The 106,864-nt window shown below is 42.0% G+C and overlaps 1 protein-coding gene across 1 annotated transcript; it reads left to right on the top strand.

Annotated features, from left to right (window-relative positions):
• The first annotated feature begins 36,889 nt into the window (after positions 1-36,889).
• On the top strand, positions 36,890-105,514 carry SACS (sacsin molecular chaperone). The gene is made up of 9 exons (XM_066582247.1): positions 36,890-37,300; positions 51,020-51,170; positions 62,764-62,851; positions 64,648-64,733; positions 67,462-67,573; positions 71,175-71,321; positions 82,174-83,656; positions 83,874-83,965; positions 92,692-105,514. Exons 1-9 carry the CDS (start codon positions 37,251-37,253, stop codon positions 104,244-104,246), a joined length of 13,764 nt encoding a protein of 4,587 aa, XP_066438344.1. The 5' UTR covers positions 36,890-37,250; the 3' UTR covers positions 104,247-105,514.
• Positions 105,515-106,864: the final 1,350 nt, after the last annotated feature.

The raw sequence follows: 106,864 nt of genomic DNA, 5'->3' as shown, positions 1-106,864 counted from the left end.
TCTATCTTCCCGGGGCCTGTGTGTGGCTGGGCCGATGATACTTCAGATCTGTTGGGAGAGGATGGGACATATCTCGTAAGTTTACCCCGCCATCTTCCCCAGCCAAGGGACTGACCCTGCCCACTACAGCTGCAGCCTGAGATTGGCCACAGTGGTCATGTGTCTATACAACACATTATCATAGAGGCCAGGATGCATAGACCTTCAGGGAGCAGGCAGGACTTTGTAGAGAGCCGGAAGAAGAAGGAGAAGGTGTGAAATAATAATAATAAAATGAAGAAATACTTAATTTTTTTTATTTTACAAATGTCCCTAATTGTGGATTTTGCTGCAAAACTATCAATAATCCACAGCAAAGTCAGCAGCAATTGTGAATTGTTGTGGATTTTTGACTCCCCTTTACAACTCAATGAAGAAAATCCAGAACAAGTCCGCGACCAATTTGCAGCATAAATTGACATACAGAAGATTTAAAATCTACATTGCAGGTCAATTCAAACTGCAGATTTTGAACTGAAACTTCTGAGCACCAGTATATATATATTCACTCACACGGAAAAAAAATTCACTGATGAGCTTATATTCTGCTTGTGCAGATATGTTACTAGATTCAAGCACATAGCAGAAATATAGCACCAGAACCAAGCTTATAACATACTATAGTAGAATTGAGCTATCTTGTGCTGGGGTGCCTTTGGCCTCATGTCCACGGGGAAAATCAGATCCGCTGCAGATTCTCCATGGAGAATCTGCAGCGGGTCCCTCCTGCCCCGCGGACATGAGGGCTGAAAATAAGAATAAATAAGAATAAACTCACCTCCCACCCGCTCCGTTTTTTCTCTTCGCCGTGGCGTCATCTTCTCTGCGTCGCGGCCGGATCTTCTTTCTTCGGCTCGGCGGATGCGCAGGATGACGTCGGTGACGTGCCCGCGCATGCGCCGTCCCGAAGAAAAAAGATCCGGCCGCGACTGAGAGAAGATGGCGCCGCGGTGAAGAGAAGAACCGGAGCGTGTGAGTAAAAGCTGATTTTTGTCTCCCGCGGATCCGGACGGCTTCCATAGGCTTCAATAGAAGCCCGCGGGAGCCGTCCCCGCGGGAGACCCGCATGAAAATGGAGCATGGTCCAGATTTTTTCATGCTCCATTTTTAAAAAAATCCCTTTTATTGACCATCCGCGGGTATTTATCTACCCCGCGGGTGGTCAATGCATCCCTATGGGATGCGGATCCGCGGGTGGGAGAAGAGTTAAAATCCGCTGCGGATTTTAATTCTTATTTTGCCCGTGGACATGAGCCCTTTGGGCTAATGGTGGGCCCCTCCCCCTTCTGTTTAACTATTAACCCCTTACTTTTTCCGATTTTTCGGTTTCTCATCCTCACATTCAAAAAATCATAACTCTCTTATTTTTCCACACAGCAGTCTGAGGTTTTATTTTTTGAGTGGCAAGTTGTATTTTTAAATGCTGCTATTTATGTTTAATCGACTTTTATTAGATTTTCAAAACTATGAACAAGTGCAAAACGATGAAAAAAAAATAAGGAGGCACATATTCTGTATCCATTTGCTATTTTAGCGTCCTTCTGTTTAGTGCCCCACTCTGTTGAACTACCATTCATTGATCCTTTGGTGCTCTTCTTTTCAGTGCCCCCTTTGCCATTTATTGCCTCTTTAGAAGCCTTCTGTATTCCGTTGTTGTGGCTTTCATGAGGTAATAGTGCGTCTTGGTGCCCCCATTAGGCAATTTTGCTCTCTTTGTACCTCTATTTGGTAATACTGCCCCCCCTTAAGTAATAATGGCTCCATTGTGCCCCATAATGTAATAGTGCACCTCACAATATAATATGACTCTAAGGTAATAATGCCCTTTTTGTGCCCTCATAAGGTACTATTGCCCTCATAAGGTAACAGTGCTCTATATCATTATGTAATAGTGTCCCTTTTTCCCCCACAATACAGTATTGCCCCCTTTGTGCCCCCATAATGCAGTTGTACCCTGTTTTGTGCTTGAAGACCCCTCTCAGTGCAGAGTTTATACTTGTGTAATACGCTCGCCTCCTCTATGCGGCAGAGTCTGGTGAAACTACACAAATCCTTCTCCTCTCAACGCTGTCTCCTCCCCTTTGATTCCGAGAGGTAGCGGGATCGTTGCCCACATCCTCCACAGAGGTGTGATTGTCTTTTCTGTGATGAGCTATGGCCTTTTTACACGGGCTGACAGTCTTTCAAACGACTGCACAAGCGCTGGTGTCACCGCTAAGGTCGTCAACACTCTTGCAGAGCGTTTACACAGAGAGACTTGCCGCCGGCTCGTGCGCTTCTCATCTGCTTCTCACTCAGCGCTTCACCTCCTATGGAAAGCCCTGAGCAGGGAGCATTTACACGGATCGAGAAGCCAGTGATCCAGCGATGTATTTTAAGCTGAAGGGAAAGTCAGCTTAACAAACCGCAAACAAGTGAGCAATTTTTGTGCATTTACACTGATTGATTATCGCTCAATTTCGTTAATTTGAATGAATTTTGAGTGATAGTCATTACGTGTAAATGAGCCTTTAGTGATCCTGCATTGAGCAGAGGGTTGGACCAGATGACCCTGGAGGACCCTTCCAACTCTATAATTCTATGATGTTCTGAGGCACCGAAAAGGGAGCAAACAAAACCAGGATGACTTGGCTAACTTCACAAGAATTTGCTGCATGCCCGTAATGAAATCTACAAGCACCCCCCACAGGCTGGTAGACTGTGCCCTGTGTGACCACATGGGGGGGCCATAACTAAGGCTGATTATGCCCCCAACCTAGCATGTGCCATTTATAATACTGGTGTCTTCTTCTCATGTCTAAAATAGGTCTTTGGGTCCTCTATAACTGCTGCTTCTGGTGCCCTGGCTACAAACAAATATCTTAAAACTGCAAGGAATATACTAAATCTATATATATAAAATTGAATGTATGCGTGCGTGTCTGCGTGTCTGTCTGTTTGTCCTTTATGCGCTACTACACCATTCATCCGATCAAATTTTACGTACGGAATGTAATTTTCTCACATAGAAACTTGAAATTTGGCACGGGCATTGATTATGTCATAAATAGGAAAAGTTAATGGGTCCCAAGTCAATTATTCAATTCTATGCGCAAAAGAATTAGCGTCCAAATTTTACGTACGGAATCTAATTCTCTCACTTCCTGATATATATAAATGAATGTCTGTCTGTCTGTCCTTTATGCATTACTACACCATTCATCCAATTGCCATGAGACTTTGGGAAGTTGTTGAGTACACTCCTGGGAAGATTACTGGCATAGTACAAGTATCCTACGATAGGTGGCGCGCGTGCGAGCATCGTCGACAGTTATGCCCCCCAGACAAAGATCGTTTGATTTCCATCTCAAGCACGAAAGCAAAAGGCATTACGAGCAACGGGATGCGTGTTCAACCAGAAAATGATGCATCCGCCGAACGTTTCGCAAGACAATTGCTGGATATTGAGAATGCTGAGGTAAAATGAAAGCTGTGCTGTGATTGGTGGCTACTTCTTATACTGCTGAGGTAACATGAAAGCTGTGCTGTGATTGGTTGCTATTTCTTATACTGCTGAGGTAAAATGAATGCTGCGCTGTGATTGGTGGCTACTTCTTATACTACTGAGGTTGCATGAAAGCTGTGCTGCGATTCGTTGTTATATATTATACCACTGAGGTAACATGAAAGCTGCGCTGTGATTGGTTGCTATATATAATACCGCAGAGGTAACATGAAAGCTGCGCTGTGATTGGTTGCTATATATAATACCGCAGAGATAACATGAAAGCTGCGCTGTGATTGGTTGCTATTTTTTAAATTGCTGAGGCAGAATCAAATTTGCGCTGTGATTGGTTGTTATTTCTCTTACTGCTGAGGTAACATGAAAGCTGCGCTGTGATTGGTTGTTATATTTTATACTGCTGAGGTCACTTGAAAGCTGCGCTGTGATTGGTTGTTATATATTATACCACTGAGGTAACATGAAAGCTGCGCTGTGATTGGTTGTTATCTAGATATATAAAAACAAATGAATGTATGTCTGTCTTCGCAGCAATGCGCGACGGGTAAGCTAGTGTATTATAAAATTAATCTATATATATAAAATTGAATGTATGCGTGTCTGTCTGCGTGTCTGTCTGTCTGTTTGTCCTTTATGTGCTACTACACCATTCATCCGATCGCCATGAAACTTTGGGAAGTTGTTGAGTACACTCCTGGGAAGATTATAGGCATAGTACATTTATGCTACGATAAATGGCGCGCGTGCGAGCGTCGTCGACAGTTACGACCCCCCCCACATAGATCGTTCGATTTCCATCATTGCCACTAATTCTCTCACTTCCCGATGTTGTAGAAACATGAAATTTGGCATGAGCATTGATTATGTCATATGTACGAAAAGGTAATGGGTCCCAACTCGATTATTCAATTCTAAGCGCCAAAGAATTAGCGTCCAAATTTTACATACGGAATCTAATTCTCTCGCTTCCCAATGTAATAGAAACTTGAAATTTTTGCACAAGCATCGATTATGTCATAAGTAGGAAAAGTTAATGGGTCCCAACTCGATTATTCAATTCTAAGCGCCAAAGAATTAGCGTCCAAAGTTTACGTACGGAATCTAATTCTCTCGCTTCCCAATGTAATAGAAACTTGAAATTTTTGCACAAGCATCGATTATGTCATAAGTAGGAAAAGTTAATGGGTCCCAACTCGATTATTCAATTCTAAGCGCCAAAGAATTAGCGTCCAAATTTTACGTACGGAATCTAATTTTCTCGCTTCCCAATGTCATAGAAACTTGAAATTTGGCACAAGCATTGATTATGTCATAAATAGGAAAAGCTAATGGGTCCCAACTCGATTATTCAATTCTATACGCCAAAGAATTAGCGTCCAAATTTTACATACGGAATGTAATTTTCTCACATAGAAACTTGAAATTTGGCACGGGCATTGATTATGCCATAAATAGGAAAAGTTAATGGGTCCCAAGTCGATTATTCAATTCTATGTGCAAAAGAATTAGCGTCCAAATTTTACGTACGGAATCTAATTCTCTCACTTCCTGATATATATAAATGAATGTCTGTCTGTCTGTCCTTTATGCATTACTACACCATTCATCCAATTGCCATGAGACTTTGGGAAGTTGCTGAGTACACTCCTGGGAAGATTACTGGCATAGTACAACTATCCTATGATAGGTGGCGCGCGTGCGAGCATCGTCGACAGTTATGCCCCCCAGACAAAGATCGTTTGATTTCCATCTCAAGCACGAAAGCAAAAGGCATTACGAGCAACGGGATGAGTGTTCAACCAGAAAATGATGCATCCGCCGAACGTTTCGCAAGACAATTGCTGGATATTGAGAATGCTGAGGTAAAATAAAAGCTGTGCTGTGATTGGTGGCTACTTCTTATACTGCTGAGGTAACATGAAAGCTGTGCTGTGATTGGTTGCTATTTCTTATACTGCTGAGGTAAAATGAATGCTGCGCTGTGATTGGTGGCTACTTCTTATACTACTGAGGTTGCATGAAAGCTGTGCTGCGATTCGTTGTTATATATTATACCACTGAGGTAACATGAAAGCTGCGCTGTGATTGGTTGCTATATATAATACCGCAGAGGTAACATGAAAGCTGCGCTGTGATTGGTTGCTATATATAATACCGCAGAGATAACATGAAAGCTGCGCTGTGATTGGTTGCTATTTTTTAAATTGCTGAGGCAGAATCAAATTTGCGCTGTGATTGGTTGTTATTTCTCTTACTGCTGAGGTAACATGAAAGCTGCGCTGTGATTGGTTGTTATATTTTATACTGCTAAGGTCACTTGAAAGCTGCGCTGTGATTGGTTGTTATATATTATACCACTGAGGTAACATGAAAGCTGCGCTGTGATTGGTTGTTATCTAGATATATAAAAACAAATGAATGTATGTCTGTCTTCGCAGCAATGCGCGACGGGTAAGCTAGTGTATTATAAAATTAATCTATATATATAAAATTGAATGTATGCGTGTCTGTCTGCGTGTCTGTCTGTCTGTTTGTCCTTTATGTGCTACTACACCATTCATCCGATCGCCATGAAACTTTGGGAAGTTGTTGAGTACACTCCTGGGAAGATTATAGGCATAGTACATTTATGCTACGATAAATGGCGCGCGTGCGAGCGTCGTCGACAGTTACGACCCCCCCCACATAGATCGTTCGATTTCCATCATTGCCACTAATTCTCTCACTTCCCGATGTTGTAGAAACATGAAATTTGGCATGAGCATTGATTATGTCATATGTACGAAAAGGTAATGGGTCCCAACTCGATTATTCAATTCTAAGCGCCAAAGAATTAGCGTCCAAATTTTACATACGGAATCTAATTCTCTCGCTTCCCAATGTAATAGAAACTTGAAATTTTTGCACAAGCATCGATTATGTCATAAGTAGGAAAAGTTAATGGGTCCCAACTCGATTATTCAATTCTAAGCGCCAAAGAATTAGCGTCCAAATTTTACGTACGGAATCCAATTCTCTCGCTTCCCAATGTAATAGAAACTTGAAATTTTTGCACAAGCATCGATTATGTCATAAGTAGGAAAAGTTAATGGGTCCCAACTCGATTATTCAATTCTAAGCGCCAAAGAATTAGCGTCCAAATTTTACGTACGGAATCTAATTTTCTCGCTTCCCAATGTCATAGAAACTTGAAATTTGGCACAAGCATTGATTATGTCATAAATAGGAAAAGCTAATGGGTCCCAACTCGATTATTCAATTCTATACGCCAAAGAATTAGCGTCCAAATTTTACATACGGAATGTAATTTTCTCACATAGAAACTTGAAATTTGCACGGGCATTGATTATGCCATAAATAGGAAAAGCTAATGGGTCCCAACTCGATTATTCAATTCTAAGCGCAAAACAATTACCGTCCAAATTTTACGTACGGAATCTAATTCTCTCACTTCCTGATATATATAAATGTATGTCTGTCTGTCTGTCTGTCTGTCCTTTATGCATTACTACACCATTCATCCAATTGCCATGAGACTTTGGGAAGTTGCTGAGTACACTCCTGGGAAGATTATAGGCATAGTACATCTATCCTACGATAGGTGGCGCGCGTGCGAGCATCGTCGACAGTTATGCCCCCCAGACAAAGATCGTTTGATTTCCATCTCAAGCACGAAAGCAAAAGGCATTACGAGCAACGGGATGAGTGTTCAACCAGAAAATGATGCATCCGCCGAACGTTTCGCAAGACAATTGCTGGATATTGAGAATGCTGAGGTAAAATGAAAGCTGTGCTGTGATTGGTTGCTATTTCTTATACTGCTGAGGTAACATGAAAGCTGTGCTGTGATTGGTGGTTACTTCTTATACTACTGAGGTTGCATGAAAGCTGTGCTGCGATTCGTTGTTATATATAATACCGCAGAGGTAACATGAAAGCTGTGCTGTGATTGGTTGCTATTTTTTATATTGCTGAGGCAGAATAAAAGTTGCGCTGTGATTGGTTGTTATTTCTCTTACTGCTGAGGTAACATGAAAGCTGCGCTGTGATTGGTTGTTATATTTTATACTGCTAAGGTAACATGAAAGCTGCGCTGTGATTGGTTGTTATATATTATACCACTGAGGTAACATGAAAGCTGCGCTGTGATTGGTTGTTATCTAGATATATAAAAATGAATGAATGTATGTCTGTCTGTCTTTGCAGCAACGCGCGACGGGTCAGCTAGTTATACAATAAATAAGCTTGATTTGCTTTCACTGCCAACCTTGGAATTTAGGAAATAATCACATTGTACTGCCATCTGGTGCTGAAAAGTAGCACTGCTATTCAAAATGAGCTGAACAATTTGAAAAATGGTTATTGGCTATTTTATCACTGCTTTAGGGCTCAAGCCCACGAGCGATGTGGAATACGCCCGCGGATTTCCGCTGCGGGAGTACCGCGATTCAAAACAAAAAAAAAATGTCAGCAAGTGATTGCATTTTTCCATTCCTGGACATCAATGGAGCCCCCCCACTATGGAAATCCACAGTAAAATAGAACATGCCATGTTTTTTTTCCCGCTGCGAAAATCCTCGGTAGAAATCTGCATGTGTTCGTTGGCAGGCAGAAAGCTATTAGCTTCAGTAGAACCTTGTCACTGCGGAATTAACGTGCGGATTTCCATCACGAGAAACGCGATGGAAATCCGTCCATGGGCATTCACCCTAAGGCCTCATGTCCACGGGCACGCACGGTTTCCCGGTGCTGAATCCCGCAAAGGATTCCACCCGTGCCCGCAGACATGAGGCCGAAAAATGCATTACTCACCAGTCTGGACGTGGCGTGGGTCTGCTTCGTCGCGACTGGGTCTTCTTTTCTACTGCACAGCGGATGCGCTCGGATGCCGTCGGCGTGCTGCGTGCATGTGCCATGCCTTCTTTTATTTTTTTTAACTCCTGCTTTCCCGCGGATCCACGACAGAGCCACAGTATCATCCGTGGCTGTGTCGCGAATCGCACGGCTTCCATTGGCTTCTTTGGAAAACCACAGAAAATGGGGTATGCTGCAGGTGTTTTTTCCGCACGTGCGATCCGCATGCTAGAGAAAAACGACATCCACAGATATTTAATTACCTGCGGGTGCCCAATGATTCCCATTGGGTGTGGATTGCACGCGCGGGAGACCGGCGCAAATTGTTTTACTCCATGTTTGCTGTGGACATGAGACCTTAAGGAGCCGTTTAAGACATATGCCTAACTACAGCATGTGGAGCTAATAGTGGGGTCCTTCTGAGTGGAACCTCTATTTATTTAGCTAAGGCCTGAGGCAGCTGGTAGAAGCTGTATGGCTGTCCTTTTGTGTGCCATGTTATGGAGGTACAGTTTTACATTTTTCTTCTGTCAGTCATACAAATCCAACACAAAAAAAATTCCTCTGTAAGACATTAAAGGTACAGGAAATGCTCATATTCTTATTTGCATGACATACAACTTGCATCATAAGGACTAAATGTTGGATCTGCAAAATATTGAATTTGCAAATCAAATAAAAACAAATCTGCAAGTGTTAAATGAAGTGCAGATGCCCAATGCTTCCCTATGGGTGGCTTGATTTGTGGATCTCATGTGTGGATTCCGCAAATCAAATCCTCCCATGAACACTGGGCCTTACAATGAGCTGAGGTGCTACTGGGAGCGCTAACAAGAGAGGTGCAATAGTCTGCAGAAGGAGCTGCTGGAGAGAGGCCAATGACCTCTGTACTGAAGGATCAAAGACTGACGAGAACTATACAGAGAGCATCTGTGCTACAGCTCTAACCTGGTGGAAGCATCAGAACTGCTCCAGGGAAACCATGATACAGTCGTCCTCAGCAATTCTCACCTAACAAGCTGTAAGTGAGGCTGGTCTCAAAACAAATATCAGGTGTGCACACTGCTAGAGGCACAGTTAGTACCCAACAGGCTTGTTGTATAGGAAAATGCTATGCTACAGGGACTTAGACTGTTTAAAAAATTGCTATTGCTCGCCAGAATCACTAAAAGAGACATTGCAAGGAATCAGACAGGAATCAGAAAATGTAATAAACTGTATTAGAGTGTGAACTCCTAAAGAAGGACTATGTGCTATATAACCTGTTCTGTGTTTCGATACAACAGCACTAGAGATGAGCGAACGTACTTGTTTCGAGTAATTACTCGATCGAGTACCGCGATTTTCGAGTACTTCAGTACTCGGGTGAAAAGATTCGGGGGGGCGTCGGGGGGAGGCGTGGCAGCTCGGGGGGTAGCAGCAGGGAACAGGGGGGATCCCTCTCTCTCTCCCTCTCCCCCCCACTCCCCGCTGCAACCCCCCACTCACCCACGGCGCTTCCCGAATCTTTTCGCCTGAGTACAGAAGTACTCGAAAACCGCGGTACTCGGGCGAAAAAGGGGTGTGGACGAGTAGGTTCGCTCATCTCTAAACCGGACTGATCTTCTGCTGTTATTTCACATTTTGCATAAAGTATGATTATTCTAGGGTGTGTTGGCTGTAGTTAGGTAGTTCATGCTAGTACAGCCTATGAGGATCTCTCACTGAATGTCCTGGTGGCCATATTCTTAATCCCTTAGTGACCAAGCCTATTTGCGCCTTAAAGGGGTTCTGACACAAATAAGATTTTTATGCTTTAGCAGCCATTGTTACCTGGTCTGACTTATAGACACAGGGAACCCACGATTTATGGCATGCTAAAGCATAAAAATCTTATACTTACCTTTTTTCCTGTTGTTGTTGTGCAGTGGGGGTCATCTCCCAGCAGGCTCTCTTCTTCCTCCGATGAGCCTGGGCGGACCGCCCCCCTACGGGATTGCGTGCATGCGCAGAAGACAGGCGCCCTCTGACAGGAGTCAGGACGGGCCCCCTCTCCACAGCGCACAGGCAGCACTTAGGAGTTCAGCCAGGACGGACGGGCCGCCCACAGCAAGCACTGCTTGTGATGTGGCGCCCATCCGTTCACCTCGGAAGTGGCTGATGGACGGAGCAGAGCAGGAAGCGGTTATTTTGACCGCTCCAACTCTGCTTCTAGAAGCCACAGAAGAAGATGCCCAATGGAGGGGACATGCCTGATGATCGGTCCTGGCCAGGCAAGGTAAGTACAATTTTTTTTTTTTTCATCTCAGAACCCCTTTAATGACCAGGCCAAAATTTAGAAATCTGACATGTGTCACTTTAACATATCATAACTCCGTAAAGGTTTTGCATATCCAGGTGATTCTAACATTGTTTTTTTGCCACATGTTGTACTTCATTTAGGTGGTGAAAATAGGCTGATAGAATTTGTGTATATTTATTAAAAGTCCCAATATTGGGAAAATTTTGAAAAAGAAATATATTTCCATCTGTTAACTTTATTCTGAATGCACATTTGAAAAACTTGTGTTTTTTTAACCATTTAGGAGACGTACAAATTTAACATTACTTTTCAGCATTTTGAGGAACACTTTGTTTTCTTACACCAAGTCAAGATTGCAAAGGCTCATAGGAGTCAGAATGATAGATACCCCCACAAATGACCCCATTTTAAAAACTAAACCCCTTAATGTATTCACTGAGGGGGGTCAGGAGTATTTTGACCCCGCAGTTTATTTTCAGGAATTAATTCAATTTAGAGGAGAAAAAGTAAAATTTCATATTTTTGCAAATATGTCATTTTAAAGACATATTTTTTTCCTATAGTTTACATGAAAATGAGGATTGACACCCCAAAATGGATACCCCTGTTTGTCCCATGTTTAGAAACGCATTGTTGTCCTAATATTATGTCTCTATGCACAACGGGGCCCAAAATGAAAGGAGTAGTTAGTGTCTTTCAGAACAGAAATTTTGCTTGAAAGCGTTTTATGCTCCATAGCACACTTGTAGAGTTCTTGAGCGCCCAAAACCATAGAGAACCCCCACAAATGACCCCATTTTGAAAACTAGACCCCTTAACATGTTCATCTAGGGGTGTACTGTGTATTTTAACCCTACAATTTTTGAATAAATCTAAGCAAAGCAATAGGAAAAAATTACGATTCATTTTTTGGGCCATTGTGTCAATTTAAAAACAGTTTTTTTTGTACAGCACATGTATAAATGAAGACTTTCACCCTAAAATGGATACCCCTGTTTGTCCCGTGCTCAGAAACATACCCATTGTGGCCCTAATCTACTTAAAGGACACATGGCTAGGCCTATAATGGAAGGAGCACCCGTTGGATTTCAGGGTACAACTGAATAAATTCCAGGCCCAATTGCCCACTTATAGAGCCATTGAGCGGCCAAAACGATAAAGAACTCCCACAAATGACCCCATTTTGAAAACTAAACCCCTTAACGAATTCATCTAGGGGTGTACTGCGTAATTTAACCCCACAGTATTTGAATAAATCTAAGCAAAGCAGAAGGAAATAATTAAAGGGGTTGTTCCGCGCCGAAACGGGTTTTTTTTTTTTCAACAGCCCCCCCGTTCGGCGCGAGACAACCCCGATGCAGGGGTTAAACAAGAACACCGGACAGCGCTTACCTGAATCCCCGCGCTCCGGTGACTTCTTACTTACCTGCTGAAGATGGCCGCCGGGATCTTCTCCCTCGGTGGACCGCAGGGCTTCTGTGCGGTCCATTGCCGATTCCAGCCTCCTGATTGGCTGGAATCGGCATGTGCGGGGCGGAGCTACACAGAGCTACACGGAGCCCCATTGAGAAAAGAAGACCCGGACTGCGCAAGCGCGTCTAATTTGGCGATTAGACGCTGAAAATTAGACAGCTCCATGGAAACGAGGACGCTAGCAACGGAGCAGGTAAGTGAAAAACTTCTTATAACTTGTGTATGGCTCATAATTAATGCACAATGTACATTACAAAGTGCATTAATATGGCCATACAGAAGTGTATAGACCCACTTTGTTTCGCGGGACAACCCCTTTAAGATTTTCTTTTTTTGGCAATTGTTTCAATTTAAAAACAGGTTTTTTTTGTACAGTGTACATAGGAATGAAGACATTCACCCCAAAATGGGTTCCCCCGTTTGTTCCGTGTTCAGAAACATTCCCGGTGAGGCCCTGATCTACTTACAGGACCCATGGCTCGGCCTATAATGGAGGGAACACCAGTTGGATTGCAGGGCACAACTGAATAAATTCCAGGCCCCATTGCTCACTTGTACGGAATAAAAATTGACTCCCTAAAAATAATCACCCCCCCCTCTCTGCGCCCTTTTTGGCGTTCCCCAAATCTTAGTAATTACGGGGGCCTGGTTGGGATGGCTACATGGGGCAATAAAACCGGGTAGCCCCTCTCCTCTCATGCTTTTTGGGGGGTATTTTTTTTTTACCTCAGCGGCAGGTATGGGGTGTAAAAAGTGGCGCTATGTGAGGCTTCGTAAGCTTGCAGAGGTGCAGCGGTCTCACACAGAAGGCGATCAACAAGCTGCTCCTGGAACTGCATGAAGGTGAGCGTTCCTGAGGCTTCTTGTAAAATACGTATCACAGGTAGCGATCTGACTAATGCTGAGCTCACACGGCCGTATGTGGAATCCGCTTGTGGAGGCCTGCAGCAGATCCCAGCTGTGAGCCCGGCTGTGACCCTGCGTACGGCCACGTAATGTACTGTGCATAACTACGTACTCACACAGGCGGTCATGCGCAGTACACCTTTTTTTTGGTTGTATTTCCCGTCCCGTCGCTTAGCAATGACGTGGGTACCCGCATCCCGTACACAACGTAGTTACGTATGGGCTGCAGGTATATCCGCGACCATGGAGCACAATGGGCTCTATGTTGCAGATATCTGCGGTAAAATAGAACCTGCTGTGTTCTCTTTTCTGCGAGTGGATTACGTAATTCTGACAAGCTAATGTGAGTGGAATTGTGTAATCCAATGCATTTGATTGATCCACATATTACCGCGGATCAGACGCATGCAGAATCTGTAATTCCTATCCGGTTATGTGAGACCGGCCTAAGGTAGATCGCTACCTTTTTACCATGTGACCAGGGACCACTCAATGAGGTCACTGCTCCAGGCTCTCAGCGACCGTTGGAGATTTTAAGTTTCCTGGGGTCCCCGGCTCCTGCGCATGTGTCCCTCGTTTTGCCAGTGGTCGCATGTGCAGAATCCGGGAAGGTTCACGGAAGAGGACCATGTCGGGGTTTGAATACGGAGGCCTCCGGTAAAAAGTTTCATCCTCTCTCACCGATCGCATCCTGGGCCCGGGCACCACTCACTGTGACATCTCCTGGTTCCCGACTACCTTCAGGAGCTGGGAGCCAGGAGATTTTAAACTTGCTGGGGCTCCCGGCCTTCTGCACATGCGCGTTACGTCATCCGTCTGGCGCGCATGCGCAGAAGGCCGGCATCTGGTCCCAGAGGACCAGATCAGCGGGGGACAGTGCGGAGGACGGTGGTGAGTAATCTCAGCTGCCCCCATGGATCCGATCAATGAGGGCAGTTGAGTCTTTAACTTTTTAAAAACTTTTTTGAACTTTAATGCGATCGGCGCTATCCATTAGATAGTGCCGATTGCATTACTGGGTGGGACTACCTGCAGCCCAGGATGACAGCCCCATGCTGTCAGCTACCTGTGGGCACCGACAGCATGAAGCTGTCACGTCCATAGCCCACGTGGCTTTAATCCCTGCAGAAAGCATGTTTCTACTTCCTCAGGGATTAAAGCCCACTTTGCTAGGATGTAAAAACACTACGGGCTGGTCACTAAGGGGTTAAGCTGTCCTTACCCTCTGTCCTGTAGTCTCCTTGCTTTTGTCCTTTAGGTTCATTATCCTGGAGTTGTCGATTTCTGAAACATTTAGATCCCGCACCAATGGAACTCAGTTTCTCCAACATTCCCAGAATGGAGTGCTCCATTCACTGTCAATGGGTTATCCAAGCTCTATCAAATGCTTGGAGACTAAGCTACAGCCTTACAATACCAAATTCAATAATAAAACATTATAAAACCAGCATTAAAACATTTATACATCAATGTTTCACATATAACTCAGTGTGTAGGTCCAGCAGCCTCTATGGATGCCCCCTGAAAATGCAGTTACTAAATGGGGAAATCTGTAAAATAAAAAAAAAAAAAAAAAACATATCTCATTCTCTTTCTCCCGCTGCTCTGGTCCTTTTTCACTTCCAGCTAACGTGATCACATGCTAGACAGCACATGACCTCTACATCGAATCTCTGGCCTCAAACACAGAAGGGGCATAACTGATGGGATATAAGGGACAGTATTGTGCGATGGCTGTGATTGGTTCATAGAGCGCTGACTCTGATTGGCTAAGCTACGGTGCTCGAGAACTAATCACAGCAAGAGCATACTGGAGGCGGAGATTTTGAACTCCTGAACAGGAAGTGCTGAGGAAAAACTACAAGCAAGTGTGTTGGGGACCTACAGAGAAGATGTGCGACGGAGCGGACAGCGGCTGTTAGGTGATGATTTTTTTTTTTATGCAGCCAGGGCTTATTTTAGGCCTTTTATAGTAGGGGTTTCTACTGTAAAAGTTGCATCACACGTTTTCGTGCGATACAACAGAAAGGAAAGCTTCATAGGGAAACATGGGCTACAAAACATCACAAATTGCAAGAATATTCAGCAACCCAACAATTTTTTATTTGCAGCGCAGCAGCATACAAAACATCGCTAATGTGAAGATACCCATTGCAAAGCATGGGCTTCACATACATGAGATTCGTAGTGCTGTCGCATCACTAGAAAATAGTGCGATTTTGTCATATGTACCTATTCCTCCCCAGGCAGTCTTCTTCTTAGCAGATCTTTGCCTCACCGATTTTCTCCTGCCTTCTCCAGTCCCCCGGGTCACCTCACTTCCAGCCGGCCAGATCCTCTTCTTCTTTTTATGTAGCGTCTATTCTCGGCATTTTGCTTTCTGCAGATCCATGTACGCTACGCCACTAGTGACATAGCGTTCACTGCCTACCAGGGAATGCTGAAACCTATGCTGGGCTATTGCCCAAACAGCGCATGTGCCCTGTCTCGCCGCGAGTGTTCATATACTATTGCCGCAAGACAGTATGCATGCGCAGTTGCGGCAATGGCCCAGCATAGGGTTTGGCATTCCCTGCTAGGCAGTGAACGCTACGTCACTTGTGACGTAGTGTACACTAACCTGCAGGAAGGAGAATACCAAGAATGTATGTAATGTCACAGGAAGAAGAAGATCCGTTTGGCTTGAGGTGAGGTGACCCGGGGGACTGGAGGAGCCAGAAGATTAATGAGAAGTAGATGTGGTAAGAAGACTGCCTGGGAAGGAATAGGTAAGTATTGAGGTTTTTTTTTTTTTTTTTATGACAGAACCCCTTTAACCCCTTGAGTGGCGGGTTTCCTACCACCCTGTCGTACCCACCAGGGCAGGTTTTTTAAATGATCTAATCATTGAATTTCAACTAATTTTGCAGTTGCGTTCCGAGAGCCATAACTTTTTCATTTTTCCATTGACCAGGCCATATGAGGGCTTGTTTTTTGCAAGACAAGTTGTACTTTTTGATGGCATCATTTTTGGGTATATATAATGTATTGCATAACTTTTGTAAAAACATTTGTAGGGAGATTGGGGGGAAAAAAAGAAATTCTGCCATTTGTTTTTTGGATTTCATTTTTACGGCGTTCAACATGCAGAATAAATAATGTGATATCATTATTCTGAGTCAGCACGATTCTGGTAATACCAAGTTTATACAGTTTTTGTATGTTTCGGGGAGGAAAAAAAGAAATGAGGGAAAAAAGAAAAAAAGGGGCCATGTCATTAAGAGGTTAAATAATGTACCAACTTCCTTCTCTGGGTCATTAAGACGCACGGATACCACATGTGTGATTTTATTTTAAATTTTTTACAAAGTAAAGGGAGACAAGTGTTTTTATTTAAATTTTTTTAATAATTTTTTTACTTTTGTTTTTTTTTAAACTTTTTAAAATTTTTTTGTCCCTTTAGGGGACTTCCATAGGGGCCCAGCAGGACCCCCTGATCACTTTCCGGGGGTCCGACGGTGACAGCCCTTTACATGCTGCAGTAACAGCCCTTTACATGCTGCAGTCACATAGACTGCAGCATGTAAAGGGTTAACACAGCAGAGATCGGAGGTTTTCTCTGATCTCTGCTGTAAGAGCTCGTACCTAGCTGTCCTCTGACAGCCAAGCACCAGCTCTCCCTGCCACAGAGATCATCGGCTTGCTTCTGACAAGCCGATGGTCTCTATGGCAACCTGTAAACTAAACAGGAGAATTAGAAGCAGAAGATTGCCGGCAGATCGGCAATATCTTCTGCTGGTTTTTCAAAGCCCTTGCTTTGTTCTCTGTGGGACTGTGCAGGCAGAGCACAATGCCACAGCTTGTGGCATTGTGCTCTGCAGCTCCCATAGTGATACATAGCCCGGAAATCTTCCGGGCTATATCACTATCGGCAGTGGAGCTCGTCCCGGAAAATTTCCAGGCGTGCCACTCAAGGGGTTAAGGGTGTATTCACATGGATGAGTTTCAAGCATGAGTTATGTCCAATAGCATGGACAGAACTCACGTGTGTTAATAACCATCCCATCTCTTTATTCGTAATGCTGCAAGATTGAAAAATCGCCACATGTCCTATTTTTAGGCAATTCCTCATTAGGAATCGCCCATTAATTCCCATGGAATCTTTAACATATCACGTGGTCAGCTGAATCCAGATGTCTGTTGCACCATGCTGATTGGAGGGTCAGAATTTGGCACAGAGCAGTATGAAGAACCCCATTCGATGCAAGGTATGCTACATGGTCATAGTCTAACTTTCCCGTTGTTGTACTGCTGGGTCAGTTGGTACACTGTGGCACATCATTCTGAGATACCAGTTGTGCTACTTGATGCTCACGTCTATGATCAGCCACACGTGGCCTGCCACTGTGTGATCTTCGTCAGATGTCTGTCCATGGCTCAACCAGTCTTGGTACACTCTTCATACGGTGGTTTGGGAACAGACAATAAGTGCGACTGTTTCAGAAATACTTGCACCACATGTTCAAGTACCAACAATCTGTCTCCGGTTAAAGTCACTCAAGTCACCATGTTCATCCATGACTGCCAACTATTGCCTTCTGCTGCACAGAGGAAATGTCAGCACATTATGTGAGAGCAGATCGGGACACGGTTATCACGTGGTACCATGTTATCGATCGCAAGCTGTTACGTGCCAGCTATTCCTAATGCAGTGATTGTTCAGTAAAGAAGTATTCATGATAAATGTATAGAAGTCATTTGCCTTCTTCCTTACATTCAATCCATTGCCAGATCCCACTTTCACCTAAAAAAATATTTCTCGCTTCCATCGCTACTTTGCCTCAAGATTGACAGTGCCAAAAGACTTATCCAGCCCTAATCATTTATCACCTTGTCTACTATAACTCACTATGACTGTCATTCCCCTTAGCAGACTAACTCTGCTTCAGTACCATGCAATTTAGCGCAGTATTGTATTATACAGTTACAGTTCTTATAGTTCTGTCTTGTGTCCAGCATATAACCAGAACAATTTTTTGTATCCACTGAAAGTAAACAATGGAGGTTCATATTGGATGATAGCAAGCGGAAATATGGAAAAATATGAAGAATTGGTACAGAATATTGGAGAATTGTGTAACTTTTCATTATACAAAAAATGCCCTATACAGTGTTTGCCCAAAAAGGCGCTAGGTCTTATTTTCAGGGAAGGTCTTATTTTACTTACCTAGCAGCCGCGGTCTGGGTCCCTGTCGCTGCTCTCTGAAGTTCTGTAGCTCAGCTGCGCATCCTGCACTCCTTAGCCGTCGACAGAACATTACTTCCTGGTAGCGGGGTTCATTAATCCTACCTCCAGGAAGTGATGGCTCTGATTGGTTCAATGAGCACTGCTCTCAGGCAATCACAGCCATCGCATTGGCTCAGCGAGCGCTGCTAGGTAATGTATTCATTTTTTATGTAGTCTAGATAGGCTTATTTTTTAAGTAGGGCTTATATTTCAAGCCTCCCCAAAAATAACCAAAAGTCAGGGTAGGGCTTATGTTCGGGGTAGGTCTTATTTTTTTTTAAGCACGGTATTATACTTAATTTCCTACCCGTGTTTATTCTGAATCCATACCTGATGATATAGCATATACTTTCGAGCTGTACAGTTAGGTTCAAGAGCGCTGCTAATAATACTGTGCGTCCTGGTAGGAATATATTACATGTAAAGTATGTGTAGCCTTCAGAGTATGTACAAGCATGAAGTCATCCGCAGCCTTAACATAACCGACTTCATTGTAACCTGGAGGATACTAAATTTGGGTCGGCTGAAATGTGAGTTCTGGGTTCTCCCTAAGGGGGTTATCCAAGAGTGAAATTTATCACCTATCCACAGGATACAGTAAATGATATGTGATCAGTGAGGCTCCCAGAGAGGATCATGAGAAGAGGTGTTACATTCCCTGGAGACAGGGCCATTTTTTGTTTTATTCCTTCTTACTCTAAAAAAATCATAACTTTTTATTTTTCCATCAATATAGCCATTGGACGGTCTCACATGTATATTTGGGTAAATATCTCACTGTTAGGTCTTATAACATCTCTATAGGTTAGTGCCTGCTATATTACTGATGACGCTTTCACACGACCAAGAAAATTGCGTGAGTTTTGAGTTTTATGAACCCCATTCTCGTATATGAGCGACAAAAATCATGGGATATTCTAACTTTTCATGTTCCTCAGAACGCCCCGCCCATTGTTTTTAATGGGACTGGGAAACATATTGCACTGAGTGCGATGCAAGGTTTCCCATTGAAAACAATGGGAAACACTTGTCAATCCTCCAAGATGGCTGAAAGCCGCCCTGGAGGATCGCAACTGTACTACAGTGATGGGGAGTGTTTTTGACACAAAAAGGCCTCGCGTCCACGGGTACTTTGCGCATTCACGAGCGCATTATCGGGCCGAATTTCACAGCCCGATATCATGCTCGGCCGTGTAGGAAGCCTCGCATGTATATTGTGAGCTCCTGGTTCTCAGCTGTCACTGGTGCCACATTCAGGTTGGAAAATGTATGTAAAATACCTAAAAATAATCAAATTTCTATGATTAATGATAATATTTTCATACACTGAACATATTTTCTTATTTTAGTGTAGATCCAGGGAACAGAGGTATAAGAGGTGAAGAGGCGGCAGTCACCCCGATACCCCAGTTGGTTTTAAGGGGTGGTAAACTAGACAAACCCAAGGTTTCACATCTGCTAGTGTCCCCCTGAACCAATAAATTTTTACCATTGACTGGTTCACTGCCTTCCTCCCCAGCAATTAACATTTTGCCTGCCTTAGATCACCATAGGAGTTCTGTGGGCTTTGGTGCTCATGGTCACATTTATTATAAAACTGGCCCTGCTGGTGTCATGCTGGATCCTAGTAGCCCCTATGCTGCATAAAAGAACTCCAACAGCATATGTGGTTTATTGGAAACCTTGGTGTAGATTTGGCATCAGAATTGTCCTTCATGTGCCGTTGCCACTAAAAAATTCAGAGCATAGAATAACTCATACTAGGGCACGCTTTGTGACACCCCTCATGCCACAATATGCTTTTGTATAGGTATCCACATAGGTGCATATTTACTACTATAAGGCCGCATGCACACAGCCGGATATGCATTGTGGAGTCCGGAGCGAGCGTCTGCCTCTGGATTCTGCAGCAAATACCTGCCATAGTATGCTATGGAAAAGCATTTTTTCCTGCCAACAAGCAGAAATCACTTGCGATTTTCCGCTTGTGCTCTACTTTCAGGCGGATTCCGCAGTCCTTCCGCAAGCATCATTGTGGAGAGGTCACGGATCCACATTACCACCTAGTGATGGTGCAGCATAATCTGTACTGTACATTTGCGCCGGCGCGACGGTTGACACATCCACAGTACAGGATAGGAAGAATCCGGAAGGGTATGCGAGGTCATCGGCCAGGCACAGAGTCGGACTCCGCTGCAGGATCCCGCTGTTAAACTAACACCAGCATGCCCTACAACTCCCAACTTGTCAGAAAAAGTTGGAAGTTGTAGGCTTTCACAACTGGCGAGCCGTAGGTTGGAGACCACTGCTGTAAAATATAAGCGGTGTTTCCTCTGTTGGGTGAAATGTATATTCCCCCAGCATTCACTGTCAGCAAGCACAACATTTACTGCAATTTAGTGGCTGCCTTCTTATGGGCTTAGACTAGAGCTACACGGTTGCTTTTGGATGTGACATGGATCGGCTGATCAAAGATTACATTAAGGTCAATGTGGTTGTGGTTGAGTCAGAGGTTGTAAAATAAGGGGCACTATAGAAAGGGGTGCTATAACTCAGTGGGTTAACAGAGCAGGTACTCCAAGTATGTTGAGCCACGGAGGGGACTCTATACGTGGGGCGACAGAGGCGTCATTACTATGTGAGGTACCAGAAGGGGCACTAGTAATAGATTTCATTGGGGGTAGCAGCAGGATAGAGAATTTATGTACAGACAAGTCTTTGGCTGGGCATGTAAGTCTGGATCCATATAGAGAAAAAAATGACATCACTAATTAGAGGAGACATCGGCTGATCACTGGAGGTAACTGCACTGTATTCACTATCACTAGTATGTAACGACGTTTCTAAGAATATAATATAAGTGGGGCCACAGAGGGACAACACAATTTTGAAAGGTGAGTGCACAAGCTTTTACTGCACACATTAAGTACCAAGTTACAACGCTCCTGCCCATGCCTTGTTTTTATCATCTCTACATAGTGTGACCCGCACCCCACAGAATTTCAATTAGTTCCAGTTTTACAGTTCTTGACTCTTTTACATCTTGTTCTAAGAAAGGAAAACCAAATTTTCCATTTATAATGTTATAGTCAAGTAAAACACTTTTGCTGCAGAACTTCTTTTAATTGAAAGGAACCTGTCACATCCCCACAGCACTATAAACTAAGTCCTGGTGTCGTTAGGGGACTTGACAGGGAGCCGGGAGAAGCAATTTTTCTTAGCACCTGCTCCCAAGGTCCAGCATTGTCCCCTTTTGAAATTGGTGAGGCACATGAAAATCCAACATTTTTTTTAAAGTCCCGTGTGCATTCTCTCTCATACAAGTCTGTGGGAGAATGTGCGCATGGGTTTAATTTTCGTGCACCGCGCGGACTTCACTGGGTAACATGCTTATTCCTGCACAGGTCACAGCCTGGATGGAACTGGAATTGCAACTCACTACTAGACAATGCTAGCCACAAAATCTACCTGATGGTCCAGGATTTGCAAAGTTCACCGACAGAAGTGCAAGTGCTTGAAATTGTGTTGAAGGTCTTCTATGTTGTGTAAAAGGGAGGAAAATAAAATTGAATTGCTTAAACCTTTAATAATGAGGACATTTATATACATATTGAGTAAAGGTTGAATTAACAGCTTAAAATGTGTGTTCCTAAAGAGTCTGATACTGTCAGCAATCACTGGACAGCATCGGACCCCATCAGAGTGTGTAAGAACACACCGGAGTGCAGGGGCGTAACTAAAGGCTCAGGGGCCCTGATGCAAAACGTGAGCTGGAGCCCCCCCTCTATCTGTATCTGTACCCGTACCCATACCTAAACCATGCTGCACAGAGACAATACTTGAAGCTTCTGGGCCCCAATGCAAAACCTGTAACAGGGCCCCCAACTATAATGCTTTATTCATAGTACTGGGCTCCCTATATGGAGAAGAAAGGCCTTATGGGCCCCCTAAGGCTCCTGGGCCCGGGTGCAACCGCATCCCCTGCACCCTCTATAGTTACGCCCCTGCCGGAGTGACATGGGGAATGGTATAACAGCTGGTTGTTAATTTATTCATTTATTTCCTGGAGGAATAACAGAGGAGCAACAGGGTTCTCAGGAAAGATGCTCCAGTATTGCTATGACGCAGGGCATACAAGTACTTACTAAAACAAACATTTCAAGGAGAGCCGACAGATGCTCTCTAAGGGTCTATTCAGATGGCCTGATGTTTTGGCCATGTGCTGCCCATGTATTCCACAGACGGCACATGATCCCTTAATAGCCTATGAGGCTATACACACAGTTATTCTTTCACACGGACCCCGTGTTCTATCCTTGTCCTTTTTCACAGACGAAAATAGCATATGCAATGTGCAGAGGCCATTCATATTGGACAGCAGAAAATGTGCCTAGGGGCGGCTTCAGACAAGCGTATGCAGAAGTACACTTGCATCAGCGCAACATATTTGCGTTGCTTGTTTGTGCACGTGCCTGGATACTTTACTGTAAGTATTTGCGAAGACGCGAAATGTCCCGGTGTGTTCTGTTCCCGGGGTTTGTACTGTCATTTGTACATTCCATTATGTAGACTTCTATGGGACCTTCAGTGTGCAGGTATGCAGGAAAATAGAGCACATTCTATTGTTTTGCGCATGCAAGAAATGTGCGCGCAAAAAAAGGAAATGAAAACTAATGCATTGAAATGAATGGGTTTTATTCTCTGCGTATCGCACACGCAATTTTTGTGTGCGCAAAAACACGTGCAAATACGTCCACCTGAAGGAGGCCTAACTCTTGTCTTTTTTTCAGACATTATGGGGGAATTTATGAATTGACTTACAATAGAATTTTGACATCAAAAAGTCATAAATTTTGCATGTGGAGTTTTGTACAAGAAAAATTTGCAACTTTTGCTGTTTTAAACTTCTGCCTCTACTTTTCCAGAGAGGAGAGAAAAGGGGATGTGGTTTGTATGGTATTAGGTTTTTAGACGGATTTGAGAATTGTCATTTTTCTTTTGTTGCAATTTCACTCCAACGAGTAGAAAAAAAGTACTACTAGAGATGAGCGAGCATACTCAATAAGGCAAACTACTCGAGCGAGTAGTGCCTTAGCTGAGTATCCTCCCGCTCGTCTCTAAAGATTCGGCTGCCGGCGCGGGTGACAGTTGAGTTGCAGCAGTGAGCAGGGGGGAGTGGGGGGGGGGGGGGGGAGGAGAGGGAGAGAGAGATCTCCCCTCCGTTCCTCCCTGCTCTCCCCCGCCGCTCCCCGCCCCCTGCCGGCACCCGAATCTTTAGAGACGAGCGGGCAGATATTCGCATAAGGCACTACTCGCTCAAGTAGTTTCCCTTATCGAGTATGCTCGCTCATCTCTAATTACTACACATCTCTAGATATGTCTAAAGATGCCACTAATTTATCGTGTGAGTGCAACACAGTGATAAATGTAACACCTATAATGGCAACGCAACCTCCAGGTAAACTTACTTAAAAAAAAGTCATAATAATTTACCTCATATGTATGAAATCTTATTATTTCTATATATAGGGTATGTAGTGATTTATATAGGCTGTGTATACAGCATCATAGTATTTTATGTGTTACTAGCTTACCCGTCGCGTGTTGCTGCGAAGACAGACATACATACATACATTCGTTTTTATATCTCTAGATAACAACCACTCACAGCGCAGCTTTCAAGTTACCTCAGCGTTATAATATATAACAACCAATCGCAGCACAGCTTTCATGTTACCTCAGCAGTATAAGAAATAGCAACCAATCACAGCACAGCTTTCATTTTACCTCAGGATTCTCAATATCCAGCAATTGTCTTGCAAAGCATTCGGCGGATGCATCATTTTGTAGTTGAACACGCATCCCGTTGCTCGTAATGCCTTTTGCTTTCGTGCTTGAGATGGAAATCAAACGATCTTTGTCTGGGGGGCATAACTGTCGACGATGCTCGCACGCGCCACCTATCGTAGGATAGATGTACTATGCCAGTAATCTTCGGAGGAGTGTACTCAACAACTTCCCAAAGTTTCATGGCGATTATATGAATGGTATAGTAATGCATAAAGAACAGACAGACAGACAGTCATTCATTTATATATATATATATATGTATATGTATATATATATACTAGCTTACCCATCGCGCATTGCTGCGAAGACAGATATACATACATACATTCGTTTTTATATATCTAGTGTAGTAATGCATAAAGAACAGACAGACAGACATACATTCATTTTTATATATATAGATGACATCAGGAAGTGAGAGAATTAGATTCCGTACGTAAAATTTGGACGCTAATGCCTTTAGCTTTTCCTATTTATGACATAATCAATGCTTGTGCCAAATTTCAAGTTTCTATTACATTGGGAAGTAAGAGAATTAGATTCCGTACGTAAAATTTGGACGCTAATTCTTTGGCGCTTAGAATTGAATAATCGAGTTGGGACCCATTAGCTTTTCCTATTTTTTACATAATCAATGCTCATGCCAAATTTCAAGTTTCTATGACATTGGGAAGTGAGAAAATTAGATTCCGTACATAAAATTTGGACGCTAACTCTTTTGCGCTTAGAATTGAATAATCGAGTTGGGACCAATTAACTTTTCCTATTTATGGCATTATCAATGCTCGTGGCAAATTTCAAGTTTCTATTACATTGGGAAGTGAGAGAATTAGATTCTGTACGTTAAATTTGGACGCTAATTCTTTTGCGCTTAGAATTGAATAATCGAGTTGGGACCTATTAACTTTTCCTATTTATGACATTATCAATGCTTGCGCCAAATTTCAAGTTTCTATTACATTGGGAAGTAAGAGAATTAGATTCCGTACGTAAATTTTGGACGCTAATTCTTTTGCGCTTTAATTGAATAATCGAGTTGGGACCCATTAGCTGTTCTTATTTATGACATAATCAATGCTCGTGCCAAATTTTAGGTTTCTATGACATTGGGAAGTAAGAGAATTAGATTCCGTACGTAAAATTTGGACGCTAACTCTTTTGCGCTTAGAATTGAATAATCGAGTTGGGACCCATTAGCTTTTCTTATTTATGACATAATCAATGCTCGTGCCAAATTTCAAGTTTCTATGACATTGGGAAGTGAGAGAATTAGATTCTGTACGTAAAATTTGGATGCTAAATCTTTTGCACTTAGAATTGAATAATCGAGTTGGGACCCATTAACTTTTCCTATTTATTACATAATCAATGCTCGTGTCAAATTACATCGAGAAGTGAGAGAATTAGATTCCGTTCGTAAAATTTGGACGCTAATTCTTTGGCGCATAAGATTGAATAATCGAGTTGGGACCCATTAGCTTTTCCTATTTTTTACATAATCAATGCTCGTGCCAAATTTCATGTTTCTACGACATCGGGAAGTGAGAGAATTAGTGGCAATGATGGAAATCGAACGATCTACGTGGGGGGGGGGGCGTAACTGTCGACGACGCTCGCACGCGCGCCATTTATCATAGATGTACTATGCCTATAATCTTCCCAGGAGTGTGCTCAACAACTTCCCAAAGTTTCATGGCGATCGGATGAATGGTGTAGTAGCACATAAAGGACAAACAGACAGACAGACACGCAGACAGACACGCATACATTCAATTTTATATATATAGATGTATGCAGTATTGCAATATATTTATTCTCTACTTAGTATAGAAATACTTTTAAAAATATTGCGTATACAGTATTATAGTACAGTACTATAGTTATCTATAGTTTTTATATATTGCATTATTACAATATCAGGGCAAAAGGATCATTTTTTTCCAGAAAACAGGACACTTAAAGGGAGGCTCTAGTGCCTTGTTGTACCGCCTTTAGGTTGGATATATGGAGGCATACAGGTTCCTTATGGTGCCCTGCGGCATATTGGTTCGTATTTGCTGTACCTGAGCCTCTAGATTATGCAAACTCATAGACTGTTGAAGTTGGCGTCCCAGATGGTCCCATACATGTTCTATTGGCGATAAATCTGGCGGCCGGGCAGGCTACGAAAGTGTGACAATGTTGTGGAAGCTCCTGTGACACCCTTGTTGTGTGCGGCCAAGCATTATCCTACTGGAAAATGCCTCTTGGAAGCTGCCATGAGAGGAACACATGTGGCTGCAGGATGTCCTGAACTATCATTGTCCCTTGTATCACTACTAGGGGTGACCGACAGTCATATGCAATGGTGCCCAGATCATCACACCAGTAGGGGGAAGTGTGCCGCTCTACAGCAAAGGCAGGATTGAGATGCTCACCCCTAGGTCTCCAGACACGAACACGGCCGTTGCCATTGCCCAAACTAAATCTGGATTAATTGAAGACAACCTGGTTTCGCTCCGTAGCAGTCCAGTTTTGTTATTCATGGAGGAGACAGTGGGTGAATGTCAGAGGCATTACACGTAATGGGCATCATAGGACCAAATGTCCTTCAGCCAAGTGCCTGGAAATGGTTCCGACAAACACAGGGACCTGTAACAATGGTACCACCTGTCCCTGGATGGTCGACAATGAAACAGTTGGAGCTTCTCATGGTTGACAGATGATACTGTCTACTGGTGGTCTGTCCAGGGCGTCCTGAGTCCAGTCACCTTGTGTGCATGCCCTCACGCACCCACTGTTCTCAACACCTCCTAACAGTCTGTTCAAAATGGCCCAGCTGGCGGCAACTTGTCGACATGACCATCCGGCATCTCGCATTACAATATTATGCTCCTTCTTAATCTCTGTTAACTGGGTGAATCTCTTTGATTGCATTGTAGAGACGTCTAGTGGTCAACAAGCTCTATACAAGAGGAAAAAAAGGTCAACTACACACAAGTAGCTCTGAGAGACTTTTTATAGGCCAAGGGGGAAACCACTTTTAGGGCCTCAGGTGACAAGACTTGCCTGAGATGTAACTGCATGACAAGTTTTACAGCAAGACAACAAATCCTTCAAGGTACTTGTTTTATTTTCTTTTTTACAAAGAGTGTAGTGTACATTAGTTACATAAATGGATAATGATTTTAAATATGTGTCTATACAGCACTATTGTGCATAGTGTAAGGTGACCAGACCTCCCAATTTAGGTGAGACAGTCCCATGTTCCGCCAGGACCCCGATGGGACAGCCATTTGTCCCACGTTCGGGACGTGTGGTCACCATTATAGTGATTACAAGCCGTGGTGCTGCGGCTCCCTGGGTGGTAATCCCTCTGCATATGGTGCCGCGGTGGATGCACACACTGATGGCAGTGTATGCATCCGAGATCCTCATCCCCTGACCTCTCCTCCTTAGTTCCGCAAGAGGAGAGGAGAAGGGAGGAAGTGATGCTGCGGGTGCACACACTTCCTCCCGCAGCAGCGCTGGAAAGAGGAGGAGCATCGGCGATCAGAAGACAAGGAGAAGAAGGTACATATATTGGTTTCATAGGGGCTATACTATTACTGGGGCTACTGCTGGGGACACTATTACTACTGGGCTATCATGGGGGACATTGTTACTACCGGGGCCACTGTGGGGGACACTATTACTACTGAGGCCACTCTGGGAGATACTATTACTACTGGGGCCACTGTGGGGAACACTATTACTACTGAGCCCACTATGGGGGACACTATTACTATTGAGGCACACATAGGGGACACTATTACTACTGGGGCCACTGTGGGGTCACTCTTACTACTGAGGCAGATATAAGGGACACTATTACTACTGAGGCTACTCTGCATGTAACAGCATACCTCAAGCTGACTTAGGGTATGTTTACATATGGTGGAAATGCTGCAGAATGTCCGCAGCGCATATTTCCATGGCAAACTCCGTTGCATTTCTGCATCCAAAAATAGTCAAAATCTGTATCATTTTTGCGAATGCTGACTGAAAATCAGCCGTGTATCCACAGCTGATTTCATACTATGCAGCGTTTCCCTTCAACACCTCCATTGACTTCCCGCTGTCAGTGCTCCCTGGCTTCCGGTTCCCAGCGGCCTAGTCAGGTGTGGCGGTGCTATTCAGGTGATGTTTGTCCGGTGAGGCCACTACAGGCTGTTGGGAACCAGAAGCTAGGGAGCGCTGACAACAGGAGGCCTACGGAGAAAGTGAAAGGGAGTGCGCATAATATGAAATCAGCTGCAAGTACCCGATTGATTTAAAGCCAAAATTCGCACTGATGGCACAGATTTTGACTGTTTTTGGATGCAGAAATGCTGCAGAATTTGCTCCCTGTCTTTTTTGAACCAGCCCTGTACTTTTTATAACGCCAGATGTAAAATCATACATTGTGATAAGCCCCGCCCCTGACCACACCCCTCTGTCCCTCTTTGACCCTGGAAAAATCCGTTCACCTTAATAGTATATAGTTACTTATAGTATTTTACATATATTATGCATATATTACAGTATTTTATGTATCTTATGTGTACAGTAAAACACTGTAGAATATGTTTGTATTTTAAAATATTAGTTGTAATTACCATGAGAAATTACTTTATTGCTTCATTATCTCCCAAATTTACTAATTCAGTTGAAAGTTTAAAAAAGTATTTCTAACACTGTCCTTATTTCCCATTACAGTGCAAATACTGATCCCCGCACACCTTTCAATCTCTGCTGCTGATACAGTATAAAGCAAACTATACATCCAACTAACTAAACTAACAGGGCATGTACACTGCCCTCAAACATGGAGTCACCATATCTGCATCACCCATCTGAGCATGCTCAGTGCCCTTAATCATGGCCTCCATAGATCACCCTGCTGGATACAGCGCATGTGCAGTGCCCATACCAGCCCCAGCTAACGGTAGCAGGGAGCTGCTGTGATGTGTGCTGCACTGGGAAGTCCCATCTGTACTTCTCAGACATGATCTTCAGTGGTCACAGAAGACTAGAGAGACTCAGAGCTGGGAGGACTGGAGAGAAATGCAAACTGTGTCTTTAAGGGAAGCATGAAGGGGGAGCTATAGCTTCTGCTGCATTGGACTTGCTTGGATCTGTTCCTGGTGCAGCACTAGCATTGCAGCACTATGTGGGGAAGCTGCTGACTTTACAGGAGAGGACAGCACAGAGATCCCCGGTCATTGTGCACTAAGCCAGTAAATCTGCAGTTTCAAGGGTCCTCTTACTCCTTGTGTCATGTGAGTATCATCTCCCTCCCTGCTACTTGTGCATTTCCTTCTCATCATCTTCTGATAGTAGTACATTGAATCGTGTTTGCTGTTTGGCTCTTGTTACATTGTATCTATTTGTTGTTTTGCTTTGCTTTTGTTTTGTTGTATCTGTTTGCTCTTGTTACATTGTATCTGTTTATTGTAGGGGTTGATCTGGAGAATTCCAGGCATCTTTCACTTGCTTTTCATTCTTCTGTTGCTGAGTGCTGCTCTTTGAATGAATCCTTAGCAGCAACCAGAGTTTTGCAGTCCCTGCAAATTTCATTAGGGTGTGTGCCAGGGTAATGTGATCGTTTTATGTATGTAACTACATAATAAGTATTGTAAACTGTGTCTCAAATTATACATCTGCTGTTTGTTTTCTTGGATAAAACTTTCTGTGTACGTGGCCTTGCTTGGGCACCTGGTACACCCCATGTATGTACCTAAATCTCAGTTTCAGTGGACTCAATGGACCAATCTCAAATGGTATAATAATCCAGGATCCAAGGACTGACTGTACTGTCCCAGCGGAATGTGTGATGGACCAAGATACTGAACCTGATGTCTATAATACCTCAAGAATGCATAATGGACCAGGATATAGAACTTGTACTGTATACTATCTATGTAGGGTATGGTGGAACAGGATCCAGGGCTTGCAGTTTATATAATCAGAACATGATGGACCAACTTTCTGGACTTGTAATCTATACTGACCAAACAAAGGTCTCAGATACAGAACTTTCAGTCTATATTGACCCAGTTGAGCATGATGGACCAGGATGTAGAACTTGTGGTCTATATTATGCCAACAGAAAGTGATAGACCAGAAGACCAGGCTTGCAGTACATGTTGTATCAATAGGTCATGATGTATCAGGGTTTGCAAAACTCAGCAAAAATGATGGACCAGAATCCTGAGCATTCAGGCTACATTCTCCCATTAGGATATGATCAACAAGAAACAAGGACTTGCAATCTATATTATCACATGGGAATATGGTGTACTAGGAGACAGGACTTGCAGTGTAAACTGACCCAACAGTACATAATGAGCCAAGGGCAAATGTTTTCAATCTGTAATGTCCCAATAGAACACATTGGTCCAGGATCCAGGACTCGCGGTCTACATTGTCTGAACAGATCATGATAGGCCAGGATCCAAGATTTGCAGCCTTACTGCCCCAACAGTAAGTGATGGCCTGGAATCAAGACCTCGCTATCTGGTAGAGTGCAACATATCAGGATCCAGTACTTTGGGTTTAAACCATACAGACAAAGCGGAATGGACCCGAATTTAGAGATTATAATGCAACGGGATCCAGGGTTTGTAATTTGTACTTTCCCATAATAGATCAAGAGTTTGCAGTCCCTACAGAATTAATTGAACCCTGATCCAGTGTTCATTGTCTATACTTGTAGACTATAGTGTCCTAAAATGATTCAATGTATCTAGGCCAGATCCAAGGCTTGCATTGTATCCTGTCTTGACAGAGCTAGAAGACTTTAACCCAGGCTTTGCAGTTTATACTGTCCTGATAGAACTACAATATGGAGCATTAGGGATTGTGATCTAGTGCCTATACTGTCCTGAGAGAACATGATGCCCAGGTAGCAGGACTAGCCTGTGCTAACCAGACAAATTGCAGTGCAGAACTGCAGTCCATCTCTGACTCATAGCCATGCATCACTTCCCAATGCAGAGCACACATTACAACTCTTGGTCTTTCCCATGATGAGTATCTGATTAGTCAGATCAAATTCTTATTCATAGCTCAGTAGTGTGTAAAGACATTAATGCTGCTTATCTAGTCAGATCCTTTATATCCTAATCACTGTCTGTTGCAGGGCTCGTCACATGCTTGTTTGAATGGTTATTTAAAAATATGTGTTTTTTAAATGTCAGACCCAGTTGCAAAGGGTTTTGCTGCCGTTGGTTTATAAATATGGACTTCTCATTTACTTTGGCTTGGGTGATGTAAATTCTTGTGATGCCATTGTTCATAGGAGTGATTGATGTCTAATATTAGCATGAATGGGGGAGACTGTTAAGTGCTTTATTCCCAAGAGATTAGCCCTGGTTAATGTAGACATATGTCTCATTGTCTCAGGATGTAGATAAATTTTCTGACAGTTTGCAACTGCGACAATGAGGGTGTATACTATGAGCACTGTCAATGCACAGAGGTTATAACCTTTGTCTGCAGAGAAATAGATCAGTCTTTAGTAGTGGCTCTTAGTCTCATTATGGTTGGTGTTGGTGGGAAGTCCATTGAGTTCACCAGACCGACATAGGGGGTGCATTGCACAATACTGGTTGAGTACCCCTGGACTGTAAGTATAAACTAATATACTTTTATATTTATAATACCAACATATTATGTATGTACAAGTGACAATCTGATTTTTATTACATTGTCTTTGAGGTATATGCTTACATGCAAGTATAGACTGACCATTAGGTATTAGATCTGTGCAAAAGGGTCCTTGGCTAGTGGGAGATGAAAGCGCAATCCCTGGGCCCTTCTGTTATGCATAGCAAAAGTTAGCACTGTTGTTTTACTAAAAGTTCAAGATCAAAAGTTCTCCACCCAAGTGTTATAAAACAGTGCTCACTAGGATGTATTCTATCGCAGGTCCTCTCAAGAAGAAAAGGTGCCCCCAACCTATTCTCTTAAGTCCTCTCTCACACAGGATGCCTTTTACTGCGATTAGTGCTGCGTCTTGAGCGATACAACGCCACCATTGATTTCAATGGGGCTTTGCAGACCAGTGTTCGATAGCACGTGCCTTATTTTTGTGCGTTTTAGTGCTTTTTAACACACCTCATCACCCATCACAACGATGGAGTCAGTTAAAAAATGCTGTCAAGCGCTGTAACACGTGTTAAAAAACGCCATAGTTTCGCATGGAATTTTCGAACGCATGTGTGAGAGCAGCCTAACAGTTTGAGCCAGAAGGTACTGCAAGGTCCAGAGACCAATGGCTTTTTCTTTGGCAAAGCTTTGGTAGAATACATCTGCTAGATCTCTAAAGTCTACTTTTTTAGGCTGGGAGTTAACAAACCTGATGGCCACCCCTTCTCTATTAGTTCTTCAGGAGGGACACCCATAAAGTCACTATACCAATGAAAATCCTATGACAAAATGTGTAAAGTGAACATGAAAAAAGTAAAGCACCATAATTATGGGAGCCCATATTGCTATCAAGCCTCCTGTCATCTACGTATATTACTAGATAAGGCAGACATGGCTTGAGATGATTGATGAAATCTTGGAGAAGCCTAAATATAGTTTTCCTACCAGAGTAAGTAGTATTTATTTACATATGTTAATACTTAGTGGGGCCTCTTTTGGCCCTAATGACATTTGATACTCTCCATGGCATACTTTTTACTAAGGTTGATACACTTGAGCTGGTATTTCCGTCCATTCGTCTTGCAAATGTCTTATGAGTTTTCTCCAAGAAGATCTATTACCCATCTACAATGATACAAGGAGTTACGTCATTGGACAGTTGAGCAAAGGAATAACACTCTATACTGATGAACCATGACATTCCGTCTTCAAATCAGATGGATGTACCTTGGTGTGGAGGATCATAGGGAATGCCTTCTGCCTGAGTGTGTTGTGCCAACAGTTAAGTATAGCGGATGTTCTGTTATGGTCTGAGGAGCATTGGTGTCAGTACTTTGGTTGTAGTGACAAGAACCATGAACATGAGGGTGTAACTTGACATACTAGATGAGAGTATATTGCCTACAATGCGACAATACTCTGGGAATGGTCAGCAATACTTCCAGTAAGACAGTGTGCCTTGTCACAAGTCCAATGCTGTTTTACATTGGTTTGAGGATATGGATGTTCCATGATTGGACTGGCTGTACAGAATCCCAACTTGAACCCTACTACATGTCTTTTGGATTACCTGGAAGGTCGGTTCAAGAAATATGAAGTGTCCATCTTCTTTGAGAGTATTCACCAGGCGTTTGCAGAATGAATGGAGGGAGATACCAGCTGAAGTGTATCAGATATTAGTAGAATGTATGCCACAGAAAGTATCTGATGGCATTAGGGCCAAAGGAGCCCCACTAAGTATTAACATATCTAAATAAATACTACTTTTGATTCTTTCTCAGGTGTCCAGTTACCTTTTGTAGAATAGAGAGATGAACTGATGGCGATGCTGTATTATAGGTAGTTGTGTTCATTTTCAGTAGAAGAGAAATACTCAGAACTGAACATTCAGCTATCTGTATGTGCTCCAAATATTGTATATCAGTTACTTTGTGTATGATGCGTGCTGAGCGCTCACATTCCTTGCCTATTACTGCATGACTAATGTTTAATCCATAGTCCAGATGAATTTGGTAGAATAAAGCAGATTGTTAGTTTTTAAACATGGAGAAGAAATCCAAGGCAACAGCAACTCCAGCTTTATACGGAGTTGATGGCTTGTTCCACTACTACCAGGAAATAAGGGCAGGGAGTTCTTTCACCATATGCAAATTTATACAGAATTATTTATAATACCCAAGTTGAAAATCAGCAATTAATTTCTTAAAGGGCTTGTCCGAGTTCATAAAAAAAAATAAAAATAGTGCGTTTCCATGTATAAAAAGAATCCTAGACTCTTCTCTCGTGGCTCCCTGTTGTATCCAGAATTGAAGCTCCAGTCTCCCCTCTTATGTTGTGTTGCCAGGCTGCCTGTAGTCAGTCTGTGTAAGGGAAATCAAAGACTGCTATGGCCAATCACAGACCTCAGCATTCGAATTTTGAGGTCCCTGATTGGCTGCAGCAGCCTGTTACATCCAGTACGCAGGCTGACTACAGACAGACAGCCTATCGACACGACATCTGAGGGAAGACCAGAGCTGCAATTCTGGATACAACATGGAGCCAGGAGAGGAGAGAATAGGATCTTGTATAGTTTTTATACATGTCGAGCACAAATATCTTAAAGAATTAACTAATTTGACCTTGATTGTGATAGCATGGCACAGAAAGTTATCTTAGCTTAAGCTATTAAAAAGCTATTGTTCTCTTTACACAACAAAAGCTGTTGTAAAGTAATTAAAAGTATAAATAAACCACCCTAACAGCACAGCAAACCATAATATCACATCACTTTAAGGGTCAAACTTAAGGCCCATTTACACGGAGCGATGATCGCTCAAAAATCTTTTAAAAGCGATCGTTTGAGCGATAATCTCTGCATCTAAACACGCAGCAATTTAGCACTTTATGACAACTCACAGTGTACTACTATCATGGCAGTGGGTGTAGATCCACTGTTCCAACATTATTTTGGCTTAGGGATAATCCTGGGGGTACTGGTGTATCTTGATGCCAACGGAAGCTAGAGGTTTGACAGGACTTGGATGCAGGAACGCCCCTCTCACATCCCTAGCTCCTGATAGGTTGACGTGTCAAAGGTCCTAGCAGCACATAAACATGACAATCATCCCTAAACCTAAGCGTCGATGGCAGGCAAAAAAGAATGGACATAGCGAGAGCAGGAGCAGAGAAGGAACAGCCCATGGAGTGTGAGATGAGCAGCGGCGGGCTGGGAGCCGCGACAGGAGGGAGCCGGAACAGGCATGGACACAGCGTGAGCAGCAGCAGCAGCGGTGGCAGAGAAGGGCCACAGAGACTTACAGCACCAGCGGGGAGCTTTAGCCAGGCCTGCAGGGGACCGATTACAGCAGCCAACCAGGTAGAGGGGCGTCACCCGGCTGTCACTCTTGTCTCCAGCAGTACTTCCTGGTGGCGTCAAGATACACCAGTACCAATCCTGGGTGCAGCATCTGGGGATCCCTGCTGTTCATCCTTTAACCCCATCTATCGGAACCTGGTCTTTGGTACAGGGAAACCAAGACTGTTACCCTAAAAGTAGTCTCAGTGATGTGGCAGCTGCTACAAACTGGTTAGAGTAGCTATATGGCAGTACTGTAGGAACAGGCAGAGAGTGTTTGTAGAAAAGAGCCAAAATCAGGGCAGTCTGAAATCTTGTGTAACAGTAAATCAAGCCAAGAGTTAAGAGAAAGCATGGTCAATAAACAAGGCAGGGTTGGGAATGAAGAAGACGGGCAAACTGAGTAGTAGAGGTACAAGTCAAACCAGGAAACAGTCAAGACAACAGAACAACTCAGCACACCAAAACAGACTAACTGCTTAGGCTCCCTATAAGTGGGGAAGAGAGCTTTATGTAGACAAAAGACTTGTCTGAATTAGTTGGAACAGCTGGCTGCATTCTGGCCCTTTAAAAAGGCAGGCCAAGGACATTTGCACTTTTCGAGCAGCAGAGCCAGATGTCTATGTGTCAAAAGGATATGGCATCTACTCCATCTGTCGCCAGGTAGAGGATTGGAGCTGGGACCACCAGAGGGAGGAGTTAAAAGGAGCTGGTGGCTGTGGTCCTGGTGCAGAATAACTACAATGCTGTAAATTAAGTTTAAGAAAGGGGGCAGCAGCATGCCAAGCCCACTGGACCGAGACCACCGAGCAGGCAGCAGAAGCAGAATGTGGAGTGAACAGAGCTCAGAGTATAAGGCGAGAGGAAAGGCGGCACGCCATCTTTACTATTGAAATTTATATCTATTTGCTAGATATTCACATTAAGCTTCACTGACTTGCATAGGAATGAAATGCAAATTGAGATAAAAATGATGTAGCATACAGTTATTCCAAGCAAAATTTTAAAGAGGTATTCCCATGTCTACTGGATATTCCATAAGTACCATATAGATGTGGGTCTAACCTATGAGATGCTCACCAGTCGTGTGAATGGAGTCCTATGACCTCTTCAATTTATGCCAGCCACTATCCCATAAGAGGCCAAGCGTCGATGCTGTGTTTGCTTGGCTCTCTTTATTGAAGTCTGTGGAACTTACGGAGAGCCAAGTCACGGTTCTCTAAGGTGACTTGATACTTTTAAGCCACATATGTTGAATATGTGAATACTACTTTAATATTGGATTGTTGATCCAGGAAGTTATTCCGATTTCCTTCCAGACTCCAAATCTGGCATTTTTTTCCTAAAATGAGGAAAAGTGGCTCCTACCTCATGTTTTTTTTTTTGCCTTCCTCTGGATCAACATTGCAGGAGAAAAGGTTGAACTGGATGTCATGATCTTACTACTAACAGAGATTCTCATCATATGGCACTTTGCAAGTAGCCAGAGGAGATTGAGTGTCTGCTAGTGAATTCCTTCCCTTGTGCATAGTACTATCCTTGTGACCTATGTTGCCATCTGCACAGTACCTGCTATTTTTTGCTAAGTCTAATATCAAACACATTGCAGCATTGAGTGTTTTATGTTCTTTATATTTCTACATAAAGCACATCATAAATGGTTGTTTTGAATTTTGCTCAATTAACCTTTCCTCCTTCTTCACTTTCTCAGATATAGTGCTGCTCTTCAGATCCTGATAGGCTGCTAATGAAAGTCAAGGAGAGGAAATTCCCACTGTGAATTGGCTACAAGTACTGAAGGAGAAACTAGTTAACACCCAGAGCCGTATCCTGTGTTGTGAGTAAGGGAAAGTGTCAATGTTTGGAGAAGGAAACAAGAAGTCTCTGGTGAGCTGATTGCTAATGGTCTGAAAACTGGTGAATTTGGTGAAGGTGCCATTTGGAAGCAAGGCCTTGCAGACAACAGATGGTATCAGTGGAGTAACAGGGTAATTCAAGGCAAAATGTCTGCTGTCAGGTAGCGCTCGGACTTGGTCAGGTCCAATATATTTACAGAGTGCAAAAGAATTACAGAAGAGTCAATGGTTTCTACATGTGTTCTAAGAATCACAAGATAAATATGACGGACGCCATGGATGCAAAGTAAGTCATTTCTCTTTAATATTTTTTATATAATGTAAATTTATTTCTGCCTGCAAACGAATGTATAGATCAAAAGCAACATGCAAAAACTCCAGATAACTGAAGTTGGTTCATTCAATGAAATTAAAGGTTTTTCTGGGTATTTCTTATACTCTGCATGGGTCATCAGCAGTTTATTGGTGGGTGCTTGTAATCAGCTGATATTGGGCAATTGTCATTACGGACAGAACCTGAAGCCGAAAACAGGCCTGCCAAACAGTTGATTGACGTTGATCCTGAGGATGTCCTGAACATATCACTGAGCTGTCATTGTCCCTCGTACCACTACTAGGGGGTGATCAACTATCTTACGCAATTAACCCCCAGACCATCACACCAGCAGTGGGGGCAGTGTGCCGCTCCACATCAAAAGCAGGATTGAGGCGCTCACCCCTAGGTCTTCAGACATGAACATGACCGTCGTTAGTGTCCAATCTAAACCTAGATTTGTCGCTGAAGACAACACCGTTCCACTCTGTAGTAGTCCAGTTTCATCGTTCATGACACCACTGCAAATGGAGGGAACAGTGTATGGGGTGTCAAAGGCAGTACACGTAATGCATCTGGAAATGGTTCCAACAGGTACAGGGGACTGTATTGATGGTACCACCTGTCTCTGGATAGGGGACAACCAAACAGCTGTTTGTGCTTGTCGATTGATCAGATGATCCTCTCTACTTGTAGTCTGCTGAGGGCTTCCTGCACTCCGTCTCCTTGTGTGCGCACCTTCACAGATCCACTGGTCCCTACACCCCTTAACAGTAATTCAGAATGACCAGGGTGGTGGGCAATTGATCGATACACCCATCCAGCGTCTTGCATTCCAATAATGCACACCCTCTCAAACGCAGTTAACTGGGCAAAATCTCTTCTCTGCATTGTAGAGGCGTCTAGTGGTCAACAAGCTCTACACAAGTGGAAATAGAGGTCATTACACACAAGGAGCCTCTGAGAGCCTTTTTATAGGGGAACCAGTTTTAGAGCCTCAGGTAACAAGACCATTCATCTAATCACACCACGACTCTAACCATTTGTATATCTACTTGAGATGTAACTTCATGTCGAGTTTTACAGCAAAACGACAACTTCTTCTAGGCTGGATTGTTTTTTAACAAATCTCTTTCCGTAGGGAACAGCAAGGTTATGGGTAAGGTAACTACTGTGTGTTCTCTGATATATGTTGCTGCCATCCATAGAGTATCTTTAATTATTGCTAAGTCTGCTGCCGTTTCAGTTGCCTGTCATTAGGTTTTGGAGCCCCATCTTTTTTTTCTGGGGCCCTATGAATACTAGTTACGTCCCGCTCTGCATGTAGCTTCGTTTTTCTATGTGCTAAAAAGACACATGTAGTGGGTGCCCTGCTTATCAGGCAATGGATATGGCACTGCTCGTTTTGATTCCATTTATGAAGATTTGAACAGAGCCTGTGAAGCCCCTTGTGTAGTATCCTGGAGAAAAAAAGAAACCATTTAAGGTAGACTAATTAAAAGTAATGCTCTTCACAATGCAGAATTTACAAAAGGCAAGATATTGCCCTGTATCTTTACCACCCCCTTCCCCCCAAGTCAGGAGAGGGTTAAAGTGTTAAAAAAGTGAAGAAATCGATATAGTGTATCAAGAGCTGCACTTAATTATACCCCCTTCCCCCCAAATATCAGTTACACTGTGTTGTATTAGACTGCTACATTGTCTGTTTTCCTATTCTGTACCGTTTACATGACCTGAATCTAAATCTGGGTGCTGAGTCATTACTTCTCATCCGCAGTCCTCTACAATGTGGTAACTGCAGCTTTTACATCTTCCTTTTATTTTTTATGCCATCTGCAGAGGAAGACTCGCCCTGCTTCCTTCTGCCTTATATACAGTATATACAGTAAATCCTAATCGTATGTACTCTAGTCATTTAGATTGCTAATAATTGGCAAATGGTAGAAGTACAAATTTAGCAATAGTTAAAGCTAGAAAAGTTCAGAATGTGAATGATAGGGGGGAGGGGTGTTGTAAGGGGCTTACAAAATAGGGGGCATGAGCCCCAAGGCATACACATATAGCAAGGTTTAACTTGACTATGGTAACATTTTATGACAAGTTATCTTAAGCGATCTAGTGGCGCTAACACACCTTATAGTAGTGTGTTGTAACCCATCTCTGCTGGTCAACTATTGAAGTGCCCCCCCAGCTCAGTGGGCATCTATCAGGGTTTGCCAGGTGCTGACACTGGGCCTGCCTGAATTGTTATCTTAACACAACAAAAGCCATTGAAAGGGTAAATAAATGTCAGCACAGAAAAGTTGTCTTAACAAGTTCATCATCAAGTTCAGCTTTCCTACGGCTGTACTCACCTTTTCCCCCCCGAAAATGTCCACACATTTATAGTTATCCTATGATGATTTCTTCCAGTACAGCAGTTACAGTAAAAGGGGCAGATGAGGAAGCAACAGGCACAGAATTGTGGGTATCAACAGGATGGCAAGTTTGTATAAGTTGGGAAAAAGTAGGGAGGGAGAGTGCTGCAAAAGTGAGGAGCCAGAGATGTTTGGGCCGCAATCTCTACTGACAAGTTGTAGGGACACAGTGCCCTCAAATACTGAACTTCCGAAATAATTTTATCATAATCAAAAAAGTACTTCATAGACAAAACCCCTGAAGACATAGATAGTGCTAGATAGTGCACCCAGAAATAATGCCAAACCGATAGTGTCCCATATCGTGCCACAGACATTGGCTATACCCCACTCTGTAGTAGTAAACCACACAGTCATAGTGCTATCTTTTGTACCCCACACAGTCATAGTGCCCACACACTGTAATTGTGTTACAATTAATTTTATACAGACTACTCTCATTATGCCCTCTCTCACAACTAACTGCTGACTCTCTACCTTCTATTGTCCATAATAGAAAGCTGAATGCTCATGGTTCAGCTCTCTGCTTCCTCAATGCAGTGATTATAGCGATGAGTTCAGGGAGAACAATGTCGGGCTCACACGGTCGTTAGCGTAATCTGCTTGTGGAGGTCCGAAACGGATTCCAGCTGTGAGCCCGTGCATGACTCTATGTATGGCCGCAAAATTGTACTGTGCATGACCACATACGCAGACGGTTATGCGCAGGACCCCTTTTTTTGGCTTATATTTCCCGTGCCACGCTTAGCGATGACACGGATACCCGCAGCTCATACATAATGTAATTGCATATGGGCTGCGGGTATATCTGCAACCATAGAGAACAATAGGCTCTATGTCATGGATATCATGCTGTGTTCTATTTTCCTCAAGCAAATTACGCAATTCCGACACACTAATGTAAGTGGAACTGTGTAGTTTAATGCATTTGATTGAACCACGGATCAAACACTCCTTGAATCCGTAATTCAAATCCGGTTGTGTGAGACCTGTCTAAAGAGTAATGTGCAGCTACTATACTGCGGAAATGTTGTCTTTATGATTAGGCCGAGACCTTCATCAGTGTTCTGCCTGATCACTAAGGGTGGGGAGTGGGCAGCCCTAAACACCTACTCAGGGCACTGGCAATTTTATAGCAAAATCCATATTTTACATTTATATCTTGACATAGATTCGCATCAGATCTTGACTTTAATCATTGCAAACTTGAAATACATGGAGGAAATCCACAAAATGCCGGTAGGTTGACATGCTGAAGATGTCAGTTTCCTCGTGGATTTTTTTCCGAAGCATTTAGATGAGATTTAAATGTACATGGGCTACAAAATCACAAGATTTTCCGATATCACTGTCGCCCGTGTGAAAGAAGCCTGATACAATAGATTTTCTGTTGGCCAATCTGGAAAGAAAATATGCAGCGTATCTGCCCTGTGTGAACGTATCCTAATGGCGGGGGAATGTCAGACTTGAGGTGTCACAGTTTTGCATCCAAGTTTGTAACTGACCTTAAGACGATCTGGGATAGATCTTTTAGACAAGCCTCCCAGGGAGATTCACTTAGCGTAATATTTGTGACTGAGTGCGCTGCCGTGCAAAAAGTAATTCCACGATCAGCAGATATCAGGGCACCTCAGGCAGACATAGAGAAGATTGTTATATGAAAGTGTGGACTGATCTGACACCACCGTTGATCTCGGCATTAGTGAAGATCCAGTCTGCTAGATCCTCAATGATATGTTGTAACATGTTATATTACATAGGTTATTAATTGGTAAAAAGTCTGTTAAGGAGTTATATGCTGTACTATCATTCTCAGTCCTCCTTCCCTAATCAATAATAATTATTTGAGTTCTGTACTGTCAAGGTATAAGGGTTATGGCCTGAATATCAAGTCTAGAATTGTGGCAAGGAAATGATGCATCCCATTGAAAAACTCCTTCATTTTTCTTAAAGGGATTGTCCATGATTACTAAACAATAATCAGCTTTATCCCCCAGAAATAGCGCCCCATCTGTCCATGAGCTGCATCTGATGAGGCAACTGATGACAGCGCTAGGCAGAGGCAGGGGAGCAGGGTGCAATCAAACCATAATTTAATTGAAACTGCACAAAGAACGAAGGTTTAATCGCTGCTCCATGTGCCATGAGGGTGGGACTTCTCCCTGACGCACCTGTTCTGTCCATTGTGCTGCTCCACAGCTCTGGTTGACAGCAGTAACAGAATCCCACATGCGGAATCCCACAACGGAATCCGGCACTGGCAGCAGCAGCGTCCACGCGTACCTGTTTTCTTTTCACTTCCTCTGTAGTGTGGATGGTCCGCACGGCTCGCCGTCAAACATTCGCAGTACAGATTTTTTTTCCCCAAAATCCTGCTTTACCCGCGTCATCGCCTAGTGATGATGTGGAATCCGTGCTTCCACATGGATCAAACCACTCCCATTGAAGCAGTCCGCACGGAATCTGCACAAAAATGGAGCATGCTGCAATTTTTCATCCGCGAGCGGAAACCGCAATTGCTTTCCGCTCTTGAGCATGAAAAACCACTTTTCCATAACATGCTATGGGCGGTATTGGTGCAAAATCCTGAGATGGACATTCTTTGTTGGACACTACAGCTGTTAATCAGAACTCTACAGCAGCTTAAAGGGGGGGCATGGAGAGTACTTTTGAAAGGTGTTTTGCCATCTCCGCTGTTGCAGAAGTGACACACTAGCAATTAAACCTTTTGTTTTCTTTTGTATTAAGATAGCACATTCTAGGTACAGGTATGATTACACCCTGCCTCTTTGCCCCTACCCAGCACCTTCAACAATTTTGCAACAGCAAAACTACTGACAAACCCCCTTTCAGTGAATGGAGCTGAACTGCAATACCAGAGAGAACTCATGGACAGATGTGGTGCTATTTCTGGGAAAAAAAACTTTTCTTTTTTCTATTCTTGGACAACCCATTCAAAAATATCAAGATCTGCAGGGTCCAAAGAGATAAAAGCAATACTTCCAGTCTTAAGATGTTCTATCTTTAACCCTTTGCAATCCAATTTTAGATTCAGGGTTTCCTAGGGGGCTTTCTCTTTCTGCCATTATACAATGGCGCCATCTGCTGGCTAGAGCCAGTACTGTGGTATGTGGCATGCTGGAGAGGCCACCGACAACAGAGCATCCAATAATATACAGTAAGAATGCCCTGCCGGACGTCTTTCGACATTGGAGCTGTACAGCCTTCAATCAGAATGTCTTTAGACGTCAGACAGTGGATTGGAAAGGGTTAATATCTGCAGGGAGATTGTATGGGGTAAACTAGTATTGACCCATGACCAGCTTATCATTGCAGTAGACTCTGGATACCTGAGGTTTCTTCTGACCTCATATTTTCCAAAGAGAGTTGAGCAGCTTATTTCATATCTACCGTGGCATGGCTCACAGCAGAAGAAACGCTCTTATTACTAGATGGAGTTACGCTTCTTCCTTCATGAAGCTGGCAAATTAATTTTGCGAAGTCCAAGCCAACTACTCAATTACCTTTTCTGTTTGGTTTCCCTGGCTCCAATCTGTTTTTAGAGCTTAAAGTATAATCGTGCTTTCTAAAAGCTTTGGTTTAAAAGGGTAATATGTTGTTGAATACCGATCGTCCCCTTTAACTTGGGATTTTTTTTTAATTGACTGCTTGACATTAAGAACTAGTCTTTGAAAATAACAATAAAATGTGCAAAAATTAATAAGGGTACTGACATAAATGCTACTTTTTTCAAAGAAAATGCAAATCCTATTCACTCCATGTTCCTTTGTTTTTCCTGCTTTCCTTTTTACACTTCGTTAATGTAAGTGTCGTACTCTCTAGACGCATGGTCCATTTTCTAAGTACAGATAAATCCTTGTCAGTGTGGCAATCTATTGATTCTCAACTAAGGTTCGAGAAAATGACTCTTCATGAATGTTAACAGATTTTGACATGGAGCAAATATTTTTTTTAGTAATTAACAGGAGAAACTACTGTCCGTAATCAGTAAATAGAAGTAGAAAATACTAAATATAAAATGTATAGAAACTTTGTTTAATAAATACCCCATATACATGTAATATAGTATTGAAACAATGTCAGTAGAGATGAGCGAGCATACTCGCTAAGGCAAACTACTCGAGCCACTAGTGCCTTATGCAAGTACCTGCCCGCTCGTCTCTAAAGATTTGGGTGCCGGCAGGGGGCGGGAAGCGGCAGGGGAGAGCGGGGAGGAACAGGGGGGAGATCTCTCTCCCCACCGCTCCTCCCTACTCACTCCCGCAACTCATCGCTCTCTCCCGCCGGCACCCGAATCTTCAGAGACGAGCGGGCAGGTACTCGCATAAGGCACTAGTGGCTCGAGTAGTTTGCCTTAGCGAGAATGCTCGCTCATCTCTAAATGTCAGTGAAAGCATAACGTTGTTTAGATACAAATCTTTCTAAGCAAATGGTTAATTTAAATAATTAAAAAGTCAAATTGCCTTATTAACGTAAAGAAATGGATATCACCAGTATATGTAAAGGTGCTTTCACATTTGCGCTGGAGATTCTGTTTTTCTGCTCCGTTTGGGGAGTAGGAAAGGGGAATCCCCGCGGCCATCAGAACCAAAAAGCGTTGGGAAGACCCTTATTGACTATAATGTGGCTTGCCCACTTAAGCTATGTGGGCACAGAAAGCCATGCTAAATGGGGGTAAACTAATCACGTTGTAATCTTGGAAACTGGCATTTTACAACAATCTACCTACATTTACTGTCACTATGTAATCTCAGACTTATTTTTACCTTGGCACTTGAGAGAAAATTGATTGTGAATTTGGGCACACTCTCAGAAAAAGGCCCGTTACCTCATCAGTTGGCGCAGTTTGATGCCAGATACTTGACATCTTAACATGCTTTTCTTAATGCATACTGCCCTTAATTGCCATTACAACCTTTCAAGGTTAAAGAAAATAACCAATTCCACTTACTAAACTATTGTTACTCCAGCTGCTTGACCCCAGAGATCCTGCAGTGCCCTTGCATGTGGAGGCTTATTCCAAAGCCAGATGGGGAGGACTTGCCCTTGTGAATTATTAGCAGGGCCTCAAAGGATGGAGGGCGGATATTACAATGACACAGTATAACAGAATGCTTACTTGTAGATTTTTTGTGAAAATGGAATAATTTACCTTGTGAGTATAATCGCTGATAATAGCAATATCTGCCAACTTCCGGTAATAATACATAAGTACCGCACATTTTCACAGATATTTGTTTGCAGGCTGTTGCTTGCTTTTTAAGGGAATATGTCATCAGAAAATGACCTACATGTATTGTATAAATCACATTTTTATGCTAAATATGTTTTAAACATTTTCTTCAAAGGGCCATTCTGGTGATTTTTTTGTAATTCATTCATTATGTAGCTATCCCCCAGTATATGCAAGCAAGCTAGTGTTACGAATCTCCCCAGCTTCTTTTTCCTGAAATGGTCATGGGATCTCCATTCTGACTAGCTTAGCTTTACTTTGAGTTATGTGTTTGTTTTTTCTGTCAGTTTCTCAGTCTGTATAATGCTGTTACACAGGACTTGCCGGCAAGGGACACAGTCATTCCTATTACAGTTACTGATGATCACACGGGTCCTGTCACACAGTTAGGCTAGAGGAGATCATAGCTCATCGTCCTGAATGGATACTTATGGTTTGTAGTCTATTTAAAACACTTAGGCCCTCTGTACCTGACAAAGCTGAATTCCGCATGCGGAATCCTGCAGCAGAATCTGGCTATGCCAGCAGTGGCAGGGCTGTGGATTGGATGGCTTCCATTGACTGCAAATGAAGCCGTCAGAGTGGAATTCGCACAAAAATGGAGCCGGCTGAGATTTTTCCTCCGCTTGCGGAAACCGCGATTGGTTTCTGCAAGTGTGCAGGAGAATGGATGTCGCATAGCATGCTATGGGCGCTTTTTGCTGCAGATCTACAATGTGGACTCCCGCCGCAGATTCCACAGCAAATATCCATTCGTGGGCAGGAGGCCTATAGGAAATAATGATAATTAAACTGCCCACTTCTGCCCCGGACCTTAGAAGGAAATGGTATAGCTGTGATGATGCATCATGGAATATATGTGAAAGTGAAGGCAAAAAGTTTGAGCATCAAGATGGTGGCTGATAAGGGGGCTGCACTGCAGGGTAGTGTCTGAAATACACAGAGGAGACCTCAAGAGTGGGACAGGCAATCAGGCGATGGGGACATGGATGGAGAAATGTGTTTTTGCCAAAGTGGCCTTTTAATATTTAATCTCAGAATCTATATTTACCAAAACAAATCCTATAATCTGACCAGTAACAGTAGTGACCTGGAGGGTACTACAAGGTTGGTCAACAGTCAGAAAGTCCTGAATACCTGGCTATGAGCTCCTGTAGAGACATAGTGGATATCGTTTTTGGGAGAGAGACCATTTCTTTCCCCTAATTCATGGGCTGAAGGCTATTCCGCTCGGCAACAGCTTGCTTCAGATTGGCTCTTGCTAATAATTTCATGATTGGTTAAAGGGGAGGAGTTGAAGCAAGCCCGGGAAAGTGAACAGGGTGAAGCAGGAAATGAGTCAGAGAGAGAAAGGAAAAAGTGCGAGAAAACAACAGGAAATAAGATAGTAGGAGGGAAGTGGTTATATGGAGGTGTTGGAGAGAGAAGGTAGTCTACAGAGGTGCAGAAAACCCACATGCTAACAGAGGTTAAGAGAAAGAGGAAAGTGCCAGGAATGAGCAACGGTGAGCAGAAAAGGACAGAGCAAAGTCTTCACAAAGGTGTGAACTGTTAAATGCAATTCTGTTACAAACACTGAGTAAACGGTGTACCTTTGGTTTACCACCAAAGCTAAATAGACTCATCAAATTGTTCCGTCTGCAACCACACAATTCCCCCCCCAAATGTACTGGCATCACGTGACACTTCACATATATATCTCATCATTGTTATTTTGCCCTTACCACTGCGTGTGGCTGAGCTAGCCCTGCTTAGCCATTGTAGAGGGAGGGACCATAGAGCCACCGTTGACACCCATCTTATTTCCCATGCTCTTTCCCCCCCAACGCATGGTGCCCTTGGCTGCTGCATAAGCCTAATAATAGTCTGCCAATTTGTCTTCTGTAGATAAAACAGTTCTCTTATTATCACTGTAGGCATCATTAAAATGAGAAGTAACACCCATATATAGAGATAACATAGGATCCACCATTCACAAGAGATGACGGTCACAGCTCAGCTCCTGCCACACAGAGAAGTTTTCACATGATACAGAAGGAGGCTGCTGTAAAGCATATAACTAAATGCTGTTAACTGCAGCTCAGGCAAGATGGCCGCCCTCATAGTCATGTACAGACTATAGAATGAATAAATTTATAATCGGAAAATAAAAATGTTTCACCTGAATTACTAAAAACAATAGGTGATATATTCCCTTTAAGAACTGTAAAGCCCAGGTACAGTACAGATCTATCATGCAACAAACTTATGTTTGGCGAACTAGATCTTTTTATTTAATGCCCAGAGTGATAGTTACACAATAAGATCCATATATTGCAGTATCAAGGAATTATAGACCAATCTGTGGCTGGCTCTGGCTGTTGCAGAACTACGACTCTTAGCATGCCACGACAGCTGCTGGTATAGACATTAGACTTCTCACTGGAATATAAAGTTACTTCTTGCATGCGTATTCTGCTTTTATGTCAACCATAACAGTGATGCTACTTGGCTTTAGTAGAATGGACGGACCTAAGCTATATGCGGAAGTGATCATCTGGAAAATGGACCTAGACGGATTGGAAACTGGGTGAGAATAGGTGACAGGAACATCAACCATCTCCGTTACGCAGATGGCGCAAGTCTGCTTGCAGAAAAAGAAAAAGGTCTGAAGCAACTGATATGTAAGATTAAAACTCAAAGTGAAATAATAGACCTCTACCTGAATTTAAAGAAGACTAAAATTATGACAACTGCAAAAAATGGCCAAACTCAAAATCGACAACGAGGCCATAGAATGCGTGCGCTACTTCATCTTCCTTGGTTCGATAATTAACCAGACTGGAGAATCTATACCAGAGATAAAACGTAGGGTAGCATTGGGGTGAAGCGCAATGCTAAATATGGACAAAATCTGGAAAAGTAGGGATATCGGCATCACATCTAAACACAGGATAGTGAGTGCAAGCCACCTGTTTCCCCATAGCCATGTACGGATGTGAAAACTGGACTGTGAAAAAAGCTGATAGAAGGAGGATTGATGCGTTTGAGCTGTGGTGTTGGTGAAAGCTGCTGCATATACCCTGGACGGCGAGAGTAACAAGCCGAGAAGTCCTGAATCGTATAAGACCTGATATATCACTGGAGGCCAAGATGGCCAGACTCAGGGTCACTCATTTTGGCCATGTAATGCGAGCAGAGTCGCTAGAAAAATCTATAATGCTTGGACAGATCAGTGACAAAAGAAGACACAATGGGCAATACTGCCAAAGCTGATACTGGCACGGATATCACACAACTTAAAGAAACCGTGCAAAACCGAAAAACATGGCGGGAGCTCGCCTTCAGGGTCGCCGAGGGTTGTGAATATCTCGATGGCTAACAACAACAAGTATAATCTGCCAAATATACAGACACAGCGCTCTTTCTTAAAGGCGGACACTGTATAGAATGTTCCAGAGTAGTAAAGCTTACGTTGTACATTTCCACTTATGATATTCATACCCATATATTCATGAATGTGAAGACCCTTCATACACATGGGTGACTCATATGGATCGTTCTGACTAAGTTTCCTCTCTAGTCTTCTTCTAAAGCTACAACATATTGTGAGCACAACTGTCACTGGGCAGTGGAAAATACCTTTATTCCTGGCATCGGATCAATTCTGTGGGGGGAAATTCTTAAAAAGTGAAGACATGTGGACTGTAAAGCGTTTCATTATATTCACTAAGCTTTCAGTATCCTACTGCCAAGTGACACCGTTATACAACTCTTCAGTGATGGAAAGTGTTAAGTTGAGAATGCTCCATGTCATGAGTCATTTGTAACCGTCTCTGCATCTCGTATCTTGTTAGATGCAAAAACTAGCCTAATTGTTACCTTAATATAGAAGATACTCATATAGGAAGGTGAATGAGGTGGGAGCACAGTAATGAAAAAGCAGCAATCATTCAACCTCTTACTGTATGAATGATTTCTTACTACTGATATAAGCCATACATACACTGGATTACTTTTCTTGCAATTAATAATTAATTATACACTAAATAGCCACTTTCTTTATTAGTGAAGAATGGACCTTAAGGGTCAAGATGCTCCAAAAAAGGAGAGAATGTAGGGTGCAAATGATGCGGTGGGAGCACCAGGTCAGTAGTAGCTGCAATCTTCGCTCATCGACTTGTAAGTGAGGCCGGCCCTAGCTGACCATTGGGGTATGCACACCGATAGCGACAAGTAACAGTTACCCAGCAGGCTTGCTAGTGGGTTTTCTATTTTGGGAAGATTAGATAGAATCATACAGGACATTGTGGGAGTGTTAACCCTATTTTAATGTGGACTTAGATATTTTGCAAGAGGAAGGAGTAGGCGGCAGTAGGGATGAAAGAGTGCTAACTTATAAAGATTAACTGTGTATTGTATTTAGTGATCTGTATTTACTGTTATCAGTGAAGTGTTATTGATGTCAATCACAGAGTACTACTGTTGCTACAGACCATTCACAAGCTGTTACTATTCCTATGGTGTCGTTAGCAGTAGATAGGTACTTGAAGGTAAAAGTTAATTGCTTATATTTTGACCTACTTCATGTGCTGCTTCGTATCCTGAGTCCTGTGTTGTTATACCACCACCCACGACACTTTATTGAACAACTTGGAATTATACACTACGTATTAATTTTGGAATGAAATCTTCGTTGCTCTACCAATCTATTTACTACGTTCTATTTTAGAGACCCAATCTAGTAGCACGTTGGACCTCTTTTGGCTTTTACAACTGCAGCAATTGTTGTGACATAAACTTTAAATCATTCTGCAGAAATATTGGCCCAGACAGGAGAGCTTCCTAGAGTTGCCATAATTAGATGGAAGTGCTGACATGCTCTGATCAGTTGACAGGAAGGGTTCATCGATTCATTCTGCTTGTGCCAAATTCTGACCTCCCATCAGTATGGTGCAACAGAAATCTAGATTCATCTGACCAGGTGATGTTTTTCCACTGCTCAGTGATCCACATTTTCCTCCCTTTTGCTCACTGGAGTCTTGTCTTTCTGTTTCTCTTGGACAGCTATGGCGCTGGAATGACAAGTTGTGCATTTAGTTGGAGTGCTAGCATTGTATTCGAGTGCAATTTACTTGACTAAGTATCTTCTTTTTTCCAAGATGATTCTTGACATCCTCCTCTGAACCACAGTATCTCCTTTCACTGGACGTTTTTCTGTGATCACACCATTGTATCTCTCCGCACTGTTACATGGGGAAAACCCCACAAATCTGGCAGTGTATGAAATCCTGGCCACAGCTAGTCTAGCACTGATGACCAGACCTCGTTGGACGTCACTTAATTCGCTGGCTTTTCCCATTCTAATATGGATTTACATTGAAACTGATACACAGAAAGGTCGCTCACTTGATTTTGTGCTTTTGGTTTCGTGACTAACAAAAAACCTGAATACTTTGTTGTCAAGGCTCTGTTTTTCTATAAGCGGTTCTAAAAGAAGGCGCCTATAAGGGAATAGTCAAGTATTGCAATATTTCATTGTGTATGTTTTAATTAAGTAGATTTATAATTTGATATTTATACAGTGCTGACAGCCTGCAGATTGGCTCTGACCTGACCTTTTCTTTTTCCTTCCTGTATGTTACACTATAGAGGATGTGTTGGTCACAGAACAAGGATCACTAACAGATGGAGATAAGTAACTTGTCCATCTGTTCTAATAAGTAGACAACAGGCGTGCGTGAAGTGATATCAGGGTGCCACATGGTGCACCACTTATCAAATAAAAACATATGGCACTTCTTAGTACATATATCATTTTTCAGTTAATATTGCGCGTTCTAAGCAAACACTATCAATTATAGAATATGTATAGAAAAACGTATTCGTAGGCACTAGATAAACAGGTTTGCGGTATGTTATTTATTTTTCCTTTTGCCCTTTTTCAACTTTTTAGTCACCAAAAATAATGTTCATTTGCAGTCAAGTTTATTGCATAGCACTATTTTTAAAGCAACATTTCTGTGTTCTTTATCTTGACAGGTTGTCCAGGGTGACTGTCCTACATGAGTATGTTGGCTGTAGGACATATGAGGTGCCCGTCTCGGCTGTTATTGAGGATATTAAAGAGCTAATCTACAGAGAAACAGATTTTCCTGTCTCAGAACAGCGTCTTCTACTGCACAACAAAGAGGTCAGTTGTGAAAGTGAACACATAGAAAGTTGGATAGTAGTGCATGGGTATGACATGCGTAAGGGTGCAGCTGCAAAGGGGCCCTGAAGGTAAGGGGGCCCAATGTATCCTGCATGTTGAGATTCAAGTTTATGTGCATTAACAGGTCCATGAAAGTCCTGCGATTACTATATGCAGTTCTGCAGTATAAAGCCTGAAGAATGTGTGCTGCCATATGGTGAACTATGGGGAGCCATATTTTGACATTGTTCTCCTCTCTAAGCAATGCTTAGCCCATAAATATGGAGGCATATGCGGCTCAGTGGGACTCAATAGAAGTGTCCGGCCTAGTGCATCAGGACTAGCAGTAAATAATAGGGGAGGACTCGGAAACCTCAGGGTTAGGGCTTTAACCCTTTAATGACCAGCACATTTTAGGCTTTTTTTTAACATAATAAGAGTTGTATGAGGGCTTTTTTTTGTGGGCTGAGTAGTATTTTTCATCAATACCATTTTGGGAAATTTACGACATTTTGATCACTTGAACACTTCTTGTTGTATTTTTTAGGCAAAATTTACTAAAATAAGCTGCAAGTCTTGCATTTGTTTTTTTGTATTTTTTTCTTTATGGTGTTCACCGTTGGTAGAAATGACATTCGAATTTTATTCTGTGGATTAGTACAACCAGAATAATACAATTTTAGACTCTTTTATGTTTTGCTGTAGCATTTAATGGTATCATTTTTGGATAATGTGAATATTTGATTGTTGTTTATTCCATCTTTTTGTAAGGTGGGATACATAAAATTAGCTATTTTAGCCATGGTTTTTATATCCTTCTTTCAGGGAAAATGTGCAAATTCTTTTATTGTGGTTGTTACAAATGTGTCATTACCAATTTTGTGGGGTTTCTCTTTGTTTTTTTTTTTACATACTAAGGCCGCCTGCAAATGGCTGGGTCAGATCCGACTGCGAAAATTCTAACCTGCTCCCGCCGCTTGGATCTTTCATGTGCCGGGCAGCCGGCGCATGCGCAGCCCAGAGCCGGCAGCCGGGGAGTGACATTTCTGTGCGGGGCTCTGCGAGACCCGCACAGAAATAGAGCATGCCGCGATTTGTTTTCTGTGCGTGATTTCTCGCATACAAATCGCGGCCGTCTGCATAGGATTGCGTATTGTAATACAATCCTATGCAGGCATGTACGGGTGGAAATTCTGCGAGAAATCCCGCCACGGAATTTCCGCTCGTGTGCAGGGGGCCTAAGAGAGTGAAAGGGGAGGAATTTAAGTTTTTTTATTTTAATTTTTTAATATCTTTTTCCATTTTTATTACATTTCATAATACTTTTTACTTCTGTCACATCATGGGTTTTGAACTCTCTATGCTTTGATAGTATAATTTACAGGAATTCTTCAGTATTGCCATATTGTCTTCATGCTTATTAGACCCTACTTCTAACAGGGCCTAATAGGCAACCATAAATGGCTAACCTGGAGGCCATTGTTCAGCCTCAAGGTGCCATAACATCCCATCAGGACCCTGCAATCGCACTACAAGGACCCGATGGGGGCCACAGTGAGACCTCTTCCTCTGTTAGCTTCTTTGATGGTGTGTTTACACTGACCATGGCAACTAAACGGTTAAATAGCCAGGATTGGAGCTAGCTGTGATTCTGGCTGTTAGTGCAGGAGCCCAGATGAAGTCTGATAGCTGAGCTCCTGGAGAAGCTAGTGTTTTAGCTTGGCAAAAACTGTTAGTTAGATTACAGAGGTTATTTCCTAATCAGTCTCTCCATAACCAGTCTTTCCTTATCTCAGGTGCCTCCTTAAAGTTTGTTTATCCGTGTATAAAGTGTTAATTGCTGTATATGCAAGTTGTATATGCAATTTCTGGTGCATAATATTAATGCAGATAGCCACATGCCTGAAAGTAAATGGTGTGCCTGTTGTTTACCTATATATGTGTGTTAGTCTTATTTCACTACAAAAAGCTTTTGAACTCGGGCATTGGTGTCATGATCACCTAATTCCACTAGTCATCCAGATCCTGTTGTATACCTTCGATAGTGCGCTAGATTACACGGCTCTACAACCACTTCTTAGAAACCGCTCAGAGAGTGCAGGCCTCTTTCTGCCTGTCACACGTTGCATTTCCAGCATGGAAATCCCATGTTGGGATTCCAATGCTGCACTGTAAAATGATGCATGCATTGGAAGAAAGTGACATGCATGGGAAGTCACTAATGGATGAAACCAGTGAAAATCAGTGATTTAAACACCAAATTATTGACTATCAAGGACTTCAGTGTCGAGCCACTAAACAGATGCTATCAAAAAAATGCTATCTGCTGGCTATTTTGAGAGGCAATCATGAAAGGTGGTCTTATCTTTGATGCCATACTGTGCGTATTTCCTGGTACCACACTTTGGATGTAGAAAAAGTTATATTACAGACATACCATGCTAATACATATTCTGGTATTAGCCCAAAATAATACTTTAAACACACAAAAACGTCCTGTTAGTTTTTGCAGCCTGTTCTATTTAAAAATCAAATGGTCTGGGGATGTATTAATATCATTGCAAGTATGAATTGGAGCATTGTTCTAAGATATTACCTTCTTTGTTGACCTGTGATGCGTATGACTTACAACACAGAGAACATTATGCATCTCTATCACATGTCTACTTTTTCTGGGGAAACCGTACGAGATTTTAATTGATGTGAACCCTTCACATTGACCATGCAGTCTGATCTACAAGCAGCAGCATATTATAGAGCAGGAGGAGCTGAGCAGATTGATGTCTAGTTTTGTGGGAAAAGACTTAGTTTAAACCTATATTTTTCTCCTTTTAATTCCTGCTCATTCTGTGCTTCAGAGTCCAGTGCATCGTCCTACTCATTGATTGACCGTGTATGCACAACAACTCTGAGCTGTCAATCACTCAATAGGACCGCCCACTGGACTCCTAAGCTCAGAATAACCCTGATTTATTGTGACTAAATGACAAGTTATAGTGAATCATTTCCTACAAAACTATATATCAATCAGTTCAGCTCTTCCTGCTCTATAACATGCTGCCAACAGGTCGGATTGCATGTTTTATGTGTTAAGTTACCTTTAAGACTATTTGCCAAGTTGCTTCTTTTTTATTATTTTGGATGTCTTACATAATATACTATATGTGACTTGCACTATTTTCTAAAGCGCTTTTTTCGGCTCATTCAATTTGATAATTGTGTCCCAGCTTGTATTATTTTGGTAAATATGTTACATTGCATGTGACTATTTAAACTCACGCTTTTTGACAACCGTAAAGAAAGAAGATCACGTTCTAAAAGAGACAGAACCTTTTGAAGTACTGTACATGTAAATGCTCTATATTATGAATGCCAGATCATAGTTTAATACTATCGTAAAGGCGTTCTCTGATATTATGTCAATAAAGCTTAAAGTGTTCCTAACTTTTCAGAATAAGCTGCCATGTATGAGTATATGAGGAATACCACTACTTCTGACCATTATATGACTTGTATCCTGCACCTACCACCCGTTTTCCTCTCTGCAAGCTGTGCCGGTAATTCTCAATTCTCTCTGAGCTGGCAGGTGGAGACGTTATTATGCTGTGTTTTATACAGTGCGCACAGAGCAGACTATAGACCCTGCTCACTCTCTGTAACACACACATATGTGAATAAATACACACAGTGATAAATAACTCAATATTAGCTCTAGCAGCACATCTGAGAGGGTCTCTACTTCTATCCTCTTCTCACCTCTTCTTCATAGACTTCTATGGACAGAATGAGCCATCATCCTCCATCTCTTTTTGTTATCCGTCTTTGTAACTCTGTTAGTAGACAGATTTCACTTGAGGTAGTGGGCAGCAGATTAAGAGGAAGAAAATCTATTAGTGGCCAGTGCACTAAAGTGATTTTCAGCACAGAAGGCTATCATATTAATTAAAGTGATTTGAAAAGCCTGTTACTATTTAAACAGAGTGCAGTCAATGGTTATGAAAGTTTCTAATAAATACTTGGGCAGATTTACTAATACTGTCTAATAGTGCAAACTTAGACTAGAGAACATGGCTACTGAAGGTTTTCAAACTCGGAGATCTTGAATGAAAGTTATATTAGAAATGTCATAATTTATCGCACAATGGTTTATTTACATACAACCAGAAAAGCCCTTAAAAGGGGAACCTTCATAGAAAGAAAGCGCCTTTCAAATTCCTTTTAATACCTTACGCCGCATTATCGGGATTTTTGAACCGTTTTTAATTCATGTTTATTATAGTGATAACCCAACAAGTAGTTTGTGATTAACGTCTCATGTATTTTGGTTTAATCAATTACGTCTGTACAAGATGAATTATGTTTTATTCTAGAACCCCATCCCACAATACCAAGAGAGTGACAGGAGAGATGAAGTAATGTCTTAGACTCTGTTTACATCTGCCACAGTCAAATCCATGGTTTTGCTCTGTCATAGGAGCAGAACAACAAAATGGATCGCAGTGATGAATCCTTTAAAGGGGTTGTCTCGCGAAAGCAAGTGGGGTTCAGCACTTCTGTATGGCCATATTAATGCACTTTGTAATATACATCGTGCATTAAATATGAGCCATACAGAAGTTATTCACTTACCTGCTCCGTTGCTGGCGTCCCCGTCTCCATGGCTCCGTCTAACTTCAGCGTCTAATCGCCCGATTAGATGCGCTTGCGCAGAAGGGTCTTCTGGCTTCGGGTCTGTCCGGCAGCAGAGGTGTTCTGGCTCCGCCCCCTTCTACGCGTCATCGCGTAGCTCCGCCCCATCACGTGTGCCGATTCCAGCCTCCTGATTGGCTGGAATCGGCACACGTGAGGGGGAGGAGCTACGCGATGACGCGTAGAAGGGGGCGGAGCCAGAACGCCGCTCGTGCCAGACCGAGCCGAAGGCAGAAGACCCTTCTGCGCAAGCGTGTCTAAAAAAGCAAGAAGACCCCGAAATTAGACGGAGCCATGGAGACGGGGACGCCAGCAATGGAGCAGGTAAGTGAATAACTTCTGTATGGCTCATATTTAATGCACGATGTATATTACAAAGTGCATTAATATGGCCATACAGAAGTGCTTAACCCCACTTGCTTTCACGAGACAACCCCTTTAAATTACAGACACCAACAGTGCCCACAGATCTGAACACAGTCCTAAATATTAGTGTTACTATAAAGCGATCATAAAATCCCTCCTCTACTGATCATGTGATGATTTTGCTCATTCTGTCCCAGTCTATACAGCAAAGTTGGGAAGTCGAATATAGAGAACAAGAAGTATCAGTCTATTGTAACTGCTCTAGTTGCCAGAGTGAAAACTGCAGAACTTCATGTTTTTTGTGGATAACTTTTGATGATAAATTTGACGACCAAAACCTCTCCATTTCTCATCAATGTAATTAATTGCTGTGTACATCCTGATATTTTCTCTGATGTGCTGTAATCTCACTACATAGACGTGCCTGTGATTTTTAAGGAGGCTCATGAACAGGAATATAACATTACACAGTTTGGCTAGATGCCACATTATGATCCAACTTGAACAGCCGTGCTGTGGCTCCTCAGTGATGTGAAACAGGTGTCCAGTGTTTCTGAGGTCACAAAGAGGAGACACGGATCTGGAACCAATAGGAGCTAATTAGATAAGCCAAGATATACTCGCCCTTAACTATGTTCTCACATCTTTCTGGTTGAATCCTCTTTTATATTCTATTAAAGAGATAGTCCAGATATTGTTTCTGTGTGTTACTTAGAGCAGGAGTTGAGGGGGCATTGCATGACACAGGGAATCAGACTTAGGTGGTGTTTGAGTTCTTGCATCATGCTGCCCCCTCAGGCCCTCACAATGTATCAGTTTTACCCAAAGAGTTCCTTTAAAGAGAACCTGTCATCATACTTGAGCCCTATAAACATCTCCCATAAATAGAAGAACGTGCGCACACCGGCTGGCTGAAAAAAGTCGCACCGTGTGCGCGACAGCTTTATTAGGACACATCAAAGGAATAGGGGGCCCTGTGTGGCACAGAGTGCTAAGGTAGCAGAAATGCAGTCCTAAGCTCTCGCTCACCACCTGAAGGTTGCAAGTTCAATCCCAGCTTGGTAGCCGGCTCAAGGTCGACTCAGCCTTCCATCCTTCCGAGGTCGGTAAAATGAATACCTAGCTTGATGGGGGGGGGGGGTAATAAATTACTTGAAAGCGCTGCGGAATAAGTTGGCGCTATTCAAATAACAAAAATAGGACCCCAAGTGACTATCAAACCCCTTTCCCTGGGAGTTTCCTCACGTTTGAGCCACATAACGTAGCTTAAATGTGATGACAGGTTAATTTTAAAATCATTGTTCATGTTTGGAAACACAAGGAATTAAAGGGATTATGACATTTTTTAAAAAACACGTAAAATAGGAAAAAGAATTAATACTTACCTTAACAATTCTGTTCAGTTTCACCGCTCCTCTGACTGTCTCTGTTCTTCCTGCTTTGGTGGTGATGTCTCAACAAGCCGCAGCCAATCATTAGCTATATTGGTGTCATGTCAACAATACTGAGGTCACCACTGTGGCAGTTGATTGGCTATAGCGATCACATGTTGTGTCAAGACATTACTGCTGGAGCAGGTAGAGCAGAAACTAATGGTGATCAATGAAAGCATCAGCTTATGAGCAGCAGAGAATTGGTAAGGTAAGTATCAGGGCTGGGACAGGGTGAATTGGTAGGCAGATCAGCAAATTGTATATACCCTCCTGAACTGAACAGATAGGCAAATTTGACCTTGAAATTATGCACAATTGCTTCATCCCTGATAATAAGCAATATTTGTCTTCCTGGATTTAGACATGAGCAATGTACACTTTCTGTATTTGAATAATGCTCACAGTAGCAGGTTGTGCTGGATGAATATCCATAGAGGCATAATTAACTCATAATAATCCTGAAAGGGTTTTTATTGGTTGTAGTGTCAGTATTTCCTTACAACCTTGTCCTTCCCCTTCAATTTATTGTACTTGGGTTAAGATCTGATGACAGGAAATTCTAGATCTCTGTAATCCGATAGTTGCTGTTCACCGCGCTTATTCTGGCGTAATATAATAAGCTGCATACTATTATTTTTTTCTATTTGCATTGAAATCAATCTTAAAAGAATGAATTAGATGATAGATTATCTCAAGAAGGAGAATCTTGGGGAGTCTTTGTCTTTTAATTTAATGGTGGAAATACTACGCCTATAATACAAGGGGCTGCTGATAAGTCTTTGGCTTTACCCAGAAAGAGATGAGATAAGAAGATGAAACTTTCCATTTATTCCACATACTCTCCACTGATGTCAACACACTTCTTACATCGGTATTCCAAGTTCTGTAAGCCTTGCAGAAAGAAGGATTTCGGTTGTGCCTCAAACCAGTCATCCGTAGCAGCCATGGCATCAGAAATGGTGTGAAATTTGGTACCCTTGAGGTGTTTCTTCAGGTTTGGAAACAGATGATAGTCGGAGGGAGCTAGATCTGGTGAATAAGGTGGGTGGTCAACCAGCTAGAAGCCTAGCTCCACCAGTTTTGCCATGGTCGCTTGTGCAGTGTGAGCGGAGGTGTTGTCTTGCAGGAACAAGATTCCTTTGGACAGCTTGCAGCGCCTTTTGGCCTTCAGAGCTGTTTTCAATTGGTCCAAAAGTTCAATGTAATACCTTGCATTGATGGTGGAACCATTTTGAAGGTAGTCCACTAGTAGCATGCCCTCCTTATCCCAGAACACAGACGTAACCACCTTAGTGGCTGATTTTTGCACCCTGAACTTCTTTGGGGGAGGAGAGCCACTGTGCCTCCACTCCTTTGACTGCTCCTTGGTTTCAGGGTCATACAAATAAATCCATGTCTCATCCATAGTGACCAGTCAATCCAGGAGGTTCTTATCAGTTCGGAAACGCTGAAAAATGGACCGGGAAGTTTTCACTTGCATGCTTTTCTGATCTGTTGTCAAACATTTGGGGACCCACTTTGCAGATAGCTTCTTCATGTTCAAATGTTCATGAATGACACAAACACGTTCACGAGAACTCCCCATGATGTCTGCTATTCCTTTAGCTGAAATTGGTCGATTCTCCAGTATGAGGTTGTGCAGAGCATCGACGATCTCTGGAACAACAACCTCTCTTGGTCGTCCAGGACGTTTCTCAGCATTGGTGCAGAAGTGGCCCTATGGATATCCTTTGCTGACTTTCCTTGCAGAAACAACAATTTTATCACTCCTGTGCTCTCATTTGCTGTGAAAATTGCCTTAAACTCCGCCATTTTGTTTTCCCGCGTGCCTAGATCACTGTTGCTATAAGCTACAAACACAAAATTTTCAAAACATATATTAGACACATAAGGCTTTCATGTGATGTAACATTCGTTACCATAGAAACAAAAAAAGAACTCAAAGCTAAAGACTTATCAGCACCCCCTCCTATATATATATAGTGAAAATGTGTTAATTTGTTCTTCATAGGCTCCTACATGGCTTTATGGATCTCAACCCAACTTGGTACACATACTCTTTATGACCAACGTAAAATATTGGGAAGGCAGGTTTCAACAGTTTTTTGGTCATAGCAACCAATCACAGCACAGCTTTCATTTTACTAGAGCAGCTTGAGGAAGGCACATTGCTTGCTATGTGTAACAAACATTTTTTACAAAATGAAGCCTATTGTATAATCTGTGGTAAAAATAAGATGTTTGTGATTCAGTGTGGTAAATAATTTAGATGTGTGGTGGATCCGGAATACCTAGGTTTCCATCCGAAAGCAAAAAAAAAAAAAGGAAAATTACTGTGAGCGAGTGAGACAAGTGAACAATGTGACCAACGACTAAAGAATGAGCTGGAAAGAGCCAGGACGTCAAGGGCTGCAGAGACACTGCAACAGCATGAAGCCCAAATTGAAAAAGCGAGAGAAGGAGCCAGGACATCAAGGGCCACAGAGACCTCAGAACAGCAGCAGGTCTGAATTCAAAAAAAGAAAGAAGAAGCCATGACATGAAGGGCTGCAGAAACCCCACTAGAGCATCAGGCTTGAATGAAAAAAGAGAAGGGAAAAACCAGTGCATCAAAGATGACAAGACATTCCAATTTTATTGCTGGAAGGTTTTCAATATGATCCTCACAAGGACTTTTGAGACTTTGTCAAAAGAATGTTGTGCAGCATCATTCAAGCCACATAGTTGACTGTAAAGGGAAAGAGAGACCATGTACTTTGTTCCTTGCGTTCCACTGATTCCAAATAATTTGCCTTTAAGTTTTAAGCGATTGCAATTCCTGGTGTGGCAGGAATTCGGTATCACTATCAACAGACACAGGCCAGTCAATCAAGTGTTATTATATTAACTTGGAATCACCATGTTTTTCCCATGGACAGCTATGCGCAAGAGAAGAGTAACCTCCCCAAATAATTTCTTTTATCTATGTTCCAGTTGGGAAAAACAAAAATGTTGTTTACAAACAAGTTTTACAATGGACATGCCTGCCTGGGCGGCATTGTCTGTCACCATCAATAAAGCACAGTGGCCCAGAAAAATAAGTGCTTGCAGTCTGCATGCTATTCCCATGGACAATTATACATTCAAGAAAAATGGAAAATGATTAAGTAGATTAAAAAAATATATTACAAAACGGAAGTGTTAAAAATAAATACATTATTTAAAAAAATGTTTTCTATACATCTCTAATTGGACCAAAGACAACAATGAATATTTCTAAGTAAGAAATCGCATTAGAAAATATTTATATAGATGTATATCTGGGCAACACTAGGTTATAAGCTAGTATATTATATAGGCTGTGCTAGGGAAATGTAGAGTGAAACCTGTCTCTCTATTTTTGCTTTTTCTCCTATAGTATCTTCCTCACTTTCAGTGTTAAGTAGGGACACAATGATGTGTACAAAGAAGAATGCAGGGTCAACAAAATTCTATCATCCCAGTATCTCCTGTCCCTTCCTACAGCCCCGAGACACCTATGAGATTATATGTTTAGGTGCCAACTACTCCAGTGTTAAAATGACTTTTTTTGGACTATTTGTGCAATATGTTTAGTGGAAGGTTATTGTTACGTATTTGAGGTTGTTGCAGCAGAATGTGTAAATACTAGAGGTGAGCGAGCATACTTGCTAAGGACAATTGCTCAATCGAGCATTGTCCTTAGCGAGTATCTCCCGGCTCGGCAGAGAAGGTTCGGCTGCCGGCGCGGGTAACAGGTGAGTTGCGACAATCAGCAGGGGTGAGCAGGGGGAGAGAGAGATCTCCCCTCCGTTCCTGCCCACTCTCCCCCGCTGCTCCCTGCCCGCCGCCAGCAGCGGAATCTTTGCTCCCGAGCGGGCAGGTACTCGCTAAGGGAAATGCTCGCTCGAGCAATTGCCCTTAGCGAGTATACTCGCTCACCTCTAGTAAGTACCAACATGAAAGAATTATCTGGGACTAAAATATTGATGGTCTATCCTCAGGATAAGCAGCTTCACCTGAGCGTAATTTGCTGTGTGCCACCCACATGAGAGAGTCAATGACATTGCGTGTGCTGCCGATTGCCATGTACTATCTTGGCGTGTATGCACACTTAATACATGCCAAGGGATAACATGCTGCAGTCTTTATTGCGAGTGTATTTCACACAATATGTGTGATCGGCAGCATGGGAGCCTATGGCAGATTGGCACAGCATGTTATGCATGCAAAACCTGCTTGCATAATGCGCTGTAGCCATACCTTTGTGTGAAGGAACCCTAAGTCATCAATATCAGATCAGTGGAGATTCATCCCTCAGAACCCGCGGCATTCAGCTGTTTTAAGAGGCCAGGGTGCTTGGCTCAGCATCACTGCTTCTTCTCTGGCCAATGACGTCACGTTTATTCATCAAGAGGTCTCTGTGCAAGCTTAGTCACATTCATTGGGATTGAGCTGCTACACCAGGCACAGCTGATATGAAATGTATGGTGCTGTACTTGATATGCAATGAGCGCTATGGACTTTTTCAAATAACTGATTGGTCGGCATCCCAGGATTGGTAGAGCTCCACTGATCTGAAATGAATGACTTACTCTGTTAATAGCATCAGTGTCCTAGTCCCAAAAAAAAGGGAATCTGTCACCTGCTTTTAACCTCATAAGCTAAGCTTCTGGGCTGCAAGTAGATGACCTATAAGTGTTATACTTACCTCCCTCGTTGCTCCCCCAATGTGAGTGCTGAAAGCCACCACTCAATCCAATGCGCTAAGTAGTCCACCAGTTCTCATTTTTTAATAGGTGGACTACCTATCAGCAGCACTCAATGCATTGAATGGTGGCTTTCAGCACTCACACTGCGGGAATGATGGAGGAGGTAAGTATAATGCATCCCCGGACTCAGCGGGTCACCTAATTTAGGCCCATAAGCTTAGTTTATAGGGCAAAAAGTAGGTGACAGATTCTTTTTAAGGAATATACTGATAGGACTTGAGCATACAAACATTCACTTGATTCACGTTAAGTCAATCTTTATTTAGAATAGTGTGTGTCGTAGCGTTGTATTGTATTCTATTGGTTACCTATACTTATTGATTTTTTTTTTCATAGTTAAGTGACAGGACCAAGATTGAAGACCTAACCTCTGAGAAAACCAATATATTTTTAAATCTCCAATCAAAGGGACTAAAAGGAGGAGGTAATTGTTCTTTTTACTTTGTGTTGCATTAAAGAACTTCAGCGAAGAGAAGCAAATAAGTTGGCCAGTTGTAGGAGTTTAGTGCATAACTATGAAAGATCTTCTTGTATGAAAGATCTATTATTGGATTTGTTTGACTGGGCCCTAAAGTGTATAGTATTTTATTGATTTCTTCTGGTCCTCAGGGTCTCTAAAAAAACCATAATGAATTATTTAAAGGGAATGTATCACCTATATTTTTCACTATTTTAAAACAGACACATTGTCTGTACATGACTATGGGGGCAGGCAGCCATCTTGCCTGAGCTACCGTTAAAGGGGTTGTCCCGCGGCAGCAAGTGGGTCTATACACTTCTGTATGGCCATAATAATGCACTTTGTAATGTACATTGTGCATTAATTATGAGCCATACAGAAGTTATAAAAAGTTTTATACTTACCTGCTCCGTTGCTAGCGTCCTCGTCTCCATGGTGCCGACTAATTTTCGGCCTCCGATGGCCAAATTAGCCGCGCTTGCGCAGTCCAGGTCTTCTCCTGTTCTCTATGGGGCTCCGTGTAGCTCCGTGTAGCTCCGCCCCGTCACGTGCCGATTCCAGCCAATCAGGAGGCTGGAATCGGCAATGGACCGCACAGAAGAGCTGCGGTCCACGAAGGTAGAGGATCCCGGCGGCCATCTTCACCGGTAAGTATTGAAGTCACCGGAGCGCGGGGATTAAGGTAAGCGCTCCGGTAAGCTTTCCTTAGGTCCCTGCATCGGGGTTGTCTCGCGCCGAACGGGGGGGGGGGGGGTTGAAAAAAAAAAAAACCCGTTTCGGCGCGGGACAACCCCTTTAACAGCATTTAGAGATATACTTTACAGCATTTTCATGGGCCATAGACACTGGTTAGAAATGGACCCACTGGCTTCTATGGGAGAGTGTTGTGAGCATTTGTTGTGGCCTGTGCAGAGATCATAGTGCAATGAGGGGGAGGATGTGAGCTGTGACCATCTTCTCTTGTGAATGGAGGATTTGTGTTATCTATATATACCTGTCATCTTTCATTGTAATCTTGCCTGTGGTGCTAATGAAATGACTGCTGGAAAGTTTTCTCTACAGAACAGGAAGTGTCAGACTGTTAATAGGCTTAAGGCCCATTTAGACACAAAATTCGCTAAACTTGCAGCCAGCGTGCATTTTTTGTGCACGATTCGTTCATTGCTGATTTTTAGCAAGTTAAAAATCAGCGATAAGCCTTATCAGTGCCACATGTTGAGTTCTCTGTGGGATACCAGCTGATAGTATTCTTTCTGCTGGGATCCCACATGGAGCTCTCAGCGATAGCTCCAAGAACAAAGCAGCTGTCAGCGCTCCTGCTGTTCTCTGCGCTATCAGTTTAGCGGGATACCAGCTGACAGCTCTGAGAACAAAGCAGCTGTTTGCATTTACAAAGCAGCTGCTGTTTTCGGAGCTATCAGCCGTGTCCGGCTCCGCCTGCATTTAACTCTGTAAGTAGCTAATTAGCTACTTAAGACTTATGCAAAGATGATTGCTTAAAACTGTCACTCAAACTGTCGTTTGAGTGATTTTTGAGCAATCATCTTTCAGTGTAAATGGGCCTTTAGTGGTAACTGTGAAAAATGCAGGATTTTAGGATATCTATTCAAATCTAGATTGGGAGATTGACAATTTAAAAAAAATTACAGTACGATTCTTAAAAAATATGTTCAATTTAAAAGCTTGATTTATACAAGAGCTCATTTTCTTATGATATATTCCCTTTAAAATACACTGTAATACGTTACTTTATTTGATAGGCAAATTTGGACAGAGTACCCCACCACTTGTTGACTTTCTCAAGGACATATTAAGGAGATACCCAGAAGGAGGGCAGATCCTAAAGGTAAATGGATGTTTTTTTTATGCTGTAGATACAAAATTTCATAGTGATTTGTTAAAAAGTGGGCAACCTTTCATAAGAATCAAAGCATTGTAAGGGACCTCCAGGGTCATCGGGTCCAACCCTCTGCTCAGCGCAGGATTCACTAAATCATCCTAACAAATATCTGTCCAGCCTCTGCTTTCCCGCGGAATACGGGAATGCAACTGACATTGCGGACGGGCTGCGGATCGGACGTCTTCCATTGATTTCAAAGGAAGCTGTCTGGGCGGGAACCGGACTGAAATGTAGTATGCTGCGATTTGTTTTCCAGACCAAAAGATCCGCAAAGCAAGTCCGCATGCTTTAATTAATCTGCGGATGCCCGTGTTTCTCTATGGACTGCTTGAACTGCGGATTTTCCCAGAGGACGTAAAAACATGCACCCACTGGACGTGACAGCTACATGCTGTCGGTTACCCGTGGTAGCCAACATGCTGGTGCTGTCATCCCGGGCCGCAGGACCCCACACCCGGTCACGCGATCGCCAGTATCCACGGGATACCGGCGATCGCATAAAACTCAATGTAAAATAAATAAAAGTTAAAGTTTCAACTCCCCTTACGGATCCATAAGGGAAGCTGAGAATACTTACCCCCCCTTCGTCTGCGATGCTGGCGTCTGCGCATTCGCGCCAGATGGCATTACGTCACGCACATGTGCAGAGGGCCGGTAGGCCCGGGAAATTTTAAAACTCCCTGCTCCCGGATGGATCCAATGGATAACAGCGATCATGTAAAAGTTGAAAAAAGTGTAAAAAAAAAAAAAAGAAAAGAAAAAAAGTTTGTTTTATCTCCCCTAATGGATCATATCTGTGAGGGGAGATGAAATTAGATACCTAAGGCCCCGGATTTATCCGCAGACATTACTCCGGCTTCTGCGCACACGTCCATCGCCAAAATAGCGGATGCAGGCACAAAAGACGCAGATTGCCGGGGTAATTTAAAATCTCTCCGCATCTGGCTACTAAATGTAGCCAAGAGCCTGGAGATTTCATGGGGGGCCACAGTACACGGTTCTTGGTCACGTGATTGCTGTTATCCAATGGATAACGACGATCACGTAAAAGTAAAAAAAAGCTAAAGTTTCACCTCACGGATCCGAACCATGATGGGAGGTGAAATTACTCAACTAAGGCCACCGGCAATGTCCCCTGACAGAATCCATATCTATTGGATTCCCTAGCTTTGGCGCATGCGCCCGTCGCCAAAATGGTGGATGCCAACACAGAAGCTGCGGAGGGCATAGGGAAATATAAAATCTCCTTGCTCCTGGCTACTAAAGGTAGCCGAGAGCTTGGAGATGTCACGGGGGCCGTGGTGAGTGGTCCTCGGTCACGTGATCACTATTATCCAATCGTAATTTTTTACTTCTGCTTTGCTTAGATTCATTCAAAAACTGTGGTGTCAAAATATGCAGTACCCCCTTAGATGAGTGCGTTAAGGGGTCTAGTTTCCTAAATGAGGTCATTTATTGGGGTCCTCTGTCGTTTTGGCCGCTCAAGGGTTCTACAAGTGTGCAATGGGACCTAAAATGCCTTAAAGCAAAATGTCTGTTCTGAAAGCCACCGGCTGCTCCTTTCGCTTTTGGCCCCTTTGTACATACGGACAGAAGATTAGGGCCACAATGGGTATATTTTTGAACACAGGACAAATGGTGGTATGCATTTTGAGGTGTAAATCCTCATTTTTATGTGCAGTATAGAAAAAATCCTGTGTTTAAAATTACATTTTTGCAAAAATATGAAATTTTATTTTTCTCATCTAAATTGCAATAATTCCTGAAAAGAAACTGAGGAGTCAAAATACTCCTGACACCCTCAGTGAATACACTAAGGGGTGTAGTTTTTAAATGGGGTCATTTATTGGGGTATCTATCATTTTGACACCAATAAGCCTTTGCAATCTTGGCTTGGTGTAGGAAAACAAAGTGTTCCTCAAAATGATAATATTTAATGTTAAATTTGTACGTCTCCTAAATGGTTTTAAAAAAACAAAAGTTTTTCCAATATGCTCCCAGAATAAAGTAAACAGATGGAAATATATATCTGAGCAAAAATTTCTATATTATGTTTGCACATATGTGAGATATTGCAGTTGGAAATGAGAAAAAGTGATGATTTTTTTCAAAATTTTCCCAATATTGGCACTTTTAATAAATATACACAAATTCTAACGGTCTATTTTCACCACCTAAATGAAGTACAACATGTGGCGAAAAAAACAATGTCAGAATTAGAGATGAGCGAGTATACTCGCTAAAGGCAATTGCTCGAGCGAGCATTGCCTTTAGCGAATACCTGCCCGCTCGAGACTGAAGGTTCGGGTGCCGGCAACGGGCAGGGAGCTGCGGGGGAGAGCGGGGAAGAACGGAGGGGAGATCTCTCTCTCCCTCTCTCCCCCCCACTCCCTCCTGCTGACAGCCGCTACTTACCGCTCCCCCGCGCCGGCACCTGAACCTTCAGTCTCGAGCGGGCAGGTACTCGATAAAGGCATTTCTCGCTCGAGCAATTGCCTTTACCGAGTATACTCGCTCATCTCTAGTCACAATCACTTGGATATGCAAAACCTTTACGGAGTTATTCCATGTTAAATTGACACATGTCAGATTTCCAAGATTTAGCCTGGTCATTAAGGTGCAAACAAGCTTGGTCACTAAGGGGTTAAACTAATTTTATAACTGTCCAATCTAGGAGTTGATTCAAAATGCAGAAGATGCTGGAGCCAGTGAAGTCAAATTCCTCTATGATGAAACTCATTATGGTACGGAATCCCTTTGGTCAAAGGATATGGCCCAATATCAAGGTTTGTAAATTACATTAATATCTAAGAGCTTGTTTTTGAATGGCTACATGTTAAGGCCCATTTAGACACAACGTTTATCACTCAAAATTCGTTGGGTGTAAATGTGCCAATCTTTCACTTTAAAAAAAACAAAAGTTTTTCCAATATGCGCCCAGAATAAAGTAAACAGATGGAAATATATATCTGAGCAAAAATTTCTATATTATATTTGCACATATGTGAGATATTGCAGTTGGAAAGAGCTTGTTTTTGAATGGCTACATGTTAAGGCCCATTTAGACACAACGTTTATCGCTCAAAATTCGTTGGGTGTAAATGTGCCAATCTTTCACTTTTCTGCCAAACGATGAATTTCAGTTCAGCATGAAATCCTTTGTTTGGTAGAAGAGCTGATAAGACGGCCCGCATACTATGTTCTGCTTGGGGAGCTCTGATTACATTGTCTCAGCTGTCAGCTCCATGGCAGAACAAAGGGAATTTATTCAGAGAACAGCGGGTGGTCTGTTCTCTGAATACAGCTCCCAGTAGCTCACGCTACTAATTGGTACTAATAGGCATTAGTACCAAGTAGTAGTTTTTGCAAAATGATCGCTCAAAAGTCATAGAATCATAGAATAGTAGAATTGGAAGAGACCTCCAGGGTTATCTGGTCCAACCCCTCAGTGCAGGATTCACTAAATCATCCCAGACAGATATTTGTCCAGCCTGTGTTTGAACATTTCCATTGAAGGAGGACTCACCACTTCCTGTGGTAATCTGTTCCACTCATTGATCACCCTCACTGTCATAAAGTTTTTTCTAATATCTAATTTGTGTCTCCTCTTTTAAGAATTGTCTGTCTAAAAGAACTATTTAAGAGTTCACATTGCTGGGACACCCAACTTATTATAACAAAGGTGTCCTGTGCATGAATGGAGCAGCAGTCGAGGATGGACACTGCCCTTTCATTCATCTGTATGGGACTGCAGGAGATTGCCAACAACTGTACACAGCTTTTGTTTAACAGATTCAAATAGATGACTGACATGGCAGTGCACATGCTCTGCTGCCGCACTTTTTATATGGGGGCCCTGGACTCCCTTTTTTTGTGATTGTTGGAATCCAAGCAGTCAAACTCCCCATCAATAAGACACTTATCCCCTATTGTGTGTTTAGGGGATAAGTTTATATTTTGGGACATCCCCTTTAAGCCCCCTACAATTTAGGACAAGCTCTGTTTGTTCTACTAAAAGAAGGACATTACGAACTGGTACTTGATCAATGATAAATTAACATCAATAACAGAAGACAAGCATGATAAATGTCTTAACATCTGGACACAATGGATAAATTACACCTTCACTACAACGGGGACGAGCCTACTATCATCCCTATAAATTTATTTTCCTACATACAATCTTACAGCCCCCATGCCCCTTGGGGTGGCAGCCCTGAGAGAGAGAAAAGACTCCCTCCCCTAGAACTTTCCTAACACCACCCTTTCCCTTCTTGACCTATGCATTGGCCCTGGCCAGGCCTTAGATTTTTTTTTTGCAAAATGTTCTCACAATAAAATAACAATGTAAGGCGAGAAAACATGACAGCGACCATTTTAGATTGGTACAACTTTAATACACCCAGTTTAATCAGTATACGTAACATTTTGTAGCTATGTCATCATGTTATGCCTGTAAAAACTTGTCTATTGCGATGTCTTTTGATTTTTGGACAAACTGAGCTCATTCTATTTTGAACGGCTGTAGCTCCAGTTCTGTCAGTGTTTAGTGACATGCTTAATGTGTCATTTTGAAACCAAGAGTCTTAGAACTGGATATACAGCTTTTTGAAGTGGGGCCGGTAACACAGAATTTTCAGCTGTCATTTCAGTTTGTGTGTGTAACAGGTGGGGTAAGGGGCAGCAGACAAGCAAACAGCAAAGATGATCTGTGATTCTTTTGCCTGTCACCCTGTCCCAAGGAAGGGTAATATGGAGTTTTGTTCATGTAATCACCCCCCGTTTTTCAAACAGAGAACATGTTTGCTTTCCAAGGGCTCAGTCAGACGGGCGTTTTTTTGCGTGCATTTTTTTTGTGCAAAACGCATGCGTACAGAAATTCGCATGACCAAAGCGGGCATTACGCTGAAAAAAAACGCACTTGGCAGCGTTTAAAATTTGCACATAAAGTGCGATGCCCGCTATCCCCTTCTGTGGCTGTGACAGCATTTACACAGCAGCAGGGGATTCTTTGGATGTGAAACCCCTGGATGCTGTCATATCCAGGTGTTTCACCTACTGGTCAGTGGGGATGGCAGCAGCAGCAGCAGCGACCCCATTGAGAACATACTGCTGCATTTTTTTCAATGGGACTTTCTAATGGTAAAATCGCATTGCACAAAAATTGCAAGTTTGTGCTTTTTGCGATTTTTGTGCAATGCAATTTTAACGTTAGAAAGTCCCATTGAAAACAACGCAGTAAAATCACAGCATTAAAAAGGCGCTAGTGGGTAAAAGCCCTTAGATGGGAATGCAGCCTTAAGGCCTTAGTCAGACGGGCGTTTTTTGCCGCGATTTGCGCATGCGCATGCGTCCGGTGATTTTATAAAACCATTGCTTTGCAATGGTATCAGACACATGAGCGCTTTTTATGCGCTCGTCCGATAAATTATAGAACAGAAATCGCAGATCGCACATATCTGCGATCTGCGATTCCCGTTCTCTTCTCTATATGCGCTCAATGGGGCCGACGGCAGCAGCGCCGACCCCATTGAGAACATATAGAAGACAAATCCTTCTTCTCTGCCACAGCTGTAACAGCTGTGGCAGAGAAGAACGATGTTTGCCCGTTGAATTCAATGGAGCCGGCAATACAGCCGACTCCATTGAAAGCAATGGGCTGCCGGCGTGCGTGGGATGAATTGTCAGGAAGGGCTTAAATATATAAGCCCTTCCCTGCAATTCATCCAGAAAAGTGTTAAAATAAAAAATATATATATACTCACCTGCTCCCGGCAGCCGGAGTTCCGCGCGGCCGGCCTGCAGTGGGTGTGAAGGGGGTGTGAGTCAGACCTGCCCCCTGATTGGCTCAGCGCTGAGCCAATCAGGGGGCAGGTCTGACTCACACCCCCTTCACACCCACTGCAGGCCGGCCGCGCGGAACTCCGGCTGCCGGGAGCAGGTAAGTATATATATATTTTTTATTTTAACACTTTTCTGGATGAATTGCAGGGAAGGGCTTATATATTTAAGCCCTTCCCGACAATTCATCCCACACTCGCCCGCAGCGCATTGCTTTCAATGGAGCGGGCTGTAGTGCCGGCTCCATTGAATGCAATGCGCTGGACAGCTCCGGCCCGTTTCTAATGAAACGCGGCTAGGAGCAGATTTTCGGGCGATTTTCGGGCACCGGTCACGCGATTTGCGGATGCGCATCCGTCATGCGATCCGCAAATCGCGCGAAAAAACGCCCGTCTGACTAAGGCCTTAATACTGTTAAAATATGTATTCTAAGAGGGTTCTGTACTTGTCTTCCATGTTGCAGAAGTGTGTGCTTCAGATAAACAGTAGCTGCACATATGATACAGATATTTAATATTGCCCTTGTTTTTCTTTACAAATACTTAGGTCCTGCACTTTATGTATACAATAATGCCGTTTTCACTCCTGAAGACTGGCATGGAATCCAAGAAATTGCCAGAAGTAGGAAAAAAGATGATCCGTTGAAGGTTGGGAGGTTTGGCATTGGATTTAACTCAGTTTACCATATAACAGGTATGGTAGATAAAGCGTTTCAGTGTTCATGACAGCCATTACCATGTAACTGCAATGTAAATAAAGGTTATGGATATCAACTAAAATACCATTAGGGAATACAACGTTAATAGAGGAGGTTTATGTAAGGAGAATTTATGTGTTTATGAGGAGAAGACACTCCCAGATTTCGTGTAAAAGTCTGGGACCCAGGAGAAATACATATCACACCAGCCTTATTGTGGTATCAGATGATTTCTAATTTATTCTAAGGTGTATGTGGTTTATATACCATAAATGACATCACATGAAAAGTATATACCTCCAAGATTAATAATAATACATTATAGGCTACAACTAAAATGATTAACATAAGTTACACCTTTTAAGGTGTAACTATAACATACAATGAAACTGTTATGAATTCAGTGAAAAGGAATGCAAGGGGGGGGGGGGTCTGGGAGACTGTCTTATCTCCTGTTTGTCCCAGTACCATGCAGGCTATAGAAAGCTTTTGTTTAACCCATTCACTACTTATACTAGCATCATGCTATATCCTTCTAGTCTACAATTCAATAAAAGAACAATTAACTGATACATTGTTCTACAATTTTAACAGTTTACCCCTTCAGAACCTCAATCTATTTACCGGGAGGGGCGGTTATACAGAGAGGCTCTTTCTTTGGAGGACCCAAAGTGCACATGCATTACATAGATAGTCCATCGATTTCAGTGGGAAATCTGTAATGTTTCATTTCCTCTGTGGAGGCACTGCAGGAAAATTAAAGGGGCTTTCTTAGATCTTTTTTTAATATAAAATCCTACTCCCCCCTATAATCATTTACTAACCTGTCCCGCTGTGTCCTGCGCCATCACTCTGGGTCTCCCATCTGACATTACTTTTTACAGGCTTCTGCTGCCTGTTTACGGCGCTGCACCATGAACAAGGAAGACAAATTGTGTAGGAATACTTGGCACTCAAATAAATGAAACAAGTTGTCAAAAAATAACACAAGCTGGGGGGGCGTGGCCTGACGGAGCCGATGCAAGTCGCATTCTAAGTAGCTCCGCTCTCAAGCCCGATTAAAAGCGTTTAAAAGCCTGCCCAGGGCTTAAAAAAGACCTAAAGAAGCTACACGGAGGTAGCAAAACTCACCCCCAGCTGATGGCGACCCGGAGGAGAACCGGGAAGACAGGACCGAAGCGCCTAACAGATTTTTATCCGGCGCGCGGCACAGAGGAGAACAAGATGGCGGAGGCAGCCTGCAGCAGCGCCGGAGGAGAAGAGGAAACACGAGCGCAGGGACCGCAAGATATAGCGGTAAGGAAAAAATCCAGACACCCCGCTCCACAGAGCTCCGCTGCAGCAGTTAACTCCCCACATACCGATATGCCAATGCACTTTGACACGGAAGGGAGAGAGAGCCCGGAGACACAGACAGTCGCCGAGATAGAGAAGGAGGGGGGAGTGCAGGCACTATCTTCTCCCCAGGCAGCTCCCACACGCAATAAAGATAAACGAACCATAAGTTCCCCCAACAAAAGCCCTGAAAAAAGACGTCCAAGGAAAGAACCCTCCCCTAGAGATACTAATCACACAGAAGATGAGAGTTCAGAAGCAGGGGAGAGTACAGACCCACTATTAAATTTCGAATGCTCTGACCAGATGGCTTCACAAAGCTTCATAAAAGACCTGGTCATTGCTTTAAAAAGCTCAATCAAAAGCGACCTGGCAGATATCAACAGTAAAATAGACAGAAACCTAAATGTCTTGGAAGAGAGAGTCGACCACCTGGAAAATAAAACCGGGGAATTAACAAGCTCACATAATGAGCTCATCGACGCTCATTACAAGCTAGAGGAGGAAGTCAATTATTTGAAAAACAAAATGGCCGACCTTGAAGATCGAAGTCGACGCAATAACATAAAACTCAGAGGCATTTCAGAAACAGTTAAAACTGAACAACTAAACGACTTCGTGCAAGAATTAATTAAGACCCTCCTCCCCAATTCAAAAAAAGACGAACGTATCCTGGATAGGATACACAGGCTCCCAAAGCCCAAAAACATCCCCGAAGATGTCCCAAGAGACGTCATCGCCAGAGTGCACTTCTTCCAGACTAAAGAAAATTTGATGAGAGCTGCTAGAAACACAAAAGACCTCCCCCCGCCTTACAACAACATTAAAATTTTCGCGGATTTTTCCCAGACCACAATGCTGGCCAGAAAAAAATTTACAAACATAACAAAGGCTCTGAGGGAAAACAATCTAACATATAGATGGGGTTTCCCCACTAAACTATACATTAATAAGGACGGGAAAGCCCTCACTTACGAAGAAGGCTCGCGCCTCCTTAAAGAATGGAACATCATAGAACCCCAAGAACGACAACAACCTTATGTAGCTAAAGATTGGTCTCGCAAACAGCATAACAAGCCAAACAAAGACAGATCACCCCACCGTTGAAATGCTAACAAGAAGACCAACCACATCTTTACCCTGGGCACCAAACGCATAAAAAGCTCGGGCACAGGCTGAACTTTACCCCCAAACTAGACCTTCCTAGGGCCTTAAAACCCAATGAAGGACAGGTCCTCCCAAGTTTATTCCATCCTCAAGTTACCAACAGCCACACGAACTGACTTTTACCAGTTCCTCCAAGTTATGACATCCCCTAGCTCCTCCTCCATGCAATATGCTCACCTAACTCTACACCAAAAGGAAACCTCCGTACAAAAATCCATCTACTTCCACTTACCTTACTGGACCGGGATAGTTCTAGAAACCTCAAGTATTAACCTAGAGTTCTCTCCTAACAATAAAGCAGCGAACCAGAAAACAAAATGGACCTGAAAATAACTTCTTTGAACACAAGGGGATTGAATTCACCATATAAAAGATCCTGTATGTGGAGAGAAGCTATAACATCCCATACGGACATCCTCTGTGTTCAAGAAACACATTTAAAAGCTTTAAACCACCCAAAGATTGAGCATCCCAAATTCAACAAATGCTTCCTTGCTAACGCATCCAAGAAAAGATCCGGTGTTATGATTGCTGTTAGAGACTCGGTGGATTTTCAGTTACTGGAAGAAACCAAAGACCCTGAAGGTAGATTTCTAATTTTAATATGTAAAATTGAGGGGTTCCTCGTTACCCTGGTCAACATTTATGCTCCAAACTCAAAGCAAATCAGCTTCTTGAACAGGGTGACGAGGAAAATTAGGCGAGTCCAGAGGGGCTCACTGCTGATATGTGGGGATTTTAACGCAATCAATGACCGCATACTGGACTCCACCCACCCTGACAGGAGCAGAGGAACTTGCTTGGCGACTTGGATCCAAAGCAATGAACTGTATGATCTTTTCAGAGTACTAAATCTTGACTCCAGGGAATATACCTTCTATTCCTTTAGACACAACTCATCTTCTAGAATAGATATGTTCTTGGGAGATTTTCATATACTAAACAAAAGTCTTGAAGCCAGGATAGGAGTCACAACTTGGTCGGACCATGCGCCGATCTCGTTGAAGCTGAAAGTGGGTCCCCCGGTAATTTTATCCAACACCTGGAGAAATAACACTTTTCTAATGAAGATCCCCAAATTTCAACAAAAAATTAGAAAAGCACTAGAAGAGTACTACTTGTATAATGATACCCCAGATATAAGTCGCTTCACGCTATGGAATGCTCATAAATCGGTCATCAGAGGAGCTATGATCCAACAGGGGTCCATTTACAAAAAAGAGAAAAACGCCCTGCTAAAAACAGCTATAGAAGAACTCAAAAAGCTAGAAAATCACACCCAGACATCTCACCTCCCTCCTAACGGTAATCTTATAAGAGAAGCCAGACTTAAAATTCGCAACATTCTAATAGACGAAATCGAAAAAAACACAAAACTTATGAAAACTACTTACTATACGGAAGCGAATAAAAACACTAAATGGATGGCAAACAAAATCAAACAAAAAAGAGTCAAATCTAAAATACCCTTCGTGATAGACCAGATCTCAAAAAACAAAATACTACATCCCAAAGACATAGCAGAACAGTTCAGAAAATTCTATGAAGAGCTATATAATTTAAATAATAACCCTGAAGTCCACCCGCCCTCGGCTAAAGCCATAGACTCATTCCTTTCAGCCCTACAACTACCAAAATTAAGTGAAGAGCAATTAAATAAAATAAACTCCAAAATCACACAACAAGAAATACGTCAAGTTATAAACAGAACAAAAAAAGATAAAGCACCAGGACCCGATGGTTTCTCGTGTGAATATTTTAAAATTTTTAAAGATATACTAATCCCCTATATGGAGGAAATATACAACATAGCAATGCACACAGGTCACCTCCCAGCCGAGATGTTACAAGCTACTATCGTAACTATCCCCAAGCCGGGAAAAGAACCGACTACCCCTGCGAATTTCCGTCCTATTTCCCTTCTCAACAATGATACCAAAATCTACGCTAAAATCCTTTCCCTGAGACTATTGGAGGTCACGCCGTGCCTCATACACTCCGACCAAGCGGGATTTGTCAAGGGAAGACAGGCATCAGATGCCACCCGCCGGCTGATTGATGTGGTAGGGGAGGTGGAGAGCTCTCGATTGCCTTCTCTGCTCCTAACTTTGGACGCGGAGAAGGCATTCGACAGACTACACTGGGGGTATGCCTTCTCGGTTTTGGAGAAGTTCGGGATGCAGGGAAATATATTATCAGCTATTCAAGCACTGTATAGAACCCCGTCGGCGAGAGTCCTTACAAACGGAGTCCTGTCAGACCCATTCCTAATATCTAACGGCACTAGACAGGGCTGCCCCCTCTCGCCCACTCTATTTATATTAACAATTGAACCGCTAGCTGAAGCTATTAGACTCAATGATAAGATAAGTGGGATCCCGCTGGCGGGCAGGGACCAAAAAATAGGACTGTTCGCTGACGACATCGTGTTGATGCTTTCCTCCCCGTTGAGCTCACTGAGAGAGGTGTACAAACTGCTAGTCAATTTCGGCACAATGTCGTACTATAAAATAAATCCGACTAAATCTAAGGTTCTCCCCATCAATCTACACTCTAAGTTAAAAACAATAATTAAAGAAGAGTTTCCATTTGAGTGGGACCCAGGAGGTGTCCAGTATTTGGGAACAACAATTAACACTCCCATAATAAATATCATGGATAATAACATATCCCAACTTATACAAGCCATTCATCAAGATCTGAGTGACTTCAGTAAAACAGAACTTACTTGGATGGGCAGAGTTGTCACTTACAAAATGATGATACTGCCTAAGATCCTATATATTTTTAGAACTATCCCACTAAGATGTAACCCAAAACTATTAAAAGAACTACAAAAACAACTTATGTCCTTTATTTGGAACAATAAAAGACCCAGAGTCGCCGCCACCATCCTATACACCCCCAAAAGAAAAGGAGGCCTGGGAGTTCCCAACATAGCTGCTTATTACGAAGCTAACATCATCGTTCAGACAAGACCTTGGGGAATATCCCAAACAGGAATTAGCTGGTTATCCATTGAACAAAACAGCCTAAGAGGAGGGACCTTAAAAGAACTACTACTAGCCACTTCCTTGAATTGGAAAACTAATCTAATAACGAATCCAATAATAGCAAACACACTAGAAATATGGAAACACATCCTCCGGATCACGAGAGACGCCCTCCCCAGAACATCCATATCCCTCCCATTGGGATGTACAGAATTTGAACCCAATACTATACACACCAAAAGCTGGAAGTTAAAGGGAATCGAAACTATTGGAGACTTAGCTGAAGGAAACAAAATGAAAACCTTCCATCAACTCCAAATCGAATATGGGCTACATGGAGGAGACTTTCTTCTATATTCCCAGCTCAAAAGCAGGTGGTCCACTCTGGCAGCTCGAAGAACCTCCTTACCTAAAATACTAACAAATCTCCTCTTCAACCCATCGTCTCACAAAACCCCCCTGAAAGACATCTACGAGTTATTTTGTGGAGATTCCAACTCACAGCCCAACCAAATGAAAAAGGCGCATACCCTAAACTGGGAAAAGGACTTAGGCAGATCGTATTCAACAGATCAATGGAACCAGTCATACAAATGGGCAAACAAATCATCTTTATGTGCCACACTAATAGAGGTTCATTACAAACTTACGACTCGCTGGTACAGATCCCCAGTGAGATTGGCAGATTTCTTTCCTGAATCATCGGATCTGTGCTGGAGAGATTGTGGGCGAAGAGGATCCCTTCTGCACATATTCTGGAGTTGCCCAAAAATCAACGGAGTGTGGAGGGAGCTCCTACAACTCATAAAATCAATGACAGGAACCGTTATTTCATTAGAACCGGATCTGCCTTTGTTATTGTTGGGAGTTGAGGGGGTATCCCCAAAGTACAGAAAACTCATCACCCACTGTCTGATGACTTATAAACTCCTGATAGTGAGGAACTGGAGATCCCACCAGGTACCCTCCATGGAGGAAATTATACAACTGATGTCAGAACATATGTATATGGAAAAAATATATGCCATAAGAGGAAATACAATCCCTGGCTTTGTGGAGACATGGGACCCTTGGATAAAACGTTTCCACCCACGCCAATCTTTACTAAACCTAAAACTCTAATATCTCTATCTAGAACACCCGGTACAGGAAATCAATGTAAATACTGAGCATGAACAGAGGAAGAACTTTTCTTCATTTCCACACTTACTGACTACTTCAAGAGTTTGGAAGTTTTCGCATAAGTTCGAGCATGGACTTCCCCCCCCCCGTTCTCCCCCCCCCCCCTCCCTCCTCCTGCCCTTACTTTCCATCCCCCCCCCCTGATATTATATGTTATAAGACTACAATTTACGATAGAATACGTCATAAGGAAGTCTTGCATTTCCCATATCTATGTTGTTTACTATGTTATCTTAATAATCTTTTTTATGCCTAAGCAGTATATGGAATGTATGTATCTGATACTTTACAATTGATATCTAACTTTCTTTAATTAATAAAAAAAGGATTGAACATTAAAAAATAACACAAGCTATCCTTTATTGCAACATAAACACACTGACAGTAATTTAAAAAGACTTAAGCCTAGTGCCCACGGCCGTGACGGGCTCCCCAAGCGGAATTTCGCAGCGGAGCCTGTCACGGTGTACCCCCAGAGACCCCATACTTACCTCCGGATCTGCCGCCCGACGCCCCGCATGATGCTCCGGCGCACATGCACAGTAGAGCACATGACGCGGCCGGCGCGTCATATGACATGCCCACAGCTTCACATGACGCAACCGGCGGTAGGCGGGGAAGTGTTTTCACGCTATCTTCCGCTGGGCTACAGCGGAAGATAACGTGATGGATGGCTTCCATTGACTGCAATGGAAGCCGTCCACGTGTACGCCCTCTGCAAATAGAACATGCCGCGGGTGATTACGGGTGAATTCACGGGGCGGAATTCCGTGGTGTAATTCCACACCGTAAGCACTGAGCTATTAGGTTCAACAGAACGTAATAGCTGCGGGGCAACGCCTGTCCATGGGCATTGCGTTTTAACTCAAGTGAATTTCCACCGCGGCAGAGCACTTAAAGTCACCGCGATTTTTTGCGATGAGCCTATCATTATGATGGGTTCATCGCAGAAAATCGCAGCATGCTGCAATTTTTATATTCGAGCAGAAAATCGTGGTGGGTTTCTGCTTGTGTACATCGGGCTGCGCTATCCATAGTTATCCTATGTAAAGCATTTAATGTGTTACCGCGTGCGGATTATTGTCGTGGATAACGCAATAAAGAATAACCCGTGGAAAGGAGGCCTTACAAATCTCCATAAGGAGGGTATCAAACCCGGGTGTCCGTAAACATAATAGAATATGGACACTTGCCGCTACCTTCTATGAGAGATGCTAAACTCCAATACAGGTATGTCATGTACAAAATAGCAAACAGTACAAATTATACAGTGCAAGTGCAGACATAGAGCAGCTCTCCTGGAAACGATTCACTAACATCAGCATAGTATCAGCAAAGCCCCTGGACTTCCATCCATTACATATACCTGAGAATAGCAACCAATCACAGAGCAGCTTTAATTTTGTCTCAGCACTGAGGATTGAAAACTGTTGCCCTTAGCAACCAATGAGGGCGCAGCTTTTTATTTTACCTCAGCAGCGTAAGAAATGAAAGCTGAGCTCTGGCAACCAATCACAGCGCAGCTTTCATTTTACCTCAGTAGTAAGCCAAATAGCAACCAATCACAGACAAGGATCATTGAATTTGTCTATTTTAGGTTAATACATTCACATAGCATTAATCAGCAGCGGTGTCCTTTGACGGATTTATGCGTATGTTCTGATATCATATTTTCTTACTTAGAATGTCCCGTTTTGTATTGCACACGCTCTGTATCGGGTACCCGGGCTAGTGATTTATATTGTTGGTTGTGCCTGCCTTATCTTTATATAAGGTGCTGCAGTCAATGACCGAGCTCAGCGATCCAGCACTGAGCTCTGTCATTGGTTTCATCTTATGTGACATTCTGTAAACAGGCGGGACTGCAGCCTGTAAACAAACAGCGGGAGCGAGGACCCAGCAGCTGTGTGGGACACAGCAGGGAGTGGTGAGAGGTAAGTACTTATATGACTACTTCTTGCTTTATGGCAGGGACAGTTGGATTTTATATTAACCCTTTCCAATCCAATTTTGGATTCAGGGTTTCCTAAAAGGTTTTTTCTTTTTGCTGTTATACAGTAGGGCCATCTGCTGGCTAGAGCCCAGTGTGTGTGCGCCAGATAGTCTTTAACAGTGGAATGGCTGGCAATAGACGGAAAGAATACCCTGTCGGACATCTTCTGACATTGGAGCTGTACAAGCTTCAATCAGAGTGTTGGAAGACGCCAGTCAGTGGATTGGAAAGGGTTAAGAAAAAGACCTCAGAAAACCTTTTTAGGCACTTGCTAGCAGATTCCATCTCCAGATAACAACTGATCACTTAATAAGGATCCTTTTAAATGGGCTTATTTTTGACCTGGTGTAAATAAATGCCGATCAGTAAGCATGTTGATTGGCGCTTCGTTGCTTTTATGTTACATGGCTGCTATGGGGACTAATTGTTAGCACGATCTTCCATCCCCGTAGGTCGGCTGTACATCTTCCGGCTCACACTGGAACATTTACAACTGATTATTGAGCATTTTTATGTTTGGCTTTTTTACACAGCCCAATTATGGGGCAATTGAACATTCAGAGGAATGTTGGTAATTCAGGCCACGTAAAAGGGCTTTTAATGAGGCAAACCCTTTAATGTGAAATAGATTCTCATTGTTCCCATGACCAATTTACAGATGTAGAAGATCTTGGTTTTGTACTTGAAATTAAGTTAAATGGGTATTCTGATACTAGCATATTGATGTTCCATCTTCAGAATAGATTCATTAATTTAAGATCCATGAGGGTCCGCCACTTGGGACCCCAGTTGATCAGCTGTCTGAAGTAACTGAGGGCTGCTGTCACTGCAGTGCATAGCAGCACAAGCCCGGACATCATTAACCCTTTCCAACCCAATTTCCCTACCCTCCCCCGCACGTTCCCCAGCTCTTATTTATTTTGGATGGGAAAGTGTGTTGTGGATTCCTTGGAATTAATCAACATGATAATTTTATTAGCATTTTTTAATATTAAAAGTGAGTTAATTACCGTATATACTCGAGTATTAGCCGACCCGAGTATAAGCCGAGTCAATAAGTTTTACCACAAAAAAACTGGTAAAACTTATTGACTCGAGTATAAGCCTAGCTATACTCGATTATATAGTAGGTAAAGAAAAAATGCAATACTCACCTGTCAGCATGCATCTGTGTCCCCGGCGCGATGGTCTCCCCGGCAGTGCGGCAAGCTGCTTGAGAATTCTCCCCGCTGTCATCTCCCTGCTCGGCTTTGAACTCCCCCGCCATCAGCGCTGTGTAAGTAAGCGCTGTAATTGGATCGAGCGCCACTCAATCACAGCCCGCGCTCGATAAACCAATCACAGCCATTCACGAGGTCCGACAGCGGAGCTATGCAGGGAAATCTCAGTGTCGGAAGAAGTCTGACACTGGATTGGAAAGGGTTAAAACCTCCTTATTTATTAAATTGCAGATAAAATCCAGAGCATGGTACATATTGTGGTATGGCAAGTTGCTACGCGGTTCGGAAATTGCTTTCCTTCGTCATGGCATATCCTTAATAAAACCAATACCCTTTTTAAACATATTACAATAGTCGCTTCTTAAAGTGAAAGCAATTTCCAAAACACGTAGCAACTTATCATGATGTGTATTATGGTCTTGATTTTATATGAAATTTAATAAAAAGGAGATTTTAATGAAGTCTGGGCTTGTGCTGCAGTTTTCCTGTTTTTCCACATTGGATTTTGCTCTCTGAACCTTCTCCAAGGACGCTGTGGACTGGAGGCAAGTGGGTCAGGTGGGCAGTTTCAATACCTGACTATGGACTGCATACTAAGTACAGCTCTGTACACTTAATAGCGGCTTGAATGGGCCTGAGCTGCTTTCAGGCCATGTGACTGACTGAACGTGATGATGCAGGCCTGGGGAGTGACAGCGGCACTCATCAGAATGCTGTGGTTTCTTCATTTGCCAGATCGGCAAGGGTCCTGAGCGGAGGAGCTCCACCCATCTGATATTGATGACCTATCGTGAGGATAAGTCATGAATATCTTAGTGCTAGAAAACTCCTCTAAATAACAAATTCAGCTCTTCAGTGTCTGTAAATAAGATGACATGTCTTTATGTCTGATATACCAGCATTTACAGTAGTCACAATGATGCTCTCTAATGTTCTGTTTTTTATTTTTCCTCATCAGATGTTCCCAGTATCTTCAGTGGGGATCAGATAGGAATGCTGGATCCCCACCAAGTACTTTTTGGGCGTCACGAGTCAGGCCAGTGTTGGAACATTAAAGAAGACAGCAAAGAAATAAGTGAATTGGTGGACCAATTTGCCCCATATATTGACATTTTTGGGAGCACAAAAGAAACCCTTGCAGAAGGTTATTACCCAGGAACATTCTTTAGATTCCCCCTCCGTGTCCAGCCATCATTACTAAGTAATAATCTCTATAATAAGGAAAAAGTTCTAGAACTGTACGAGTCCTTTAGAGCCGATGCAGACACTGTGCTTCTGTTTCTGAAGAATGTCCAGAAAGTGTCTTTGCACATTCGAGAGGCAGATGGATCTGAAAAGCTGGTTTTCCGTGTCACAGCTAGCGAGAACAAGCTATTAAAGCATGATAGACCTAATTCTATCAAAATTCTTGGAACAGCCATTGATAATTACTGTAAAGGGGTCCCAAGCAATAGTATAACATGTGTCACCTATCATGCAAATATTGTTGTGGAGGATGAAAGTGTCAAAGAAACCCAAACCTCCTCTTGGCTGGTTTGCAACAGTGTTGGAGGTCGAGGTATTTGCACTGAATTAGACTCTCTTGCTGACGACCTAAAATTTGTTCCGACTATTGGAATTGCCATGCCATTGTGGCATAATGGAGACGTAAAAGGAGCAGAGTCACAGTTTGTTGGAAGGGCATTTTGTTTTCTTCCGCTACCACCAGGAGATGAGAGCAAAACAGGGCTCCCTGTTCATATCAGTGGGTTTTTTGGCTTGACAGACAACCGGAGGAGCATCAAATGGAGAGAATTAGATCAATGGCGAGATCCGGCAGCTCTTTGGAATGAACTTCTGGTCAAAAATGTTGTCCCAAAAACATATGCTACTCTTATTTTGGAAGCGATCAAGAGAATGGAGACAGAAGAAAATCCTGATTTCCCTCTCTCTGCTGATAGCATTTACCATGTGTGGCCCGAGGTGGACCAAGTAAGGACACACTGGAAACCTATCATAGAACCTCTCCTTAAAGAACTATTTCAGAATCCTGTGATATACTCTGCCAAGAAATGCTGGTTAAAAGAATCAGATGTAAACTTCACAGAAATAGATGAACATCAGGAGTACACAAAAACTATCCTGATCTACCTCCAGAACTCAGGGACTCAGATTGCCAAGGTACCGGCTAATGTTGCTGCTGCATTCCAAATTCCCATAAACAATTCTAAGCCGGTGAAGAAGGTCACCCCATCGCTGGTCCGTCAGGTGTTGAGGAAATGTGGACACCGAGGACCTGCTCACGAGAAGCTTCACATTCTTGAGTTCATACTTGGCGATGAGAATTACAGTGATCTTATTGGGCTTGAAATACTTCCGTTACAGAATGGGAGCTTTATTTCTTTTTCTTCATCTGTATCAGATAAGGATGTTATTTACATAACCTCAGAGGAGTACCCTAGGTAAGAGCATCTATTTCTAGGTTTAATGTTACTTTAACCCTCAACCTCCATATGTCAATGATTGAAATATATTAAGAGCTGTTCCCAAATAGTGTACAAGTAAAAGTTTATCCAAAGTGTTTAATAGAACTTATTAATTTGTACAAATAATGAGAATATTTAGTTAATTTGGGGTATAAAAGCTAAGTGATTGAAACAAAACTGCTACGTCTTTCAGAGCGCTGTTTCCAGGTCTAGAAGGAAGATTACTTTCTGAAGATTTAAAGCCTAAAATTCTAACAGCCTTGAAGGAAGCTGCGACAAGTAGAGGTGAGGATATAAGACTGCCCCCTGTTTTTATATTTGCAATACAGAACAAAGTTTATCAACTGATGCAACTCATCGTGACATAAAGATATGTAATTTGTGTCCCTAGCAGTGTCCACGCTGCTATAGTGTGCTCTGTTCATGCGCAGAATTCTCTGCATGTCAGCAGCGTGGTTTACACATTGCTTAGCAGCGTGTAAAGCATGCTCGTCTGACCGAGCCCTAAGAGTGACATCACTGATGCCTTTTGTGCGTCCGATATATATTACTTTTATATAGAATGTCTATAAGGCCTTGTTCAGACGAGTGCTATTTTCGCACTGCTAAGAAGTGAGAAAACAGCGCTGCTATAGTGCTGAAAAGATCATGTGAATGGGCTACTTCAAGCTATGTGAAGTAGCCCATTCATACGATCCGAGGTGCTGCGTGCTTTCAAGACTCCCATAAGAGCCTATGGAAAGCATGCAGCAAAGATAGGACATGTCCTATCTTTGCACGCACCTCGGAGCCGACATGCGAGTTTGCACTCGCATGTCCTATCTTTGTTAGATGCGCTAATTCAGCGCGTCTAACAATCATCAATATGAACGCTTCTCTAAGAACCTATTGGTTCCTATAGAAGCGTGTTTTGTGCTCTGCTTAGCAGCGAGAAAATAGCGCTCATCTGAATGAGACCTCATACAGTAATACTAGAACTGCATCAGTTATGCCATTTTAGTATGACATTTAGTGTATATATTTTTATTTCTTAGCCAACAGCCTTAAATGTGATATTAGCTTTTCGGCAGGGTCTCTGTGTGAATACCCAAAAAGTATATTCATATGAAGCCCACAGTAGAACCATTTACTTTGTTGAGGTAAATGGATTCCAAAGGTGCAAACTTCACCTTCTTCTTTTCACCTAGTTGCCTGTTCATTTCCATGACGCCGGAGAACACAACAGCGTAGTCCCTGTGGCACCAATACACCGGGTGCTATAATATAGCTTTGCGACTCAGAGGTTGTACAAAGCTCTGCTATGGTTGTGTGCATGAGGCCTTATAGTTCTTATGGTTTAGTTCAGCTCCTGCAATGCAATATTGAACTGGAGATGTTTTTCTACCTCAGATTCCCCCAGAATACAGATAAGTACATGTTCTGTACAAGCACCGAACCAACAGGGAATACTGGTAGTTCATATAGGAATTGGAATAGAATGTGATGTTACTATGGCTCAGTTACTCAACATATATAGATTATGTCAACATGCAAAAAGTAGAATGTTTTGAAGTGAATATGCGAAAACTTGCCAATTAGGTTAAATTAGATGATTAAATAATGACATAATGTTTTAAACAATATAATATATTACATTGTAGCGCAGCTGTTACTCTGGGGATATGCAGGTACAGTACTGTCTGCTTGTTGAACTGCTAGTCTGAAGAATTTTGTTTTATTGCATCCTACAAGTTTTTTTTCTCTAACCTAACAAAAGTTTTGGATTGTCTGGAAAAGTTATATAAGCCCTGAATGATCCCTGTACTAACTCTAAGGGCTCAGTCACACCGGCATTTTTTCGGTTTCAGCAGGACTAAAAATCATCGTTGGCTCGCGCACTTATCATTGCATTTAGCGAAACACAACAAAAAGAGAACGATTTTCAACGATGATCTGCCCGTCTATACAGGCTGACCGAGAGCGAACCAATTAGTGGTGACGTCACTCATTTGTTCGCTCATTCAAACGAGAATCAGCTTGTCTAAAAAGGGTATAACACTGCAAAAAGTTGCACGTTTTTGTACAAAAGTGATGTGTGCCAGCATTTGTAACTTTTTGATCCTGCAAAGTGACAGGAATAATTTAATACGTTTCCATAGTCGTCTCTACAATATGTGAAAATGCAGAGAATTTCCTTAAATACTATAATTTAAAAAATATTTTAATGCATTTTCTTAAAATAAAAGGTCCTAAAAATTTAGTTTTTATATGAAAGTGAGTTTTTGAAATTCAGCATGTTCTTTGAGATTTTCTTGATCAATGATCTTTTTTTGGCCTTCCCAGAACAGATGGGGAAGTGATATTGTTATTCTGATTTAGAAATCTGAACGTTGTCTCATCTTGACAACCCCTTTTTAGAATGAAGGCGACCCAGGGATCAGCTAGTCTGGTTTTTGAACCCCTCGGCTGTTACCTGTTATCTTTTAGTAAAAGTTGTAATCATCCATAAACTGTCCCTGCAGGCTGTAGATTTCTGTTATTCACATTAATAATGGAACATGTAATACAAGCCCTGGTACGCCCAGCAGAGGGAGAGCAGCTGATACTTACAGTCTCTCTGGCTTATACATGGGGTTTTCTAACATGGCACACCCCTCTATGGCATCCTTATCCCCTATTATGGATCAGGGTTTTCCTACCGGTAGTACAACAGTCCCTTTAAATGACAGTAAATGTAAATGAGTTTCTACACCTTAAAACTATGCATCAAAAGGAACATACATCTAAAGAAGGGAATTTACTAGATTAATGTGCATTGTCAGTGTTTTTCTCTCTAGTAGAGGGGATGTTTTGCTCTGTTATACATGCATGTAGTGTTCTATGTGTGGAAACCATTGCTGAGGATTGTTTAGCATGGAGTGGTGTTGTCTGATATTTAGAGCATGCACATCTTGTATTTACACTACAGGTCCTTAACAACACAGAAATATCAATATGCCTACATGTTCGGGCCTATCCAAATCTAATTTTTCCCAGCGTCCTGGGGTTCCGTACGTCTAAAATCTCAAAAATGGAACCCATGAATATAACCATTTACTACTACTGATGCAATCTACCGAAACAAGAGACCAATAACAGTGGACCGCATCATTTATTTCCGGCACAAAATACCAGAAATGAGCGAAAATCTGCTGAAATGGAAACTTATTGATGTACGTTTCAGCAGATTTCATCAATGGCAGTGAATGGCTCCATCCAAGTTCCACACAGGAGTTCCGCTATTACGATTTTAAACACAAAGACTGATGGAACCCCTGGTCGAAGGAAAAAAACAGGTGTGAACAGGCTCTACTGGGATGTACAAGAGAAGTTGGCAAAACCATGTCGCAGTTTCTGAAATTACTTCTTGGTCTGCAGTTATTACTTAAAGATTCAACTCACAAGCTTCCTGCTCTTCCTGACCTCCCTGCATTTACTCTGTACATTATATTGGTAATACTGTTGTAGGTTCCAAAGACACCGAGGCCGATTCTTCAGGAATTCTAGCTTATTTAATATATATCGATATATATGGGTTCAGTAGAATCATGGACCAAAGGCCTCTTACTCTCTTATACAATCCACACAAAGACATTCCTTCGTTATCTAAAAGCAAACATATTGGTTTCATTTCACTACAGTATTACAAAGACACACGAACTCTTTAACCCTACAATTGCCATCTCATCTCCTGCCCTAAAGGAGGCAAACAATACATATTTCTTGCATTAAATCTCTCATATCCAGATCTCAGCTACTACAATACTGACAGCTCTTTTATCTGCTTTAGTTGCTTCCTTCTGCATTTAGTCCAGAAAGCGGAAGAATTAGCAGATGACTCTCAGCATTATTAGCGTTATATGCAGAGCGCATGCAGGGAGCTGGCAGAGCAGAAAGTTTATGTGGGGCAGCTTCAGCCAATAGGTGCAGAACAGGAAGTGCTGTTGGGTGGGAGTGTGGGAGGGACTTAGTTTTGTCAACTTCTCCTATAATATGCAGTGTTATGTTATGTCTTATTTTAACCCCTTAGTGACCGAGCTTTTTTGCTTTTTTCCATTTTTGTTTTTTCCTACTCCCTTTTAAAAAATCGTAGCTCCTTAATTTATCCATCGACGTCGCTGTATGTGGGCTTGTTTTTTTGCGGAATGAGTTGTATTTTTCAATGGCACTATTTATTGTACCATATAATTTACTGAAAAACTTTTAAAAAATTCTTAGCGGAGAGAAATGGAAAAAAAACGACATTCCACCATCTTTCGGTGCGTCCTGTTTCTACGGCACACAAATTGCAACAAAAACGACCTGATATTTTTATTCTATGGGTCAGTACAATTGCTACGAAACCAAATTTGTATAGTATTTTTTTTGCTGTAGTACTTTTTTTTTTTTTTAAGATATTTAATTTTTTTCAATTATTTTCTGCGGTCATTTTGTGCGCGCAATACCTTTTTTATTTTTTCTTCGACGTAGTTGAGCAAGGGCTCATTTTTTGCGGGATGTCCTGAAGTTTCCGATAGTATCAATTTGGAATACATACGACTTTTTCATCGCTTTTTATTGCGTTTTTGCTGGGAGACAGAGTAACTAAAAAAGTGTATTCTGGCGTTCTTTATTTTTTTTTTCAGACGACGTTCACCGTGCTGGAAAAATAATGCACTACTTTGATAGATCGGACTTTTACGGACGCGGCGATATCAAATACATATTTTTATTTTATGATTTTGATTTTTTAATAATAGATATGGCAAAAGGGGGGGTACTACTTTGATAGATCGGACTTTTACGGACGCGGCGATATCAAATACATATTTTTATTTTATGATTTTGATTTTTTAATAATAGATATGGCAAAAGGGGGGGTGATTTAAACTTTTATAACTTTTTTTTTTTAACAATTAAAAAAACTTTATTGATTATTTTTTTTACATTACTTTGAAGTCCCCCTGGGGGACTTTAACATGCGATGCTTTGATTGCTCCTGTAGTATGACGTAATGCTGTAGCATTACGTCATACTGCTTTTTTACAGGCAGTCTTTCAAGCCACCCTGTGTGGATGGCTTGATAGGCAGTCTGCTAAGGCAGCCCTGGGGCCATTCATTAGGCCCCCAGCTGCCATGACACCTGCACGGATCCCCCGATCTCACCGCAGGGGGGCCGTGCAGGACCCCCGAACAGCGTTCGGGGGATTTAAATGCTGCTGTCAGAATTGACAGCGGCATTTAAAGGGTTAATAGCCGCGATCGGCCGAAAGGCCGAGCGCAGCTATTGCCCGCGGGTGTCAGCTGTAATAAACAGCTGATGCCCGCGCTGTATGGAGGGAGATAGCGCCGCTACCTCCCTCCATAAACGTCCTGCAACAGCAGGACGTAGTTTTACAATAGGGCCGTCACTAAGGGGTTAATGACCTGTAGTGCACAGAGCACCTTGGAGACTTGAATTTGAGGGACCAGAATGAAAGACTTAATGGACTTGGTGTGTTATATGACCCAGTATGTTCCTTTTACTAATTATGAAAATGTGTTTTTCGCTAATGGATCTTTTGAAAGGTCTGATGAGTTAAAGGGGTTGTCCCGCGCCTAAATTGAATTTTCTTGCCCAGTCCCCCAGTACCTGTAAAAGGATACTGCTGCCAGGTGTTATTAAAAAAAAAATTCCCTTACCTGAATCCCCGTTCAGCAACTTTAAAAAATCTTCTTTCCAAGATGGCTGCCGCTGGTCTTCTCCCACGATGCACCACGGGTCTTCTCCCATGGTGCACTGTGGATGTTCTTCTGCTGTCTGAGCTCCATTGCCGATTCCAGCCACCTCATTGGCTGATCGGCACCATGTGACGGGGGCGGAGCTATGCGATGATGCTGAGAAGGGGGAGAAGCCAGGACGCAACTCGTGAGCAAGGACCTTCCAGAAGGGGATTCCTCTCTGTGCAAGCGCGACTGTTCCGGCGACAAGAGAAGCAGTTTGCTCGTCGCCATGGAGACGGGGATGCCAGCACCACGAGGGGGTAAGTGTATAACTTCTGTATGGCCAATATTTAATGCACGATGTATATTACAAAGTGCATTAATATGGCCATACAGAAGTGCATAACTGCACTTGCTTCTGTGGGACAACCCCTTTAAGTTAAATACATTAAACTACTATTATCTGTAATTGTCTTCAGAGGAATGTGGGGCTTATTAATTAACATACTTTCACAAATAATTATCACGGAGACCTGAGCTTTGCATACTACTGAATTTATTTTACTACTTAAGCCCCACAGCCCCACAACAACAAACTGCCTCTATTAAAGGTGTCGTCAAAGTGCCCCCCCCAAACAACATCAGCCAAGTGCCTCAATACAAAGTGCCTCAATATAAGCAGACTGGCTTCACTTAAACAGTACCACTAGAGTTACAGTTCGTAAGCCGTGCCAACATAGTGCTATCCCTCACACAGCCTTAGAATAAATTGATTGCAGCCACCAGAAGAGTTATTACAGAAGAGTCATTACATACTGTGCATTATTGTACAATTCAGATTAAAGGGTACCTATATACATGACCTTTTAGAATAAAGTAAAATAGACTTCTCTGGGCAGTATGACTTGGCACATTATTTCTCTTCCCATGTTCCACCTTGCTATCTCTGTTAGGGCTTTTACCCACTAGCGTTTTTTTTAACACTGCGATATCGCTGCGTTTTTTTCAATGGGACTTTCTAATGTTAAAATCGCATCATACAAAAATCACAAAAGCGCAAACTTGCAATTTTTGTGCCATGCGATTTTAACATTAGAAATTCTCATTGAAAAAAACACAGCGATATCGCAGTGTAAAAAAACCGCTAGTGGGTAGAAGCCCTTACTAGAGACATATTTCACATGACAACAGGGGTGGACAGCAAATTAGGAGGAAGAGAAACCCCTAATGCCCAGTTATAGTGCTTTTTCAGCACAAAAAAGTTTAGGCAAATGATTTGTACTTTCTCTGGATATCACATTGGCTCCCCCAACAACTAGCAAACTACATACAAAAATACTAATGCATACTAATAAAATGTGGGTGTTGGTACTGCATTTTGGCCAAACCGCATAGGGTGACGGGCCGCGTCGAGGCCACACCACGTCCGTCAGTACCTACGCTAACTCACTATAAATTACATAGTATTTTTGTATGTAGTTTGCTAGTTGTTGTGGGAGCCCAAGATGTCAGCCAGTGTGGCCCACTTTAGAGATACAGGGCAACCCGCTGTTATATCAGCGAGGGTTGATATCCTGTATGGTGGGTCACCATCCATCTGTGGTTGGCATCTTTGGTATTGTTCACATGTGCAGGCTATCATTATATGCAGTCACTCCTCCCCAATCTGGGCTGGGTTGAGTGGGTGACTGCATATTAGCCTGCCATGAAGAAGTTGCTCCTCCACACTATTGTCTGGCTGACTGCATATCTTTAGGGCTTACGGCCATTGCGCCTGCCCTACGGCGATTGTGCAGGTGGCGATTGTGCCTGCCTTATGGCGATCGTGCCTATGGCGAATGTGTCTGCTTCGCAGACCTTCAGGTATTGTATTTTTGGCTTTTTCAGTGAATAATGACCCTGTAGATCTGCTGTGCCAGGGAAACCCAGTGGTCACGTGACTGCCAGCTCGCATAGTGGAAGTTATACTTCCACTTTCACTTCTTAGTAGGAAAAGGAGAAGTCAGAAAAGGTTAAAAACTGCTTCTCCCAGGGTCCTCAGCCTTCACTAACAGCTGACAACCTGACCTGCATCTGATTGATTGCAGAAGCAGGAGCTTTAATCCGGCGCCATATTTTAAATCCCAGGACCAAGTGCTGTAAATTTAGAGTGCTTGGCCCTAAAGGGTTAAAGTCAATATGAGCAATAGAAATATGCTGAAAGTTGCCCTTTTGTTAAGTAGCCTTTGCAGAAGACTCCCTGCCAGTCCAAAAGAGTAGATAAGTATATTTACTACTGTTCAGTAAATGTAGCAGTGTGGTACCCTGGTTTAGACTGCAGGAGAGGTGATCACACTGGAAATTTTGGGCATTGACTTCTCTTTTCACTTGCAATCATCTTTATAAACAGGCCATCCAGGGTTATATGATCCTTTTACACAGGCCGATTATTGGGCCCAAGCTTTCATCCGAGCTCTTCTTCACTCAACAGTCAGAAAATGTTTGGCTGATTGTTCAGTTTTAGCAAACATAGAAATGCTCACTGATTAGCTTTACATCTGCCCATGTGGACGAGGAGATGTACAGCCAGCCTATGGAGATGAATGATCAAAGTTACGATTGTTCGTCTCCATAAACTGATTCTTGGCCCGTAAAATCGAACGAGTGCCGATCAGCATTCATTAGATTGGACCAAGAACTTGGCCAGTTTAAAAGGATGATTAGATAGAGACTGATTTTTTCATTATCTTGCTGGTAAGTTTTTTCTTTCTAGGGCTATTTCATTTGTTGACAAAGTCATCTATATCTTTATCTTAGTTACTACCATAGTGGATGAATAACTGCTTTGTTTGTTCCTAGAAAGCTGCTCAGCAAATAGTTTTTTCAAACTTTTATTGGGTTTTGATAGGAAATTAGATATAGAGCTATAGAGCACATGGATTAGCTACTGTCTATTCAGATTTACAAAGCAGACCTAAAACAATAATAACAGTGGGAAAAAAACAATACAATTCTGTAGTTCTTTACGTGGTAATTTTGTAATACTCATATAATAACTTACTAATGCATTTTCATATAACTATTGTACAGTCAAAGAATTAATGGGAGTTGTTCATGATTGAATCTATTTTTACTCCCAGAAACAGTGCCACTTCAGCCAATAGGCTGTGTCTGGTATTGCACCATTCACTTGAATAGGCATGAGCTGCAATACTAGATATAGCCACTGTTTTGGCGGGAAAAAAGCAGACCATCTTTTTTAATCTTGGAAAACCCCCTTAAGAATTTTTTGTTATAGAGACCTTACTTTTTTTTTCTTTATCTCCCCACAGGTAGACCCTGTACTCAGCTTCAACTCTTGAATCCTGAACGCTTTATACGTCTTACTAAAGAAATCATGAATACAACATGGCCAACAAGAGACTTGGTTGTAAAATGGTTTCCAGGTAAACACAAACAGCATCCTCCTATTTCATGGCTGAAAATGATCTGGAAAATGTTGTACATACATTTTCCTGAAGATTTGACATGTCTCGATGATATGCCACTAATCCCTACAAAACCGCTAGAGGAAGATGAGGAAGAGGAAAGCATCCTAGAAGTCATTCGTCTGAGGACACCGTCTCCTGTTATTTATGATGATGTTACTGACACTCAGCTGCCTGAACATCTGCCTGAAATAATTAAAAATCTTGGGGGTATTGTGCTCACATGTTTAGATCCAGCCATTCAGCATCCGCTTATTAAAAACTATGTCTATCCCCCTACACCTAGTGCTCTTCTACACATAATGGCCAGGATGTCTCTTCAGAAGCTGTCCAACCAAATTGCTTCATTGACTCCAGTTCTCAAAGAAGCCTTGCGGAGGTTCCTTGCTAGTTTAACAGACATAAATGAAAAAGAAAAGAAAATCATACAAGAACTGATGGTTTTTAAAAGGATTGAACAGACTTCTGAAGAAAAGAATTCCTTTGTTTCCTTAAGAGGGTGCAAAGTACTTCATCACAATGCTAAGCTGCCCCCCAAAACCCGTCTTTCCTTTCCTGTAATTGACAGCAGTGATGAGGAAACCATTCGACTTACGAAGATGCTAAAGGTAGAACAGCTGAAAAGCACAGACTGCTTGAAAACTATATTGCAAGATGTAGAAAAGGGGTTTTATTCAGTTGAAGAAAGGACAAATGTTATGCTATGGGTTCTTGAAAATTTAACTTTCTTAAAGAATGAAAACCATGCAGCAATTAATTGGTTGTCAAGTCTTAAATTCATACCTATTTACAGAGACCGACTTGTTTCAGCCAGTGAACTTTTTGATCCAGAGATAGATATCCTCCAGAACCTATTTTGTGCTGAGGAACAGCATTATTTCCCACCTGCTATATTTACATCTTCAGATGTCTTGCATTCTCTTAGGCAGATCGGTCTTAAAAATGATTCCCATATTTTAGAAAAAGACATTGTTCAAATTGCTAAGAAAATTGAAGCTTTATACAATGGATCAGGGAAAAATAATGAGGTAGTTGTAAAAAAGGCCAAAACGTTACTCAGTGTTTTAAAAAAAAATTATAAACTTGTGCAGTCACCAGAGGGGAAAGCCATATTAAAAAAGATCAAATGGATACCTGCTATCAAAGAACGACCACCAAATTATCCCAATTCCTTGGTTTGGATTGGAGACCAGTTCAAATTGTTTGCTCCTGGAGAAATGTGCAATGTGTCTTATGCTGTTCTGGTGGGCTCATCAGTTCCCCTGGTGGAAATTATGCATGACAATATTGATAAAGTTCTTGGCATTTTGAAAGAGCCTAGCATTGAAGCCGTGTTGAAACATCTAAAAGTTGTAGTTGACTGGTATAATTCCAAAACAATTACTGATGAAGACTATTATCAGTTTCAGCACATTCTGCTTGAGATATATGGTTTCATGCAGGAATGTCTTGATAAAGGCAAGGAACTCTACAAATCTCTGTCTTTTCCATGGATCTGGACAGGAAAAACATTTTGCTCCCCAAGGCAAGCAATTATAATGTCACCCTACAGCCTTGACCTTCAGCCCTTTTTGCACAAGATACCAAACACCATGGTGAAATTTGACAAGTTGTTTAAATTTTGTGGTTCGATTGAGCAGCTAACACCTGGACAAATCTTTGATGTTGTTAACATCATATATGAACGTAGCAAACAACCAATGGATAAGGAAGAGAACAAGCAGAATATTAACATAATGCTGAATATTGTAAGATGGATGTATAGTCATCAGATTGCAGTCAGTCTAGATACACCATTGCCTGTGCATTATAACAAAGACCTTTCAAAACTTGTAATGAGACCCATTCATGAATGTTGTTACTGTGACATCAAAGTTGATGACCTCAATGATCTCCTTGAAGACTCTGTGGAACCAATAATATTGGTACATGAAGATATACCAATGAAGACTGCAGAATGGCTGAATGTACCATGTTTAAGTACACGGCTTATTAACCCCGAAAACATGGGGTTTGAACAGTCGGGCCAAAGAGAACCACTTACTGTGAGAATTAAAAACATTTTGGAAGAATATCCTTCTGTGTCTGATATCTTCAAAGAGCTTCTTCAAAATGCTGACGATGCATCAGCAACTGAGTGCAATTTCATGATTGATATGAGACGAAATATGGATATAAGGGAAAATCTTCTCGACCCGGGAATGGCAGCATGTCATGGACCTGCTCTATGGTCTTACAATAATTCTGAGTTTACTGATAAAGATTTTTTAAACATTACAAGACTTGGAGAATCTTTAAAAAGAAGTGAGGTTGACAAAGTCGGAAAATTTGGTCTAGGATTCAATTCCGTGTACCACATTACTGACATTCCCATTATTATGAGCAGAGAATTTATGATCATGTTTGATCCAAATATCAATCACATTAGCAAACATATCAGAGACAAATCTAACCCAGGAATCAAAATTAACTGGAGCAAACAGCAGAAAAGACTTCGCAAATTTCCTAACCAGTTCAAGCCATTTTTAAGTATATTCAATTGTAATCTACCACTTGCTGTGGAAGCTCCATACTGCTACAAAGGTACACTTTTCCGACTATCCTTTAGAACACAACAGGAAGCCAAAGTCAGTGAAATTAGCAGCTCCTGTTACAACACTGCAGATATTTACACACTTGTAGATGAATTTAGTTTGTGTGGCTATCGATTAATACTTTTTACTCAAAATGTAAACTCCATGGTCTTGAAATACCTAAAGCCTGAAGAAACAGAACCAAAGTTAGCTCAAGATACAGTAACTATTAAAAAATCTATGTGCTCCTCAAAAGTTTTAGCTAACCCAACAAGGTTGCTTACAGAGGCTGCCAAAGTGATACATAACTGTATTTCTACCAAGAAATATCCAACTGAAATGCCCAAATCGTCATACATCTTACAAATTGCGGTGCAAGAGTTTCACCATGTGTTCAGGCGAATAGTTGACCTCCATTCTCCATTATTCCGAGGTCCTGAAGATGAACCCGCTAACATATTTGAGATGGCCAAGACTGGGCAGACAAAGAGAATGACAGAAGAACTACCACAAAAAACTGTGGACTCAACAACATGGCTTATATGTTCTTGTATGGATATAAATGATGCTTTGAAGTTCGCTTTGAGTGACAGTGGCAAGAGACTTGGACTAGTGCCTTGTGGTGGTGTAGCAGTCATGCTTTCTGAAAGTCAAGATGGAAAATGGAGGGTGAAACCATTTTCTGGTAATGTTGGGGAAGTTTTTTGCTATCTACCCCTCCGCATAAAAACTGGACTTCCATTGCATATAAATGGTTGCTTTGCTGTGACTTCAAATCGAAAAGAAATTTGGAAAACTGACACAAAAGGAAGGTGGAATACCGTATTCATGAGACATGTCATTGTGCGTTCTTATCTAGAGGCTCTTTGTGTCTTAAGGGATATGTCAACCAGTGGAGAGCTAATGAATTACAACTACTCTTCTATATGGCCAGACCCTGACTGTGTCCATGATGACTTTTCTGTCATTTGTCAAGGATTGTATGAAGACATTGCCAAAGGAAAAGGCAAAGACCGTATGAAAGTATTTTCTGATGGAACTTCTTGGGTTTCTATGAAAAATGTGAGATTTCTGGATGATTCTTTACTTAAGAGACCAGATATTGGACCAGCTGCTTTCCAGATTTTCATGAAGTATTTGAAGAAGACGGGCTCGAAAAACCTTTGTGCTGTAGAATTGCCCTCATGGGTCAAACTTGGGTTTGAAGAAGCAGGATGTACTGACGTACTGTTTGAGAATACATTTTCAGAATGTCAATTTTTTTCAGAAGTATTTTTTCCTTATATAGCAGAAATCCAGCCTGAATTACGAGATCCATTGATGCTTTTTGTTTTGAATGAAAGAATACAGGCATTTAGTGAAATTCTTCAAGTTACACCATGTATTCCATGCTCCAGTGACAACCACCCACTGGTTGTTCCTTCAAGGCTAATCCATCCTGAAGGTAGAGTAGCAAAACTGTATGACGACAACGATGGAAGATTTCCCTATGGAACCAATCAGAATTACTTGAATCCAGTAGTACTGGTAAAGTTGGTGCAACTTGGCATGATGAAAGATGACATTTTATGGGAAGATTTAATTGAACGCATTGAATCTATTGCATTGATTAATAAAGTTGATCATGCTGCAGCTTGCTTGAGGAGCAATATTATTTTAAGTCTGATTGATGAGAAACTTAAATTCAGAGATCCCAAGTCGAAGGAATTTTGTAAGACATGCCAAGCTTCTGCATTTTTGCCATTTCTTACCAAGCCAGCTGGTTTCTCCCTTCATTGGAAAGGAAGTGACTTTAAAAGTGAGGAAATGTTTGCAGCTAAAGCACTATACACAGTTGAGCATCAAGACACAGTTTGTCTCTTAAAACCAATTCTGAATGAAAACTCTCCTTCTTTTAAAGGATGTGGACCCATATCCTTGGCAGTCAAAGAATACTTAGGCTTACTCAAGAAGCCATCACCTGAATTGGTAATTGACCAGTTAAAGGAAGTTGCAAAATATACTGATGGAAACACCTTGTACCAGGAGAATATTACAAATGCCTGCTATAAATTTCTCAATGAAGCCATCCTTTTGAATGAGGCTACAAAAACTATGATTGTAACGGAACTGAAAGAATTTCCACTAATATATGTTGAGGGCATTTATGTTACTTCCGAAAAAGTTTCCTTCCATCTAAACTTTGAAGCAGCCCCTTACCTGTATCAGATGCCTAACAAATACAAAAATAATTTTCGGGAATTGTTTGAAAGTGTGGGTGTGAAAAGTGCCTTCATAGTAGAAGATTTTGCATCAGTCCTTGAAATGGTCAAAAGTGCAAATTCGAACAAAAAGATTTCAGAGAATGATTTCCAACTTTGTAGACGCATTATTAGTGAAGGAATATGGGGACTTATCCGAGAAAAAAGTCAAGAATTTTGTGAGACAAATTATGGCCAAATTCTTCTACCAGATGCCAATCTCTGTCTACTGCCAGCTAAATCCCTGTGCTATAATGACTGCCCATGGATTAAAGTAAAAGACACTGCTGTAAAGTACTGCCATTCTGACATTCCAAGGGAGGTGGCTGTAAAGCTTGGGTCAGTACCAAAAAGACACAAAGCTCTAGAAAGGTATGCAACGAATATTTGCTTTACTTCACTGGGAACTGAATTTGGACAGAAGGAAAAGCTTACCAGCAGAATCAAAAGCATCCTCAATGCTTATCCTTCAGAAAAGGAGATGTTAAAGGAGCTTCTTCAAAATGCTGATGATGCAAAAGCCACGGAAATATGTTTTGTCTTTGATTCAAGAAACCATTCATGTGACAGAATATTTGATGAGAAGTGGACACCTCTACAAGGTCCTGCATTGTGTGTATACAACAACCAGCCATTCACAGATGATGATATAAGAGGCATCCAGAACTTGGGGAAAGGAACAAAGGAAGGCAACCCTTGTAAAACCGGTCAGTATGGAATAGGCTTCAATTCAGTTTACCATATTACTGATTGTCCTTCTTTCATCTCATCCAATGACAGAATATGTATCTTTGACCCACATGCACGATATGCTCCAGGGGCAACCTCACTTAGTCCGGGACGCATGTTCCGAGATTTGGATGCTGATTTTAGAACACAATTTTCAGATGTCCTAAATTTATACCTAGGAGACCACTTTAACCTTTCCAGTGCAACAATGTTTCGTTTTCCACTTCGAAATTCTGAAATGGCAAAAAGCTCTGAGATCTCCTCAGTCCCTTGCTCTGACAGAATGGTACAGAACCTTCTTGACAAATTGCGTACAGATGGAGCAGAACTCCTTATGTTTTTGAATCATATAGAAAAGATTTCTATATGTGAAATAGAGAAGACGACAGGGGATCTAAAAGTGTTATACTCTGTTCAAGGCAAAATCACAGAAGGTGACCGGCTAAAACGCAAACAGTTTCATTCATCTGTAATTGACAGTGTTACAAAGAAAAAACAGTTGAAAGATATACCAGTTCAACAGATTACTTACACAATGGACATTGAGGACACTGAAGGAAACCTCACAACATGGTTAATTTGTAACCGCTCCGGCTACTCTAATATGGGTAAAGTCCTAAAGAGTGTGGTATCTGCTCACAAAAATCAAGACATCACATTGTTTCCACGAGGTGGAGTTGCGGCTTGCATTACCCACAATTATAAGAAACCATATCGAGCATTCTGTTTTTTGCCACTTTCTCTCGAGACAGGACTTCCTTTTCATGTAAATGGACATTTTGCTTTGGATTCTGCGAGGCGTAATTTGTGGAGGGATGACGATGGGGTTGGGGTGAGAAGTGATTGGAATAACAGTTTGATGACTGCCTTAGTGGCTCCGGCTTATGTGGAATTACTGGTGCAACTAAAGAAGCGATACTTTACTGGAACTGATCCCACAATCTCTGTGTTACATAACATGTCAATCCATTCTGTGAAGGACATTTTAAAAAAGTTTTTGTCTTTTTTTCCAGTAAACAGACTTGATTTACAGCCAGACTGGTATTGCCTGGTGAAGGCTGTTTACGCTTGCATTTACGAAGACTCAAAGCGTCTGCTGCCTGTGGTACGAGCCCCAAATGTTGATGGCTCCGACATGCAGTCAGCTGTCATCATTACATGGGTAAACATGTCTGCTGTGAATTCTGGGAAGCCATTCTTTGACAATTTATTACAAGATGAGCTACATCACATGAAAAATATGGAATACAATATAACCACTCGCAAGACAGTAGCTGAAAATGTTTACAGACTGAAACACCTCCTTTTGGAAATTGGATTTAACTTGGTTTACTACAGCGATGAGACTGCAAATCTTTATCACTGCCTAGTTGATGCAGGTATTCCTGTTGCTTACGCAACTCCTTCAGATGTCCGTCATTTCCTGATGACCTTCTCTTCTCCTGACACAAGCTGTCACATTGGAAAACTACCTTGCCGTCTGCAGCAGACAAACCTGAAACTATTTCACAGTTTGAAACTTCTCGTGGATTATTGCCTAAAAGACGCTGAAGAAAACGAAATACAAATTGAAGGTTTGCCACTTTTAATTACTCTGGACAATGTGTTGCAAATTTTTGATGCAAAACAACCAAAATTCTTAACCACTTACCATGAACTAATTCCATCTCGAAAAGATCTTTTCATGAACACACTGTATCTGAGGTATAGCAATATTTTACTTGTAAGCAAAGTTGCAAAGGTTTTTGATATCGACAGTTTTGCCGATCTGCTCTCATCAGTCCTTCCCAGAGAGTACAAAACAAAAGTTTTTGTGCCATGGAAAGATAGCTTTGCCAGTGAATCATGGTTAAAAAGTGCTTGGCATTTCATCAGTGAGTCATTTAATGTTAAAGATGACCAAACCGATGCCACTACATTCGATACAGTTCTGGAGACCTTAAAGGATTGGGCTCTGTTACCAGGAATAAAGTTCACTGTGTCACCTGGCCAATTAATCATTCCAGATGGTGATGTGTTACTGCCATTTAGCCTCATGCATATCGCAATCTTTCCAAATGCACAGAGTGATAAAGTGTTTCATACATTGATGAAGACTGGTTGCATTCAACTGGCGCTCAACAAAATTTGCTCAAAAGATAATATATTACTTCCCTTGTTGGCTGGACATACCGCAAATATTGATAACCCAATGAGCATTCTTCGAGCTATACATCACATGATTCAGACGTCAACATTTAGGACTGAAAAAATTGCAGAAAATGATTTTGATGCCCTCTTGATGTATTTCAACTGCAATTTAGACCACCTCTCATCAGAAGATGCAACTAATATTTTGAGATTGCTTCCATGTTACAGGTCGGCCAGTGGTCGTTACATTACTTTGTCCAAATATGGAACATGTTATGTCCTTACAAAGAGCATTCCTGCAATAGAAGTGGAAAAATGGTCTCACTCATCATCCTTTGCTTTTCTTGAAGAGAAGATACATTTGAAAGAACTATACACTGCATTAGGATGTGTCCCTGTTGATGATCTAGAGATTTACTCAAAACACCTCTTGCCAAAATTTGAAAACCTTTCCTATAACGCTAAGTTGGAGCACTTGATTTACCTAAAAAATTATTTATGCGGTCTTGAAGAGAGCTCCACACTTAAAGAGCAAATCTTTGCAAAGCTAGAAGACTTGGCCTTCATACATGATGCCAGTGGCCGACTCAAACCTGCAAAGCACTTCTACGATCGGACAGTGAGAGTATTTGAAGTCATGCTTTCTGAGAAACTGTTCATACCCTTGGAATTCTTTAAAAAATTGGAGCAAATTACTAAGCCTAAAAATCAATCTGCTTTCTTTCTCTCATGGATAAAATTTCTCCGCAATATAGGTCTAAAGCATGTTATTTCTCAGCAACAGTTGTTGCAGTTTGCAAAAGAGATCAGTATGCGAGCAAATGCAGAAAGTTGGACAAAGGAAGCTCTTCAAAACACTGTTGATGTAATTCTTTATCATGTTTTCCAAGAAAGAACAGATTTATTTTCAGCAAATTTCTTAAAGGAATTGTCTATGGTACCCTTTTTGTGTCCTGAACGAGCGCCCGCAGAACTTATACGCTTTCACCCTCAGTACCAAGAGGTAAACGGTACACTTCCTCTGATAAGATTTAATGGAGCACAGGTTAATCCAAAGTTCAAGCAGACTGATGTAATGCAGCTGCTATGGACCTCTTGCCCAATTCTTCCCGAAAAGGCAACTCCATTAACCATTAAAGAACAAGAAGGCAGTACACTTGGTCCACAAGAGCAGCTTGAGCAAGTTTTAACAATGCTCAATGTAAATTTAGATCCTTCACTTGACAAAGTAATAAACAATTGTCGAAACATATGCAACATTACTACAGTAGATGATGAAATTGTGAAGACAAGAGTAAAGGTCTTGAGGAGTATCTATGAATTCCTCAGCACAGAAAAAAAAGAATTCAAGTTCCAGCTGAGAGGAGTTTCTTTTGTGATGGTTGAAGATGGATGGAAACTTTTAAAGCCAGAAGAGGTTGTAATAAATCTTGAATTTGAGTCTGATTTTAAACCATATCTCTACAAACTGCCTCTGGAGTTAGGAACTTTTCATCAGCTATTTAAGAACTTAGGCACAGAAGATATTGTTTCAACAAAGCAGTATGTTGAAGTCCTTAGTCGCATTTTCAAGATTTCTGAAGGAAAACAGCTAGATCCTAATGAAATGCGCACTGTAAAGAGAGTGGTTTCTGGTCTACTCAAAAGTCTCCAGAATGATTCAGCTAAAGTACGTAATGACTTAGAAAATATTCGAGACCTTGCTCTTTACCTTCCAAGTCAAGATGGACGATTGGTGAAGTCTAGTATTTTGGTGTTTGATGATGCTCCCCATTATAAAAGTAGAATTCAGGGAAATATTGGTGTTCAGATGCTTGTCGATCTTAGCCAGTGCTATATGGGAAAGGATCATGGCTTTCATACAAGAATCATAATGCTTCTTCCTCAAAAATTAAGACCACGACTTCTCAGTAGTATACTTGAGGAACAGTTGGATGAAGAAACACCCAAATCATGCCAATTTGGTACACTGTGTTCTTTGCAGGGCAGACTTCAATTATTACTGTCTTCTGAGCAGTTCATCACTGGACTTATTAGAATCATGAAACATGAAAATGACAATGCATTTTTAGCCAATGAAGAGAAAGCCATAAAACTTTGCAAAGCTTTACGAGAAGGCTTAAAGGTGTCCTGCTTTGAAAAGTTGCAAACCACTTTACGAGTCAAGGGATTTAACCCAATCCCTCATAGCAGGAGTGAAACGCTTGCATTTTTGAAACGATATGGACATGCTGTGATATTACTTTACATACAGCACTCTGACAGCAGAGATATCAATTTCCTGTTAGCTTTAGCAATGACCTTGAAGTCTGCAACAGACAATCTCATATCTGACACATCTTATTTGATTGCTATGTTGGGTTGCAATGATATTTACAGGATCAATGAGAAGCTTGATAGTCTAGGTGTTAAATATGACTCCTCAACTGAGCAATCAAAACTTGAACTTCCGATGCCCGGTACTCCAATACCAGCAGAAATTCACTATACATTGCTCATGGATCCCACCAATGTTTTCTATCCTGGTGAATATGTTGGATATTTGGTGGATGCTGAAGGTGGAGACTCATTTGGCTCATACCAACCAACATACACATATGCTATTATTGTGCAAGAAGTAGAAAAAGACGATGGCAACTCAAGTTCTCTGGGAAAATTTTACCAGATAGACATTGGTTATAGTGAATATAAAATAGTTAGTTCACTTGATTTGTACAAGTTTTCTAGGCCAGAGGATACTGCTCAGAACAAAGACAGTGCTCCATCAACACCAACAAGTCCAACAGAATTTCCTCCTCCGGGACCCAGGACACCACCTTCATTTCCTAACAAGGAAAGTAACAAGACAAGCTCCACCAAACATCAGTCTCCTAAAAAAATGAAACTGCATTCTTTACCAGAGATCTTAAAGGAAGTTACTGCTGTGATAGAGCAAGCCTGGAAGCTGGCCGAATCAGAAAGGAAGAAGATAATACGAAGACTGTACTTAAAGTGGCACCCGGATAAAAATGCAGAAAACCTTGATATAGCAACAGAGGTTTTTAAACATCTTCAAAATGAAATCAACCGATTAGAGAAACAAGCATTTGTAGATGTTAATGTTGAAAGGACTACAAGAAGAACCTTCACCACTCCATCTTCTAGGTTTCAGTCTGAAAAGTCTTCTTTTCAAAGGTTTTATTCTTCTTGGAACCAAGAAGCAACAAATCATAAATCTGAAAGACAACAATACAAAGAAAAGTTTTCTGTCCCAACAGGATCATATGATTCAAAACGCTTCTTTGTACCACCAACATTCAAGTCCGTTGGCAACCCTGTTGAAGCTCGTCGGTGGCTTAGACAAGCGAGGGCTAACTTTTCAGCTGCAAGAAATGACATGCATAAGAATGCAAATGAGTGGGTTTGCTTCAAATGCTATCTTTCTACCAAATTAGCATTGATTGCAGCAGATTATGCTGTCAGAGGAAAATCTGACAAAGATGTAAAACCGACAGCCCTTGCACAAAAAATTGAAGAATATGGTCAACAGCTAGAAGGTCTCACTAAAGATGTCCAGACCTTGGAGGCTTATGGGGTGGATAGCCTAAAGACTCGTTATCCTGATATGCTTCCCTTCCCACAAATCCCAAATGACCGGTTCACTTCGGATGTTGCCATGAGAGTAATGGAATGCACTGCTTGTATAATTATAAAACTTGAAAATTTTATACAAAACAAGATTATTTAAAATTAAGAACTTATTCTTTTACATATGCAAATAGGGTCAATGTCATTGTAAAACTGTACAGTGCAGGAGCTTTGTTTACATAATGCTATCACAAGAACGAAGTTCACACTGAAGGTCTTTTATGCAAATTGCGGAACAATGAAAAACAGTGGAAAGTTTCATTTGACTAAAACTACATAGGTTTGCAAGTTTTTTTTGCTGCTAATTAGGCTAGTATTATATTATTGCATATGGAACCTCTATAGGCTCTGAGGAGGCACTGTAGTCAATGAAAACTCAAATGTGTATAGTCTTATTGAATATATGGATTTCTTCATGTTGATCTGCTTTTTCAGCAAATCACTTAGGCTCTGTTTAAATCTGTGCTTGTTAATTCCGTACTTCAGCTCTACTATAGGAGCCAAACAAACATCTCAGAAGACCTGAATACGCACATCACAGACATGAACGATGCTCAATGGACCCCATTGCCTTTAATATTGTCCATTGGGTTTCGGCCATGTCATTCGGTAGTTTACCAGACAAAATAGCACAGCATGGATCTGCGACAAAGCGTCCAATGCAGATATGAACATAGCCTAATATGCGCTGTATCAGAACCCAGTCTCTCTGTATCTAAAGCTGACAGTACACATAAGATAAAATTTGGCTAAACCCACCAATTTTGGTGGGCTTATCTGATGATCTTATGTGTATGTGGGCCTTTTGACTATTCCCCAATAACAAATGTTGGAGGAAAAAGGGATTGGGCATGTTGGATTTCAACATGTCTAATCCTTTGTTCCTGCTGAAGTCAAGCTTGTCTCCCCATTGAAATAAACACGCACACTTGGCCAACAGTTATCTCTTGTGTATGGCAGCTTCAGATTAAGTCATTGTCTTCCTTGGCTCTACTCCTAACCTCAAAATCTATGCGCACAAACTCATCTCAAGTCAACACTGGTACACTACCTGGATAAAATGTACTATACGTACTAACCTTAAATTAGGCTGCACATAGAAATGTGGGCTATGAAAAAGTTTGTATGTAGAGATGAGCGAACGTACTCGTTAAGGCAAAATACTCGAGTGAGTATTGCCATTTTCGAGTACATGCCCGCTCATGAGAAAAGATTCAGGGACCAGCGAGGGTGAGCAGTGAGTTGTGGGAGTGAGCATGGGGGAACGGGGGGGGGGGGGAGAGGGAGAGAGAGAGATCACCCCCGTTCATCCCCGCTCTCCCCCGCTGGCCCCCGAATCTTTTGGCATGAGCGGGCATGTACTCAAAAATGGCAATACTCGCTCGAGTATTTTGCCTTAACTAGTACACTCGCTCATCTCTAGTTGTATGGTTTAGAAAACCCATTTTCAAATGCCCTACTAGGGAATTCTAAGTAAATAGTTGGAGGTCTCGTGTTTAGTACTCGCCTCTATTGGTCAGAGTGTCCCATTGATTTCACTGGGAAGCATGTAATACTTTATTTCCCATGCAGTGACAGAATGCATTTGAAACACTTGTTGCTAGATTCCTACACAGATTACAGAAAATCACTACTGTGGGACTCGCCAATTGGACACTTTGTGATCAACTTTTCACTGGAGGACCCTTCTACCAAAACAGGATTCCAAACCTCCTCTAATAAATGGGTGATCTGCCCCAGTTCCTTTCATCTCATACATACAGGGGAATGGGATTGTCATCGTACGTTTCACTGGAAGAGCCTTATAGTGTATATAGTTGAAAATAAGAGGTGCAATAGTTAATTTTTAGCAAGGGCTTTATTTGCTGAAGTGACATCTCTGAGTTTTAATGCGAAATATGTAATGTGAATAAAACTGAAGTTGTGTATATACTGTACAATTGAATGTCTATTGTGCATCCCCGAAATGAGCACTTTATGTAACCAAAGCTGAGCAGCACATTAGACAATCCCTTCATATAAAAGTCTCATTGCTCAGTATCTTGGCCTCCAGTATTGCCATGGATCACATATCCATCTATGTTCTTCCTCGCAGCGCCTTGTGTTTCATGAGCTTTTCTTAAGCCCACTATATGACTATAATCAGCTGGATCTGGTTGTGATATTACTGCAGTTAAGAACAAGGTACAGTTTTCTTACTCCTTGCTATATCAATGTCTATAATTACCTTGCTCTGTATTTGTCCTTTTATACTGTGCTGAGTTGATTTTCATTGCCTTTTTTTTAAATCCATGTAATATTTAACTAAAAAACATGTTAATAGTGATGGGAAATGTGCACTGAAATTAGCTTTGTTACCTTGTCCCGTGTCCTACAGATGCTGGAGCCTTAATTATTTTGTCTACATGTTTTTTGTTTTTGGAACAAATGTATAAAGCCTATAGATGTGTATAACTTATACAGAAGTTATGTATAACTTGCATTGGGTATTGCATCGATCATCACAATATTAATTCCCCCAAATTTCTTTTTATACAAGCCTTAAAATTGCTTTGTTTCATCTATGTTGGTCATTTCTAATAAAAGCAATGGTCAAACTTACCTGAGTTGCATTTTTATCTATCTATCTATCTATCTATCTATCTATCTATCTATCTATCTATCTATCTATCTATCTATCTATCTAGCTATCGTGCCTTGCAAAAGTATTCACTCCCT

This window comes from Eleutherodactylus coqui, chromosome 1 (genome assembly GCF_035609145.1).
Source record: "Eleutherodactylus coqui strain aEleCoq1 chromosome 1, aEleCoq1.hap1, whole genome shotgun sequence".
Classification (NCBI taxonomy): domain Eukaryota; kingdom Metazoa; phylum Chordata; class Amphibia; order Anura; family Eleutherodactylidae; genus Eleutherodactylus; species Eleutherodactylus coqui.
The sequence above is the reverse complement of the archived record's forward strand: the minus strand, read 5'-3'. Positions and strand labels throughout refer to the sequence as shown.

Coding starts and splice junctions, on each gene's coding strand:
- SACS (XM_066582247.1), top strand. CDS start 37,251: ATGTGTTCTAAGAATCACAAGATAAATATGACGGACGCCATGGATGCA. Junction 64,734..67,461: donor AAGGAGGGCAGATCCTAAAG/GTAAATGGATGT, acceptor TGTCCAATCTAG/GAGTTGATTCAAAATGCAGA. Junction 83,966..92,691: donor GGAAGCTGCGACAAGTAGAG/GTGAGGATATAA, acceptor ATCTCCCCACAG/GTAGACCCTGTACTCAGCTT.